The following is a 140,568-nucleotide window of genomic DNA, read 5'->3' as shown; positions in this document are numbered from 1 at the left end:
GGACAAATTTCACAAGCCTTATGTAAACACTTAGTACCAGTAGTACCTCGAATAGCAGGAAGCAATTTGACAATTTTCTCCGATGGATGCCCCAAACGACGATGCCACAACTCAAATGTAGAAATCTCCGGACCCGGGAGTGCACATACTTTTGGGAGACGCCGGAAATAATATAGTCCATCTATCCGTTCACCGCCTCCAATTAAGCTCCCCGAGGATTGATCATGTATAGCACAAAGAGAATTAGTGAATCGGACAAAGCAATTAGAATCATCAATCAACTTAGACACCGAAATCAAATTGCAATTCAATTGCGGAACAAATAGAACATGTTCAAGAGTAATGCCATCTGCCAAGACAACACGACCCTCCTTAGTAGCCATGGCCTGAGCACCATCGGGAAGACCAACAGGACAAGAAATAATAGAGTGAGCATCTTGTAAAAAATTGTCATTGCTGGTAACATGATGGGATGCACCGGTGTCAATGATCCATGAGAATGCGAGATAATTATCATCAATAGAATCTGTAGAGGGATCGAATACACCGCCCAAAATAGGAGTAGTAGCCATAGAAGAGGGAGTAGTGTGGCGAGCAGCAACAATAAAGGAAGGAGCAGCCGCAACTGTCCGGGTTGTAGCAACACCCGCGGAGACAGCAGCAGAGAGGGCAGTAGGAGGCAGAGTAGCAGCGGGCAAAGAAGACGATCGGCCATATTTGTTCAACCACCAGTCAGGGAGGCCATGAACAAGAAAACAACCGTCATAATCGTGTCCCGTACGATTACAATGGGCGCAATATAAATTCGAATGTTGTCGTCGCTTATGTAGAAAGGTACTAGGGGACAAATTAGCAGTGTGATCCGATTTAATAGAAGAAGACATAGTGTTATATTGATCAAGGACGGTAGTAGAAGCAGTAGAATAGCAATCCACGTAGTGCAAATATGCAGCACCGACAAACTACAATCCGAAAGAAAACAAAAATGGAACTTTGGGAATAGGAATTAGAAATTGGTAGTGGAGATTAGGAACTAGAAAATCGAACCAGAAAGAAATAAATAGAAATTGGTAGTGGAGATTAGGAATTAGAAAATCGAACCATAAAGAAAGAAATAGAAATTGATTTAAGAGATTAGAACTTAGAGTTTGAGATTGATAATGTAAAAAAAAAATTGTAGAGTTTTAGGGTTTAGATTGATTTTGGCTCCGATACCATGTCAAAAGTAGAGAGAATAGAGTGAATAGAGTGTTGTATATCGTATTAGGGGTATGCACAAATATATATACAAGAGATTAGGGCACAAGAACTAGGCCCGTTAGCTATATAATCTACATACTAAATGTAGGCCCTAACAAGTGGGGTAGTTGGATGTCGAAAGGAACCAAAAAGATGAAGAATAAAAGGAAGAAAAAATAAAATAAAAAATAAAGAAAAAAAAGCCAAAAAAAATAGAAAAAAGAGGAAAAAGAAAACTGGATACTGCTCATCTAATACTATCACAATGAAGCAAAGGCAAAACCTTCATGCTAACTGTCGCAAAAGCCTCCATTTCCTCTCAAAATGGTCTGTTTAAAGCACTTATTTATTCATTTTTTTGATGTCTCGTATCTTTATCGTATCTTATGTTTCCCACAATTTTTTTTTAACTAATTAATTATATGTTATACCTTTTTTTTTTTTTGGTTAAGTCCGTTTACTTGTTAACTACGGCGTTTAATATTAAACAATTCTTTTAGAAAATCGCCGAACAAATATATTAGTCGAGTGACAAATAGTTCGAGAGTTACATGTGGGAAAACCTCTCTAGGACAATGATCCATCCCAACTTGTTCGACACCACTAGGAGTCTAGGAATGATCTTAACAAGTTGATGGACAACCTTTTTTACCATCTCTTTTTACACGAGACCACATAAAAGAAATAATGTTACAGCTTACAGACAAAAGATCTTCGAACATTGTGTCTAATAAGTCGGAGAAATAGATAGCCGCCTTGGTAAGCTTGTTAATCAAAACTTGGCAGTCCGATTCAAAAATGACATTGTCATAGACTCATAGCCAAACCTTCGAGCAAGGTGCAGTGTGCAAAGCAAAGAGGAGAGCTCTTCCTTCAGCTATTTTTGCTGGCCATTGTGACTTGACTCTCCTAGAAGCCGCAAGAAGCACCTTGTCATATTAACCTCAATTGAACAACCTATAAATATGTAGTTAACATGTGACACTTATATAACCAAGCTAAGCTTGGTCTAGTAGTGAAAAGAAGAGCACCTCCTAACCATGAGGTTGGGGGTTCAATCTCCCACTAGTGACAATTTGGGGAGTGGGATTCCCTTACCTTCCCCACTCTCCCAAATTGTCTAACCCGCTAACCTGGGCCGAGAAAACCTGTGAGAGGTTCCGGCCTGGTAGGGCCCTTCTCCTTACCAACCCAAAAAAAAAGGAATAAAGGAAGATTACGTGTTATGGCAACCGATTAATGTTAATTTTGGATGCAGGAAATGTATTAATCATCTATATAATAGTACTTTGTTTACTATAAATGAATGGTTGAATCATGAGGTGGTTTTCTTTACGAGTTGTTTTAATAATCGAAAGAAACTCATCTACTTCACCATTCAAGAGATGATCTTCATTATATTTGTTAGCTCTATTATAATTATACATATTGTAGATAAGCTTGTATGAGATTTAGTACTTTGTCAAAGCAATAGTGGCATATTCAGAATTTCTGATATGTGGGTTCAGAATTGTAAAAAAAAAAAAAAAAAAAAAAACAATGAAGTCATACTCTGTCTATTTTAAAACTCCATTTTTTTTAAGAAAATAAGTCGAAATTTTATTAATTTAATACATAAGTTCAATATCTGTCTATTTTAAAACTCCATTTTTTTAAAAAAAATAAGTCAAATTTTATTAATTTAATACATAAGTTCAATATCCAGAGTACAACGGGTCACTCAAAATTTAATACAATGGACAACTATTGGAAAAACGAAAAAAATTAATTAAAAAATGCACAATCTACACTAAGCAAAATTCTTATGTTATAATTATTATTTTTGTGATGTAAATTGAACTCTACAATTAATAATTGATACAATTGTGTAAATCAATTTAAATTTAAATCGTTTTTATTAGAACCTTGACTTAGTCAGACCCCTTAAAGTTACTCTAAAGTTGTTGCTAAACAAAATATAAACATATACAGCATAAACATGCTCTAACCAGTATGATTATATGCATGGTGCACGGCCTATATTGACTTCCTACCCTGTACATTCATAATATAGACATCTTACAAGGTGCAATAATCCCTCAATACCCTGCCTTGTAAGATCATTTGCTCCACTCCTTTTTTTAGATCAAATGCAAATTGTATGCTGCTTCCCTATGAAGATTACAGTAGCCAAAATCTGGATCTTTTTATAGGATCTTTATGCGACTTGAGAAACTCCGGTAACGGGCAATCTTCTTGGTATATTGTGAGAACTTTTTCATAATAGTTAGCTGCCAATGAGACAAGTTCGACGTGGTGGGATGCACGAGCTATATTGTACAAGGCTTCCTGAAAGAAATGACGAACAGCTCCATTAGCTCCATAATAAAGCAGACAGCTTTAGAAGACATACAGCAAATGAAAAGTTTCTAAAACTCTGATTAGCATATTAATTTGTAAGGTGACACTGATTAACATCCTTGGTCAAGTAATTACTAGAAAACACTTGGTAGTCATTCATATTTTTGCATGTGTTTGTTTGTTTTTTTTTTCTTTTCTAAATTACTTGTTAGAGCATGGCCAGAGAGACTAAGGAGGGATAAAATTCCTTCTATTTGCAACTCAATCAAGAATTGAAGATGCAACTTTATAGACAATGTATGATACTCTTATCATTTATATAAAACTGAACTGTGTAGATTCTGTCATACAGGTACATTTTCTAGTAACAATTAATGTGAATACGTGTTTTTCGAGTCAAAACACAAGTAGAATTACAAAGCAAAATCAATATCATCTCCTAGATTTGCATCCTCTAGCCTGGAATCAGAAATTTGATACTCGTAGTTTTTCAGATTCTCTAATCCTAGAAAGGAAAGTGATCTTTACTTGATTTATTCAAACAAGCATATAAGTCATACACATACATCAACAAAACCATGCTAAAAAAAAAAATTCACTTAATCAGATGCTGACCTGGTTGTTTTAACAAAGTCGTAGATTGTTACAGAGGAATACTAAGGGGTTGTTTGGTTACACAAAGAAAATGGGGAAAGTGGAAAATCATGGGAATTTGAAAATACATGAGTTGTTTGGTTGACAATAAAAAGTGTAAATGAGGGAATTGCAAATTCATGGGAATTGTGACTTCCCACAAAATATGGGAAGTTAATTACCTAAACTTCCCATGATTTGCAACTTCCCTCATGCCAGCCAAACAACTTTATACAATTCCCATGATTTTGACGTAGGAATTTAATTCCCATGAAATACAAATTCCCATGGAAAGTAATTTCCCATAGCAACCAAAAGACACCTAAGCCTTGTATAAGATATGCAAGGGTATTAAGTACCTTAAGACTAATCTGTAATAGCAATTCCAGGCAGCAATACTCTGTGGATGCTTCTGAACAGAGTAGCGTACAAAGTCAAACCCCTCCAAGGGGTCAATGCTGCTCAATGCTACTTCTGCAAAGAAAGAAGATGCTTCATCTATGGGAGAAAATAAACAGAAGCATACAAGATGCCTCTTGTTAATGACACAACATAGGCTGCTAAAGCACCTCAGTATCTTAGTAAACCAAACTTGAGCATACTAAGGGCCAACCAAACGACAGTCGACAGGGAAGGTCCATTCAAAATAAAAAGAGCCACAACAGAATAGGGTGAAAGTAAATATTGTGTTTAATACTTACTTGCACCGAGAGACCAAACAGTTCCTTCTTCCCAGCAGGCAACGTCTTGTAAGCTACTTTCAAAGTGAGCTTTATAAGCTCCATGATTCAAGCAAGAAGTATTAGTATAACATAAGATATGAAGACTGACATCAAAGATCAAAGCTGAATGCTCCTTGTCCTTGAAGAGGTCAGGCAATGGAGGCTGCTTCAGAGGTTGCTGCAGAACACATCCAAAACAAAAGTATATTGATCAATCATAAAGTACACAAATTGAAATCAATCAGATATCTCTTCTTTTGATCTTCCAGTTGCTTTCAACCTAAATCAAGATTTTTAGAAGTTCAACCATTTTCTGTGCAAAAAGAATAGGGTTGCGTATCCACATGTAGTAATTAGTATTAGCAAAATACTTCTTCAAATAGACAGCAGCTAGCCACCAGCCGGCCAGCAGTATGAAAACAAGAGCTTGACAAGGCAATCCCTAATGCACTATGTCCGTTTGTCGTGGTGGTGGGTGGAGAAGGCGGGGAAGATATTCAGACATAAGTCGAAACAGTTTTATTAGTGAGAAGCTGAGCACCAGCTGATGCCATTATTGGAAGGTTCAGAGGATGAAGATTGATGAATAAATGGAGCAAAACTTCATGGCTTCATGCATGGAAAATTACATGCAAAGGATTCAAATACTCACAGATCAACATTTTCAGGATCTAAAATGTTTCTCTCTGGTGGTTCACAACTTCGGAGCCTTGACATTTGTTTTGCCTGAAAGTATAGGAAATAGAAAGAGGCAGACAGATTTACAAGACAGGAATGCAACCCCATCACTCACATGAAAAACAGACACCGAAGTATCATAAAAAATGCTAGATGTAACAGATGAGCAAGCCTGAGTTGATGTAAATTGAAACCAGTCATACCCTATTGAAGTTAATTGATTTTACTGAGCCTTGTAATGCCATAGCTTAGGTTTTGTGATTCCCTCCAAAACAATACCCTTAACTCAAAGGGGCAGTTGAGCTACTTGTGTAACAATAGCCTAGGTTTTTGGGTAACCTATGTTTACGACTCAATGATGTGTTACCTTTCCTTTGCTATGTGACTGTATTATTGGTAGTCACATTTCGAAAACAGAAACTAATTAAATTAACCATCAGCATATAATGCTTAAAGTTGTATGATAACATTCAAACACCATACCATTGCTTTCTCCACATTCCCAACATATCAACGACAGTAAGATCAGCTTCCGAAGATTGTTTGAGGTAGACCTCCAACATGCTGGGCCACATTGCTTGTGCAACTGCAAGAAAAGCAAGCAAGATAATTACTTATTCATTGTATCACAAAATTTTACTTAGATTACAAACATGAATAGTACTAGTATGATGATTCCATAAAAGTATTATTACTATCCATAGTCTGTCAATCGACACATCAATCAACACACATGTGAATAGTAGTATGATTATCCATAGTTACATCATATATAACATGTGTTCTTTTCCGATTCCAAACCATAGTGTGAAGTCACATCACATCACTATTGTCAAATCCCATCATATTATGACATCACATGATTATAAATATAATTACATAATATGATATCATTATACTTATATGACATCATTATTGTCAAGTCACATCACTTCAATATACTTATATGACATCATTATTGTCGAGTAGTATCACTTCCATCATTATTGTCAAGTCACATCATTTCAATATACTTTTATGACATCATTATATTCATATGACATAATTATATTTATATGACATCATTATTGTCAAGTAATATCACTTCAATATACTTTTGTGACACCATTATATTCCAAAATTTCAAAATAGAAACATAAATCATTCTTGGTACTTTATAGACATCTTTATAGGTGTGTTATGGTTTCAAACCAACTTATATGACCTCGGGAGTCACCCCATGTATTCAGTTCAGTTTTCGAAAAAATGTCAAAAATGACCCGAAATCGTGTATTATAGCCTTTAATTTTGGACAATTTTTCACTTTTTTAGACCCGGAAATAAAAATTGCCGAGATGCTTCCCATGGACCCTAATACACCCGGGGAGTCCATTTGGGAGGGTAAAACCATCCAATATACCTTCAAACTGTCAAATTACCCGTTTACAACTTGCACCGATTTTATAAACTCGAGGCTACCACGAACATTTATGGCAACATATAATGATCATATTTGGTTCCAAACGACATTATATGACCCTGGGATGTATCCCCTAGTATCTCGAGACTTTTCGACAATGGGTCCCGAAACCTCTGAAATTGGCCAAAAAAACGTGTATTATATAGCCTTCAATTTTGCCAAATTTTGACTTTTTTTTTACCTGGAAACAAAAATTGCCGAGAAGCTACCTATACACCCTAATACCCTCCGGGAGTCCAATTGGGTGGGTGAAACCATCCAATTTGCCTTTAAGCATCCAATTTACCAATTTCTGTACACGCCACTTGTATTGGCAATAAGCTTCCACGGGGCCTTTATGTAGCCGACTTATGGTTGTATATGGGTCCAAACAACATCATATAACCTCGGGATGCATCCCGTAAAATTCCGTGAATTTCTGACACCGGTTCCGAACACCTACTAAATTGCTCCGATTTCATGTATAGCCTTCAAATTTGGTTTCCGTACATCATTTTTTCACCCGCCAAGATTATGCATCCAAGTACTTCCACGGGTTCCCAAAGGGCCTTGGGAGTCACGGATGATGCCTAGAACCATCTTATTCATCCTTAATCACCATGTCTTAAAGCAAAGATGACATACCCTCCAAACGACAAAACTAGTTGTTTGTATGCCTTGTCCTTGGGTGCACATGTCTTGTGCACATGCCACACGCCCCCTTGCACCATCCCACACCCTAACACTTTGGCTTTATCAGTTGTCTCAATCCACTAATTAGATTGGTCACCCATTTATGGGATTAAGGCTTTGATTGATTAATTGGTTGATTGACAGATACTAGTAGTCACATTTCGAAAACATGAATAGTACTAGTATGAAGATTCCATAAAAGTATTATTATTATCCATAGTCTATCAATCGACATATCAATCAACACACATGTGAACAGTAGTATGATCATCTATAGTTACATCATATATAACATGTGTTCTTTTCCAATTCCAAACTATAGTGTGAAGTTACATCACATCACTATTGTCAAGTCCCATCATATTATGACATCACATCATTATAAATATAATTACATAATATGACATTATTATACTTGTGACATCATTAGATTCACATGACATCTTTATTGTCAAGTCACATCACTTCAATATACTTATATGACATCATTATATTCATATGACATCATTATTGTCGAGTAATATCACTTCTACCATTATTATATGAAATCATTATTGTCAAGTCACATCACTTCAATATACTTTTATGACATCATAATATACTTTTATGACATCATTATATTCATATGACAAAATTATATTTATATGACATCATTATTGTGAAGTAATATCACTTCGATATACTTTTTATTGGGTTTGAGAAGTGTGGAGAACGGTTCAAGGAGGCTAAGGGGGTGCATAGCTTAAGAGTTTAAGCTATGGGCTATTGCTTGGTGTTAAGCAATGGTAAATAACAAAGGGCTTACTTCAAATGAACATATCTTAAGATCTAAAAGTGATAATTGAGATGATTCAAGTTGGAGGTGATAGCTCGTCTCAAGATCTTTCCAACGACTGGTCATAAGATAAATTCGGCCAAGAAACAAGGAAATATGGCCATTTTATTAGAAGCTGTCCAGGTGGAGCGGAGGCACGTTTTGGCTATTTTCTTCCGGTTTGCGAGAGCGCCCGCTCTTGTCCTTTGGAGCGGCCACTCCACTGGGTTTCTCGAGGCTCTGTTTTTCCACGTTTGAGCCTTGGTTTTACGGTCTTGATTTCTCCTTTGTTAGTAACTTATATTCTTAGCCCTTGGATTATTTGCCTTGTATTTTGACTATATATACTCTAGTATTGTCATTGTAACGGAGTAATAGGATGAGGGGAAAAGATGTAGAGAGACAAAGCCTCATGTAAACCCAAACACTTAGGGTTTGAGTGTTTGAGAGAGTGAGTTTGGGGTGGGAGCTTTCATGGTGATTGAAAGCTTGTAAACTACATTGTTCTTCATCAAATTATTAATTCATAGTGGATTGGTGGGTTTTTCTCCCGGTTCTCGGGTTTTCCACGGTAAATTCTCTTTGTCCTGTTTATTGCTTGTTTTTTCGTTTTCGTTGTTGTTAATTGTCGTTAATCGCCAAACTTAGCTAGCACATTCGTAATCCTTTTCACTTATGTGACATAATTATATTCCAAAATTTAAAAATAAAAAACATAAATCATTCTTGTTACTTTATAGACATCTTTAGAGTCGTGTTATGAATTCAAACCACATTATATGACCTCGAGAGTCACCCCATGTATTCAGTTCAGTTTTCGAAAAAATGTCAAAAATGATCCGAAATCGTGTATTATAGCCTTTAATTTTGGACAATTTTTCACTTTTTTAGACCCGAACTAAAAATTGTCAAGATGCTTCCCATGGACCCTAATACACCCCGGAAGTCCAATTGGGTGGGTAAAACCATTCAATATACCTTCAACCTATCAATTTACCCGTTTAACCCTTGCACCAATTTCATAAATTCGAGGCTACCACGGACATTTATGGCAACATATAATGATCATATATGGTTTTAAACGACATTATATGACCATGGGATATATCCTCTTGTATCTTTAGATTTTTCGACAACGAGTCCCGAAACCTCTAAAATTGACCAAAAAGCGTATATTATAGCCTTAAATTTTGCCAATTTTTTACTTTTTTTTACCCGAAAACAAAAATTGCCGAGAAGCTACCTATAGACCATTAGACCCTAATACCCTCCGAAAGTCCAAATGGGTGGGTGAAACCATCCAATTTGCAAACATCCAATTTACCGGTTCCATACACGCTAATTGTATAGGCTATAAGCTTTCAAGGGGCCTTTATATAGCCGAATTATGGTTGTATGTGGGCCCAGACAACATCATATGACCTCGGGATGCATCCCGTAAAATTCTGTGAATTTCTAACACCAGGTCCGAACACCTACTAAAGTGCTCCGATTTCGTATACTATAGCCTTCAATTTAGGACAATTTTCACTTTTTTAGACCCGAAAATAAAAATGGTCGAGATGCTTCCCATGGACACTAATATACCCCGAGAGTCCATTTAGGTGGGTAAAACCATCAAATATACCTTCAAACTGTCAATTTACCCGTTTACAACTTGCACAGATTTCATAAACTCGAGGCAACCACAAACATTTATGGCAACATTTAATGATCATATATGGTTTCAAACGACATTAAATGATCCTGGAATTTAACCCATGGTATCTAGAGACTTTTCGACATCGGGTCCCGAAACCTCTGAAATTGGCCAAAAAGCGTGGATTATAGCCTTCAATTATGCCAATTTTTGACTTTTTTTTACTCAAAAACAAAAATGGCCGAGAATCTACCTATAGACCCTAATACCCTCCGGGAGTCCAATTGGGTGGGTGAATCCATCTAATTTGTCTTTAAGCATCCAATTTACCGGTTTCCGTACACGCCAATTGTGTTGGCTGTAAGCTTTCACGAGGCCTTAATGTAGCCGACTTATGGTTGTATATGGGCTCAAATAACATCATATGAGCTCGAGATGCATCCCGTAAAATTCCGTAAATTTCTAACACCGGGTTCAAACCTACTAAATTGCTCCGATTTCGTGTATTATAGCCTACAATTTTGGAAAATTTTTTACTTTTTTTAGACCCGGAAATTAAAATTGCCGAGATATTTCTCGTGGACCCTAATACACACCGGGAGTCCATTTGGGTGGGTAAAACCATCAAATATACCTTCAAACTGTCAATTTACCCATTTACAACTTGCACCGATTTAATAAGCTTAGGGCCACTACGGACACTTATGGCAACATATAATGATCATATATGGTTTCAAACGACATTATATGACCTTGGGATGGAATCTCTATTATCTCGAGACTTTTCGACACTAGGTCTTGAAACCTCTGAAATTCACCAAAAAAAACGTGTATCATAGCCTTTAATTTTGCCAATTTTCGACTTTTTTTTACCCGAAAACAAAAATTGCCGAGAAGATCTATTGACCCTAATACCCTCCGGGAGTCCAATTGTGTGGGAGAAACTATCCAATTTACCATGTTCCGTACACCCCACTTATATTGGCTATAAGCTTTCACGGGGGCCTTTTTATAGCCGACTTATAGTTGTATATGTGTCCAAACAACATCATATGACCTCGGGATCGATGCATCCCTAAAAATTCCGTGAATTTTTGACAATGGGTTCGGACACCTACTAAATTGCTCCAATTTCATTTATTATAGCCTTCAATTTTGGACATTTTTTCACTTTTTTAGACCCGGAAATAAAAATTGCAAAGATACTTCCCACGGACCCTATTATATCCTGGGAGTCTATTTGGGAGGGCAAAACCATCCAATATACATTCAAACTGTCAATTTACCGGTTTACAACTTGCACCGATTTCATAAACTACCCACAAACATTTATGGCAACATATAATGATCATATATGGTTTCAAACGACATTAAATAACCCTGGGATGTATCCCCTGGTATCTCGAGACTTTTCGACTTCAGGTCCTGAAACCTCTGAAATTTGCCAACAAACGAGTATTATAACCTTCAATTTTCCCAATTTTTGACTTTTTTTGACAGGGAAACAAAATTACCGCGAAGCTACCTATAGACCCGAATACCCTCCGAGAGTCTAATTGAGTGGGTGAAACCATCCAATTTGCCTTTAAGCATCTAATTTATCATGTTCCGTACACAGCTTACATACAGGAGGCCTTTATGTAGCCGACTTATTGTGTTATATGAGTCCAAACAACATCATATTTACTCAGGATGCATCCCGTAAAATTCCGAGAGTTTTTTACACCTGGTCCGGACACCTACAAAATTGCTCTGATTTCGTGTATTATAACCTTCAATTTTAGACAATTTTTCACTTTTTTAGACCCGGAAATAAAAATTGCCGAGATGCTTCCCACGGACCCTAATATACCCTAGGAGTCCATTTGGGTGGGTAAAACCATCCAATATACCTTCAAACTGTCAATTTACCCATTTACAACTCGCACCGATTTCATAAACTCGAGGCAACCACAAACATTTATGGCAACATATAATAATCATATATGGTTTCAAACGACATTAAATGACCCTAGGATGTATCTCGAGACTTTCGACACTGGGTCCCGAAATTTGCAAAAAAGTGTGTATTTATAGACTTTAATTTTTCCAATTTTTGACTTTTTTTTACCCGGAAACAAAAATTACCGAGAAGCTACCCATAGACCCTAATAACCTCCGAGAGTCTAATTGGGTGGGTGAAACCATCCAATTAGCCTTTAAGCATCCAATTTATCATGTTCCGTACACGCCAGTTGTATTGGCTATAATCTTTCACGGGGTCTTTATGTAGCCGACTTATGGTTGTATATGTACCAAACACCATTATATGACCTCGAGATATATCCCGTAAAATTCCGTGAATTTATGACATCAGGTCCAGACACCTACTAAATTGCTCCGATTTAGTGTATAATAACCTTCAATTTTGGACAATTTTTCACTTTTTTAGACCCGAAAATAAAAATTGTCGTTATAATTCCCGTGGACCCTAATACACCCCGGGAGTCCATTTGGGTGGGTAAAACCATCCAATATACCTTCAAACTGTCAATTTACCCATTTACAACTTGCATTGATTTAATAAACTTGAGGCTACCACGGACATTTATGGCAACCTATACTGATCGTATATGGTTTCAAACGACATTATATGACCGTGGGATGTATCCCCTTGTATCTCGAGAATTTTCGACACCGGGTCTCGAAACCTTTGAACTTGACCAAAAAGCGTGTATTATAGCCTTTTATTTTGCCAATTTTTTACTTTTTTGGACACGGAAACAAAAATTGCCGAGAAGCTACCTGGGTGAAGCCATCCAATTTGTCTTTAAGCATCCAATTTACCTTGTTTTGTACACGCCACTTGTATTGGTTATAAGCTTTCACCGGGCTGAAGCCGACTTAATGTTGTATATTGTTCCAAACAACATCATATAACCTCGAAATGCATCCCGTAAAATTCCGTGAATTTTTTACACCAGGTCAGACATCTACTAAATTGCTCCGACTTCGTGTATTAGCCTTCAAATTTGGAAAAAATTTCACTTTTTAAGACCCGGAATAAAAATTACAGAGATGCTTCCCACGGACCCTAATATACCCTAAGAGTCCATTTGGGTGAGTAAAACCATCCAATATACCTTCAAACTCAAGGTTCACAACTTACACCGATTTCATAAACTAAAGGCAACCACAAACATATATGGCAACATATAATGATCATATATGGTTTCAAACAACATTAAATGACCCTGGGATCCCTGGTATCTCGAGACTTTTCGACATCGGGTCCCGAAACCTGTGAAATTTTCCAAAAAGCGTGTATTATAGCCTTTAATTTTGCCAATTTTTGAATTTTTTTTTTCCTGGAAACAAAAATTGCCGAGAAGCTACCAATAGACCCTAATACCCTCCGAGAGTCCAATTGGGTGGGTGAAACCATCCAATTAGCCTTTAAGCATCCAATTTATCATGTTCCGTACACGCCAATTGTATTGGTTATAATCTTTCACGGGGCCTTTATGTAGCAGACTTATGGTTGTATATGTACCAAACACCGTCATATGACCTCAGGATGCATCCCGTAAAATTCCGTGAATTTCTGACACTAGGTCCGGACACCAAATAAATTAATCCGATTTCGTGTATAATAACCTTTAATTTTGGACAATTTTTCACTTTTTTAGACCTGAAAATAAAAATTGTCGTGATAATTCACGTGGACCCTAATACACCCCGGGAGTCCATTTGGGTGGGTAAAATCATCCAATATACCTTCAAACTGTCAATTAAACCATTTACAACTTGCGGTGATTTAATTAATAAACTTGAGGCTACCACCAAAATTTATGGACACATATACTGATCATATATGGTTTCAAACGACATTATATGACCGTGGGGTGTATCCCCTTGTATCTCGAGACTTCTCGACACCGGGTCTCGAAACCTTTAAACTTAACCAAAAAGCGTGTATTATAGCCGTCAATTTTGCCAATTTAGTACTTTTTTAACACAGAAACAAAAACTCCAAAAAGCTACCTATAGATCCAAATACCCACAGGGAGTCTAATTGGGTGGGTGAAATTATCCAATTTGCCTTTAAGCATCAAATTTACCATGTTCCGTACACGCCACTTGTATTGGCTATAAGCTTTCATCGAGCCTTTATGTAGCCGACATATTGTTGTATATTGGTCCAAACAACATCATATGACCTTGGAATGCATCCTGTAAAATTCCGTGAATTTTTTACACCGGGTGTGGACATCTACTAAATTGCTCCGATTTCGTGTATTATAGTCTTCAATTTTGGAAAATTTTTCACTTTTTTAGACCCAGAAATAAAAATTGTCGAGATGCTTCCCACGGACTCTAATATACCCTGGGAGTCCATTTGGGTGGATAAAACCATCCAATATAACTTCAAACTGTCAATTTACCCGTTCACAACTTCCACCGATTTCATAAACTCAAGGCAACCACAAACATTTATTAACATATAATGATCATATATGGTTTCAAACGACATTAAATGACCCTGGGATGAATCCCTGGTATCTCGAGACTTTTCGACACCGGGTCCCAAAAGCTCAGAAATTTGCCAAAAAACGTGTATTATAAACTTCAATTTTGCCAATTTTTACTTTTTTTTTACCCAGAAACAAAAATTGCCAAGAAGCTACCTATAGATCCTAATACCATCCGGGAGTCCAATTGGGTGGGTGAAACCATCCAATTAGCCTTTAAGCATCCAATTTAGCATGTCCCGTACACGCCACTTATATTGGCTATAATCTTTCACGGGGCCTTTATGTAGCCGACTTATGGTTGTATATGTGTCCAAACAACATCATATTACCTCAGGATGCATCCCATTAAATTCTGTGAATTTCTGACACCGGGTCCGGACACTAACAAAATTGCTCCGATTTCGTGTATTTTTATAGCCTTCAATTTTGGACAATTTTTTACTTTTTTAGACCCAAAAATAAAAAATGTCGTGATAATTCCCCTGTACCCTAATACACCCCAGGAGTCCATTTGGGTGGGTAAAACCATCCAATATACCTTCAAATTGTCAATTTACCAATTTAAAACTTGCAGTGATTTAATAAACCCGAGGCTACCCCGGACATTTATAGCAACATATACTGATCATATATGGTTTCAAACGACATTATATGACCCAGGGATGTATCCTCTGGTATCTCGAGACTTTTCGACACGAAGTCTTGAAACCTCTGAAATTGACCAAAAACCGTGTATTATAGCCTTCAATTTTGCCAATTTTTGACTTTTTTTGAAACAGAAACAAAAATTGCAGAGAAACTACCTATAAACCCTAATACTTTCGAGGAGTCCAATTGGGTGGGTGAAACCATCCAATTTACCTTTAAGCATCTAATTTACCATGTTAAGTACAAGCCACTTGTATTGGTTATAACCTTTCACCATGCCTTTATGTAGCCAACTTATTGTTGTATATTGGTCTAAACAACATCATATAACCTCGGAATGCAGCCTGTAAAATTCTGTTAATTTTTTACAACAAGTTCAGACATCTACTAAATTGCTCCGATTTCGTGTATTATAGCCTTCAGTTTTGGACAATTTTTAACTTTTTTAGACCCAAAAATCAAAATTGCCGATATGCTTCCACGGACCCTAATATACCATGGGAATCCATTTGGGAGGGTAAAACCATCCAATATATCTTCAAACTGTCAATTTACCCGTTTACAACTTGCACCGATTTCATAAACTCGAGGCTTCCAAGGAAATTTATGGCAACATACAATGATCATATATGGTTTCAAACGACATTATATGACCCTTGTATCCCCTGGTATCTCGAGACTTTTCGATATTGGATCTCGAAACCACTGAAATTTGCCAAAAAGTGTTTCAATTTTGCCAATTTTTTACTTTTTTTTACCCGAGAACAAAAATTGCCGATAAGCTATCTATTAACCCTAATACCCACCGGAAGTCCAACTGGATGTGTAAAACCACATAATTGGCCTTTAAGCATCCAATTTACCAGTATCCATACACGCCAATTGTATTAGCTGAATATGGGTCCAAACAACATCATATGAGCTCGGGATGCATCCCCTAAAGTTCAGTGAATTTCAGGCATTGTATCCGGACACCTACTAAATAGCTCTGATTTCGTGAATTATATCCTTCAATTTTGGACAATTTTTCACTTTTTTAGACCCAAAAATAAAAATTGTCGTGATACTTCCATTGGACCTTAATACACCCCGGGAGTCCATTTGGGTGGGTAAAACCATCCAATATACCTTCAAATTGTAAATTTACCCATTTACAACTTGTAACGATTTAGTAAACTCAAGGCAACCACAAACATTTATAACAACATATAATAATCATATATAGTTTTAAATGACATTAAATGACCCTAGGATATATCACCTAGTATCTCGAGACTTTTCGGCAACGGGTCCCGAAACCTCTGAAATTAGCGAAAAAAACGTGTATTATAGCCTTCAATTTTGCCAATTTTTGACTTTTTTTTTACCCGAAAACAAAAATTGCCGAGAAGCTACCAATAGACCCTAATACCCTCCGGGAGTACAATTGGGTGGGTGAAACCATCCAATTTGCCTTTAAGCATCCAATTTACCAATCTCTGTATACGCCACTTGTATTGGCAATAAGCTTCCACGGGGCCTTTATGTAGCCGGCTTATGGTTGTATATGGGTCCAAACCACATCATTTGGGCTCGGGATGCATCCCGTAAAAGTTCCATGAATTTCTGACTCTGAGACCTATTAAATTGCTCTGATTTTGTGTATTTTAACCTTCAATTTAATTTTTCACTTTTTAAGATCCAGAAAAAAAAAAATTGTCGGGATATTTTCCGTAGACCCTAATACACCAAGGGAGTCTATTTGGGTGGGTAAAACCATCCAATATACCTTCAAACTGACAATTTACCCATTTACAACTTACACTGATTTAGTAAACTCGAAGCTACCACAGACATTTATGGCAACATATAATGATCATATATGGTTTCAAACGACATTATATGACCCAGGGATGTATCCCTTGGTATCTCGAGACTTTTCGACACCTAGTCTCAAAACCTCTGAAATTGACAAAAAAGCGTGTACCATCAATTTTGCCAATTTTTGACCCGAAAACAAAAATTGTCGAGAAGCTACTTAAAGACCCTAATACCCTCTAAGGGTCCAATTGTATGGGTGACTATCCAATTTGTCTTTTAGCATCCAATTTACCATGTTGCGTACACGCCACTTGTATTGGTTATAACTTATAAGCTTTCACAGGGCCTTTATGTACCCGACTTATAGTTGTATATGTCTCCAAACAACATCATATGACCTCGGGATGCAACCCAGAAAATTTCGTGAACCGGGTCCGGATATCTTCTAAATTGCTACGATTTCGTGTATATCGCCTTCAATTTTGGACAATTTTTCACTTTTTTAGACCCGGAAATAAAAATTGTCGAGATGCTTCCCACGGACCCTAATATGCCCCGGGAGTACATTTGGGTTGGTAAAACCATCCAATATTCCTTCAAACTATCAATTTACCCGTTTACAACTTGCACCGATTTCATAAACTCGTGGCAACCACAAACAGTTATGGCAACATTAGATGATCATATATGGTTTCAAACGACATTAAATGATTCAGGGATTTATTCCCTGGTATCTCGAGACTTTTCGACACCGGGTCCCGAAACCTCTGAAATTGGCCAAAATGCGTGTATAGCCTTCAATTTTACCAATTTTTGAATTTTTTTTTACACGGAAAAAAAAATTGTCGAGAAGATACATATAGACCCGAATACCCTCCGGGAGTCCGATTGGGAGGGTGAAACCATCCAATTAGCCTTTAAGCATCCAATTCATCATGTTCTGTACACGCCACTTGTATTGGCTATAATCTTTCACGGGGCCTTTATGTAGCCGACTTATGGTTGTATATATGTCCAAACAACATCATATCACCTTGGGATGCATCCCGTAAAATTCAGTGAATTTCTGACACAAGGTCCGAACACCTACTATATTGCTCCGATTTCGTGTATTATAGCCTTCAATTTTGGAAAAATTTTCACTTTTTTCGACCCGGAACGAAAAATTGCCGAGATGCTTCCCATGGACCCTAATACACCTCGGGATTCCATTTGGGTGAGTAAAACCATTTAATATACCTTCAAACTGTCAATTTACCCATTTACAACTTATACCGATTTAATAAACTTGAGACTACCAGGGACATTTATGGCAACATATACTGATCATATATGGTTTCAAACGACATTATATGACCCTGGGTTGTATCTCCTGGTATCCCGAGACTTTTCCAAAACGGGTCTCGAAACCTCTGAAATTGACCAAAAAGCGTGTATTATTAGCCTTCAATTTTCCCAATTAATGACTTTTTTGACACGGAAACAAAAATTACCGAGAAGCTACCTATAGACCCTAATACCCTCCGGGAGTCCAATTGGGTGGGTGAAACCATCTAGTTTACCTTTAGGCATCCAATTTAGCATGTTCCGTACACGCCACTTGTATTGGCTATAAGTTTTCACGGGGCCTTTATGTAGCCGACTTATGGTTGTATACAGGTCCAAACAAAATCATATGATCTCGGGATTCATCCCGTAAAATTCCGTAAATCTCTAACACCAGGTCTAGACACCTAATAAATTGCTCCGATTTCGTATTTTATAGCTTTCGATTTTGGACAATTTTTTACTCTTTTAGACCCGGAAATAAAAATTGCCGAGATGTTTTCCACAGACCCTAATGTATCTTGGGATTCCATTTGGGTGGGTAAAACCATCCAATATACTATCAAACTGTCAATTTACCCGTTTACAACTTGCATCGATTTTATAAACTCGAGGCTACCATAAATATTTATGGCAACATATAATGATCATATATGGTTTCAAACGACATTAAATAAACCTGAAATGTATCTCCTGTTATCTCGAGACTTTTCTACACCGGGTCCCGAAACTTCTGAAATTGTCCAAAAAGCGTGTATTATAGCCTTCAATTTTGCCAATTTTTGACTTTTTTTTATACGGAAAAAAAAAATTGCCGAGATGCTACTTATAGACCCTAATATCCTCAAGGAGTCTAATGGGGTGGGTGAAACCATCCAATTGCCTTAAATCATCTAATTTATCATGTTCCGTACACGCCACTTGTTTTGGCTATAATCTTTCACGAGACCTTTATGTAGCCGACTTATGGTTGTATAAAGGTCCAAACAACATCATAACCTCGTGATGCATCCCGTAAAAATCCGTGAATTTCTGATACCGGTTCCTGACACCTACTAAATTGCTCCGATTTCGTGTTTATAGCCTTCAATTTTGGAAAAAATTTCACTTTTTTAGACCCGAAAATAAAAATTGTCGAGATGCTTTCCATGGACCCTAATACACCCCGGGAGTCCATTTGGGCGTGTAAAACCATCCAATATACCTTCAAACTATCAATTTACCCATTTACATCTTGCACCGATTTTATAACCTCGAGTGTACCAAAGACATTTATGGCAACATATAATAATCATATATGGTTTCAAACGACATTATATGATCCTAAAATGTATCCCCTAATATCTCAAAACTTTTCAACACCGCGTTCCGAAACCTCTGAAATTGGCCAAAAGCGTGTATTGTAGCCTTTAATTTTGCCAATTTCTGACTTTTTTTTACCCGAAAACAAAAATTGCCGAGAATCTACCTATAGACCCCAAATACCCTCCGGGAAGGCATTTGGGTGGGTGAAACCATCCAATTTGCCTTCAAGCATCCAATTTACCAGTTCTGTACACGGCAATTGAATTGGCTATAAGCTTTCACCGGGCTTTTATGTAGACGACTTATGGTTGCATATGGGTCCAAACAACATCAAATGACCTCAGGATGCATCCCATAAAATTCCGTGAATTTCTGACACCGGGTCCGGACACCTATTAAATTGCTTCGATTTCGTGTATTATAGTCTTCAATTTTGAACAATTTTTCACTTTTTTAGACCCGGAAATAAAAATTGTTAGAGATACTTTTCATGGACCCCAATACACCCCGGGAATCCATTAGGATGGGTAATACCATCCAATATACCTTCAAACTGTCAATTTACCCATTTACAACTTGCACCGATTTCATAAACTCGGGGCTTCCAAGGATATTTATGGCAACATATAATGATCATATATGGTTTCGAACGACATTATATGACTCTGTCCCCTGGTATCTCGAGACTTTTCGATACCGGGTCTCGAAACCTCTAAAATGGGCCAAAAAAAAACGTGTATTATAGCCTTCAATTTTGCCAATTTTTAACTTTTTTTTACCCGAAAACAAAAATTGTCGAGAATCTAGTAGCCCCCAAATACCCTCCGGGAAGCCATTGGGGTGGGTGAAACCATCCAATTTGCCTTTAAGCATCCAATTTACCGGTTTTTCTCACGGCAATTGTATTTGCTATAAGCTTTCACGTAGAGGACTTATGGTTGTATATGGGTCCAAACAACATCATATGACCTCGGGATGCATCCTGTAAAATTCCTTGAATTTCTGACGCCGGGTCCGGACACCTACTAAATTGCTTTGATTTCGTGTATAATAGCCTTCAATTTTGGACAATTTTTCACTTTCTAATACCCTGAAATCAAAATTGCCGAGATACTTCACATGGACCCTAATATACCCCTGGAGTCCATTTGGGTGGGTAAAACCATCAAATATACCTTCAATCTGTGAATTTACCCGTTTACAACTTGAATCGATTTCATAAACTCGAGGCAACCACAAACATTTATGGCAACATATAATGATCATATATGGTTTCAAACGACATTATATGATCCTAGGATGTATCCCCTTGTATCTCGAGACTTTTCGACACCGGGTCCCGAAATCTTGAAATTGGCCAAAAATCGTGCATTATTATAGCCTTCAATTTTGCCAATTTTTGACTATTTTTCACCCGGAATCAAAAATTGCCGAGAAAATACCTATAGACTCTAATACCCTCCGGGAGTCCAATTTACCTTTAAGCATCCAATTTACCCGTTTCCGTACACACCACTTGTACTGGCGATAAGCTTTAACGGGGAGTTTATGTAGCTGATTTATTGAGTAATATGGGTCCAAACAAAATCATATGAACTCGTGATGCATCTTGTAAAATGAATTTCTGACATCAGGTCCAGACACCTAATAAATTACTCCAATTTCGTGTATTATAGTCTTTAATTTAGGATAATTTTTTGGACCCGAAAATAAAAATTGCCAAGATGCTTCCCATGGACCCTAAAACACCCCGGGAGTCCATTTGGGTGGGTAAAACCACACAATATACCTTCAAACTGTCAATTTACCCGTTTACAACTTGCACTGATTTCATAAACTCGAGGCTTCCACGGACATTTAAGGCAACATATAATGATTATATATGGTTTCAAATGACATTATATGATCCTTGTATCCCCTGGTATCTAGAGACTTTTCGACACCGGGTCCCGATACCTTCTAAATTGGCCAAAAAAACATGTATTATAGCCTTCAATTTTGCCAATTTTTTAATTTTTTTAACTCGAAAACAAAAATTGCCGAGAAGCTACCTATAGACCCTAATACCCTCCGGGAATCCAATTGGGTGGGTGAATCCATCTAATTTGCCTTTAAGCATCCAATTTACCAGTTTCCGTACACGCACTTGTATTGGCTATAAGCTTTCACGGGCCTTTATGTAGCCGACTTATGGTTGGGTATGGGTCCAAACAACATCATATGACCTTAGGATGCATCCTGTAAAACTTCGTGAATTTCTGACACCGGTCTGGACACCTACTAAATTGCTCCGATTTCGTGTATTTGACTTTCGTATATCATTTTTTTACCCTCCAAGATTATGCATCAAAGTACTTCCATAGGTTTTCAAAGGGCCTTGGGAGTCATGGATGATGCCCTGAACCATCTCATTCATCCTTACTCACCATGTCTTAAGACAACGATGGCATACCCTCAAACGACAAAACTAGTTGTTTGTATGTCTTGTCATAAGGGTGCACATGTCTTGTGCACATGCCACACGCCCCCTTGCACCATCCCACACCCCAACACTTTGGCTTCGTCACTTGTCTCAATCTACTACTTAGCATTTTTTAGCATATAAGAAGCAACGCTAACCTCGTTTTCCAAAATATAGGTGTGTTTAGGGAATAGGATGGGGAGGAGGGACGAATCGAAGCAACATAAGGCTGAATCTCAGTGGATCATGGCAGCAAGGCCACTCTGCCACTTACAATACCCCGTTGCGTATTTAAGTCGTCTACAAAGGATTCAATCGCCGCTCGGTAGGAATTGTACTTCAAGGTGGCTCTCACGGCACATCCAGCGCGAGAGCTTATCCTACAACACGTGCCCTTGGGGGACGACACCCCTACTGTAGGACGGCAACCGGGCTGCGGGCGCATGCGTCGCTTCTGGCCCGGATTCTGACTTAGAGGCGTTCAGTCATAATCCAGCACACGGTAGCTTTGCGCCACTGGCTTTTCAACCAAGCGCGATGACCAATTGTGTGAATCAACGGTTCCTCTCGTACTAGGTTGAATTACCATTGCGACACTGTCATCGGTAGAGTAAAACTAACCTGTCTCACGATGGCCTAAACCCAGCTCACGTTCCCTATTGGTGGGTGAACAATTCAACACTTGGTGAATTCTGCTTCACAATGATAGGAAGAACCGACATCGAAGGATCAAAAAGCAACGTCACTATGTTCGCTTGGCTGCCACAAGCCAGTTATCCCTGTGGTAACTTTTCTGTCACCTCTAGCTTTAATTTCAAAAGGTCTAAAGGATTGTTAGGCCACACTTTCACAGTTCATAATCGTACTGAAAATCAAAATCAAACGAGCTTTTACCCTTCAGTTCCACACGAGATTTCTGTTCTCGTTGAGCTTAACTTAGGACACCTGCGTTATCTTTTAACAGTTGTGCCGCCCGAGCCAAACTCCCCCACCTGACAATGTCTTCCGCCGGGATCGGCCCGCAAAGCGGACCTAAACATGCAATAAATCAAGCAAGTCCTACACTGGATGCAGCAGCTTATAAGAAAGTTAGACCTTCAACTGGTACATCAATTGAGCTTAAGTGGGCCTTTATAAAAACCTATTTGGAGGTTATGCACCAAAGTGGGTCATGTAGCTAAAGCTGTTGGTCTAGATTTTTCAGACTAACATCCAACTGATCCAAGCTGTTGTTTGGAGGGGCTTAGGGAGCTACTATGCCAAATAAGGGCAGTGGATGATGTGTGGAAAACTGGAATTCTAGAAATGATCTATATGCCAAATTTCTAGGACAAAGAAAATTGAGAATGCTTACATGGACCAATTCACAAGTTGCGTCCAAACAGATGATTCTTTCGGATTCATTATTGCTGCAATACCATAGAAGTCCATAGCTTTATGTTTGTCACCCATAGAATTATGTACAAGGCCAAGTATATGATATGTATTAGATATATTTGGTGCTATCTGAACAACTTCAAGCAATTTGTTGATTGCCTGCAACATAAAAAACAAGAAAAAAATATATGAACGCAGAATACATTAGAGAGCTGAATACTATTTTTGAATAACCTATGGCTTTCTCAGAAAATTTTAAAACAATATAAAAAGATACAGATAGAGAATGTGGAAAAAAGGGAGGTGGTACATTGCTGATGTCAGACAGAATTTAGGTAAGCATGAGTCACAAAATAACAACACATGCTCAGGAAACTACAGGAAAGAAACAGCAACACACATAAATTATAGGAACCAGAAGACAAGAACAAGACATGTCGGAATATTGGAAAATGTTAATGATAACCAAATCAACCTGTAATTGGCGAACTAATTAGTTAAAGGATAATGCCAAATATATACAAAATAGACAAGATACGAACAAAATAAGCTAATTAAAAGGATGAGGGGACATTCTTCACAAGAGATATGTGAAATTTCTCACCAGGACACATTCCGCACCTCACCAAGAAAATAATGGAAAAACTTCTCTTCGCATAAATTACTACCCACCAGGTTCCGCCTTTTGCATCAGCACAAAAGATTTCTCAACTTCCTACCATTGACTCACTGAACTTCCCAATTCTTTCTGAGGATACCGAACTCCAAAACCATATAAAAAAAGGATCAGATATTGAACCATCTCCAGTGAAGGTGCCTCATGTGCAGGCGTGCAGCTTTCTCAACAGCTTCTCCTGGTTACTCCATATAGGTAATAATCAACTAATCAAGGGCAGTGTTCCTCCAACAACACAGTGAAAAGTACAGGCTCCGCAATAAACAAGAGATGCTCCACAGTTTGTCACTGTTGGCAGATTAATAATTGTGCGCAACACTATTAACCATAGGCTATGCCGTCAACCCCCCCCCCCCCCCACCCACCACGCACACATACACAAATCCCAGACAATCTTTGTTATAGAGTTTGAGCAAATTTCAGGCCTACCTCCTCAGATCTTGAGGGTTACGAGGACCACTTTTCTTGGTCCAACAGCTTATCCTCTATGCTAGCTGAGGACTTTGGGGTACACATTATCCTTAAGTGGTTTTGTAGCATGAGTGTATGACAGCCGGTATGGGTTAAAACCTGCTGGGTGGCTTGGTGGTACAACATAGACCATGGCAGTACGGCACAACCGCACAAGTGTAGAACACCCTACACATATTTTTTTCAGTATTGTAACCATGATGAATTAAAGCGGACAAGGCACAAACACATACACTGCTCCCGGAAAAAAAGAAAATTTCTTTCTTTAGCAGTAGCTAGCATAAAACCGAGCAAAACATACATCCTGATATATAAACCTCCCTGTCACATTCAAAACACTTTACAAGAACTCCCATGAGATTGGAGGCAATCCAAGGAAGCAGCAGTGGTGAAATAGTGAAACTTTCAGAGTACTGCATATTGGAAGTCATGTGCTTTCTCTAACACTTTAGTATTCATTAGCAAGTATATTCAGGGTAGCACTTCTATGCTCAGTCAAAAAGGCATCACACTGCACAAATAACAAAAAGTGTTTGTCCATTGTCATTCTAGAACAAACTAAGCAAAAATCTAACCATTATTATTAGATTGCCCCTAAAAACACCAACATAAATTTCAAGTAATTAACTTGAAATATAACCCATTAAGTTCCCTATCCTCATTTGTATACATTGCCAGCAAAAAGAACACACACACGCACACACACAGAAAAATAAAAAATAAAAAATGGTTTATTTCATGTCACAACTTAAGGAAAATAAAGCAGAAAAGGAAAATTCGGTAGAATAGTAAATGATCAATTCATGCTCAATGAAATCAAGATACTGAATTGCACTTAAAATGTAAAAAAGTAAGACATACATCTTTAAAGCGTCCATATGCATAATGAAGAGCAGCATCACCAAGCTTTCTTTCAATTTCAGGACTAAGTTTATTTATTGATCCTTTAAGTCTTCCTCTCTTCTTAGGCTGAATAAAATTGTGTGAAGTAAGGTAAGAAAATACATTCGGAACATGATAAGATAAACACTGTAAAAGGGACATATCACAAAAATGTTCATACATCAAGATTATGAAAGATACACCTTCCTAGATCGTTTCCATCAACCATAACATGTATAAAAAACATCAATCTCCTCAAGGGTTGCCCCAATAGATACCCCATTCCCGGGCTTCTTATCAGACACTTCCCTGCAAGAAAACATGTAATCTTTTGGGGCGATAACAAGTAAAGTCAAAGATAACACATTTAGGGCTTCTTATATGAATGTTAATGCTTTGCAAATGTAGTGTATAAAAACGAAAATAACTAGTGTGAAAAATCAACACAAGAAGTAGAATAATCGAAATTCCTAAGGTAAGGCATGACACATTAAACTACCAAAAAGAACTAGTAAAAAGAAACTTAATTCATAATTATTCCCATATATTCCTCCAATTCTATGATGGTTGAACATAGAATTGGAGCATTTCATCGTCCAGTAAATGATCTATATCTTTTGAGAATAAATTAAGCCCTGAAACTGATTAAAATTAGTATCAGATTATCAATTCATTCAATACATTATTGAATCCTATAATTATGCTTCTCAATTTAGCAACCAAATATCAAAGTAGACTAGTATTTATAACCAATAATTCAATAATCCGAACCCTAAATTGAGTATACCGACAATGAACGGAACCCTAGAATGTGAAATTGATATTCAATTACTAAAATTTAAAATTTATTAAATAGTAGCTAACCTCAGAAGCTGCTGCAATGGAGGAGAGAAAACGAAGGTTAAGGTTCAGAACTTCAGACTACAGACTATTAAAAACACCGCCGACTATATATACTTTCCGGTTTTCTTTTTTCCCTTTTTTTTTTTTTTTTTTTTTTTGGAGGGTGATAGTGTATCTTTGAAATTGAACCTAGTATTGAGATTCACGAAAACAAGTTTGGTTCTCAACTTCTCATGATATGGCTCATTAAAGGTCGCAACAACCTCAAATTATCTAGAATACGTGCCCATGTCAGGCTTTGATTTGATCAAAATCTACGCTCTTATAGTTTATCTCTACATGTATAAATAATATTTTAAAAAGTTATATTCGATTACATGTTTAGAAAGACTTGACATCAAATCTCGTAAACGGGGACTTTAAGAAGACGAGGATAACATTGTGTTTTTCTTGAGTCACCATTTCCTTCATTAGGACACACTCCTTGATTTGGTGTCTTTCTACAGAGTAACAATTTAAGAGTATGAGGCTTTGACGTTTTGTCATCTTCTTTTGGTCATTTCAATTGCACAATTCTTGTAATAAAATGGTTGTATAGTAAATATTGTTTATTCATTGCAAAGTTGTCTAAGAACATGTGTTTGTAATTTGCATTTTGGATAGGCCTGTTGGGCTGATAATTGGGCCTGCTGGGGAAATGGTGGGAAAGAAGCAGCTCAACTTCATATGGGCTGGTCCATACAAATTTTGTTATCTACATTTTTTTGAGGAACTATTTTTTTTGTGAAGACAATATTGAGGAATATTACTACTATATACGAAATAATATCCCAACAAGGCCTACAACTATTGAAAATAAATCAATATATGTTATTTTTAGTTGTCACGTTTTGACTTTTACACTATTCATAATTATATATTCATTAGATTCTATGATTAATTAGATTATCCGGGCACCAAAAAAGTACTCCGTATATATTTTCAATTTTTTCGACTTTCTGCAATCTTATTATGGTAATAATGTAGACAAATGAATTTGTTAGAAAAAACATGCATGATATATATATCTCATGAAATCCATTACTACATAGCGTAATTGCATTGTTCATAACAAATGCTACATTTAGAGTACAATGATTAAGACATCCTTAGCTTGCCTATGTTTAGAAACTGATTACATGCAATATAATTTACAACTCAAGTAAAAATAATTGCAATGTCAATATCATACGTGTACTTGGGATAATATATGTGACAATTATATTAAATTAAAGGTAACACTTGCTTTTAAGGATAATGGGAAATATCCTTTGCATGTTTGCAATGATACTCATACTTGAATTCTCAAATTGAAATGAGTACTTGAAGCCACTTCGTTTCTCTGTAATTATTATGAAAACCTACAAATAAAATGGAAGGGGGAAATAAATAAAAAGAGCACTGAAAAAGTATAAAGCAATTGTGCCCACATACACTATACGGAGTAGTTCCTCTTTCAATCAACATTGTCGATAAATTATTATCAATCAAAGCTTGGTCTAGTAATAAGATTTGCACCTCATAATCTTGTTCGAGGACAATATAATTTGGGATAAAATATATATAGATTGTAGTGCACTATCTTAACTTTGTGCTATTTTTGTACGATTGCATCCAACTAATACGAGTAGTTGATTTCTGTGCACTATAGAATTATTTTTGCATAAAAATCCACTATAAGAATGGTGTAACTAAAAGTGGTATGTTTTGAAGTATGATGCTATAGTTTAATAAGAATTGGATTCCCCAAATTGGAATGCCACAAAATGGCTTATGGTCACTTCATAGAGATATCAACTTTATTTATGTTCTTCCTTTGAAAGATGCCATTCATAGGTGTGCAATATTATTATTATTACGGAGTTTAATTTATAGGAAATTACCATTACACACGAAGAAAAGACGTTTTTAAAAAAACTATCATTTGGAAAATTTTGTTAGTAACAAATGAAGTATGTAAAACCAACAAATTTGTAAAACAGATGATATAGTCTTAATTCTTAAACATTTGAGCAAATTAAAGAAATAATCACACTATTGAGCATGTTGTCTTATACTCCTTATAACCATTTTTACAAAAAATTAATTCCAAACCCCAAAATCAACGGTATAGTTAGGTTGACTAACTTGCATCCTAGACATAATTTAATATGAATTGACGGCTGATAAATACTTGAATGGCATTCCTAAATCCCCTCCTTAATTAAATTTATTATTCATATTCAAAAATCATATTCTATTTTCTAATATAAAAGGTGGTGTACTTTCTTTTAACTTGCCGAAATTTTTGAGGAATCTCCGCATAAACCAAAACAAGTCATCCTCAACAAATCAATCATATGAATTAAAAAAATACTCCTTCCAGCACTAATTTCAGTGATATACAAGCAATACAGCTATAATGGCATTTAATATTAGACTATGTTTTTCATTAATAAGTAGGAGTATTTTTTTATCCCGATTTTTAGTATGATTTCCAATACACATATTCAAAAGGACACATCATAGAAAATTATTCAAATTTAATTGATACAATACATTAAAATTAAACAATACTCCGTACTATATTACTATGAGATATACATAACAATATCACACGTGACCTATTTGAGATTATAATGGATGAAAGAAGTAAAAAAAAAAAACGCTTTGCTATGATTTTGTTTTTAGACTCAGATACCATGGAGAAATGTTTTAGGATGAATCGACTCAAATTGAATTAGAGTTGGTGCTCGTATGTTGTATCATTTAATCAAACTATCAAAGTAAATAAATAATTTAGCCAACATTAGTCAAAAAGTCTATTATCCTATGTTAAATTTACTTTATAATTCGAAAATAATTGTATTCTAGGAGAATTAAATTTGTGGGCTCGTGAGTAAGCCCACTTAGTCACGCGTGTGGCTTAAGAAAGGACAAAGCTACTTTAATTTTATCTTTGTGATCGAGTGCCTTTACAACAGAAAGGATATAGGACTCTTACCTTTGCTGTTTGGGAAGGTGACTTGACCTTATATTCATTTGGGGAGCCTAACTTATTAGGGTTATACTTATACCCTTTTATGTCCATGCAAAGAGTCATCTAACCCTTTAATTCATGTATTCTCAACTAATCATTTACTAATAATCTCACTAATTGTATTAGTTGAAAGTTGAGGATTAGTTAGACTATGTAAAAAGTTAATCAAAACAATAGTATACATTATTGTTTGGAAGCTTGATCGTTTATTCAATGTGATCAACGAGTAATAATATCTATTTTAGTCCAGTTTCATTGATAATGATCATGGATCCAAATCTCATCCACCATGTCCTTCTTAAAAGTAAAGTAACATTTAGGGTCTGATATGAAAAGACTCATGTTCACTTCAAGTTTTGTTAGAGGACCAACTCAACCAAAAGCTTAAACTGATGGTTGAGGCCCACGAATATGTTTTATACTCTATCACTCCCCCTCACACGAGAGCCCGTTTGGGCTAGAAGTGTGGATGCAGCATGGGCCCTCCTCATAACCAGCGCTTAATATTCCACTTGAAAGTGGGGGTGGATGATATTCGAACCCGTGACCTTTGTGTCACGCTGGCTCTGATACCATGTTAGAGGACCAACTCAACCAAAAGCTTAAACTGATGGTTGAGGCCCAGGAATATGTTTTATACTCTATCAAGTTTAAAGGGTTTTTAATCCTGTGAGAGAAACGCGTAATAAAATATAAAACCAATTTTTATATTTAAATATTATTAAGGGGTTGAGTTTGTCCTTTAATTTGACATATTCCTTGTAATCGATAGTATTATTTCTTTGAAAAATGTTAATAATGGAGTTGATTTGTAGATTTATAGCACCTTGAGGTATTAATATATGGATTGAAATCTAATCTAAATGGGTCACTTTTAAGCTAATGACCCCTATATGTTTATTATATGTATGTATAGTTTTCCACATTTTGAGTGATTAGATTAGATGGACAAACAACAATTTTGTAATTGAAAAACAAGGGGCTTTTTTTCATAGATGATATATCATGGCCGACAACCGCATCATTAAAGTATACATGGCTTTTTCTCTAAGGTACTTAGGGTACTTAATGTCTTAAACTTTGACATTTGGCCCCATTAACAATTTTTTGAGGCATTCCAAACGGAGGGTTGAGAGACATATAGAAGTGTCTCACAAGGGTATGTTGGTCATTTTATGTGGGATTTAAATTTTGCCTTTGTAGATTCAGTGGTACAAAATACACTCCCAGTGGTACAAAATAAAATTTCAATGGTATATCAAAAATGGTTCAAATGTCTCATTAGACTATTAAATAATACCATTAGAGATTCACTGGTACAAAATACACTCTAAGTGATACACAATACAATTTCAGTGGTACCTACAAAACTGTTCAGTGGTACAAAATATGATCTCAATAGTTGTGGTCCCAATTGTTTTTTGTCTTTTTTTGCACGTGAAACTTTTCTGATAAAAAGGTGGGCCCCTTCCACCCCTTTTTTCACTCTCTCTATCTCTCTCTTCCTTTCTCACTCTTCCTAGTACATTTGTTATAATTTTTTATGTTGTGAGACAATTTATTTTGTCTCACAACACTACATTTATACTTCCTCCAATTTTTTATTCTTTTGTAAATAAAACTTTGACATCTTTATTTTTATCTTATTTATTTATTAAGGGATTAAACAAAAATTAAATGGTGGTTTTACTTAATTGCTCTATGATTCAATTAAATTTAAATTTGATGTCAGAAAAATAGTAACCTTTACCAAAATTGAAACAAGCTAAGAGATCCCAATAAATGATAATAAAAAATTGTAATATTAATAATATGATGAAACGGAGGCAGTCAGATTAATTAATTAATCAACACGTTTTTGTGTGTGACTGCCTGACTGGTCACATGGTGTGACCGCTTGTAAAATAACAAAGTGATCCTCATAACACTGATCAATTATTCTTCGTAATACTGACCGAGTAACCTTTATCATACTAACAAGTATCCCTATAACACACACGAAGTATTTCTTGTAATACTAATCGAGAAACCCCTATAATACTAATGAAGTAATCTTCATAATGGTTAGTCACATGTCAACATATGAAAGTTCGTGTTAATTAATTACTTAAAACTAAAAATTAATATAATAGTGGATTTATTTTCCACCTTCTATCTTGGCTCCCTCTTTATCTTAATTTTAAGCTTTAACATAAAATAAAATAGGTGGAAGCTTACATTTTCTCCCACCAAATGATGGCCGACAAGAACGCAATTTATGAAAGTTTTGAATTGGGTTAAAAAATAAATTTGTATATAGTGAAGTGAAGGGGACCTTAAGAAAGTGTACCTCGTGGGACTATCATGTCTCCAACTTATACTAAGCTCACTTAAGGCCCAAATTGAGTACATATATACAATGTCAACAATGACCAAATATGTATGTAATCACTTTTTTTTGTCGTACAATAATGTATAAACTTTTGTATAGCCTAAGAATTGAATATATGTTTTTGCTATATATATCTCTATAGCTTTAATAACGTATGTACAATTTTAATCATTTTGGTCGTTTGCATGTTTATTTTTATAATTTTATAGGTATAAGAAAAATAGACTAAACCTATATTATTCGCATTGATAAACATAAAAGTCTAATTTTTTTATTTCTCGAATTCAAATTGGCTTTTTTTTATAATTTAAGAAGTTTTTGAAGCCGAGTTACACCTCACATAGAGAAGGAGAGAATGTGAGAGCATCATATAACGGACATCCATCGATATGTATACACATCTAACACATATAAGCATTGGCAAATTTGGGTTGGCAGATTTAACTTTTTGGCGCTACTTGCATTGTTTGATTAATGTTAATTAATTAGTTCAAAGATAATTATGATAGGGTTTAAATTATTACAATGTTATAAATATTCTCTCATAATTTACACGCACGTACCAAAGAATAAAATAAATCATGTAAATAATAAAACGATAAAAAGTTGGTTGCCAGAGTAAAAGTATAGTAGTAGTAGAACGAAAGAGGATCCGAATCGTACTAAAAAATCCATGAAGATGACCCAACACAGAAACATGTGGATCACCCTGTCAAGAATCCGTTAAGCATTGATTTCAACCGATTAAAGTGACAATTATTACAACATTGAATTATATATGACTTTTAATTATTACTACTCCATATAAAAATATTCCACCCGAGAGGTCACAAGTTAGTACAAACTTAAGACTTGAGTTAGGGATAGCTTCCTTTCCGATATCAGGAAAAAAAAAAAAAAAAACCTAATAAGTTAGTACAAATTTGGGCTTATATACTCACCGTTTGATTACGTACCAATATAAAAGTATATCATAGCACAATATCAATAGAGATTGAACATGTACTAGCTGGACGGTCTGGTTTCAAATGATGATTTAATTACAATGAACATTGAAGACGACTATCTACTAGATTGACTAGTAATAATACATTGATGTTTTTTTGCTCAATCGATGTTTTTTTTGGTTGAGTCAAGAGTCCCTAACCTTCTAACGGTTTCACATTATATCATGTGAAAGTTTAATTTGTAGATAGTTAAAATTAGATATAATTAAATTAATTTAATAAATGTCAAGTTAGCTTTTATATATTTACGTGTTATTAGCAATAAGATGTCAACATCTAATATATATGATGGTCCATAACTTTACCAAAAGAATAATGATGATGCTTAACTTGACACTTTAATCCCATTTTATTCTCATGACATCAACTTAAACAAAATTCAACCCTTAGCTTGATGGAGTTAAGAAAACTATAGCTAAAATCAACTTTAATATCTTTGGAGCGTACTAAATTACTGATTAATAACAATCTATATATGATCTAATTAACCATGCATATTAAGGTTAAATTAGCCTTTTAATAATGAAGGATGGCTCTTAACTACTAATGTTAGTTATATATTCAATGTAATTTTAAGCCTTTCTAATAATCAAATTTACCAAAACATCCTTGGCCCACATCCATGAATTTGAAGCTAACCATGTCAAAATGTGTTTCTTTCACGTCAAAGTTTGGTCATCTAGTACCGAGGGTTAATTACACGTCTAATTTGTTTTCTTTTTGGTTGGAAAATTAAGACCCTACAATTTAATATATTGTCACAATTTAATACAACTATAAAAGTAATGGTTGAGAACAGTAAATGTTGATTTTAAAGGTAATTTATAAATTAAATTAAATGTAATTAAGCAGCTATATTGTCACGATTTATACCACGTGGATGTAACTTGTGATGTACACGATGCAATGATAGTAACTCAAGGTGGATATATACTTGATGATTATAATTTGATGGCCTTTTAGGCTAAGAAATCTCAGCTTAGCTTTTGGTAGCTATCTACTGATTGAAGTTCTCATCTTAACAACTTAGATACTCATAACTAATTATCAAGTAGTGTAGTCGCAATTAGTTGCACCCCTTTTACTATCATATGTACAATAAGTTATACATTGTATATGGTATAAATAATATTGTTTCTTTACTTATATAATTACATATTGAGCGCATAAAAATTTAAACATAGAATAAAACATACATATACTACATAAATGTACCTTTCGAGTACAACTGGTGATTCTATATAGATTGAAAGTTGTGTAATAATCCACTTCTTATACATTATCTATATATAGCTATATTTATGTGCTAAATTTGAACGAAGAAAGTATTATACCTTTCATCATCGTGGTCTGTCCTTGTTTCGATGCATGCTGTTATACTAATAAGCAATAAAACAGAAATAACTTATCTCTTGATGCGTGAACCAAACTGACAATAGCCGCGTCGTGGAGAACCACTGACCTAAAAGACGATTCCGCGCTACCTCCCGGTGCAGTAGACAATTGCGGTCGCCCTCCAGGATAAGCACGGCGCCGGAGTTTATGTGCACTCACAAACCCGACTGGAACTCAGAATACTTGCCCAGAAAACAGAACAGAAAGAACATGTATTTAGATAAGTTTAGAGAAAAGAGAAGACTGATTGTGTTGTGTATTTTGGCTAAGAAAACCACCGAATATTTATAGGGTGAAGAGGAAAAACGGAAAGCATGAAAGGTGGGAAGAATCTGGCCAAGAAAATGACCAGATTAATCTAGTCAGTCAACAAACGAGGCAAGAAACAAGGGAGTGAATTAATCAGCTAAAATCAAGGGATTAATGGCTGATTAATTCCCACAACAGTCAGAAAACGGATACTTGGGAATATTCTGTTAACAAGAAAAAGGAAATAAAATTTCTCCAAAAAGATAACAAAGACCCACGCCCGCGCATCGCATTCCCCAAGACCCGAGGCCCGAGCCCGACCCGGCTCGGCTCGGCGCGCGCGCGTGTGTGTGTGTGGAGTAACACACACCTCCAACTCACTCAACTGAGTAGTGCTAAAGCACTACATTATAAAAACAAGGAAAAACCTTCCTCCCCAATCAATGTGGGACTTTTCCCCTTTCATTTATTTTTCTCTCTCTCTCTCTTATTTTTCCCAACACTCTTGTTTTATATCAAGAACTTCCAACAATCCCCCACAGGTTCGAAGATATGAAAAAGAATGAAAAAATGAATTCTGGGCAAAACAAAACAATTGCATAAGTGTCAATGTCTCGCGACTTGAATTAACACATAGTGGACATCAAGCTATGATCCCTCACCTACCAAGTGACCTTCGTCTTGAACTCAATAGGGAGTTAGGGACCCGTCACTTTGAGCCACACAATTGAACATGTATAATATTCTGAAATTCCGCGAATAAAGGTGACGCATTATACTGGCCATACGTCCAGCCTGGATGCTCATAGGTGCTCTAGAGTATAAGCCCACGAAATACTCATAGGAAGCGGCCACACTTCCACACCTAAGTAGGTGAACTCCATCAAGTGTGAGCTACAACACACCTCCAAAAATATGGATATGGGTTCATTAAGAGCCGTATGCTCAACCTCCTTCTCATATGTAGCTAAGCACAAAACAAACATCTAGAGATGGACAAAAATAAAAATGTGCTTCCGAATTATTACATAACGTTCCCCTTTGAACTCATAGTGAGTAGGAGTTCATTATTTCACAATTCATACAACGGGCTTTAGCCCCATCTCTTCCGATGTTTCCAAAACTAGTTTTTTACATAGGCCTTTAGTTAACGGATCCGCAATGTTCTTTTCGGACTTAACATAGTCCAGTGATATCACCCCTTCAGACAACAAATTTCTGACGGCTTTATGCCTCAGACGGATGTGTCTCTTCTTCCCATTATAGGCATGGTTGTGTGCAACAGCAATAGCAGCTTGCGAATCACAATGAAGTGCAACTGAAGGAGCTGGCTTCCCCCACAGTGGAATATCTGCAAGCATGTTCCTCAACCATTCTGCCTCATGACCTGCTAATTCAAGAGCAATAAACTCAGATTCCATAGTAGACATAGCAGTACAAGATTGCTTACAAGATTTCCAGGATACGGCTCCACCCCCAAGGGTGAAGACATAGCCACTAGTGGAGTTAACTTCATCATTATCGGATACCCAGTTGGCATCACAAAAACCCTCCAAAACTCCAGGAAATTTGGAGTAATGCAAACCCCAATCCATAGTACCCTTAAGGTACCTAAGCAACCTCCTTAGAGCAATCCAATGATCACTGCTTGGATTATGAGTGTACCTGCTCAACCTACTAACAGAATAAGCAATGTCAGGTCTAGTGTAGTTCATAAGAAACATAACACTACCAATAATTCTAGCATATTCAGACTGATTAACTGGATTACCATTATTTTTCTTTAAGTGGAAACTTGGGTCATAGGGAGTCTTAACTGGATCGACATTAAATGATTCAAACTTTTTAAGAAGTTTTTCAACATAGTGTGACTGATTAAGACAGATGCCATTTGGAGTCCTCTTGATTTTTACTCCCAAAATCACATCTGCCTCACCCATGTCTTTCATTTCAAAATTCGAACTCAAAAACTGTTTTGTCTCATTTACACGATCCAAGTTAGTCCCAAAAATCAACATATCATCCACATAAAGACAAATAATTACACAACCATGACTATCATGCTTAAAATAAACACAAGAGTCACCTTCATTAACATGAAAACCATTACCAGTCATAGTCTTATCGAATTTGTCATGCCATTGCTTTGGAGCTTGTTTAAGCCCATACAATGACTTGACTAACTTACAAACCTTCTCCTCTTGTCCTGGAACAACGAACCCTTCAGGTTGGACCATGTAAATCTCCTCATCCAAGTCACCATTCAAAAAAGCAGTTTTGACATCCATTTGATGAACAACAAGACCAAAAATGCAAGCAAGAGCAATTAAAGTCCTAATGGTTGCAATTTTAGTAACGGGGGAGTAAGTATCAAAATAATCAATGCCAAACTTTTGAGTAAAACCCCTTACCACTATCCTTGCCTTATACTTGTCTATGGATCCATCGGCCTTTAATTTTTTCCGAAAGATCCATTTACAAGTAATGGGCTTACAACCTCTAGGAAGTTCAACCAATTCCCAAGTGTTATTATTGAGAATTGATTGTAATTCACTATCAATTGCTTCTTTCCAAAAAACAGCATCAACTGACCCCATTGCCTCATCATAGGTTCTTGGATCATCTTCCAAAACAAAAATATGCACAAAATCATCATCAATTAAGGAAGATTCAGATAAATAAGAAGTAATAAAATCAGGACCAAAACTATTTTCCTTTCTTGCCCTTTTGCTTCTCCTTGGCTCCAAAACAGAATCATCGTTAGTAATAGGAGCATTAGCAATAGGTAAACTAACAGAACTACTAGCATGCAATTCACTATCATTAGAAGGAGACATTTTCAAAGGGAAAATGTTCTCAAAGAACTCAGCATCTCTTGCTTCAATGATATGACCACCTGCATAAGAATTGTTAGCACCTTTAACAAAGAAACGATAAGCTGCACTTTGATAAGCATAGCCAATAAAAATAGCATCAACAGTTTTGGGACCAATCTTATCCCTCTTGAAGCTAGGTATGCCTACTTTTGCTAGGCACCCCCACACTTTCAAGTATTTTAGGTTTGGCGCTCGACCTTTCCATATTTCGTATGGAGTCTTGTCAAGCTTCTTGTGAGGAACCCTGTTCAAAACATGACAAGCAGAAAGAATAGCTTCCCCCCACATGTTATTAGGAAGCCCAGAACTAATAAGCATAGAATTCATCATATTCTTTAAAGTTCTATTTTTCCTTTCAGCTATACCGTTTTGTTCGGGTGAATAGGGAGCCGTCGTCTCATGAACAATGCCAAGTTGCTCACAAAATGCCTTAAGAGTGTCAGGGCTGTACTCACCACCCCTGTCACTCCTAACCCTCTTGATCTTTTTGTCTAACTGGTTTTCTACCTCAGCTTTATATTTGAGGAACATTTCCTCAGCTTCGTCCTTAGACCTGAGAAGATAAACCATGCAAAAACGTGAACAATCATCAACAAAAGTAATATAATACTTTTTACCCCCTCTACTTTCGTGATTATTAAAATCACCTAAGTCACTATGAACAAGTTCTAGTACTTCAGTCTGTCTATCTACTGATTTAAATGGCTTCTTAGTAAATTTGGCTTCAACACAAACTTGACATTTCGAAAAATCAGTTTTAGAAAAACTTGGAATCAAATTTAAGTGTTTAAGCCTTTTAACAGAATCAAAATTAACGTGACCTAATCTAGCATGCCATAAATCAATAGACTCAGCAATATAAGCAGAAGAAGTACTAGCATTCTTATTCATAGTGTCAATTTTAACATCAAGAGTAAAAAGCCCCCCATTACAAAAGCCCTTCCCCACAAATTCCCCATTGCGAGTAAGAACTAATCTATCAGAATCAAAGGAGAGCTTCAGTCCAGCTTTCATGAGCAAACTGCCAGAAATTAAATTCCTGCGCATTTCTGGAACATGCAAAACATTAGTGAGAGTAAGCAATTTTCCAGAAGTGAGAGCGAGAACGATCTTCCCTTTGCCTTGGATAGAAGCAGAAGCTGAGTTGCCCATGAAGACATTTTCACCTTCAACCTTGTCATAGGTAGTGAACATGTCCTTGTTGGCGCAGATGTGCCTGGTAGCTCCAGTGTCAACAATCCACTCAGCAGCATTACCTGTAAAGTTAGCTTCTAAAACAACAGCAACAATAACGTCAGAATCCTCAATAAGGTTTGCTTGACTTTGCCCATTCTTCTTCTTGACCCTGCAATCTCTAGCCCTGTGACCAGTCAAACCACACTCATAACAGATTCCCTTAAACTTGTACTTCTGAATTTTCCCATTAGGCTTAAGGTTACTGTTTTTGGCTTTGGACTGGTTGTTTGATTTGGGTTCAACAAGGTTGGCTTTGGCAGAAGAAGAGGAAGGAAAAACAGAAGGGGTTTTGTCTTTGATACGGTTTTCCTCCTCAATTTTGAGGTGGGCAGCAAGTTCCTCTAAGGTTAGGTCTTTCTTTTTGTGCATGAGTTGGTTACGAAAATCCTTCCAAGAGGGAGGGAGTTTCTCAATAAGAACAATAGCAAGGGTAGTATCACAAATAGACAGACCTTCAGCAGCCATATTAATACAAATACTCTCATAAGCATGAATCTGATCAATAATAGGCTTATCATCAACAACTTGAAAACTTAACCACTTACTAACACAATAACGTTTAGTACCAGCATCATCAGCTCCATATTTTTTCTCTAAAGCATCCCAAATATCCTTAGCATGATAAAAACCCATATAAATATCCAACAGACTATTCGACATATAATGCAACAACATGCCCTTACAAGTTCTATCATCCTTAGAAAACTTAATCTCAGATTCAGACAAATCATCTTTATCAACAGGTTCAACAATATCATCAAGAACATATGCAACATCAATCTGCTCCAAATAAAAATGCATCCTAACAGCCCAACGTTTATAATTCTTTCCATCAAGAGGTTCTAGTTTAGACATATCAGGAACAAGGAATTTGGAAGCCATAATCGTCTTTTAGATTGTTATACTAATAAGCAATAAAACAGAAATAACTTATCTCTTGATGTGTGAACCAAACTGACAATAGCCGCGTCGTGGAGAACCACTGACCTAAAAGACGATTCCGCGCTACCTCCCGGTGCAGTAGACAATTGCGGTCGCCCTCCAGGATAAGCACGGCGCCGGAGTTTATGTGCACTCACAAACCCGACTGGAACTCAGAATACTTGCCCAGAAAACAGAACAGAAAGAACATGTATTTAGATAAGTTTAGAGAAAAGAGAAGACTGATTGTGTTGTGTATTTTGGCTAAGAAAACCACCGAATATTTATAGGGTGAAGAGGAAAAACGGAAAGCATGAAAGGTGGGAAGAATCTGGCCAAGAAAATGACCAGATTAATCTAGTCAGTCAACAAACGAGGCAAGAAACAAGGGAGTGAATTAATCAGCTAAAATCAAGGGATTAATGGCTGATTAATTCCCACAACAGTCAGAAAACGGATACTTGGGAATATTCTGTTAACAAGAAAAAGGAAATAAAATTTCTCCAAAAAGATAACAAAGACCCACGCCCGCGCATCGCATTCCCCAAGACCCGAGGCCCGAGCCCGACCCGGCTCGGCTCGGCGCGCGCGCGCGTGTGTGTGTGGAGTAACACACACCTCCAACTCACTCAACTGAGTAGTGCTAAAGCACTACATTATAAAAACAAGGAAAAACCTTCCTCCCCAATCAATGTGGGCTTTTCCCCTTTCATTTATTTTTCTCTCTCTCTCTCTTATTTTTCCCAACACTCTTGTTTTATATCAAGAACTTCCAACACATGCATGCAACAAGAGTGTGTAAGTCATATACATTATAATATGTATACTTGAGAATTATCATTTGCGATAACTCAAATTAAATAACTTAGGGGACATAATAAATATACTTGCAAAGTACGTATATACTTGTTTGTGGTAGATACTGGTTAGAGTGTATGATTAAAAGTTGAAATTATAATAATACTCCTATTTAATTTCATAATTTCATCTTAATTAATTGTATGATTGTATCCATAAGAAGAGCACGTGACTGCCGCCGTGGTGGTTTGGTTGAGGTATGCTTAATTGATTAATTGGTGAACATTTTTACCTATAATAAATGGTTGATGAACATTAAATTAAGGAATCATGTCACAAAAAATACAGACAACAAAAAAGGAAAGCTATGATAAAATACAACTAAATACAGTGACTAATGACTAGGGGCTGCTTTAGATGAAAGCTAAAAATATAATTAAAGTTTAAAGAACATTCTTAATTATAATTTTTTTTTTCTATCTCATTAAGGCTCTTTGCTTTTTTAAATCTACCATAATTCTCAAGTAATCATCTTTGTTGAAGTTTACCAGATTTATATAAATTATGATTTTAAAGCTAAGTTGGTAACACTTTAATTAACCTTGTGTTGGACCTCTTTATCATAATTTTCCTGCATTACCTTTAAATCTTATACTTTTGTTTTCAGATCTTTTGATGTTTATTTTCCAAAAGGAGAACTAGAGAAGAATAGCGTTAGGCAGGCCTTTATGACCTAGATCAAAAGCTAATAAGTGGGTACTCACTAAAACCTCTTAATTAATTACGAAACACCTTATACAATTATACATATAGGACGACACACATTAAAGGTGAGACTTTAAAAAATTCATATACTCATACGTGAGTACGAGTAATAGTTTGCTATGTGCATAAATTTTGTCACATTATTATTGTACGATCGATTATATATATATTATAAGGTTTTTTTCAACAGCTTCACACCCAATTAAAACATAACCCTATATATGTATAGCTAGAAGGATTTTACATGAATAGAATGGTGTAACTATAATACAAAGTAAATAACAAACTTATTGACGTAAGATCGATACAGAGATGCTGTGTTCGAACCTCACCAACATGCAAAATAATATCAAGTTTTAATATTAATATGACCTAATGTGATTGCTTGGAAATCAAGACTCACTAATTACTATTATATTATATCCGACCGATATTCATAATTCTAACTGTTTTCGTACTCTAAACTAATCCCACTAAAAAAAATACGGAGTACAATTATACACTAATACCTAAATAATCCAGCCTAAACCACCACTTAGATTCTACACTTTTTGGCATGGAGTTATATTTTTGCTATTTTAGGCAGTTGGAAAGGGGCTTCGATCTAATAATCAATTAGGTTTTATGTTTAATTTTTTTTCATGCAACTATGTACTGTCCTTATAAATTATAACACTTGATACCGTTTTTTTTTCCGAAAAAAATTTAAAGAAACATCGTAAACTCTATTGATTAGTATTTTCTTTATTTCCATTTTTTTGCTTCATACTAATTTGTTATTAGTTGATCTACTTTTTATTTTTCACGTGTGTTTGAATTGAAAGTGATAATTATATTATACGTAATACTCCGTATATCAAAATTACAAAATCTTAACTTACTCGATCCGATCCAAGTGATGAAATACATTCTACTACATATATAGGATTAGAAAAATATACTTTGTATAAACAAATCGCATACTATGTATCTTACTACTAGCTAGCTATAAGCTATTAAGGTACGGTCTAATGTTCTATGACAACTTCATTCATCAATTAACGTCAACAAAAAATCAGTAAACAAATTAAAGTTTTTGCTGGATTTATACCTTAATTAGTTAAGCTTTCTGTTTTTTTGCTACACTGACACCCCCAAAAGATGCCAATTATCTTCATTATTATTGCAGATCATGCATTATAAAATAAAATACTTTTGCATGGGGAAGAAAATTCAATTTATATTATCCTCTTCAATTATTTATCATCATAAAACCTAGGAATTAATTAAGAATAACAGAAAAAAGGTTTTAAATATTAATATGATTATATGAAGCTTTAAAAAAAATGAGAAAATAGAGAGATAAGATAAGAGGGAGCAATGACATGGAAACAACATTCCAACAAAGCACTATATACATCTCCAAGGGGCACGTTCGTGTACCCCCTCGTACTCCCATAATCCCATGTGGTTTAACCGTACATTCGTATTTTTTTTAATTATAAAGCTATTATTTCCATTAATTATTCATCAATTAGATGCTTGTTACTAATAACCTATACTTATAAAAGGCACTAAGTATTATCTATGTGTATGTTAAGCTAAATAATGAAACAATTTGCAATCAAGTTATCACTCTAGCTATTCGAAATTCAATAATAATAATAATAATAATAAAGAAGGTTATTCAGGGAAAGATCATGGCTTTCCATGTCAAATTTAGAAAGCTCGACCAATGATCTATACGTTGATATAGTATTTCCTATGTTAGGAGGCCATATATATATACAGATTGGAGTACATATATTCTACGTATATGATTTTACAATAATAGTTGATAAACGAGTAATAATACTTACTTTGTATTAACTTAATTAGAAATGTAAAACATAATTTATTTCATGATAATAAAATGGATTGAAAAAATTTATACCTTTTCTTGTTGGTAGGTCTAAAGGTATATACTTGTATATAGATAATTATGTAAATTTCCACCATTTTGTCTTATACTTTGCATTAATATTTTGGTAGCATTAATAATAGGTGGATAGGCCAATAGGGTATTAATAATAGAATTTAATCTCATAAATGCTTACACGTGTGACTTTATATAATCTTGTCGTTATTCAGCACCATAGGACTATAATGTATTTGTTGGAAACTCTACATCCAACTCAGAACACGAGGACCGTACAAAGGGTTTTCATAGAATACTCCCAATCGGTTTTCATAGAATACTCCCAATCCTACATTATTTGATTGATAATTTGATTATCTCATGTTGCTACATCAAATATTTCATTATCATTTTATTTTGATCAACTTATTACAACATTTTGTATCAGTTTTATTTGTAAATCTAAACTAATGGAGTTATTAGAAGTTTAGGACTATGTAATATGGATTTATTAGTCCTCGTTACATATTTTAAGACAATAACAAATGCCCCGTAATTTCTAATTATAAAGTTAAGGTATTTTAAAATTACTCGATAGGATGGTAGTTATTAGTTAATACGGCCAAATATTAAATACAAGAAAGGAAACATGCATACTGGTTGTTTGAATTATATTGAGTAAACCTCTATCCATTTTGCCATATTTGGTTCAATGTAAAATAGATGTCACATTAACTTTTATGTTAGACTTTTTAGTTTTTACCTTTTATGTCTCTTAAATGATAAATATTGACAAAATACATATGTACGTACAATACATATTTATGTTTAAAAAGTTATATGTGTGATGTAAACCGGTGGTTGACCCTAGTAAATAAAGTAGTGATACAATGCCCTGGATCATTGCATATAGTAATATTTTTTTTTTTTTAGAAAAATTGCATATAGTAATATAAAATTAAAAGGAAAGTTAATTAATGAAATTGTTGAATATATTGTAAGTCATGAGTACCCAAGAAAAAAAAAATGGTATAATGACTTATAAAAGTTTAATCGAGGTAGCCTATAAATGAAAAATAATTAAACAATACAGAGTAAGTATATTAGCGTGTATACACTATCCATTCAATTATGTTATCTTTTTCGCCTTACTATATAAATTGTTATGGGCTATTTTTTTATTATTTAACCAACAAAATTGTATAGGTTGGGGTTATAAGTTTATTAATCTTCATTTTTCAAGTAAGGATTTGAGTTAGAGCATAGACAATTATAATTGAAGAGATGATAATTCTCAGTCTTAAGTTTTATGAACAGTATATATACTAGGGGTGGCAATATCATCCGAACCCGATGGATAACCATCCACCCGATCCAAATATATGGATGAAAACCCGAACTTAAGCGGATGACGGATGGATGATGGATGGGTTGGGTGACGGATCGGGTCGGATACGGATGATGATACATCCAACCCATCACCCGATCCATCACCCGACCCATCCATCCACCCGTTAAATTTATATATAAAAAAATAAAAATAAATATTTTTTTTTAATAAATTAATGCCTATTGTAGTGTTAGGAATTGACATTTGTTTTTAATTTAGTAAAAATGAACGAGTGTTAGAAGGATGTATAAAAGTTTTAATTAATTGATCATTTTTTTTTCAAATCTCAATTTTTAATTATTAAAGTGCAAAGTTGTATTTATATATATATTTCACCCGAATTATCACCCGATCCACCCGATTCATCCATGGATGACGGATGGATCGGATGTGGATGAAGGAAAATTAGGTGATGGATGGGTCAGGTGATGGATGGATTGTTGGCGGATGGAGGCGGATGAAGCATCACCCGACCCACCTCCGATCCATTGTCATCCCTAATATATACCTTTAGCTCTTAATAAAAAACATGCCTTTTGACTCCTACTCCCTCGTCCCTAATTATTCGCTCAATTTTTTCTTTTTTGGAGTCAAATTTTATCATTGTTTGAACATATATTTTTGAAATCTAAACTATAAAACTAATGACATTAATGGTTAAATAAAAGAAACAAGGAGTACTTTATCTTATTTATAAACCGTGAAAAAGCAAACGATGCAAACAACTAGAGATAAAAGAAGCACGCAAGTTAGGCGTCAAACAAGTGTTATCAAATAATGGGTGCACACGATGCACCCTCAACACCCCTCAAACCCACCATTAATAGAAATAAATAAGTTAATTAATTACCCACCAAACCCAAATTACAGTAATTACATAACTCTCCTTTTTAACACATCACACATTATCATACTACTACAAATCAGACTCACATACAACACGACCACACTTAAATTAAGTAAATTAGAATAATTATTTTCTTTTTATTAAAAAAGTCCAACCCATACTATTTATATCTCTTCATCTTCTTCCTCCTCACATCTTTCAACTCATTTATTCTTCTTCTTTCTTCCTCTCTTTCTCTCTCTACTTTCTCTCTCCTCCTCCACCACCAACAATAAAAATGGAGCCCCACCCGATTAACAACAACCTTAACATTGACAATATACGTGCAATTAAAGTCCTCGGAAAAGGTGCAATGGGCACCGTTTTCTTAGCCCACGATATCGACTCCGACCCAGATGGAAATTACCCTTTTGCCCTCAAAGTCGTCGAGAAATCTCTCCTTAAAACTAAACACAACGACGCCGAACGTCGCGCAAGGTGGGAAATGACGGTTTTAGCCTCCATTAACCACCACCCTTTCCTCCCTACCTTACTGGGCTCATTCGAGGCCCATGATTTATTGGGCTGGGCCGTCCCTTTTTGCTCCGGTGGTGATTTGAATGTTCTCAGGTACAATCAAAACGACGCCGTTTTCAGCTCCTCCGCGATTAAGTTTTATCTTGCGGAGATTGTCTGTGCGTTGGAACACCTTCATAGCATGGGGATTGCGTACCGTGATTTAAAGCCGGAGAATGTTCTTGTTCAAGGGTCGGGTCACGTGACACTCACGGACTTTGATCTTTCTAGAAAGTTATCAATCCGAAAGAAGAAACAGCCCGTAGTCGGGTTCGGGTCATCCGATTCGGGCTCCACTGCTTTTCGCGAGTTCAAGCCACTCCCGCCAACACCGCCACTGCCGCAGAGACGGAATCATCTAACCCGTATTTTGACGTACGGGTCGGGTTTGGATTCGGGTTTACGAAAGGCGAAATCAGCCCGCGTTTCGCCGAGGAGAGCGAGTTTTGCAGGCGGGAAACGCTCAAACTCTTTTGTTGGCACGGAGGAGTACGTTTCGCCGGAGGTGGTGCGAGGGGAGGGACACGAGTTCGGTGTTGATTGGTGGGCCCTTGGAATTTTGGCGTACGAAATGTTATACGGAAGAACACCGTTTAAAGGGAAGAATAGGAAAGAAACGTTTCGAAACGTGCTCATGGTACGTCCCGAGTTCGTGGGACAACGTACGTCGTTAATCGATCTAATTGATAAATTGCTTGAGAAAGACCCGAGTAAGAGGTTGGGACATTTTAGAGGGGCGGAGGAGATTAAACAGCACGATTTTTTTAAAGGGTTGAGGTGGGACCTACTAACGGATGTCGAACGTCCACCGATTGTTCCTGCATCGGTGGACGTCGACTTAACTAATGTTAGTACGTTCGATATCAGGGATTATTTTCTTAAGTCGAGGGTGCCACCGTCATTGCCGCCCTCGCCGGGGCGGTCTTTGTCATCATTGTCGGAAGAAAATATTTCACTAACGGAATTCTGATTAAAATTTGTCAGTTAGTTATTCATTTTTTTTTATTTGGGAATTTTAGTGTACATAAAAGTAAAAAAAAATAACAAGAGTAGGAATAGTTTAGGGAATGTACTAAGTAGTTGTTAATAAATTAAGAAATGTATAGTAATTAATGTTTTTAACTGTCAGGTGAGGTGCACATAATAAGTTGCTGAATGTTGTTATATTTTTCCTTTTTCTCATGGAATATATGATTATGAGGCAACAAAAATCTGCCACTTTTGTTTGGCAATTTGATGAGAATAAGTGGTAATTTTTTTTGAACAAAATAGAGTAAAATAATTGTTGCTAATTATACTTTACTCTTCTTTTGAGATATTCCTCGTGTTGGTCATCATGAAGGTTTAAGACAAATTATAGCGTCCTTTGATGATAATTATGGGCATTTTTGGTATTTCATATGTATGGGAGTAACACTTTGAGGACATAATTGTTTACATTATCAAAAGAACCTAGCATTATAGTTTATAGACCTATCAAATAGAATGGATTAGACAATAAATTAAACTAATTCCAATTTCCATTTATATATAGACTATATTTGAAAGGTAAATTTTGAAATACACATCATAAAACTCGAGCATTTCTTGCCATCTTAATGATAATAGAATGATATCTATTGATATTAAAATGACGTAAAAGTCAAATTTAATATTCTTGATAGGATAAAAATCTAATTTAACAATTTGAAGAATTTCTATGCTATATTTAGAGTAATCCAATAATTCCATACTTTTTCTAGTAAACACTTTCTTTGTAATGGTCTTTCATCATCCAAAATCACTATACACTCATATATATTTAACTGAATTTCAACAAGGTTGTGACTCAAAGGTAAATTTTTATTTATTTATTATTATTATTTTTTTTTTTAAAAAAAGGTTTAATAAGCAACTTTGTAAACCTATTGGTTAATTTTACCTTTCATCAAGTCAATGTACCAACTTTAAGATTGTTCTAGTAAACTACTTAATTTACAAGGGCAATGCAAAGTCACCTTGCTTTGGGGGTCTTGATTCCCCTTTTACAGGAAGGAATAGCAAAGCATAATTATTCAAATTAGAAAAAGATATTCAAAGGTCATCATTTGAAGAAATGTACATGTTTTGTATTGTAGGAGTACTAATTACAAATATATGTTCGAGCTGGAAAAGCATCAATCAGGATATAAGCTTACTCTTGCAAGAAGGGTATCATCATTTTTTTGTTAATTCATTATATTAGTATCATTGCCTTATAAAATAAAATTTTCAAATTATAGACATATTGTTTGAAATCACCCTAAATAAAAAGTGTTTTAAACAAATTGAGAGTAATGAGTTCTATTACTCATCATGACGCTAATACAATACTTTCTCGATCTGTTCTTTTTATTTTATTTTTTTATCTCACAAAAGTTTTAAAATAGAAACAACGAACAAATGAATAGTATTGTTAAAAAAAATTGAATAATGGAGCATATTATTACAAAATTAGATTCAATGTTTAATAATTAACATCTTTAATTTGTCATTAACAAAATAAATACTTCTTCAAAATTTGACAAAAATAGACTAAGAAAAAATGACAAAAATTGCCAACTTTAGTTACTAATTTTGATAGTTGCCACTTGCCAATTATTGCATCAAAGACTAGATCAAATGATATAAGATTGAAACAAAAAATGAGCCCACAAATCTAGCTTAGCTAGCCTCAACTCAAGAATTGAACGCTCTTGACTCTTCATCACATGCACTTTGGTAATCATTAGATATGTATCTATTTTAATCCTTTCTTATATAATGTTAAGAACTTAAGATGCATAATCTTGAATTCTAATGAATTAGTTAACCTATCAATTACTACAAAATACTTTCAACTGATTCATAATGAGGGTCTTAATCTATTTATCATGTAGTGTGAATTATCTCTTAGCTTTATTTGTTTCTTGATATGGAAAGATCATCAAGACCTTTGTTATTTCCATTTATTTGGCCACTATTCGATGAGTAATTATTGAATTTCCAATTTTTAAGGCTATATAACGAACATATTGTTGATGTGGTGTAACCAATCACGATAAAATTTCATGTATTTTTAACCTTCTAAAAACTTATATCAGATCATCCGGTTATAAGACTACTAGACATAATTTTGTCTCATACTTTGCTATATTTTACAAGAAACAATACAAATTCTAAAAGGTATATATATTAGTATGTACTTTATTTAAAAATACAAATGTTACAATTTTTTTCTTAGTATAATCGAGGATAATTTAGAAAGTAGAAACATTATACAAATCTAGTCACATGTACTCCGTATGCTCTATTGCTACAAGAATGTTGCAAACTTTTATAAAGTGGAGTATAATGTAAATTACTCCTAGAAGACGATGAAAAGTATCATGAGTATGAGTGGCTGATTGATAATTATAGACTTAATTAATTATAGTCTTATAGAGTTATAGGTTGTTTGATTCTTATAATAGCATAGCCTAAAAATTTTTGTTTGAAGATTGTCAATATCGATACCTCTAGATAATATGACTGTTGCAATAATAATGCAATGCAATAGTTTAATATTCCATTTGATTTGATTATTACGTTTTGTACATTACTTATTTTTCATCACAAATTTTGTCTAGTGATCAATTAAGTTAATATAAGCTCTTTACACTTTGTAATGTATGATAGTTATAGGAGCTAATTGTTAGCCTTTGTATTACCTCGAACTTATTAGTATGATTTTTAGCTTAATTAATAAAGTTAAACTTGGGACTGACATCATAAATTAATTAGGTATGTATTTAGGTCTTAGAGCTCGAGATTGATAGCCATATATGTTTTGAAAGCTAATATGTATGGAAACTTTGATTGGATTGTACGTACATTAGTCCCAACTAGATTGGTATTTGCATCACGTTTTTTAAATTGTACATTTTTCAATAATAGCTTTATTCGAGTTAATGTTGATGTATTTATTATGTGGAAATAGCCATCTCCACGTATATATTGCATAAAAATCAAATAGTAGTTATTATTCATCCCACCAAAAAACTATTACTACCAAGAATGTCACATAATACTCTAGATTCTTGGCAACTGATGAAATTAAAATATCACTTAGTAATGTTAACATGCCTTTCAGTATTTCACACTTTCACATATATGCTTGCTCATTAATGTAAATACTCTAAAGCCCGGTATTTTTTAGCTGCTCTGCTTTGTTCTGTTCTGCTATATGTCTTGCTCTGATGACACATCTTCTGTTTTACTTTGCTAAAATTTGCTCTGTCGTACTTATCTAGAAGCTCAAAAACACATAGCCTAACAATAAGTTGCGTAGAGATTTGGCTCCCAATTGAAGAACGAACAATAAAGGCAACTTAAACAATTGATTGGTACCAATGTACCATGAAACCTATCAAAAAATGGAGGACAAGTACTTGACATAAAATGATAAAAGTATAGTACATACGATTATTGAAAGCCTGAAATCGCACCCTATGTCGTCTATGTGTTATAGGTTGGCTGTGATTGTAACGCATTACAAAATTTTTTGGTAAGATTTGAAACATTCGATGGCTAGAATTTTATGAGATTTTATCTTTTATCATCCTACAAAAGAATTTTTTTTAAAAAAAATGTTAAAATTAATTATATGCCTCGTGCAAAACAAATTATTCTGTGTTGATAGGTGATGTGTTAGTGTGTTACCTAGCTTTTACGGCAAACTAAGTGCAAATATGTCCATTTCTTTGTTTAAGTAAAAAGTAATACTCCCTATTTTATTTTAATGTATTTGTTTCAAGAAATTTGTCTTACCCTTAAATAAAAACAATTACTTTTGTTTTGTTTGCTGCAAATTGTCTTTAATTAATTAATTAATTTGCTTGTTTTCATGTCCTCTCCTTCCTAGTTCTAACAATTCCCACTTTTGTACTTCTAGTTTCATAGAATCATAGACACCAAATTCGAGGGATTTTTCTTAATAGAAAAAAATAATTTTTATACTTTAAGGTAGGGGAATGTATATTTATTGGTTTAGGTGTAATGGAGTTATGTGGTTTCCTATGTCATAAAATGATGCAAATGAGCTCACTATATCAATGTCAAGTTTTTCTATGTTTTCAATAATTTAAGTCAAATTTGGTTTTATTATTAGAAGTATTTGTTTTTATTAAGAGGTGGCCAAGAACATGGTAATGTTCCCATTTCCATGGCAACGTTATAGTTACAATTAATTAAGCCGATATATATTTTGTTTTATGGGATGATGTATCGATTCATATATGAAATATGTTAGAATTTAGGCTTAATAATGACAAAATAACATATATATACAAAATGATTTAAAAATGGACAATAATTTGTTAATTTGTGAGTTGTAAAATTGTGACACTAGGTACTACTGGTTGAGCTAACTAATCACCTTGCTAGTTGAAGACATTTGTTCCCTTTATTATGAAAGTTGAGCCAACTCTAGTTCACATTCAATTGACTCAACATTATTTTCCACTTTAAAATTGTTGTACTTTTTATTTTTGTACAAATTACTTCATGAAAATAATACGAAGTATTGTTTTGATATCTGATATATATTCATGTGATCGAAATTGCTCACTTACAACCAAGATAGTTGAATTGATTGGGCACATGGATCTACAAGTGGACTCAAGCTCGTGATGCACTATAACAACAAAATTATGTAATTATCGTGATCCGTTAAAAAAAAATGTAATTATCGTGATCCTTAAAATTATGCACTATATGGAGTACATTGCTTGCATAACAATGAGCTCGATGATTATCCAACTTTATCATCGGTATATTCTAATTGTTACTTTATGTACGACTCGTTTAAGATTGTGTACATTTAAAACTCGTTACTTTTGTACCCCTCAGCCCCAACCTATAGTGCATGCCTCAAAGATATAATTTTCATTAATAAAAAAAAATAAAAAAGGAAGAAGAAGGGATGGAAAATTAAATTAGGTGCATTGAATAAAAACAACTAAAATCTTTGCATGGAGGATTGTTAGAGAGAGCACGAATGGCTCCGAATTCACCAATAAAGCTAGGGCTAAAATAGAGTCATTTTCAAATCTATGAACCCTATATATCCTACCATCTATAATAAGATCACAACCCCTATAAATTAAAGGGTCCCATCAAATGATAGGGCTTAGTACAGTTGAAACAAGGACCATGGGTTCTAATCTAACTGTCCTGTTTCTCTTTTTGTTTGGGAGCTAGCTAACCATTATTATTTATGACTTAACCCACTATTTCATCAACTCTTTGTCATGCAATGGAGCCCCCCCTTGGCCATCTACTTCCTTAGCTTGTGGTGCCAACCACCACCAAGCCTAATACCATCCCATGTGCAATGTGCATTGCCAAAACTTCCATGCATCCATATCTAGCTTATACATATCCACACATTTCTCGTCTTCTAATCTTTAATTGGTACTTTTACAACTCTTATATGATCGACTGGCAATGTCTGTTAATTTAAAATACATCTAATGCGTTTTAATCTAGGTATTTGTGGAATATGTCACAAAGACTTACTACGAAGTTAGTTTACATGTATGCTTCAAATTCTATTAATTGATGGATGGACACTATCTTATAACTTTACTAAGCTAGTTGGCATCTATTATACTAATTAATTAAGGACGAGTTTTATATATTATATAATCTATACATGGTCATCAATGTATGTATATGTATACAAAGAAACAAAGCAACATACACCTTAATGGATGATATACAAACAAATCTCATTACATATATAAAAGTACATAATCCCTTGATTAATGGGTGAGGAGTATCTATTCCTAGATTACACTAAGTATTAGCTTGGCTTATTGTAATTTTATTATTATCTTAATTAAATGCACTCATTTAATCTCCCCTTATTAACTAAGCTTAATTTAATTTTTTGTCACGCCTCCTCTCCTTTGTTGTTTTGTTTAAAGCCTAGTTTATACTAAAAAATTTCATGGACCTAGCTAGTTAAGTACTTCATACTATATATACATATTCCAAACAAAAGAAACGCAAGTTAAATAGTGATTGTTCCATTTGTCGGGCCAAAAATAAGCACCAATTTTGTCCAAATTCACACTATCATTTTTCTACCTCGTGACTCACATAGGTGGAACCCAAAACTTGTTAGCTATATTATCAAGAAAACCTCTTTTGTCATTCGTTAAATTTTTATGTGTAACATTTTAGGTTCCATAATTATCTCGATCTCCTTATTTAATGGTTTGGTGCATTGTATGTACCTAAGTGAGGAAAGAAAACATGAATATAATAGCTTGTCCTCGTTTTATGGGTGTATCTATCACATTGAAAGTCATATATAGTGTTATGTGGTATGTCGATTATGAATTAACCTTTTTACAATTGGTTCAATTTGTATTCTTAGTTGTTCAACAAATACGACATAAGGATGTCCTTTTAGTTACTCGATCTATGAAGATCCTTGTAACATGCATGCATGCTGACGTGTCATTGATAACTATTATGACAGGGTGAATTAAGCAATATTTGATCACCAATGTATATACGAACACATATGCACCTATACTCATTAGATTATTATGATCTTTGTTGGAGTTTTTTTTTTATTTGTTGTCTGATGTTCAAATAATTAAGCTTGTCATATTGTATCAATTTTGTTCTTCATGTAAGTTATGTGTTTGTCACTTTGTTGTTGATTTTGATTCCTTAATTAAGGAATAGTTGTGATGTTACTTTCTGCTTTTTTTTAGCACATGTTCGTGTAGGAGCTGTTTTTACCTTGGTGTGGCTGCTATATTAGTAAAATTTTGCACAATACTTGCGCATTAATTTTAGTAATAGGATGTTAATTACTACTTATAGCTTTATGATTAAGAATGTTTGATTGATAATAATCTCAAGTTTCAAATTAAGTAGATCTTTCAAATATTGAGCTCAAAAAGGTTATTGAGACTAGCCTTAAGCTCGAATGTAAATGTAATGCGTCACATTTTAACTCGAGCACTTCTAATAAAGGATAATTCCTTCCTTAATCAAGCCAACTGTTCCTATGATGAGAAGACAGCTGGAAAGAATATTTTCTTATTGTTGCTGTTATTTTTGTTTTCAGTGCACATGATTAGCTGTTGTTTGGTTAGGAAGTTTGTCCAGTAGTATATATGTTATCCTCCTTCTAGGCCGGGTTGCCTCCTTATGTAAGAAAATTAATCTGCATCTTTGAGCTCGAGCTAATCAAGTTCTTTCCTCTCTTCTCTTTACTCTCTTCTCTTATTTTTATCTGATTAAATCCCTTTGCACTAAGGTTATTTAACTCTTTATGGTATCAGAGCCATAGTGCAACATCGGGATATTGATAAAGTTCATATCTTTCTGCTTTAGCTTCAAAGAAAAACACATATTTCTCACCTTTTTCACTTAAAAATCGAAGCTTTATGGCAGTAGACACAAACAGTGTTCTGTATTTGCATCCAAATGATGGTTCTTATTCCATCTCTATTGACAAGCTCACTGGAGCTAGTGATTACAGATCTTGGAGGAGAAGCATGGAGATAGCTCTCACTTCAAAGAAGAAGATTGGGTTTGTGCTGGGCACTGTCCTCAGAGCTACCTATGCAGCAGATCCTGTGAAAGCAGAACAATGGGACACATGCAATTCTATGGTAATATCCTGGATACATGCTTGCCTTTCTGATACTATTAAAAAGTATGTTCTCTATGTTAATACAACTAGGGAGACATGGGTGCAACTTGAAAAACGATTTTCTATGGCAAATGGTTCTAGAAAGTATAAGTTAAACAAACATCTCTATAATCTTAAGCAGAATAATAATCCTGTCAATGTTTATTATACTGCTATGACTAGCCTTTGGGAAGAACTGGATTCAATGAATGTTATGCCTGTAATCACTGAAACTTCTTCTGAAATGAGAACCTTGCTTAATACTATTACTAAGTATTAGGAAGAAAGTAGGCTTTTTCAATTTCTAAATGGCTTAGATGACTATTATAGTGCTATGAGGACTCAGTTGCTTATGATGACTTCATTACCAACTGTGGAAACTGCTTGCTCTATTTTGCAACAAGAAGAAAGTCAGAGAGAGATTTTGCAAAAATCTGAGCCTGATAGTTATGCTATGTACATCAAAAATGCTGCTCAAATCTCGGGTAAAAGTCTGTCCTGTTCTGCCTGTGGTGGAAAAGGTCATACTCACTCTAGATGCTGGACTGTTATAGGGTATCCTCCCTGGCATTCTAAGCATAAACCCAATGCTACTAAACCAAATATCAGACTCTCTGACCAAAAATGGCAACAAAACAAATCAGCTCCTAAACTTGCTGCTGTGGCTCAGGTGGGGAGTTCAGATACAAGAAAATATTCTTTCCAGCTGTCTTCTCATCATAGGAACAGTTGGCTTGATTAAGGAAGGAATTATCCTTTATTAACTTCTTATTGGCTTGTTAACACAAATAAGAACACAAAATTTCATAGATATTTGGGGATTTTGTATTTTAATGTTGCATAAGCTCACATGAATTTCGCACATATCCAATGATAACTTATTTATAATTTCCTTTAAATATAATCTTAATTTTGACATGATATTATTTACCTTGTAAACAATAACATAGACTAATACGAGTATATTACAATGTTATAGTTATCGTACTAGTAGCAAATACGAAAAATAATCTTTGGTAGGGTAGATTATTAACATATGATCGCAAGTTCCTAACTCATTAATATGAATGTGACACAAAGAATACGAGTATATTACAATGTTATAGTTATCGTACTAGTAGCAAATACGAAAAATAAACTTTGGTAGGGTAGATTATTAACATATGATAAGTTCCTAACTCATTAATATGAATGTGACACAAAGAAATAACAAATCCATCTTGAATAGTACGGACTACAGAGAATCAAATATATCTAGGGCCGTTTTGAGGTATGAACAAAAATCTGAGATAAGCCAGTATATAGTTTTACTCCTGTTACACCATGCATGTCATAACTAAACTACTACGTATAATTTGTGGCCCATTTTTACTGTTTTTTAATTTTGTTTACTTTATATATGTAAGGTCACTTTCGGTCATTTATAACCTTATCATTTTGTACAATTGTCTGTGATAAGTTAGGCAAAAAAAAATAGGATTAAGATTAAAATATTAAACTTTAATCTGTTTCAAAGTAAGTAATGTTTGTTTACATGAAATTATGGGAACAATAAGCTTGGTTAAAATAACAGTACATATGTAGGTCCTATTTTATAAAGCTGGACATCTTAGTACTATTGTCTAGCTGTTTTATTAATTAGCTTTGCTACCTTTTTTTTTTTTTTTTTTTTTTTGGTGAAATTGCTACTTTTTTTTCTTAATTACATTTGGTTTAAACTTTATACAAGAAACAGTATTAGTGTCAGAATTTGTCATCAACAACTGTATACATTTGTCAATATTATATTATACATACAAATTACAAATCCTTTCATTTTTTTTGGGTTATGGTGGTCCTTTGCTTTGTTGGTTTGCAATAATGTGATTTAATTCTTAATAAGCTCAATTAAATGCTGAATCAATTGGATACTTGTTGAGCCTCTATGTATTTAGCTATTAGGCTTTTTGGGCCAATGTTAGTTTAGGCCCTAATGTAGCTAATTAAAACCTCACTTAACGTTAATACAACTCAAAGAAAATCAATTCCTAGCATGGTATGGAAGCTCTAAACCCTAAAAATTGAAATCCATAATCATAAGTTCATAACCACAAGTTTTTTTTTTTTTTAAGAGGAAGCCACAATAACAAATGATGAAAACGGAATTCTATACACTTGTTATAAAAGTTGTTTTCATGAAACAATTGGACTGTAAACAATGGGTTACTGTAATGGGCCGAGGCCCAACTAATTGGAAACCTCACTCTTCATCCTTTTGAACTTCACACCCAATTTACAACTCTTACAAAAAATTATTGTATCAACAATTCAACTTTTGCACTACCATAATTCCCTTCAGTTTCCTTGCCTACATTTTCGTGCAACATAGAAATCGTATTCTACAGGACAAGCACACTCTTATGAGTTTGCCAGTGAGTTGTACTAGTGGTTCGTAAATTCCGAATCACAATTTCTGAAAGGGCAGCAAAAACTTGACTACAGAATGCTGAATTTTGAAGTTCTAAAACAGGTTACAGTGTGATACGCCATTAACAAACATGGGCATGTTCTAGTAAGCTGCTTGGAAGGCAACAAGGGAGCTTTCCTTTTAACTACTTTCCTTAACTAAGGATTTTAACTTGTTTGATATAATCGACGCAGCAATATCTTCTCTTCGTTTCTCAGCTTATCAGCCCCATATTTTTTTAAACCACTAAAGTTTAGCGCCTTCTTTCCTTCCTCCAGAGCTCGTTTCCTCGCAGCTGATAATGAAATTTCATCCTTCTTATCACTCTTGGAATCCTCCTCCATGCTGTCAGTTCTCTCCTCGCACATGCTAGCACTATCATCCACTTGAACCTTGGAGGCATCTTTCACTTCAGAGCTGGTTTTTGTATCATCATCCTTCGATACTCCATCCACTTGAACCTTGGAGGCATCTTTAACTTCAGAGTTGGTTTTTGTATCATCATCCTTCGATACTCCATCCACTTGAACCTTGGAGGCATCTTTCACTTCAGAGCTGGTTTTTGTATCATCATCCTTCGATACTCCATCATTACTATCATTACTACTTCCCCACCATCTGTTACTGCACTCTGATAAGCCAGCTGATGGGAATCCATATTTGAACTCGTCTGATGAGGTGCTGGTTTCTATTGCCAAACCAGAAGCAAGCATATGATGGGACCGCCAAGTGGCCACAGTCTTGCTTCCTTGGTTCTGCTGTGCATTGTTACCTTGCGACTTTGAAATCTCAGGAGTAGGTTTTGGACTCTTATTATCCTTGGCAAGAGAGCCTGGAGTAGAAGTTGCGGTTGAAGGGGTTGTCACATTGCTCTTTGGTGAAACTCCTCTCAGTGCTTTACTTTTCTCTTTAGCGGCTTCCTTCTTTATGTCTTCAATGCTCTTTCCAGCAAGGTACTTGCGGTGTGGCCATCTCTCAAGACCATTCTCATTGCATATTTTCTTTAGAACACCCGAGGAGACACCAAGAATGTCAGCTGCCTCAGAGAGGGGCAAAGAGAATAACTTGGAGACATCTTCAAATGAGAGGGAATGGTCTATACTAGACTTCTGGTTCTGTCCAGAACTCATTATTGCAGTTCCTGCGAAGGTGAATATGTAGTAAATACAATACCCTTTGATGTTATGCAGCAGGCAGCAGTCTCCAACTCAATATTTGGGCTAAAAATGTTAAAAAGCTAGCAGTTCATAGTATATGAATTATCAATTAATCAATTCGATTCTTTAGAGTCCATTAGAAGGATTATGAGGCAACATCGTAACTCATAAGAATGATCATGAGCCCATAAAAAGGTGAATTACTAGTGTGTGATAAACTGAGAATTTGCACACGAGTTGTGACAAAAACGCTACTCTCAATCATACTCAAATGTCTCAAACATTGATCAACATTCCGCTAACCATGCTCATTAAGACAGGTGACAAGTCGAACAAAATACATTCAAAGTCTCACATGAATACATGATACATAAGTCTATACCACAAGACGAGGTTCATCTCCTACTTAAGGAACCAAAATAGAGTCTGCAAATGAAAATACTAACAGATAGATACACAGGCACAGATAAAATAGAGTCTGCAAATGAAAATACTAACAGATAGATACACAGGCACAGATTACATCAACTATCTAATACTCAAAAGCATATCTCAATAGATGTGAACTCTGTGAACGGTTCCATGCCAATCGTGAATGGTCTTATGAAGACATCCGCTATCACACGAAAACGAATAATGTCACTATGTCACCATGAGCAAATATACCTTACACATAGAGAGAATCAACCAGACCATAACAATCCAATATTTCAACAGACAATCAATTCGAACATATTCCGATTACGGGGGTAACAAATACCAATGGGTGCATACAGCAATGACCTTTTTCACTTCTTAGCCAGCACAAGTAAGCTTTAAGCACAAAATTATCATAACTTAAGTGGAACCCCAATAATTTTGAAATTAAACATACCAAGATCTTGAACACTCTATTGTAAGCCTAATATAAGCAATTATAATTACGAGTATATGCAATGAAAACCTATAATTATGAACACCACTGGATTGCAATTATAGCACCATATTACAACAAAACTTAGAAGTTAAACCTAAAATTACACCCTTTTCAGTAAAATTAGAAGAGGATTGTTTTTCTACTGAATTTAATTAAATTTGGGGGAAAATTAAACATGTAATAGTCTTTGCATAAACCCTAACTGTCAAAGAACAAAGATTAATACATTTAAATTATTAGCAATTGAAAATAACAGCTATAACACAAGGATTTAATCATTCTGCTTAAATCGAATTCATGGCATTTGTCTACCCCTCAAATTTGCAGAACTAAAACAATATAAATTTCGAAATTGCTGACAAATTTTAAACAACCAGAATTCCACAACACAAATAAAACTGCATAAATCAGAAATTACAAAAAAATTTAAGTTCACCTTAATTTTTGGAAACGAGTAGCTCAATATCTCCCATTCTCCCGGTAATTTTGACTGAACAACAGCACTCTATTTGTTTGACTAGCAAAGAGTTTGCCGGTGTTCTATTTGGGCCGACCAAAGTCCAAAAGTATAACATTACAAGTTTACAATTTTTTTTTTTTTTTTGGACTAGTGATTAAACAAATTTGACAAATATTTTAACTAAAAACTTATCTAATTTATTTTATCTCTATTTTTTAAAAATTAATATAAAAATTATCTTATTCAATTATTTGTGTTATTATTGGATGTGATTTTGTTTAAAATTGACTAAAAACTTATGACCTATTTTATTTGAACTAATTTTACAAAAATACAACAGCACAAGTGTAAAATACGAAGAAATAAACAAAACTTTGTATAAAGGTATACCAAGATCCACAAAAGACTATATTTGAGATGTTTGTAAAGGTGTCAATTTAGGCGTTCGAGTCAGGTTTGATGAGGTCGGGTCATATTCATTTCAAACTTGAGTCATGCTAAATTATTGTGTCTAAAACGTTACTTTTTGCCATAAGTATTTAATATTGTTTGAAACCACATATGAACGCTAGTTTGTCACATAAAGGTTTGTTGCGGCTTTAAATTAATAAATGGAAGAGTATATATAAATTAATTGCAAAGTGGACAATTTCAACTACCAAAATGGCCTCTTGGAGTTTCGAATGGTCAACGGGAAGTAATCTATTTTTTATCCGGGTCCAAAAATGTCGAAAATTGGCCTAAAACCAAAGGTTATAATCCATGCTTTCATGTGAATTTCGAGAATAACAAAAACCGAGTCCAAGTGTATGCGTGTGCTTGACTGCTTGGCCCCTATAATTGAAGTGCATATTTCTTTTTAATGATTCAGGATACCATATACTCTTCCGTATTATTTCTTATACTACCATAACAACGTTAAGGATACCTTCCAAGTATTACTCGGTGTAGTTGGTGAGGCGTTCACCTTATAATCTTGAGGTTATACTACCATAACATAGTAGACCGACCGATTCTTGTTTATGCACATTAAAAGTCAAGTAGCACAAACAATTTATTGTTGATATAAATTTCAATATGAGACATGAAAAGTTTGAGACATGAAATCTACAAAGAACTGATAATATACAAGAAGCAGGGTTATAAGTTTCTCCTTAATATAATAGAAGTCATAGAAATCCCTTACAAACTTACAACAAAAAGAGCTCAATAATCATACAGAAATTACCCTGCAATCTATTGCTCAAGTTGTGCATACCAAACTCCTTCAATCTTCACATCTTTAGGAACCTTAGCTCCCAAATCAGTGTCTGATGGCTGCAGACTCTGGAACACTCCGATAACCTCACCGGTCTCGGGCTTGCTTGAAGTCACACTCAAGGTAATTTTTCCTTTTGATGAAGCAGTGTTCTTGATGTTTTCCTTTTGGAGCTCTTCTTCGTCTCCTCTTCCTCCTGCAGGCAATGCCACGGCGTTGTCATATCCTGTGGATCCACCTCTGCCCTTTGGGTCTAGGAAGGATGATCCTCTGTATGATGGGACTAAGAACTCTCCAGTAAAGGCCTCGGGTTTTCCTGAGGCAACAAGCTGCTTGATGGTGAAGAGGAAGGGTACGCGCTCACCACCAGGAAGCTGGACTGTGACTGCAGCGTAGTCAATGCCATCTTTCTCCTCAAACTTGACTGTGCCATCAGGTGCAACCTCAAAGGGTCCCTCAATCTCATCAAGGGTGTAGGTTAGACGGGTCATGAGCTTGGTGTTTTGGAAGTCTGGTGGGGCGTTCTTGCTGATGCCTTCGGCCTTGACAGCGAATTTAGTAGGCTCGAGGCAGAATTTCTTGGCAGTGTACTTGCCTGGCTTGAAGGCAAAGGAGTCAACTCCACCTGCAATGGTTGGGCATTGGTTGGCTGTTCCGGTTCCTTTGACTTCGAGGTATGTCTTGCTTTGGATCTCATCATAGGTCAATCTCTTCGCTCCCTCGGCATTTGCTCCCTGAAACATAACACAAAAACAGTCACTTCCTTTACATAATCTAACAAAAATGCTGAGACTTCAAAGCCAATATAGTCTGTTAGACTGTAACATTTTTTTATAAGTGCCCTTATATTCGGATCAAATGTGGTGAAGTATTCAATTTCAAGGCTCTATACATTTCTATGTGCAATATTATCTTTATTTTCTATCTTACAGTTGTCTGACAATAATCGAACAGACTCATGATCATACCTGAACTTGACTAATGATCAAACATTATAGATAATGAACTGTAATGTAAATACATTATTCTTCCAATCTTAATTATGTTGTACTAATCAAATAGAAGAGCAAAATTATATAACCTGCTCGTCTAAAAGCAAGAAAATGCTATCTTGAGGTGATTTTAAATTCGATTTGATCATTAATATGTTGTTCTACATTAGTGAGGCATAATACACGACTGCACGACCTGGCCTTGCAGGTGCAGAACTTTACATTCGTGTAAGGGACTTATGAAACCGGGGAAAACGCCCCCTCGTATCAGCAGCACAATCTACCAGTGTGCTTGCTTACAGAACAAATGCTTTAACAAGTTGACAATTTTTAACAAGTGATTGGATCAACTAGTTTACATTCTGTAGTACTATACAACATACATCTCTTGTATTCTGTAAATAGAAACTCTTGAGTTTTGACATATTAATCTTTAGACTTATTTGATTGAAATGACAAATTTCAAAAATTTTCTACTTGTACACTTCTAAATTAGTTCACATTTTCTGAGTCAGATCATACTACTACATCCGGTCCAAATTACTCGCAACCTTGGGGTATTATTTGTGAGATATAAAATATTCCAAAGTTGCGAGTAATTTGGATTGGAGGTAGTATAAAGTTTCCTTGCACTTTTTCTCAAGAACTTACTAGCTATATAAGCATAATCACCAAATTAATCACTATTACTATCAATTTAACATAAATCCTTGAGCCTAGCATAACAAACACAATCAACAAAGTGCAAAAACATAACCTTAAACTTATAGGTTCCTGTAAAATCATGAATCTGTAATGCAAACATACTAACAAATCAAATGCGAGTGAAATAAGAATAAGAAAAGGCGGTATACCGAGGCGATAAGAGCCGAGGTGGCGAGAGCGAGGCCAGCAAGCTTGGTAGCATCAACACACTTGTTAGCTAACTCCTTAAGATCAGACTGAAGAGAAAGAGAGACTCTACCAGCACCAGAATCTACACCAAAAGCCTTACAAACATTTTGAGTAGACCTAAGTTGAAGGGTGTTTCTTGAAGAAACTACTTTGTTGGGTTGTTGTAAGAAGGTTGTTGATGCTTGTAATGAAGCTGCCATTTTTGCTCCAAACTCACTTTCTCACTGGTCTGAAATTCAGGGTATCCAAGTTTCTGTAATATGACAGTTCTTTTGGTGGCAGAGAATACAAAATATGTGTTGGATAAAGAGATAGGATATAAGAGATAAGAGATCATATCTTATTGGTTAGTTTTTAAGCTTGTTGGACCTACATTTTTATTTTGTTAAATCTATGTGTCATTGTTTTTGTTATTGATAAAGATATGTACCACACAAATCATATGAATTTGTGGGTGTGAAATTTGAGGGACTACCTCTAATTATATTTTTCATTTGATAAACCATTAAATTATAATTCTTGTGTTTTCTTTAGATGCTAAGGCTTAACTGTTTTGCTTAATATTTTTTATTATAGGTTACAGAAACATAGTTATGTGGAATTGTTATATTCATTTTAATATATTTAGTATATATTTTCAAAATGTTTATGATTGAATTTATGAACTGACATACGTGCAAAATCAAAACTAACATATATTAAAACAAAGTAAAGTATTTATAATAGCAATCTAGCTATCCAATAAATTGCTGAATTAAAATATTTTCAGTTATGAATATTATAGAGAGTTTCTTATGTTCACTAATCGTTGATTTAGCGTGTTCAATCTTTCCTTTTTTTTTGGGGGGGGGGGGGGGGGGGGTTGGAGAGCTACAAAGGCAAGTGATGAGATTCGATTCCAAGATCACTTAAAATCAGAAATAAAGCTTTACGCACTTGAACTATCCCTCACTCTCTGACAGTGTTCAATCTAGTATGCAATAAAAAAAACATAATTAAGGTAAAAAGAAAAGATTAACGTTGGAAATAAATGGCTATGATCCTATTTTATTCACCTTAATAAATTCAAATAAAGGTTCATAAATTATACTTCTTATTATGGATCCGCATAATCCATTCAATGTCTTTAAAATGCTGAGTAGGCTTATGCTAGGCTGTTGCCATGGATCAACCTACAAATATGTTGGGCCAAACCTTTTTTTTTTTCATGAGTCATGACCCAAATCTGTGCTTAACCATTCTTAGTGGATAGCGTAGAAAAGTTGGTAAAGTGTGGCCCAGCCCAAATTAATGCAGCATTTGGTTAGTTACTTGATTATCTTGATTACGTACCTTTTGTAAGGTAACCATCACAAGGTTAAATTTGTTTACAAGTTGGGAGACAATCATATTTCGTGTACGAATAAGAAATCTATACGGCACAATTCTCTTTTTATTTTCTGATATTTTATTTACATTTTAATAATAATAAAAAAAATATTAGTATAAAGTGTAAAAATGGATAAAATCATGGAGCTTAATAATAGGATAAATCAGGGAGCTTTTTTTTTTTTTTACAGGAGATAAATCACGGAGCTTAATAATAGGATATAACTTCCCTAAAAAAAAAGTTGGTAGGTTTAATTTTTTTTTTTTCAAAAAGGAAAAAGGAAAAAGAAAAAACCAACCTTTCACTTTATTACTCGTACTATAGATAGATAGGGTTGGCCCCTTGCTTATCACATGTGAAATACTATATTGTCTACGGACTATTTAGAATTTGGGATATAATAGATTCTTGATTGAATTTAAACTCTAAAATATTAATTATTAAGAGTTGGTGACAATTATATCAAATTAATTTCAACTTTGCTTAAAATTATTCCATCTAAATCTAAATAATTAATACTATTTGATTTTATACTCATGCTAACGCACACATTTGACCATTAATATATGAAAAATTATATTAGTAAATTCGTATTATATAAAAGTTTATACAAGAAAAATAGTATCGAGTATAATTTAATACTAACAATAACAACATTTAACATACTACCTTCGTTACAGGTTATGTGCAACGATTTGACATAAAGCAGAGAGGGAAAATGTCTAATCGTTGCACATAACCTGTAACGGAGGTAGTAATAGTATAAAATCAAAAAATTATGTATCCAATCAAGCATAGGTTATTCTGTAGTTGAATAAAGTACAAGTTTTAGTTTGGGATAAATTGCAAAGTCCAATTACACTCACTCTTACAAAAATTGTTGTTACTCTATTAGATCGATGTATGTTACGTACGGTAATGCACTCAACACACATTAATATGCACAACAAATAGGCATAGCTGTCAATATTTTGGCACAAGACATCTTAGACAATGGAGCAACAAAGTCCTAGATAGTTGTTTGGTGAGAACATTGCCAAATAGGGCTAAAATATTTTTTAGAAAAATTGCCAAATAGTTACTTGAATATATTGACAATGTCATCAAAATGTGTTTTTTTTTTTTGAAAATATTGTCACATGTTTACATGCAAGCAAGTTCATTTCTTTGTACTTGTAACACTCTTTTCAACCCTATTGTATGTCGTTTAATTAATTTGGGGAAAAGCAACATGCATGTAGTGATGTAGTGACAATTTGCTTTTGGTAAACCTTGAAACTATTTTATGATTGTGTCATCATAAGAATCTAATGTATTCTTGCATAAATATGTGTTAGATTGAGCTTTGTTTTCCCCATTACGTAATTTCATAAGGGCTTTAATTATCAAATTCTGTTTAAAACCATGATCAATCAAAGATTATTTGACGTCAAAAGACATTGTTTCTCGACCGTCTTCCAATTTTGTTTAGCTACGTACAAAAGAAATTCAATTAATTTAAAACGTGACGAACTTACATTACTCTAAGACTATTTTTTTTTAATAAAATACTGTTGAGATAATATGACAACTAATTTTTGATAACTAATTTTAAACAAAATGAGTATAAAATTATGTTATTCGCGGTCTTTCAACATACTATACTAGTACTATCTTTCTTCCAATAGCATGTGCATGGGTTTGTAAAAGCACTTAGAACTTCCCTAATTAAGCTCATCTTTTTGTCACTTATTGGTGTTTCCATTTTTTCTATTGGGACTGCTATTATATTTAGAAATTGGGATCTTTGTTTTAGGTTCAAACAACAAAAAAGACAATAATAAGTTTTTTTTTAAAAGAAAAACTTTAGTGTCATTGCTGCTTTTTACTACCTTTTTAAAGATGCATTTCTATTATGATGCTTAATGATTAAAAAAAAATATTAGTATGTTAAAATTTAATCACTTTTGAAGTAAAGTTTTAACTATTAGAGCTCATTATTTGGTTAAAGCTAAATCATCACACGATTCATACTCCTTGTTTGCGGAATTTTTTTATACGACTAGCTTAACTATTAATTGAGAAAATCATTACCTATTATTTTGATGGTGTATTTGTGCACATTCTAGGAGTTTTCGAGAAAATCAAGCCATATATTCTCTAAAATTATCTATTTAAATTTTCCGGAGAATAATTCACATTAAAAGCATCTAGAATACATGGCTCGTGAATAGAATATTATGGATACAATAATGAGTGGGGAATTTCTAGATCTTCCGGTCATTTCTTTCAAGCTCATCTTCAACTATATATATAAGTAATGGGCATAGACATTCAATAAAACACATTACTTTATTTATTTTTATCAATCTCGATCTATAGGGATAAAAAGTAAAACTTGCCACTAGATAGGAATTTAAGAAATCATTTCTTTCAAGCAAAGAGAGAAGAAGATTGTGATATTTCTAGGATGTGAAATTCAGTGATGCATGATTGAGGGAAGAGACACAACGATACAATAATAAATTAATAACGCTAGTAAGCTTCAAGTTTGAATTTAGTAATACTATTTAAAAGTACCAAAGTACCTTGACATTGAACCAAAAGTATACTGGACGGATGTTTATAATCTCTCGTGCTTACTAATAACACTATTTAAGAGTACCAAACTATCCTTCATGTTGAACCAAAAGTTTGTTTCATCTCGAGTCTACCTACTCTGTACAATAAGATATTAAGAAAATATGATTTTCCTAACTAATATACCAATATCTAAGATATTTTAAATCAATATAGATAAATAAGAAATGAGATAAAATAGTGTCATTTACAAAAAAAATTATGTCCATTAAAATGAGTTGTGTTAAATTCCTTCAGAAAACTCAGAAAATTACAGAGAATAGAGAAGAAGAGAGAGCTTGTTTTTGATTTCTTGTGTGAAAAGTTAGAAAATGAATTACAAGCTGGAAAATAGAAACTATTACAATTTATATAATATATTACATGACAAAAGCATGCTGAGAGAATATAACAAACTCAGGAGTTTGTTACAGAGAAGAATCCAGAAGAAAAGTTAGTTATATCTAACTTTGGTGAGCTGGCAGTAGGATATTATGGTGGATATAGAAGCTTGTAATCAGATACTTCAATACCCCCCCGCAAGCTAGGGGTGGTGTCAAGCATACCTAGCTTGGAACACAGATAAAGATGTTGCTGGTTGGGAAGAGCCTTTGTAAACAAATCAGCTGGTTGTTCAGCAGAAGGTAAATAAGTAAGCTCCAATAAGCCTTCTAGTACCTTATCCCTGGTGAAATGACAGTCCAGTTCAATATGTTTAGTGCGTTCATGTTGAACTGGATTCTTGCCAATCTGAATAGCTGATTGATTATCACAACAAAGCTTTACAGGCTTCAAATTATCTATACCAAGTTCTTGTAACAACCTGACAAGCCAAGTGACTTCATAAGCAGCTGCAGCCATTGCCCTGTATTCTGCCTCAGAAGAAGATTTAGAAGTTGTATCCTGCTTTTTAGACTTCCAAGAAACAGCAGATTTGCCTAAAAGCATGACATAGCCAGTTATAGAACGTCTGGTAGACACACATGAAGCCCAATCAGAGTCAGAAAAGGCTATGAGAGTGAGCTCATTATGAGCTTGCATTAAAATCCCTTGACCCAAAGTGTGAGCCACATATCTGAGAACATGATGCAGGGCAGCTTGATGAGGCATTCTAGGTTGTTGCATGAATTGACTCAAAGTCTGCACAGCATAGGACAAGTCAGGCCTAGTGTGAGTCAAAAAATTTAGCTTCCCAACTAACTGTCTGTAAAGAGAAGGATCAGGACAAAAAGCACCCTGATCATGAGCCAGCTTCAGATTTTGTTGCAAAGGTGTTTTTGCAATTCTAGAAACATCAAAACCAGAATCAGCAATAAGTTCTTTGGAGAACTTCCTTTGTGTGAGAATAATGCCTTGAGACAAATAAGTAACTTCAATCCCCAAAAAAAAAAATGAAGTCTACCAAGATCCTTGATGCTGAAAACAAGATGTAAATGATTCTTCAAGGCATAAATAGCATCAGAATCAGTGCCAGTGATTATAATATCATCAACATACACAGCAACAATGATGATATGAGACTGATTTTGCTTCAGAAAGAGAGAGTAATCATTCAAGGATTGAGTATAACCCTGAGATTGCAACTCAGCAGTGACCCTAGCAAACCACTGTCTAGATGCCTGCTTTAATCCATATAGAGATTTCTTTAATTTGCAGACAAGGTTGTTAGGATTAGGCAGTCCCTCTGGCATCTTCATATAGATTTCTTCAGTTAACTCTCCATGAAGGAATGCATTGTTGATATCAAGCTGATGCAAAGACCAACCCTTAGAGGCTGCCAAGGCCAAAAGACATCTAATTGTAGTCATTTTCACCACAGGTGAAAAAGTTTCATCAAAGTCCACCCCAAAAATCTGAGTATAACCTTTGGCTACTAATCTTGCTTTTAATCTCTCAATAGATCCATCAGCTTTGATTTTCACCTTAAAAACCCATTTGCAGCCTATAGCTTTCTTCCCCTTAGGAAGAACACAAAGATCCCATGTTCCATTTTTCTCTAAAGCTTCAATTTCTCTTTGCATAGCATCAATCCACCCCTGATGTTGAGAAGCCTCAAGAAAACTTGCTGGTTCTGTAATTAATGCTGTTTTGGTGATAAAAGCTTGAGCAAAGGAAGGAAGATCAGAATACTGAACAACATTGCACCAATGATCAGTGACTGAAGCAGCAGTGATATAATCTTTGTGCCAGATAGGTGGTTTAATAGGTCTAGCAGTGTGTCTAACAGGCTGTAAAGATGCAGAGGTTGGAGTAGGTGATATGGGAGAAGGAGAAGATGAAGGTATAGGGGAAATATGTGGGATAGAATGAGCATCAGAGTCATTATCTGAATCTGATGAGAAAAGAAAGGGTTCAGGAATAGGTTGAACAGGATCAGGATTGTGAGGAGTGGTAATTGGTAAGAAAATAAGGTGTTGTTTAGGAGTAGAAGAAAAATGGTAAGGAAAATGTTTTTCATGAAAATAAACATCTCTGCTTATGATTATTTTCTTAGTGTCTAAACACATCAACTTATATGCTTTCTGATTGGGTGGATAACCAAGAAATATGCAGGGAGCAGCTCTTGAATCAAACTTGCTTCTGTTACTTTTCAAGGTAGAAGCATAACAAAGACATCCAAATATTCTCAAATGATTCAAGTTGGGTTTAGTACCCAAAAGAAGCTCAAAAGGGGTGCTAAAAGCAATGGAACTCAGGGGCATTCTGTTGATTAAATGAGTAGCACATAGCAAACATTCTCCCCAAAGAAAAATAGGAACATTAGATTGAAAATAAAGAGCTCTGGCAGTTTCCAAAAGGTGTCTATGTTTTCTCTCTACCACACCATTTTGTTGTGGTGTATCTGCACAACTTCTTTGGTGAACAATCCCAAACTTATTATAAAACTGTAAAATAGGACCTTCACATAATTCTTTAGCATTGTCAGACCTTATGCACTTAATAGAAGCACCAAAATGATTATGTATCATTATTGCAAAATTCTCAAGTACAGATACAGCTGTAGACTTGGATTTCATGAGAAATGTCCAAGTATGTCTAGAAAAGTCATCAACTATTGTGAGAAAAAGATTACAAACATCATGTGTATAAGCTTTATAAGGACCCCAAGTATCTATATGCAACAAATCAAAGGAGTGCAAAGACTTAGAATGACTGATGGGGAAAGGAATCCTAGTTTGCTTTGCCTTAGGACAAATCTGACAAATTGTGTCATGACCAGAACAACTAGACACATTGCTAAGTACATGATGGATTTTATTGAAGGGAAGATGACCTAATCTTAGATGCCACAATTTTGCTTCTTCAGATTTATTATCAGACTGAACAGTCTCAGCTACAGAACCTTGAGCAATCTGCAAACTCTTATGCTCATTTCCAACAGCATACAAACCGGAATCAAGTTTACCAAGAACCAGAATACTGTTCTGAGAAAGATCCTGAACCAAGCAAGTATCATGAGTAAATTTTATCTCACAATTTAGATCTTTACACAACTTGTGTGTACTAATCAGATTAAAAGTAAAGTCTGGAACATGTAATACATTTTGCAGCTCTATGCCATTATGAAATCTGACAGTACCAACATGTTCAATATTCACTTGTTTACCATTAGCAACTGTGATAGTGTTTGGCATTTTAGTGAATTTATCATAAGAAGTAAACAAATCAATATTGCAGCAAATATGATCTGTAGCCCCTGAATCAATAATCCACTTAGAATTAGAGCAAGAAAGCAGACATGTACCTGCCATGTGAGCTGAACTGTATGTTGAATGCACAAGATTCTGTGCATTCACAGATTCAGCAGGAGCAGTATTCTGAAAATCTCCTTGAGTATGCATCACTTGCATCATTCTGCTGTAATCCTTAGAATAGATATGAGTTGTTTCAATAGGCTTCTCAGAACCATCATCAGCTTCATCACTATACACAATAGCAGCTATCCTTCTTCCTTTGCCTTTATAAGCAGCATTGTTAGGTGGATAACCATGAACTTTGTAGCATCTTTCAACCGTATGACCAGACATTTTGCAATATTCACAGAATAATGTAGAGAATTTTCTGACAGGTGCACCTCTACCAAAACCAGAATTATTAGAACCAGTCTGAGAAGATTGAGAAAACCGATTCCATGTGTTAAAATTCTGTGGTCTAAAAGAAGTTGAACTATTATTCTGATAAGAACTAGATCTTCTATTATCCACTGCAAAAGCCATGTTGTTTGCAGAATTCTGAGTGTCTGATAACAAACTTACTTGCCTTTGCTTCTCTTCCTGAATCAATAGTCTGTAAGCTAGAGAAACATTAGGTAATGGCTGCATCATTAAGATATTTGTCCTGACATTAGTATATTTACCATCCAACTTCATCAATAGCTGAATTAACCTCTCCTCTTGCTGTTGTTTCAGAAACTTTTGAGTTAAATTGCAAGTACAATTGTTGCATGAACATACAGGAACATGATTGATTCCAGAAATCTGATCCCAAACAGCTTTAATTTCAGTGAAAAATTCAGCTACACTACTTGAACCTTGTGACAAATCACTCAAGGTCTGTTGTAGTGAATATAATTGAGCACCTGAACTCTGTGAATAACGATCTTCAAGATCTTTCCAGATTTCTCTAGCAGTACTAAAATAAAGAACACTTCTAGCAATACCAGAATCAAGAGAATTCAGAATGTAAGCAATGATCATTGCATTACATCTATCCCAAGCTTGAGATTCAAGCAAATCAGAAGGTCTAGGTAAGGTTCCATCAATGAAACCGAGTTTATTCTTAGCAGCAAAAGCAATTATCATGCCTCTCTGCCATTCATTATAGCTATCACCATTGAATTTAATGGAAACAAGAGGATTCGAAGGATTTTCAGAAGGATGTAAGAAATATACACTAGCAGGATTTGAATTCAGAGAATGAACATTTCCAGAATTTGCAGCCATAATTGAAAAACAATCGCCAGAAAAATTGAAATCCAGAACAAGTAGTAATCAAATTGAAAAATCAATCACCAGAAAAATTGAAAACCTAAATAAGGAAGATGAGAAATGAAATCTAAAAGAAGAGTAATCAAACCAGATTTGCAGTGAATCATCAATCGATCGATTGCTCTGATACCATGTTAAATTCCTTCAGAAAACTCAGAAAATTACAGAGAATAGAGAAGAAGAGAGAGCTTGTTTTTGATTTCTTGTGTGAAAAGTTAGAAAATGAATTACAAGCTGGAAAATAGAAACTATTACAATTTATATAATATATTACATGACAAAAGCATGCTGAGAGAATATAACAAACTCAGGAGTTTGTTACAGAGAAGAATCCAGAAGAAAAGTTAGTTATATCTAACTTTGGTGAGCTGGCAGTAGGATATTATGGTGGATATAGAAGCTTGTAATCAGATACTTCAATAAGTTGTATTTATATTATCTTCAGGATATATATGTTTTTAATAATAGAATAAACATTTTAAAAATCCATATTATCCATCATAATTTTATTTTATTTTTTTATGTAATTTTTTTTATAGATATAGATAGCATTTCCCTATTTTACATGTCATCATTTACTCATTAAGTTAGTAGATAAATTAGATAAAATGATAAGATAAATTAACTAATAACACTACTGTAATCAGTTGGTTATATTATAAATACCAAATAATGTGATGTGATGTATTGTAACATTCTACAGAAAAATTACTTTAGTTAATCAAAAAGTAATATTGATCCGTGATTCTTTTTTCTCTCTCTTCTCTACATCACTTCCTCTGCTTTTGTTTTTCTTCTCATTTTTATTTTTTCTTCACAAGAAATCATTCTTAGCTTTCACGGGACTGTAATTGTCCCAATTGGGTGATTGTTGTTTGGATTTTGGCTTGAATTTGTCGTCATATTTTGTTTTTATTCAATTAAAGTTTGAATTTTTTATATAAATAAACATCTGGGTATCTCATTTTGAAATTCAATATCTTAGTTTTGATTTTGATTTTTTTTAAAAATGGGTTTTTTGTTAAAAAATCACGTTTTATTAGCTTGTTTTTGTTTCTTGATTTTGTTACCTGGCTTTAGCTTTAGCACCGTAAAGCAGTGTGGTAATACTATCACCAATTTATCAACAAAAACTTTAAGATATGAATTTTTAACATCAAAAAATGAGACTTGGAAACGAGAAATTATGTCTCAGAATCATCATGATCATGATCATGATCATTTAACCCCAACTGATGAAGTTGCTTGGTCTAATTTGAATCCTAGGAAATTATTATTGAGGCAAGAAGATGAATTTAATTGGAATGTTTTGTACAAGAAAATTAAGTACTCTAAACACAATTTAAAGGGTAATTTTCTCAACGAAATTCCACTTCATAATGTGAGATTAGACCCTCAATCATTTTATGGGAGAGCACAACAAACGAATTTGGAGTATTTGTTGCTGTTGAATGTCGATAGCTTGGCATGGAGTTTCAGAAAAACTGCTGGTTTGCCAACACCAGGAACTCCTTATGGTGGTTGGGAAGCACCTAATAGCGAGCTTCGAGGCCATTTTGTAGGTCAGTATATGATTTCATATTATCTTCATCTTGTTCATTTGGAATCTGTTATTAATTATATGTTTTTGAAATCTGTTTTTAATTAAACTAGTAGAGTCATTTATATGTATAATGTATGATAACTTGTTTTTACTAAACTAGTAGAGTCATTTATATGTATGATGTATGATGTATGATGTATGATATTGTTTTTACTAAACTAGTAGTGTCATTAATGTTAACAATGATTCGATTTACCAATTTCACTACAAGAAAAAAGACCGTTTTCCGACGGACTTTTTTCCTTGGAAACAACCTGTTTTCCGTCGGAGTTAGTCCGTTGGAAAAGGCATTGTAGGAAAAATGACATTTTCCGTCGTAAATTCCGTCGGAAACACCGCAAAACCCAGATCTACCCACCACCACCTCCCTCCCTTCAGCACCAATTTAAACCCCACGTAACCCAACCCCCAAAATCGGAACTCCAACAATAACCACCACCATATATTTCAAAAAAAAAATTCCCAAAACAAAATCAACAAAATAAAATCAAAATTAAGAAGAAAAAAAAAAGATACATACCTTAATTTGACCAAACAAAACCTCGAAATTGGGTTTATGAGGCCAAATTCGACCATGAAAACTCTAGATTTAAAGTTTTCAGTGTCGAATTTGACCCCAAAACCTTCCTTGTTGATGTCGGTGTTGGTGCCGTTTTAGTTGATATCGATGTTGTTGGTGTTGTTGCGGCGGAACGGTGGTAGTAAGGTGGGTGAAAGAGATGAGAGAAGATGAACAAAAATGAAGAAAAAGAAGGAGAAGGGGGGGCAGAAGGTGAAAGGACCGAGAGAATGAAAGAAGAGATAGAAGGAGAATAGGGAAAGAGATATTTTAATGAGTGCTTCGTGAAATTTAATGAGTGCCTTATACAATATGAAACGGTTATTTTAATGAGTGCTTCGTCAAATTATTACCCTCGTTAAGCATTACCACATTCTATGTAATCGAGTTAAAATATTATAAATAAGTTCTATACTTAACAGTATCAAATAAAACTTACTTCGAAATAACTTTACTTTCAGGTTTACTTCCCTATCAAAACTCTTATTATACTGCGTAAAATATTTGCCAAATGAAATAGCCACATACTCCATTTAAAATATGCATAAAGCTTAACCATTTACCTTGAAAACTTGTTAGAAAGACTGTGGCCTTGTTTGGCAAATGGCTGTTGGCTGGTTCACTTGGCTTGTTTGACCAGCTGGAATGTTTGGCTGTTTATAATGGCTTTTAAAATTGGCTGTTTAAGTTGGATGTTTACAAAAGTGTTTGGTAAATTAATTGGTGGTTGTTGGCTATTTATTAGATAATTTGTGGGCCAACAAGCCAAAAGCCAACAAAAAAGCTACTCAAAGCAGCTTTTTCATTTTGGCTTAAAAGCCAGCTTTTTCGCTGACTAAAAAGCCAATTACCAAACACATTTTTTGGCTGTTTGACCACCTTAAAAAGGCAAAAGCCAAAAGCTAACCAAAAAACCATTAAAAAGCCAATGTATGATAAATGTCTTTATCTAAAAGTTTTTTTTTTTTATTTTTTTTATTTTTATATATTAAATAAATAAATAATTTATTAAACAGTGCATTTATTAAAATTTAATGAAGTTTTCGGATGAGTATTAGGGGGTGTTACATACCTTTCAATCATAACATGGGAGCTAAAAAATAAAAAGGCTGAAGTGAATTGAACTCCTAATCTAAGGCCCTTTGGAGGTTAAATTTGACAAGTGGGCTGGACTAATCCATGAACAATTACTTACAAAATAAATTAAATTCGTCATTTAATCTTTATTACAAAAGACAGTACATTTTAGATTGTTTTTTGAATTTTTAGGCAATTATACGTATCTAAATTTTTGATATTCATGGTGTAGGTCATTACTTGAGTGCAACTGCGCATATGTGGGCAAGCACTCATAATGAGACTATTAGAGCAAATATGGGTGCATTAGTGTCTGCCCTTAAGGAGTGTCAAGATGCAATGAAAACAGGATATCTTTCGGCATTTCCAACTGAATTCTTCGACAGATATGAAGCTTTGCAATACGTTTGGGCACCGTACTACACTATTCACAAGGTACGGATTGCATGTTCTTATAGATTTATAAGATGATATAAATTCTTTCATTTAATCTCTCTTAACGGTAGATAATTGTTTATATCATTGACAGGTTATGGCAGGGCTCTTGGATCAATACAACTTTGCTAATAACACTCAAGCCCTACAGATGGTCACGTCGATGGCCAATTACTTTTACCTTCGGGCTCAAAATGTAGTAAAGCAGTACACTATTGAACGGCTTTATGATGCACAAAATGAAGAGACCGGTGGCATGAATGATGTCCTTTACAAGCTATACACCGTCACGGTTGGTTATTTTTGATTTTTTTTTTTTTTTTTTTTTTTTTTTGCACAAGTTATAACTAGTGGTCAGACCTAAGTTGCATGATGGGTGTACATATAGCAAAATTAAGCTTAACATGGTTTAATAATGTGCCATATAAATTTGCTTCGACTATAATTTGTTGATTATTTGTTGTGGCTGACATATACTCCTTGAGAAGGATATAAATGTTAAGCCATGATAAAAGTTGGTTACGTTTGTATATTACAGATTTAAAGTAGTTTGTGAAGTTCTACCATCCATTTTTTCACTTGTTGTTGCTCGGATTTTAACTCTTTAACTTTTTCGGGTTGTTTACAGGGTGATCAGAAGCACTTATTACTGGCTCATCTGTTTGATAAACCATGTTTTTTAGGATTACTTGCAATGAAGGTACTAAATAAGCTGTTAGAGGTTTTCCCTATCTTGTGTGCATTTATCTATTGAATAGATTGCTCAACATTACTATCCCTATTTTTTGTTGCGTAGGCTAATGATCTCTCTGGTTTTCATTCAAATACTCATATTCCGATTGTTGTTGGGGCTCAAAATCGGTATGAAATCACTGGTGATGAACTATACAAGGTTAGTGGCAACGTGCATTGCATGATATATTTATTGGCAATGCTTGTTTTTAATATCAATAATTTTTTATTATTCAGGAAATGGGGACATTTTTTTTGGATGTTGTAAACTCTACCCACAGTTATGCAACTGGGGGAACTTCATATAATGAGGCCTGGTACATATGCTATCCCTTTTTCTTTAATAATTGCTTATTCATAAAATGGTGATTTCTTATTAGTAGTATTTGTCCTTACCACCAGGCAAGACCCAATGAGGTTAGGTGACATCTTAAACGTTGAGAATGAAGAGTCTTGTACAACTTATAATATGCTAAAGGTATCTTTGTGTAATACAATGCTCTTTAGCTTTTTATTTGTGGACATCAATAGAAACTCATTGCTTTAATCAATTCAATGCTAATCTTTCTAAAATTCTCTTTGGGAATTTGAATTTTAGGTTTCGCGTAATCTGTTTAGATGGACAAAACAAGTGATGTATGCAGATTACTATGAACGAGCACTCACAAATGGTGTGTTGGGTATTCAAAAAGGAACCGAGCCTGGTGTCATGATCTATATGCTTCCTCTAGGGCATGGAGTTTCCAAAGGAAAAAGTTTTCACGGTTGGGGTGATCAGTTCAATTCTTTCTGGTGCTGCTATGGAACAGGTACGAACTTTTAAAGTGCTTTCATTGTGAAATTTTTTAAAAAGGGTTAACTAATGTGATTTTCTTTGTGCCCATCTTTTGTGTAGGAATTGAGTCATTCTCTAAGTTAGGAGATTCCATATACTTTGAGGAGACGACGAATGTACCTGGGCTCTATGTTATTCAGTACATACCTAGCTCACTCGATTGGACTGCTGCACAAATCTCCCTAATCCAAGTTGTTGATGATGTTACTTCCTTGAATCAAAACCTCAGAGTAAAACTCACAGTTTCTGCAAAAAAGGTATCATCATATTCTGAAAAAAAAAAAAAAAAAAAAAAAAAATTCAAACACTATGTTGTATCAACTTCTTAGCACTATGAAAGACATTCTAATTCCTGAATCCATTATTCAGGCTTCAAAGATAGCTACTCTAAATTTGCGGATACCTTCATGGACATCATCGAGTGGTTCAAAAGCCTCACTTAATGGAAACAATTTACCTTTGCCAAGTCCAGGTCTAATTATGTTATACCCTTTATCATTAATGATCATTATATTAGATAATGCAAAATCATGATTTACATCAATAAAATTAAAATGGGAGATTGACTTTTTAATGGAAACAAACTTTTTATTTCCTGCTCAAATGTTTTTTTTTTTTTTTGTTGGCCAGGTAGTATTCTAAACATATCTAAGAGTTGGGTCAACGGCGATGAAATTATACTGGAGTTTCCGCTAGTACTTAGAACAGAGTTTCTCAAAGGTAATTCTTTAAGCTTTTAACATTAGCCCTCTTTTCTGCATGACATTTTTTTCCGTCCTGCAAAACCATATATTTCGTACTTTTGAATAATAATTAGAGGTGAAAATATGAGAATGTGTTTTAAGCCATATTTATTTATATTTATTTATAATACTAATCAAAACTAGATTTTAAATCTAAAAACTGATATGTTAAGAAAATTGTTCTTATGCATATTCACATATCAAAGGAAAAAGAAATGGATTAGTATTGTTTTAACTAATACTTTTCAATGACATTTCAGATGATCGTCCTGAGTATGCCTCACTTCAAGCAATTCTCTATGGACCTTACTTGTTGGTGGGTCTATCAAATGGTGACTATGACATTCAAACAGGATCAGTGAAATCTATTTCAGACTGGATAACCCCTATTCCAGTTGACTATAATTCATATCTGGTTTCTTTCGCTAAAGAGAATGGAAACACGACATTCTTCGTATCGAAATATAACCAAGCACTGACAATGTTAGGATCTCATCAAGCTATGAATGATTCATATGTCCAGTCTACATTTAGGCTCATTTTGATAGACCTATCTCCGAGTCAAATAAAAAGTGCGAGACCAACAAGTCTTATTGGTAAGGTTGTCATGTTAGAGCCTTTTGATCTTCCAGGCTTGGTGGTCGCTCACCAAGGGGTTGGCAAAATACTCACTATAACAGGGGCAACTCATAATAAGCAATCTGCCGAATTTTTAATAGAAAAGGGGTTGAATGGCAGAGTTGGAACGGTATCTTTGAAAACCAAAGAAGGTTGCTTTGTATATGGTGATAGTAGCTCCAAAACAAATCTAAGTTTGAAGCTAAGTTGCGAAAATAAGACTTCAGATCCTTCATTTAGGGATGCAGTGAGCTTTGTGTGGAACGAAGGTCTCAAAAAGTATAGCCCTATCAGCTTTTTGGCTAAAGGGTTGAGAAAGAGTTATATTCTTGAACCATTATTGGAAATGAGGGATGAATATTATAACGTTTATTTCAACGTAACCACGTAGAAGTTTAATTTTTATTATAGTTAGTAATGTTTTGATTACTTTATTATTGTTTAATAGTTAAATTTTCTTCAATATTTCAAGCTAGTTTGAGAAATTAAAGAAGCACACTTATATACAATCACTCTAACCAGATTTGAAATAATCCCTTTGTCTTTTGCCATTTCAAAACAGAGGGAGTAGAACTTTACTTCTCTATATTGTTTTCTGAACTTTTTATGCTTAAATTTTATTATTATTATTGTTAGAAGACCACCTCAACCATATTATTATTATTATTATTATTATTATTATTATTATTATTATTATTATTATTATTATTACTTTTTTTGGGAAATGCCTAATTCTCTATTATCAAGCTCGTTGTTCTCTCTAATTTCTTGTGCTCAATAACCCCAAGTCATGGCAAGGATCTGCTGCTTGAGGTCTTGACAGTCAGTCTTATATATATCATTTCCACAAGGTTCAATTGTTTCAAGGACCTTCGTCCCTATGTAAGCTCTTCTTTCTTTGGCCAATCATAAACAAACATGCCTGCTAAAACAATACTCTTGATTTTTCTAGAATATAGTCAACTTGCAACATTATTCAAGCTAAATCGAGAAAACTCTCCTAAAATATCATCACTCCACCGTGAGTTCTTTATTTGTGAGGAGTATTTTTTTTTTCTCTAATAAATATGATCTTTGTACTCTCATTTTATTATAGTGGATTTATTTTTCAAGTGCTCATATTTTCTTATTAGCTTTTTATTGTCGTTTTATACGTTATCAATTTCTTGACTAACTAGCGCTCTTACTCTTACAACACCAATGGGTACTCAGGTAGTCATATGCCATATGGGTAGTTCAACAATGAAATTTCTCCAATGTTAGAATTTAATTCAAGAAAAAGGCCCAATGCGACAACCTTTCCAGTGCTTGGTTATGTTGTGTGAAACTTATCCAATACAAATGTATTCCACATTACTACGTATCCTCTTAACATAGGAAAATTTAACATCATCACACAAGATCACTGAGAGCTATCTAACTTTATATACTAACACATTGTAAGCCCCTTTTTAAACAAAATTCATTTCAATTAAGGTAAATAGTTACAATATGAATTTCTTTTTTTTAAAAATACAATATGGATCAACATAATTCATTTAGAGACTAAAAAAATGTTTAAGTAGGATTTATAGTAGGCTTTTAGCATGGGTCAACCTACATTTATGATGGGCCATAGCCCCATACGGCCATACCCCAAATTGATACTATATCTAATTGGTTTTTTTTTTTTTTTTTTTTTTTTTTTTTTTTTTTTTTTTTTTAATAAACATATAGTCAAATATTTCGTTCTTAGTTACGGAGTACATAGGTTCCCCATCTTCTCTCTTTTGAGGAAGGATTTGCTTTTTTATTTCATGGATTGCTATAAAGCTGTTTCATGGGTAAAATTTTGTGCGGGATTGAAAAAGAGATTAATATTTCGACAAAAATCGAACGAATCAGACGGACATTTTCTGCACGGTTACAACAGATCGATAGACCCCCTCGCCGAAAAAGGCTGTAAATCACAGCGATATGAAAGAGGGTATGAAGAATGTACGATTTGCAACAACGATCGTATCTTTGCTTACATAATATTTGTATTTGATTCAATTATTATGTATTTGTTAGATCAAAATCTCTTTGTAGATGTCGTATGACTTATTTATGAATCAATTTTATTTCAAAAAAAAAAAAAAGTTACGGAGTACATGATTGATTATCTTTATTCAAAAAAATAAAATAAAAAGTTAATTGTTTTTTTTAAGCAAATTTACTTGATTATCTTGATTACATAAGTTTTGAAAGGTAATTTTCACGAGTTTAAATTTTATAACATATATAATTCCTTTCCTATTAAAGTTTAAAGTGTTACGTTAGTCCAAATTTTTGATTAAATTTAAACTCTCTCAAGACAACATTAAGAGTTGGTGACAATAATATCAAATTAATTTGAACTATGCTTAAAGTTATTCCATTTAAATCCGAATCGGAGTTCCTGAACAAGTGGGTCGAACCGAGACATCTTTATGATGTCTTATGGTATCAAATCTTATCATATGACCCCAAGAGTCACCCCATACATTCAGTTTATTTTTTGAAAAAATATTAAAAATTGACCCGAAATCGTGTACTATAACCTTCAATTTTGGATATTTTTTTCACTTTTTGGGGGAAAAAAATTGCCGAAATGCTTACCATGGATCTTAATAAACCCCAGGAGTCTATTTGGATGGGTACAACCATCCAATATGCCTTTAAACGGTCAATTTATCTGTATACAACTTGCACCGATTTCATAAACTCAAGCATACTACGGACATTTACAACAACATATAATGGTAAATAATGGTTCCAAACGTCATTATATGACCCCGAGATATATCCCCTAGTATCTCAAGACTTTTCGACACCGGGTACCGAAACCTCCAAAATTCCTCAAAAAGCGTGGATAATAGGCTTCAATTTTGGCAATTTTTGACTTTTTTTGGCCAGGAAATAAAAATCGACGAGATGTTTACAATGGTCCCTAATACCCTCCGGGAGTCCAATTGGGTGGGTGGAACCATCCAATTTGCCTTTAAACGTTCAATTTATCCGCTTACAACTTGCTTCGATTTAATAAACTCAAGTCTATCACGGACATTTATGACAATATATAATGATCATATATGGTTTCAAACGGCATTATATGACCCCGGTATGTATCTCCTACTATCTCAAGACTTTTCGACACTGGATCCTGAAACCTCCAAAATTTCTCAAAAATGTGGATAATAGCTTACAATTTTGGAAAGTTTTGACTTTTTTAAGCCCGGAAATTAAAATTGCTGAGATGTTTACCATGGTCCCTACTACTTTCCGGGAGTTCAATTGGGTGGGTGGAATCATCCAATTTGCCTTTAAACGTTCAATTTACCCGTTTTCGTATACGCCTCTTGTACAGACTATAAGCTTCCATGGGGCCTTTATGTAGCTGAATAAAGGTCATATATGGGTCGAAACAATATTATATGACCCCAAGATGCATCTCGTAGTGTTTCGTGAATTTCCGACACCGGGTCCCAACACCTTCTAAATTGCTCCGATTTCGTGTATTATACCCTTCATATTTGGCTGCCATATATCATTTTTTCACCCAACGAGATTACGCATCCAAGTTTTTCCATGGGTTCCCAAAGGACCTTAATTGGGTCTTGGGAGTCATAAATAGTGTCCAGAACCATCTCATTCATCCTTAGTCATCATGTCTTAAGGGTCTTAGGAGTCGTAAATAATGCCCGAAACCAAATATGCCTTGTCTTAGGGTGCACATGCCACACACCCCCTCGCACCATCTAACATCCCAACACTTAGGCTTTGTGACTTGCCTTAATCCCGTACTTAGCAAATTTTATCATATAAGATGCATCGCTAATTAAACTCGTTTTCCAAAATATAGGTGTTTTTAGGGATTAGGGTAGGGGGCGAATCGAAGCGACATAAGGCCGAATCTCAGTGGATCGTGACAGTAAGATCATTCTGCCACTTACAATACTCTGTCACGTATTTAAGTCGTCTGCAAAATATTCAACCCGCTGCTAAGTAGGAATTGTACTTCAAGGAGGCTCTCACGGAGCAACCTCCGCGCGAGCTTAGCTTATGACATGTGTCCTTGGGGGCTGAAGCCCCTACTGTAGGATGACAATCAGGGAATTCGGGAATTACCTAGTTACATTACATGCATAACATAATATATAAAGGCGAAATCTAGAAGGACATTTGATGGCGTTGCATTAAAAATTTTCCCTCCAATAATACTTCTTTTTTTAAAAAATTATTCTTCTTAGAAAAAAGAATTTTATCTAAATGGTGACATTTGTCTTTTATTTTTATTTATTTATTTATTTATTTATTTATTTATTTATTATTATTATTATTATTATTATTATTATTATTATTATTATATCTAAATTAAACTTTCTAAAATATATTGAGTCATTATAATTATTTAGCTATTTTTATAATATACTTCATACGGTGTGATAATTAGTCTACTAATGGCCTGTTTTGATCGATTTACTAAAAACAACTGAACTAAACTGATTGGAGGTGAATTGAAATGAATTGTTTATGATACCTTTTTGGCGCACCATTTTCTAATTTCAACTAGCACTATTTGACTAGATACACATACACATGCTAACACACATTTGATTATAAATATATGAAAATGTATATTAGTATGTAAATACTTTGTATTATATAAAGATTGATACTCAAAAAATAGTACATATTAATACTAACATAACAACATTTAACCTAATAATATAGCATTAAAATATATAAATAGATCAAAATATTATATGAGGGAGCCCATCAGTTAATCTCCGAGATTAACATTATTCCAAGTTAATCTCCTCTCACAACTTTATGCATATGTTTTCGTGCCACTTTATTATTTCACTTTTATTATTTAAAAAATAAAAGTAAAACAATATATTGTGAGAGGAGATTAACTTTTCATGTCAATCTCAGAGATTAACTTGAATTCTCCCATATTATATATCAAATGGTAAATCAATTATTCCATAGCTATTAAGTTGAATAAAGTACAAATTCCAGTTTGGAATAAAATGCATAATCCAATTCAATCCATCCAATAATTTATGAGCACACACCCATACAAGAAGTGTTGGCACAAGACATCTTAGACGAGTGCATATAGGCATATAACACCTACTTGTATTTATTAAGCACGTATATAGGAGGACATTTTGGTTTTTTTTTTTTTTTTTTTTTTTCATTTGATGTTTTTCTACGGTACAGTGGTACATTTATGTGTACTATTATGCAGGTATAATGTACAATTAAAGTATAAGTTATCTTAATATTACTTTTTATGTACTATTATGTACGTAGTGATACTTTTTACCATCACATTTTCTCATAAAATCCCTTTCACCTGACAATTTATTGGCCCACTTTCATGTGACAAACTTTAACTTAATTTCAACAATGTCATCCTATATGTTAGCAAACATATAGGTGCTATGTACTTATAGTTATTCATCTTAGACAAGTATTAGACAAGTGTTTGATGATAAAATTGCCAAATAGGGCTAATTTTTAACGAAAATAGGTACATCTTTACAATGTGGTGTTGTTGAAAATATGGTCACATGTTTACAAGCGAGCAAGTTCATTTCTAGTAGTAGTAAGTTAGTAACACTTTACAACCCAGTTGTATGTGGTTCAATTAATTTGGGGAAAAGGGAATTAATTTGAATTCGAGACTCAATCAAATGTATTTCCATTTGGAATTATAAGTATTTATGGGCCTATGGGTGCAACAATCATAAACTAAACTAAAGATATATTCTTTTCATCAATGAAAATAATAGTAAGTCTATTAGTTCCTAAAAAAAAAAGTCTATTATTATCCCGTTTGGATATATTTATTTCGAGTATGTTATTAGTGAAAAATTATACTATCAATATGATTAGGTATCCCAAGTATTTGCTATATTGATTCATAATAAAGTAAAATAATAGAATATTCAAAGGAAAGAATTCATAAAGTAAAGTAATACGTAGTAATGTAGTATATATATGCATTTCACTTGGTATGTTTTATGTCAATAATTAATATAGCTAAGGTAGCAATTCAATTCATTTCATTTGCATTCATAGTTGCATACTTGCATGTGCAACAATATTGACCAAGTATTGGCGTATTGCCATCAATTCATTACATTCATAAACATTCTCATTACATTGTTGTCCCTCAAACACTTTGGATAAACAAAATATCTTGTATACTAGTAATACTTAATACATCAAAATCTACTAGGTAGTTTCCTACAAAGTTTCTAATTATACTGCTCTTGTCACACTTACACACAATTTATCAATTATTTATAACAAGAAAAAACAAACTACCTATAAGATTTTGAGATGTTAACACGAATAAATTCAAATAAATATATGCTTATAGTATATTTTCGAGGATTTATAGACCAAGATAAGTAAGTACTTCTTCCGTCCCTTAATACAAAACCCCTTTCTAGTATTTATTACTCACATAATAAAGAGAAAGAGGCTTTTATTTTAGAGACGAAAGGAGTATTAAATAGCTTGGATACATTTTTCACTCTCAACATCTTTTGCTAAGTGGTTTGCCGCAAAGACAAGTATTGTACACAAACGACGACGCTTCTAGGTGATCATATGGAGCTCCTGCTGGTATGGGCCCACAAAGTTGGTTATGACTCAAGTCCAAATGCCCAATGTATGAGGCTGAGGAAATGGACTTGGGTATTGGCCCACTAAACCGGTTATGAGACAAATCCAGAACCATAAAATATGACCTCGGCCCGAAAACATCTGGTATCCGACCCTCTAAGGCGTTCCGGCTCAAGTTACATATACTCACACCCGAATTCAACAAACTCCTTGGTAACTGACCTGATATCATATTACCATCAAGGTTCAATGTTGCCAAAACCGGCATCTTATCGAACATATCGGGTATTTGACCCGATAACCGGTTAAGCGAAAGATCCAAATCCGAAAGGCGATAGATGTTGGATAATGAAACAGGAACAGGCCCACCAAGCATGTTACCACTCAACAAAGCCCGACTCATCATCGTAAGTTTACCCATTTCACTTGGTAATTCACCCGTTAACTTATTGTTTCTCAAGTCCAAGTGCATTAACCGACCCAAATTCACGATCGATGGAGGAATCGAACCTGTAAGACTATTATCGGCTAAATTAAGAACCGTAAGCTCCCTTAACCGGCCTATATCACTTGGAATCCGACCCGTGATCCGGTTCCCAATTAGGTCAAGGGTCCGAAGATAAGGGAGCGAGGTGATACACTTAGGGATCTCACCCGAGATCCCTTTCCAATCAGCTATAGTAAGGCTACTAAGCCGGTTTAGGTTGCAAATAGCCGGGGAGATCGACCCGGTCATGAACCCGGTTCGATGAGCCCGCTCAAAAATCGGGTCTTCGGATTCGCCACGTAAGTTGATGTCGGCAACACGATGAATATACGGGTCACAACTCACCCCGTACCAACCGTGGCAGCAATCCGGTCCGGTCCAAGAATTGAAGATACCCAAATACGGTTCATGAAGGGCAGCTTTAATAGACAAAAGTGCTGCCCGGTCTGATGGCGGGCAAGCGTTAATAACCGTAATAACGGTCATTATAACTGCCCAATAACAAAACAAAGCTTTCATGTTTGTTTCTCACTCTACTAGTCTACTGTACTATGTATGAAAATGTGAAGTTGAGTGAAGTGAAGTAGTGAACTAGTGAAGTGAGCTAAAAATGCATAACAGAAGTGTTTCCATATATATATATGGGGGAAGATGGAGGGTTATAGGAAATGACTGTTTTGCCCTTTAATCTAGAAATTATGAGGAAGAGATAAGGATAAAATCATAAAAATAAAGATAATAAATGGGATTTTCATTAAAAGAGAGAAAATATAATTGATTTAAAAGAAAAGAGGAAATGAGGTAGAAGGTGGTGAGGCCAAAACCCATGTGAAACTGTGAAAGGTGTTTAATGTTAGGTCCAGAGTTTCAGTGGTTTGGGTCCTGATGTCTTGCAGAATATTAGGGCTGCCCTTAATTTCTGTAGGATTTTTAAGAAAATAAAATTTTCTTTTTTTAATGATAAATTCTAAGTCATGATATTATATTTTACAAGTAAATTCAGTGAATACAAATCTTTGTTCCAATCTAATCAAACAAATGTTTTTAGTCAAATACTACCTTCGTTACATATTATTTGCAACGATTTGATATAAAGTAGAGAGGAAAAATATCTAATCGTTACAAATAATATGTAACAGAGGTAGTAGAAGAATTTAATTTCACTAATGTGCAAAATCAAGCTCTATTCAAATTTATCTTGATAGAAATAACTACTTGTACTGTTAGTAAGGTTTGAATCTTACAACCTCGATAACGTGTTATGAGTCGTATGACCATTAAGGGTATCATACTTCATGTTTCATAAAAGAGTAAAAATTACAATGCTCACTCAACTGAGCTAATAGAGTAATAGCTAGTAGCCTAGTACAGCCCATCAAACAGCTATATTAAAGATTATTTATTGACTGATCATTAAATGAAGTACAGTTGTGTATTAAATGGTACAGTATAACAAACATGTAAGACAATCAACAGGAAACATTCCAGTAAACATGTATAGAAGAACTCTGATAAACATTAAGTGAACATTAATCTCCAGTATAGTTCAATAAGCTTGATTTCGAGCTGATTTAGCAGAAGCCAGGGGCCAATATTGTACCTGTATGATGGTTACAATTATTTTCTTTAGTAAATGTATACATATATATATATATTTTTTATTATTTCTTGCCTATAATATGAATATATAGATATTAGTTTTAGTATACTGTTAGTCTGTTACAGAGGAAACAAAATGTTATGGCAAATAATTGATAGAGAGATTCAATCCAGGATCTTCTCTATTATGCATTGAGACAAGGTCTTCCATGTGACTAATATGGGCTTCAATCTATTTTTATACTAAAGATTTAGGATGCCACAGGGTCTCAACCTACCTAAACCTAATACATAGCTCTATCCCCGGCTAGGCGGCCGAAACCATGTCATTTCACTTTGGCTTAATGGTGGCTCACAACCTTAGCTTGAGTTTTTTTGTGGATGTTGAATTGGAATGTGATGCCATTAATGTGGCAAACAAGATAGTAGGAAGAATTTCTTTGGAATAAATGCTCAAACATGCTTGTGTACCAAGCTTTACTTTCAATTCCTTTCCAAGTAATCATGGTTGTAGGGCTAGGAATACCATAACTCATTCTTTGGCAAGATATTTAAAAACTCCCTTGACATAACATAGGCTTCACAAGAATCACAACACCTTGAACTCAAATTAAATAACAATAATCCTGATTTTTCCCTGAAAAACAAAAAAGGCTTGATCTCACACTAGTAATTGTGATCTCTCAAGAAAACTTATCAGTAGATGCAACTTCTCAAGTATACAAGAACATGGCCATGTTATTTTCAATGGTATTAGCCTAAAATTGGGAAACTAAATGAACAATTACGAAGAACAAAGGGCAATAAAGAATCACATGAATTCTAATCTAACACCAAAATACAAGGGCCTACTGCATTTATCTTCATGTTGTAAGATGAAATGTATAATTCTTAATTCTCCTTAATAACAGTATAGTAACTGTTATGAGAGTAGTCCCTTTACCATTAATTGCGAATCCTCCACATCTAATAGTTAAAAACAAATCCCTATTTTTTTCACATACAAAAATGTGATCTGTCGAGTCATTTCACTGTATAAAAAAGATACATATGGCCCCATAAGGCCATAATCTATGGTTGTGAGACAATCATTCATGCAATCATATGTTCATGTCATTGGGATATCAAGCATATGAATAATTTAGATAATAAAGCAGATCTTGGTTTGAACACAATTTTCAAAAGGGACTTTGAAAATGAGACTCGTGTAAATCCTACTGTTCTTGAGCTATTTTATATGGTGTAAAAAGATCGAGACAATTTGTAAGCATAGACGCTATGATGTACACATAGTTTGATCCAAAGTATACATGACATTGATATTTTAATGTGTTATATGAAAACTAGGTAAGGTTAAATATATATTTTCTCATGTACAAATAATAAATCTTTAGTAGTTTGTTGTATGGTTATTTTGTATTTCTGTTTAGGGAAGAACATGGAATGTGTGAATAAGGTTGAACATCCCTTCTTGAAGTCTGCTAATTCCACCGACCCAAATTGCTACTTAGATTGAATAGAAAATCCACTCAAGATGTGATGTTGAACCTTATTTGAAAGGTATATTACTAATAGTAACAAGCATAATATTAACTAGACATGGCCAACTCACATGGAAATCCTAATCGTCCAAAAATAGGGGAAAATAAAAATCCTCACATGGGAATCCCTATTCTATTGTTTCAATTATGGGAGAAGAAATACTGTCGCAATTAACACAAATCTATTTCATCCCCCACCCCAAAAAAAAAAGAAAAAAAAAAAAAAAAAACAGAGGTCATTTTGCTGAAACAAACCTAAGAATAATACTCTTAGCAAAAAGTAAGCATAAAATATGAGGTTTTAATATGTTGCAAAAAAACATTAATGTTCCTCACTTCCTCATCTTGTTATTGTGAATTACAAGCAAATAAAGCAATTAAGCCTCGTATTATCTACCATAATATGTAGTATAACAAAGAACACATAATATTTTATCATATCACTATTATTCTTGTAACATAAATAATAATTCAAATCACCTCAACCCATCCTAAAAGAAAATCTAACAGGCATATTGCATATAGTATGTTTTTTTCCCTAGTTTTCAGTCTCTTCAATTTACTTCAGGATGCATGTTTGACACTTCATTTTAGACCAAAATACATACGAAGTATAAATTAGATATGTGTTCGTCATTAGTGCTCAAGTCTTAATGTCTTACCAAGTGAACTACTCTATCACTCCCCCTCACATGAAAGGCCCTTTGGGCTTGAAATGTGGATGCAACACAGGCCCACCCATACCTGGTGCGAATTAATTCCACTTTGAAGGAGGGGCGGATGAGATTCGAACCCGTCACCTTTGTGTCACGCTGGCTCTGATACCATGTTAATGGACCATCTCAACTAAAAGCTTAAACTTATGGTTGAGGCTCAAGAATATGTTTTATACTCTATCACTTTCCTCTGAAAACAAGGGTGAATCAAGTCATCAACATAGCTTTCCTCCAATTTCCTCAATTTTATGTGGGTTCAAGCAGTCTATCTCATGTCATTACCAGGCCCATATTGTAGAATTAACAATTTCATAAGCTGGCGAGTCTATCAGATTCTAAGGCCCAAATTTACAGGACTTCAATTTTGAAAATATACATTACAATCCATCAATTACTACGAGCCCATACAATACAAAGACCACACAATTTATGGGCTGGGCTGGAGTAACTGTACAGTTCCAAGGCCCAATGACTAGCACTATCTAATTGTCCAACTCCTACTCCTAGCTCCTCAGTCCTCTCATAGGTAGACACAAACACAAGTTAGCAAAATGTTTACACTACACCTATGTACGGAGTACTAACAATGCAAAGTCTATGTTTTGGAAGCTACATTGGGAATATACAACTTTGTCTTACGTCTTTCTTTTTAAAGGCAATCTAAGGAAGTATAATGTAAGCAAGAAGACACTAAGAGACCCTTTGCACGAGGGGAGAACCTAATAGTGTATAAGGTCCATTCAACCTATCAAAACAAATAAAATCCAAAAAAAATATATTCTTTTGTTACTTTACCATGGAGGTACAAAATGGACTAGGTATAGTCATATAATGAAGAGAATGAGAAAGGGTACAAAATGGACGAGGTATAGAATGAAGTGAATGGAGGAAGATCTTTGTGAAGAGATATACTCATAGTTCATGCAACCGACCTCACATCTTTGAAATCTTTGGGAATAAGGCTATAGCTTTTTGTCTTTTGAATTCTACGGAGTACATTTTACAGGCACACAGGTTTAGGACAAAGAAACAGCAAATCGGAAGTATAACTCAACTGCCTAATATTCCAGAAATCCAGAATGATAAGATTTCTTAACCCAAAAAATAAAAAAAAATAAAAAAATAAAATAAAATAAAATAAAGAGTGATCAATCTTGATTAAAGTATCTCCCAATAACCAAGTAATAAGTAGGACGTTGATTTTTTTATGTTTTTGCCCCTCTTTTTAAAAGTAAAATCTCCTAAATTACGAAATATCCTCTTTCACGTATGGCATAATACATGTACGGTGCTGATTTACCAGACCTCGACGGTGGTTTAACATCTTTTGCATTAATATGATGGTCCTCTCATATAAGTCAGGTTCGCAATCAAACACTTCAAATCATGCCAAATATCCCATAAAATATCTTTTTGTACCCCACTGTAATAATCAATTACTTGTAATACGTAGAATGAATCTAGCTATACACATACACCCCTTATTTTAGTATTTTTTTCCTTTTCTTGATAGTTACAAGTATTTTTACAACTCTTAACAAGTATACCATTTTGATACACCCCTATTCCAAATATATTCATTTACCTAGCTAATAATTAAATAAGTTCACAATATAAGGAAACCACTTCGTTTGATACTTCTACCGTTCCTCTAACATGGTAACAATTACCATTTAATCAAGGAAGTTTCACAAACATTACAATATATGCACATGTTTTCTCTCTATCTCTTTCTTCATTACATGGGTCTTTATATTAATTTTTCTCTATCTCTACCCTCATCTAAATTTTCGTGCCTTCCCCACTTATTGCAATATGAAGGTAATGGATGTAGTATTTTCTAAACAATTGTATTTGCAAGTGTATACCAAATAGAGCTAAGAAGATTAGCTTTCATAATGCTACATTAATCAACAAACATCTGTAACTTGGTCTATGGAATTCTCCAAATGTTGCATTGGCATCTTATAGAAAATAAAATTGCGCTCCTCAATAAGAACATTTTGCTAATCTATTATGTTATTACAACTAGAAGTTAACCCTTATTTTGTAATTGTATTTAGTAGGCTTATTACGTACTGAGCTAAGGGCTTTGAATAATTAAGACCCTAATACATCTAGGTTGAATATATAAACACCAAGTTATTGTGCAATACTCCATACAAACCAAAGAAAACTCAATTCTTAACATGGTATCAGAGCATAAACCCTAATACATCAAAATTCTACAAATTTGTGGAAAGAATTGACAGAAAGAGCAAATAAATTAATATACTTCATGTTCCAAATATAGAGAGTGAGGTTCAGAAAGAGGAAGTAAATAGACTTACCTATCACTGTATTTGTGAAAGGTAGGCGAACACTTTTGCTTTGGGGCATGATCTAATCAACAGAACAAAGAATCATTAGCATTAAATCAACCGCTCTAATTAAAAGAAGCAAGTAAAAAGAAATTGGGTCCGAATTCCATCAAGGGACCACAAATCACTTACTTAAATAAGTCAATCATATATCATGTAAAGTGATTATGTAAATCTAACCCACAACTAAAGATATCAAACTCAGTAGTACTAACTAAGTGATCTTTCAGAACTCGAAAAGACATAAGCTTTCACATTTATGTGAGCTAGTTTTGAAGGTAACGGTCTCATAATAAGTTAAAGCGATACCCTTACAGAAATAAACATAAAATGGCTCTTAATATAAGAAGAATGTTACTATAAGACAGTCTCATACTAGACTTTGCAAAGTAAAGTTACACTCGTGTTATAAAATTTTCTGATCCAAAGTAGGATAATTTGATTTTCTAATCCAAAAGAAAATAATTTGAGAAGTGATGATAGATTGATAGTATAGATTAGAAATTTAGGCATAGTAATTTTGTCCCTTTATATTATACTAAGTGTCATATTTAGAAAGATCCAATCTAAAAGTTTAGTTTGTGTTTGATAAAGTTTTGCTTTCTGTCTCAACTTGATTACCATATAAAGTTTCTTACATAAGATTGATTATGATATACTCTGCATTTATAATAAGAATAAGAATAACACAGCAGCAGGAACTGGAACCTACCCCAGATGCTTGCCCAAGAAATATACAGGCTACAGTACATTCTTTAACCATACATTCGTAGTTGCATACACTAAAATATTATTCAGCAAAGAATGTCATAGGAAGTACTACATATCCTCTCAGAATAACAAATTATGATAATTGATATAAGAGAAAAAGAAATAGATAGAAAAAATAATCAATTACGGATTTCATGAATAAGGGCATACTTGTTACCCATGTCATAAGCCGAGGCATTCTAAAAACTAGATTTATTTCAAATTTTGTACATATAATGCTTTAACACTATAGACCTATAGTTGCTAAGGCCTTTTTGTATGACATTTCCATATAACCAAGAAACCAACCTACTCCACACACCACCTTAATTAGCGTTAAGCTTGTGACCTAACTAATTGAATTTGCCAATTTACATAGATTAAGCTAGGCCAACAGGAAGTTAACCTGGTGACCCATAATAAAGAGGGCTTTGGCAGGGTTTATGCTTTAATCTAACTAACTTTCAGTTGACCTGAGAAATAGGGCACGACACGTTGATACAGTAGCACGTGAAACACAAAAACGACCTCCTAAATAGAACCACTTCTTATAAACATGTACACAATATAATCATGCATCGGCCTATCTAAGAACGGAATTTCTTTCTTTGTGAAATGAAAGGAAATATCATCAATAACTTTGTGCAAGAGTTGTACTATAATTCATTCTGAAAGGTACTTTTTATGAGGTACCACTATCAAATAATAATATTATCCCTAACAGCAAAATAATGTACGTTGCGAGTACAATTTTAGTGGCGTGGGAAGCCATAAACCACAAAAGGCCAACGGTCTTGATTAGGACAAAAGGTGGACAATGTAATGGTAGATGACCAGAAATACTACGTAATTTAAAGTTTTAAACTCCCTTAATTTCTCAGAAAACCTAAGTGCAAAGTATAATTATTGGAGAGCAATTACTTTCGCTTTCACAAGATAATTTAAATAATTTCTTTGCTGACGAAAATATGGTTGAAAAATTAGCTTTCGAAAAATTATTATTGTTGGATTGTTTCGTGTAAGATTTGTTTGTTTACAACATCAGGAATATTTCACCCTCAAAGAAGAGCTGAACCGTGGTTGGGATCAAATAAAAATCCAACAAGTTTTGCTTGCAATTTAGTCAAAAATAAAGGCACCGTTTGTTTTGAAAGAAAACGTTTTTTGCGAAAATAATTTTTCATAGAAATTTTTAAAAGAATACACGGGCATATATAAAAATAATTTCTTTTATTTGTTTTTATAGAAGAAAATATGGAGTATTATAGAGGACAAAATATAAAGGACTAGATATAAGAAGATAGATTAGAGGTAAGAAAATTGATAATAGGAGTATGAAGAAAAATGTGGCATACCTTTCATCCATCAGAGAACTATTATTTTTCACCTATTACTAACCAAATAATGAAAAATAAGAAAATTATATTTATGAAAAATGTTTTCCATCAAAACAAGTGAGGCCTAAGGGGCAAAAAAGATGGTCCAACTTCGAATAGTCTTGATTAAAAGCAGTAGAGGATTCTACTAATGGGTTTACAATAGATATACTCCTGTTTTTCCTTCAGTCACACGAAGTTGCTTTTCACCAAGCTATACCTTATATTTTACTTAACTACGGGAAAGGAGGGGCTATGAGAAATCGAACCCCCATCACATAGGGGGCTAATTCCTCACCTTAGATTTTACATTGAAAGCAGGTGCTACTTCATAATAAGTCCTAAAGTTTTAAGAATTATAGTACAATCGATAAAACACTTGATAAAAGTACAATCGATAAAACACTTGATCACTAGCACTAACACGGTAACTCCCAAGTGAAATGTTTGAAGCTAGATAAATTTCTAATGGATATGGTATACGCCTACTGAATAGTCCCTCCCATCCTAGAATAGATATTGCATCGTCTTGGACCAATGCTCCCTCCCCTATCAATTAGGCGGTTACCCAATTTTATTCTATTTTGAGAGAAGTCCATTATTGCAAGGAAAAGGAGTAGCAGTAGTTCCATCCTACACTTCATCTTGCTTTGAAATGCTCACATAAGTATAAATCCAAATCTTATGGTTTAAATTGACCTTACCTTGCATAGTTGCATAAATGTGAATGTAATAAATCCAGAAACAATTATTTCAACCCTCGGCACCTATCAAACAAAAAGGTCATCCTAGATGGGACAAGAACAAAGAAAAAAAATAAATCAGATATTATAATACTTTGATTCAATAATCACCTACATAAGCAAATATAAAATAATACAGAGTATTATAATACTTCGTACAAAAGTATATTTAGTTATTTACTAGACACGTCGGAGTGATATGATGAATATAATAATCGGAACTTTAAAAAAAAAGAAAAAAATTTATCATTGGAGCAACAAAATCACCAGCAATCAGCTACTCCACATTTCTATAATAAAAAACAGTATAGATATGTATACATCTATAAACAGAAGGTGTACATCCAAACAGAAACATAAGCTAAATTAATTACAGCTGCTAAATGCTATTAGTGGTCAAATCCGTGTTTAATGCCCTGTCAATAACTTTGATTTGTCGCTTAAAGACATAATTAATTAAATTATGTGCACAACCCTACGCCATTAACAGACTATTATGATTGACTAAGTATAGTATTAAAGTTCTGAATCTGATTGATTAACCATTTAACTTTATTTTAACCATATTCAAAGGAATCAGAAACTAATCTAGTTATAAATTAATCCTAGACCAACACAGACAATCAGAAGAACACGCTAATGAAGATTGAAGAGGCTAAGCTAGCACGTGAGTCAGCACTTTTAAGATTTTTACTTACAATGCCATTAAAGCAAAGTTAACAAGACTATTATTTTTACTATGATGCATCATGCTTGACCTGTTCAGATGATTTTAACTTCTAACGCACTAAAATGAAATACTTCCTTTGTTTCTCCAATATATGAAGATTAGAATACACAACATGTAAGCAGTAAGATAATCTCTCTGAGGAATTAATTTTATTAAACCTTCTTTAATATCTTGGTACCTCTAAAGGTCAAGACAAACAGATAGTCAAACATCTTATTAAACATTAGATATCTATTATCTAATAATTCATCCTCCTAATCAATTGGCTACCTTCACAATGTTTAAAAGACATTACAAAAATTGTGCTTGATTTGTGAGGGACGGTACCCTTTGGGATTTTGGGTGTACAGACTTGGTGATTTCTTCTAATCATTTGCTCGTGTTTAATCTGATTCAAGCATATTAAGTGCTCTCTCCGTCCATCAAAAAATACACATGCTTTCCTTGGTTTCCGAGACGCCACATCTTTAGTTAAGCATCATGCAAATTAACATGTAAAACAACTTAAAATTAATCAAATAAGACCTCATTAGATGTTTTGCTTCGTATAAACATATAATTCACTTGAAATATACAGTCAAAGTTGATGAATTTCAACCTTGAAAAAGCTAGTGTGAACTTGATCATTTTGAGATAAAAAGAGTATTAAGTTTCAGACTATTTTTCAATTTATTAACATGGACTCCAATTATAAAACAAAAGTAGCCTTTCTCATCTTACTTGACCAATCTCCTACATAATCCTCGTCAAAGAAAAACTGAACTGGACAACAGCAAGAAAAATAGGTGGAACCCTAGACAATAGCAGGTTTCAGCATTAAAATCTTAGGAAAAAGTTAATTACAATTACAGTTGAATAAGAAGATGATTTCCCAACTATATAAGACTAAAAAAATCCATTGCTTCTAGAGAATGTTTTAAAAAAACGTTTGAAAATAATATAAATTAGACATACATTAAAGGGAGTTTTCACAATTCTTAATGCCTTGAAGAGGTTAATGTTACCAGAAATCAATTGAGACTTTGATAAAATCTTTATTTACAATCCCCTTGAAAACAAAAGTATAACAATTCCAATAAAAACAAAAACGTATTACTTGCCAATTACTTATAAGCCACACGAATTCACATTTCTATTTATAATACTATGATTATAATATTAGCCTAACTATTTAAATTAAGTTTGCACTCTTAGAGAATATACCCCACATTTAATAAAAACACAATTCAACGTAGAAAAACTCAAACTTTTTAGGTTTCTATTAATTGTTTGAATAGATATAACTATGTGTAGTGTTTAGACCATTGATATACACCAAAACAAACAAAGAAAAGAAGAATCAAAATCCACTATACATCCCCTTTGTTCCATATAAAATGAAACACAATTAAACGTACAGAAATAAAATTGAAATAACAAAGATGAAATTAAGGTAAGACCAAAAAAGCAAGTGAGTAAAATTTAAATGGTAACTTTAGAGAAAAAGAATGTCCATGGTAACAAATTATAGGCAAACAAAAAAGATGTTTTAAACAGTTTTTTTTCTATTTTATTTTTTTATAATACGTATAAATATTTACCACGTATACCTTTCTTATGATATGGAACGAAAGGCCTAGCTCTTACATCTAATGTTAGGGTTCATTACTATTTGTTCAACTATAAGAAACTAGTACTCCCTTCTTCCCTTAATTAGATGTCTATTCTAAAATTACACGGGAATTAAGATTTTAAGAGATTCCTTAAAACCCGTGATTGGAAAGTACAAAGTGCATATTGGGTTAGAGAGGGATAGAGAGGAAAAAAGATATTTGGTAGTTATTAAAGAGATAGAGAGAGAAAGTGTTGGAAAATGGTGTCAAAAGTACAAAATAAATAAAAAAAATTAATGACAACTCATCAAAAAGAGGGTATATTGTCAAAAAGCACATTCTTAATATAGAAATAGGTATCTAAATTTGAAACCCCCAAAAAGAAAAGTATGCATCTAATTAAGGGATGGAGAGACTAGTGTTCTGACCATTGATATATGAAGTACTACACAAAAATTAACAAGGTACCTTTACCATTACCCTTCATAAAGGTCAACTTTTCTTGCCAATTCAACACTTAGTAGATTCAAATTCTCAGCCAACTCAAGCTGGACATGATAAGCACAAGCAAACATACTTTTTCTTTATTATGTTTCATTGTTTTGTTGAGGCCAACATTACTATGTAACTATATTAGGCATATAACATTCATTTTATTAATTAACTTATACACGTTTGATCTATAATTCTATATGTAGAAGTAGTGCACATCAGATGAACCACATAGACTGGATTCAAGGTTCATACAATATACAGTACTAATAATGATTGAATATACTCACAGTTAAGGTGCAGTGCCTTTACCAAGCAGAACTTTTGTCAACTTCTTGACTACGCTGCTTGTCAGCTTACCACAAATCACCCCTCAGATATTTTATCCTGAAAAGGGAAGCTTATATCCACATAGCAACATCCATGAAGTTCACAAAAATCTGCAAAACATATAAAAAAAAAAAATAAAAAATAAAAAAAAAAAAACCAACTTTCTTAGCTCATTAAATGTTAAATTTGTTTAAATGTGTAATATAAACATTAAATTCTTCATTAATTTTACTCGTCCATATAATTAAAAGAGTCCATGATCAAAGGTGTGCATGGGAGCTAGACTACGCATGTTTCAAACAAAAAACAAAAATGAACGGAAGGAGTATTTAAATAATTCGTGTAGTCTATCAAGTCGTCAAATAATTGATAAGACAGCAAAGGAATCTGCCAAAGATCTCAATATCGTTTGCTGTGTCAATTGAACATGACTGTTCTCCAACAAAAAGGGAAACTACAGTCTCAGGCTTTTCCCAACAAAATTGCATATAATACAGCATTAGAGCTTAAACGCAAAGAAAAGCTATGAGATGGGGAAAATTGGACTTCAAACAAAGATAATGAATAGATTAATTTTCTTTTACCACTTTTTTAAAACAAGTTTTTTAAAGTATAAATGTCACTTTAATGATGAGTCACCTCCTCACCCCCTCCCCTTCTCCTCCCCAACCTCACAAGTCACAATTAAGAAACGCCTTTCATCAATCAATGTGGGGCATAAACACACACCAAAAATAAATACATATAGAGTACTGCCTAAAAGCATCAAATTAACCAAACCAATACATGTGGTCCAACAAAGGATATAATAGTCAATTCACACATAATATATAGCCTCAACCTTCCTTCATCTAGTTTAATTACTTCTTGCTAAAGGATGTGTTCCTTTTCCAAATCCTATCCATATAAATTATTTTTAAGGAAAACCAAGTAAAGACACATGGACAGTTCATCAAAATTAAACTAATAGATTGCTTAGTTACTATCTTGCCCTCATCAGTTCATCCTTTTTCGGATGCTCGCATCATGATGACGCAATAAAATAATCCAACAATAACAACTTCCCACGTCATAAAATAACCAATAATTTATAATTTAGAAGGGAACCTCTGTAATTGTGGAAGTGGATTGAGGGTGTTTTGGTCAGTTGACTATTAATGGAAAACTGCTAGAACACCCAAATCTAAAAGCAAATGCTACTCCTTATAGACAAAACAAAAAAAAATTGGTTTATGTCAACTATTTTCTCTGTCTTGATCATTTACACCAGCATCTACCCTCCCCTTCATAATAGTAATCATAATCTTCAGTAGTAGCAAAAGAGCTAAAGAAAGGTAGAGAAAGACAGAGTAATAGATTACTGCAGAAAAACAGATTTGCAGCTCAGAGAGAAAAGAGAGGTGGAAAGAAAAGGTGGGTTGGTGTTTTCTGCTTGTTATTCACTAGCTTTTCATTGGGTTCACATGTAAAATTCCTTGCCCAAAGTGTTTTGTTTTCAGCCACAAGTCCGTAGGTATAGATATGGTATGACTATGTGATCAGGTCGAATTGGGTTCTATTTTACCCTGTTTTCCTGTGTTTTTTGCATTTATATTTTTTTACTAAGGAGGGTATCTAAAACAAGGGAAGATTAAAAATAACTGAGCTGTCTGAATAAAGGGAGAGAGAGAGAGAGAGAGAGAGATGGATTCAGAGCAGCAGCAATACCAACATCATTTCCAAGATTTCCCAAGACAGTTTCACCAGCAAAAGCAACAAACCAACGGTCTCACTCGCTTCCGGTCAGCGCCGAGCTCATACTTTGCAAGTTTTCTTGATGCTGCTGCTGATACTGCCACTGCCACTGCCACAGGTGGTGTTAGTGGCACAGCAGGAGGAGAGAGGCGGGACTTTCCGGCTGCTAGACCACTAAGTCCTGAAACAGAAAGCATCTTTGCCAGGTTCATGAACAGCATCGATGAAGAAGATAACTCATCACATAAACTAAGCAACATACCTGAAAACGTGGCTGTGCAACCTGAGTTTACAGTGAGGGTTAAGCAAGAAACGGATATTCAACAACAGTTGCAGCAGCAGCCGCAGCACCAGCACCAGCAGCAGCAGCAGCCGCAGCACCAGCACCAGCAGGGTAATTACAACAATCAATCTCAGATGATGTATCATAGCCAATCAAAACCACCTTTGTCAAATCACCACAATACAGCAGTCAGTTCAGCAATGCAAAACACATTTAGGGCAGCAGCTGCTAGTTCAATGGGGATAGATTCCATACCCCATATGAAGACTGGATTTGGTGGGGGCATCAACAATAGTAATTCCGGCCTAACAAGGCATAGCAGCTCCCCGGCTGGATTTTTCGCCAACCTAAACATTGATACTACTGGTACTCTTCTGTTCCCTCTTGGTTATTGGTTTAGCTATAAAAAAAAAAATAAAAAATAAAAATAAAAAAAAACACCACCATAAACTTGACCGCCTTTCACACAGATCTGAAATTCAGTATATTTTCAAGCTTTGCTTTTCTCAGCTTTCGTATTAAAGTAGATAGCATATGACAGGTTATGGCATGATGGGAGGAATGGGGAGTTATGGAGGTAGTAATGTTCAAGTAAATTATTCATCGGGACAACCCTCTTCAACTTCGGAACTGGTGAATCAAAACTCAGATGTTGGGGCAAAAAGATTAAGGATGAATAGCCTAGATGAAACAAAATTCAGCAATTCAAGCAACAACCCCAACGATGACAGCAACTATGACTTCCCCATGAATTCATGGGATGACTCAATTTTGTCAGAAAATTTCTCAGGCTTAGATAGAGTTGCAGATGAGGACATAAAGGTATTTCCTGAGCTAAATGCATCAGAAAATCAGGTATAAAATCTTCTCTCCTATGATTTTACCTCTTTAATAAGAGGTTTTATTATAGTTAATATATTATGAATTGGGTTATTTCTCAGAGTGGAGAAATTAAAAACAGACCTCCGCCATTGACTCATCATCTGAGTCTACCAAAGACATTACCAGAACTGTCAAATATGGAGAAATTCCTGCAGTTCCAAGACTCAACACCTCTCAGAATCAGGGCTAAGAGAGGATGCGCCACTCACCCAAGAAGCATTGCTGAGAGGGTGAGAACTGATTTTACTTTCAAAATTGGATTAATGTTTTATTAATACTCCTATTTGATTATAGTTTTAGACATATCATTCAAGATTACATACAATGGTTTTGATACTAATCTATAGGTAAGAAGAACTAGGATTAGTGAAAGGATGAGGAAGCTTCAAGATCTAGTTCCCAACATGGATAAGGTTAGTCCCTATGTTAAAATATATTAGTGTAAATTACACTCCCTCTGAAGAGACAGTGCTAGTTGATTGTATTTTTGACTCAACACAATCAAAATACTGTTTCCATGCAGCAAACAAACACAGCAGACATGCTAGATTTGGCTGTTGATTATATCAAAGACCTTCAGAAGCATGTTGAGGTAATGATCAATTTCAGACTTGTAAATGAATTCTAGAATACGAATGTAAAATTGCTTTATTTAGCAAAAATTAGGGAGGAAAATTTTCGATCTTGCCAAATTAAAAAGCTACAAATTATGGTCCCCTCTTAATATGTGAGCACTTTTCTTATCTATATTTTCATCTTCCCACAAAACAAACCTCACAAGATCCACCTTTCCTTCAAAAGCAATTTCTAAATGTCTCTTAAAAGTTCTTTTGTACGATTTAAAGTTAAAAAAAAGTTGGCCAAAATGCATTTAATTTATGTCTTTTTAATTTCCCAACAATTACTCCCTATGCAAGTAACATGGAGCATGATGTTTATAGTGTATAGACCCTATCAACATTTCGTTAAGGCCCGTAAGGGTACTAAGGACATTTACTCCCTGTTAATCCCCTAACATTGAGTTCGTTTATTATATGACTTTGTCCTGTCTCATAGGTTTTCATTTTTTGATGAATTAATCCCCAGAACCTCGCTGATAATCGAGCAAAGTGTACCTGCTCAAGATAGTTGATGCCAGCCAACGAACTACGAAAAGACTGCTCTAACAGTACAGAAGCTGCGGTGGAAAGACAACAGAAACCCATGGTGGGCTGATTCTCCTCTTTTTTCACTGAAATACAAGATCACAAATTAAAGTTAGGAAAAGAGAGAAAAGATGGACAATAGAGTATGCTTTACATAATCAGGGTATGGAAGGAAGGTAAAAAAAAAGTACCACTATTGTCTCCTAGGTAAGATCTAGATCCATTTGATGCCAAAAGCAATTGTATAGGCAACAATCCACGTGTACACATATCATTATGTGTAGAAATTAGGCATGTAGTGATTATTATACTATTCCGAGAATGTGGGGAGAGATTCCTCACTGATGGTTAGCCGACTTTGTCCTGTAGTATCATCTGTCATATAAAATAGAAATCAGTTAGCTATCCAACGCATTGCATTTAATATAATACATAACTGGTATCATTCAAACTTTTTTCCTGAGCTGTAAGTGTAACTTTGCAAATTGAAAGATAATATTTCTACATAAAGAAATATGCAGCCCAAAAATATGATACTGAAAACAAGAAAAGGTAACTTGCAAAAACTAGAGAAACAATGTAGTATTGGAACATTGGTGTTGAGATGTAAAATTTTTGTTTGCGTAATTTTAGAAATATTACTCCAACTAACTAGGGTTGTAAATCCCGTAGTAAACAACCACTCGTCCCAGTTTTACATTTATTGGCTCTCGAATATGGGTAAACACTGTTTTACCATATGATCTTAGCACACACCCCTTTGAAGAAAAATGGATTGCTATTATTTATTACTCAAAAGCCTCTTAATCTACATTTTAGTATCATACTTGTCATTAACTTTAAGTAATGGGCAAGTTTAATTCCTAGAATCTCCGCACGCACTAGATGGACATGAAGCACATGTCTCAATCACCACGATACCACTCAAGAATGACCTCCACTAAATGATGCCTCCTTGTAAGGCATGACAAAAAGAAATCACTCAAAGAACAAGTGTCTTATTTTCATTGTCCTCAAAAAAAGTGTCTTATTTTCATTTCCTGAAATGGAATCAGAGAAACTACTGACATCAGTGTTTAGCAGAGAAATAATCTTGCACATTTCCATTCATAAAGTTGCAAATAATACTTATAGTTTGACAATGGATAAAGCATCTTGTCATATTCTCCAGAATGTTTATCTCCTCTAGACACAATTAAAAAAAAGTAATACGAGTACTTTAATACATTAGTCTACCAAATAGTGTTACTCGTATTCCTTACCTTGCTTATTCTTAAAGGAAGCTTTAACCAAAAGAAGCTCACACTTCACAAAGTTTCTCACACATACTCAGTGACGTAACAGCCAATATTTATTTCCTCAAGCCGTTGTAGCAATAATTAATCGTAAATTGAGGTAGGACAGCAGAGGTATGGTGATGTAGCCAAATCAATTCACATGGGCCAAAACAATACGCTTATGCCGTCACTAAGAGACACACTGCTTGATATTGTAACTTCAACTATTGATTACCTATTAACAGGGGTTTGCCAAGAGACTAAGTCTAATACGAAATATATGATACTATATATGCAAATGACTACCATCAAGGCTTGTACATAAAAGTTCATCTCTAAAGCACTCTGGAATTGGTCAGTCTGAACCTTCCATGAATAATTACCTTTTTGGTTATGATAAAAGGGCACCATCACTCCCCTAATCCTTAGTTGAACTCTAACCATGGAGAAGAATGATACATGGAAACTTTTTGTTTCGTTACCCTGGCAGGTTGTATGACAACAATAGTTGTAGAACACAGCGACTTTTCTACGTAAACAAAACAATTTCTTTTCTAGGATATAAATGCTTTCTAACGTGGGGACTATAGGATTTAAGTACCTTAATGTACCATTCTACAAAGAAAATTAAGATAAAGATGTTAGGCGGGCATTAAATGATCAAAATTTAATACCTTACAGAAGATCCTATGCCTATGGGCATATCCAAAAACCTGCATTAAAACCAAAGGCAAAATCACAATCTCATGATCACTAAAATGAACAATGTGGACGCCATGGAATCTAAGAAACCTAACTTAATGCTAACAATGATGCAAGATATTTATTATATATGACTAAGGGGAGCCTGACAGATTTGATTTAGCAATTCTGATAATGCTTTATCGTCGGTGATGTGCAAGTGACCCACAAAACAAAGAATAATAGAATATAAATTGCTATGTCCTTCGTTCCACAGAGGGGATATGAGAATCGAAGTTTAAAAAAAACAAAAATGGGTTTCAAATACAATCAGTTGGTGAACTCTTTAATCTGAGGCTTTTACCATAAATGCATGTCTAATTTGAAATAGGATTATATCTTTACCCACCCAACCCCCCCCCCCAACACACACACACACACACACACACACACACACTAAACAATTAGAATAAAACCTGGGGCTACCCTTTCCACAACTCACACTATTTGCATGAATTGGTAAATCCTTATGAAACTTTTGGTTGTAGTGAAGTAAAGCCTCTTGGTAAAAATAATGTCACAGAACAATCTGAGCAGCATCTATCCTCCCTTCAACGGTTCCAGCCTATGGCAGTCTGGCAGGGGTGAATCCTACCCCCTTAGACCCTTTCTTAAAATAGAAAAGAAAAGTAACAATTTGACAGCACATAGTTTCTAGATTATTGAACCCCAAGCTTGTTAAATTTCTTCGAACACTTAACCCCTGATACTAGTATACTACACACAGCACAGCCCCTTCAGATAAAGGCACACATTATTATCCTACACCAATAAGATTTTAAGTTAATTGAAAGTTAAGGATCTAACATAACCAGACGCAGCAGATTTTTCTGATTCAGAAGTCTTGTCAAATTTCTGTTAAGAATATGTAATTTCAACCAAAAATCAGTAAGCAAGGATTGAGGAACCAAAACTCCCTTTTAACAGTATGATAGCATCAGTATTCAGTGCTAATAAATGGACAGCTCCGGATAATCATGCTACATGACTGGAGTTTCAATTTTGTGAAGAGAATCATACTGTAGTATCTTAAACCAAAAGATTTACCAATGTTCCTTACTATATAGAGTAGCATGCATCTAAGAATTACATAGAAAAGATGTTTGATCTTTGACTGGTGAAGCACATAAACAACTAGTTCAGCTGTACAGATCCAATTAGTTGCAAACAAAAGTGATTAACACTTATCAGAGTTATCACTACACGTAAGAGCATACCAACTTCACATGTCTAAATATGTTGGTTGAACCTTCATATAATCATATGTATTAATGTATAGCCTAGATACTGATTAATAAGTGCAATTAGCCATAAGAATATAGCTACATAGATCTTAAAGAGAAAAAAATTAATGACAGACATCACAGTTATAAGACTTGAATTCCGCTAAACCAAAAGTTATGTTTACTCATCATCTTCAAAACAGATGAAAGACAATGATTATATGCTAAATTGATCCAATTAGCCACAAAAGATTAAAAAAAAAAAAAAAGAAAGAAAGAAAACATGACAATTTCTTTATATACTTCCCTCCCAAAGATTGACAAGTGACAAAATTTCTGCGGTCCAAACTTACAGATTTAAAAAGAGTTGCAAACATTGAATGCATAACAAACAGCAAAACCACTCATTACCTAAACAGTATTGCCTTTCAGCAAGGTTTCTTTGCCATGCCTTGGCATAGCCTTTAGCTAAATTGTTGACAAACCACAAACCAAATTAATGCCGGCATAATCAAATGGAAGCTACTTGCACCAGATTCATATTTGGTGGTGATACTACATACCTCCACCTCACTCACATTAAAATATTTTTGAGTAAACAAGTAGGTGCTATATTTAGCAGGTTCCAAGAACTGCATATCCGGGTATCAGTGATATCATGCATATGAATGATAGGTGACAATAACAGAAAACTGAATCTTTAGAGATTATTAAGAGAGAACTTGGCACAAATTCAGTAAATTTTATACTCTATAATTCTCCTTCTGATCTACACAAGAGGATAAATCTCAACTACACCAACCAAAAGGAAACATGAATGCAACTTTAAATACTGAACTATAATACTACCTCTTCTGGTAGGATATTGTGCATTCACTTCTATATTTGACTGCACTATATATTGAACAACACTCACAAGAAGAATCATATTTGTGCATCAAAACTCAAAAGTGTCAACCACGGCATTACACCACAGTAAAGAAATGTTAAGCAAATAGACAAAGCAGAAAGAAATCCAACAAGGAGCTGTGGTGGTCAGTCGCAATCTTAAACCCTTAGCGAAGACTAATTAATACATCTAAAAGTGGGAAGTTAGTCGTCTACGAAAAGCACCAGCATAGAAGTAATTAGTAGTGTGATGAACATATACTTCAGTTATTATATTTAAATTGGCAGAAACCCCCACACAGAAAAAGCAGCAGCAAACAGCAATATAGCTTGAAAAAAGAGGAAATAAACTAAAGCCAGATTTCTCTTACCTCTTACCACAGTTAAATTCATCTTGATTTCTACCACTTTTCTTGACTCGGCAACCTTATTCAAAACCTAGAAAACCAGGAGGAAGACACTAATGAAATTCACTAGTTCAGACATAATAAGCACTTCCGAAAGGCAGAAAACTTCACATCAGACTGGATAATAAATTCAAGCAGTAGTTCATTTGGCAGATGCGCACAAAATATTTCCATTGTTAGCAATTAAAACAACCCGAGGTACTTGGAACATCCACCAATTCCAATTCTGAAAGAACTTAATAGAAAATTATTTCTACATATGGTTTCAAATTAATTAGTAGCACTACATCACTTTCTGTTCCTTTTCCATCCAAAATCAGAATTCGATATCCAAAATTACACTAACTACCACACATTAGTGAACAAAGCTATAGATTTAACAACATGATCAAAGAAAATAATCAAAACATGCCGATTTTTCCAACAAAACATTACTAATGGCAAACATTGCATGATTTGCATCCAACAGAACGCTATATAGCAAATTATTTCCATCAATAAACACATTTGATCAATTGACAATGACAATAAACTTATAATCAGCTACAGCAATCGACACTTGAATTTACAACAAGTAACAGCACATAGATTGAAAAAAGTACACGCAATTCCGAAATTCGACATTTTCTCAGTATCATACAAGTAAATTCAAGCAGAATGATAAATGACGATAAAATCGCGAGGAATATCGTCGGATCATAAACATAAACCCTAAGCATGATTCGGTGTTTAATTGACTTCAATTTCAAATTGTTCATCATACAAATCATCGATAAAACCCTAATTAAAGTAACAAGTAACACGAAAATTCAAAATAAAGATGTAATGAAAATTATTGAAGCATATAGATGAAGAGGAGAGAGAGAGGAAGATGAATATCAGTTCATACACTGACCTTGGCGGGAACTGGGAGAAAACAGCGAGACTGAACCGCCCAATTTACAGAGTTACAACTTACGGTTCTAACTCAGTAACTATATAATGCGTTATGTAGGTCGGGGTGATAACAAGCCGAGTAGAAATCGAGCTTGGGGTAACTTGAGCTCGACTCAAAACTCTTTATTCGAGTTTGGGTAATAGGGTGGGTGTGATTCCCTTTAAAAAGAGGTAAGTAGTTAATTAGTTAGTTTCCCTTTTTTTACATCGTTAATTTATACTACCTCCGATTCAAATTACTCGCAACTTTGGGGTATTATTTGTGCAGTGGGTTTCTGGTGCGGCTGGCCGCACCATGCGGCAGGTTGTCAAATCCGCAAATGACAAAGTAACCCCAAGACAAAAGTAACCCCTGACTGACTTAGTAACCCTTGACTAAGTAACCCTGACTGACCTAGTAACCCCTGACCTAGTAACCCCTAACCGACCTGGTAACCCCCGACCTAGTAACCCCAAGTAACCCCTAACCGACCTGGTAACCCCCGACCTAGTAACCCCTAACCGACCTAGTAACCCCAAGTGACCCCTAACCGACATAGTAACCCCAAGTAACCCCTAACCGACCTAGTAACCCCAAGTAACCCCTGGCTGCCGACCTAGTAACCCGAAGTAACCCCTAACCGACCTAGTAACCCCAAGTAACCCCTGACCGATGACCTAGTAACCCCTAACCGGACCACCTAGTAACCCCGGATCTAGTAACCCCTTACCCACCACCAACAAAAAACTACCACCAACAACCACCACCAACGAACCACTACCAACCTAAACGCCTTGCCACTAGCCCCTAACCCACAAACAAACCCCGATCCAACCAAACCATTAAAAAAAAAAAATCAAATCAAACAAATACCTTAAAATGTTAACAATGGTTTCGAATATCACTTCAAATATGGCTAAAAAGGCCAAATTCGACCATGAAAATTCTAGATCTAGAGTTTTCATGGCCGAATTTGGCCTTAAAAACTTTGAACTTGTTTTCTGACGACGGAGTCACCAAACCACCACTACCCTCCCAGTGAAACCACTACTTCCGACGAACGAATCACCGACGAACGAACCATGAAGACGACTATTGATGACGATTGCGAAATTTGTGTTACGTTCTCTGAGAAAATGAGATGAATGTTCTGGCTTGAAGAAGAAGAAAAGAGGAGAGAGAAAGAGAATAAAGAGGAGAGAGAAAGAATTTTTAAAAAATAAAAAAATTGTGACTGGCCACACCGTATGGCCAGCCACATATGAAACTTTGTATTATTTGTGAGGTACTCCGTATAAAATATTCAAAAGTTGCGAGTAATTTGGACCGGAGATAGTAATTAATTTCTCTCATTTTATCTTTTTGTTGTCTACCAATTTTTTTCTTTTAATTATTTTTTTTTTTTTTAGGAAAAGCAATAGCTTATTAACAAATTACAAGTTTAAACAATAAGAGGTTGTTTAGCAGAAGTCATATAATCATATAATTATGCTTCAATTTTTTTTATTAAAAATAAATAAAAAGAAAATTGAATCTTTTTCTTCTCCAACAATATTACACTATCTTGCAAGTCCCAACTACTTGTGCAATTGAACCATGTTATATTTTCCTAATACATAAACCTATAACCATGTTATATTTATGTTACAACAAAGTTTTGTTAGCTTGATACAATGCAAAATATACATGATGAATGACGTGGAGGACGAATGATGAAGAAGCACAAGATGAATTCACAATCCCAAGTTATGAATCAAGTCTTGTATTTTGCACTTTCTTTGGCAATCGAAGCTGATAATTCTTCCCTGAACTCCAACTGACTTCAACCCTTCAATGCTCATTTTGCACTTTCAAAGGAGGTGACTTTCGGAAATTCGAAAGCATCATGGCTGTTGATCATGACAAGGATCTGCTGCTTGAGGTCTTGACAATCAGTCTTATATCATTTCCACAAGATTCAATTGTTTCAAGGACCTTCATCCCCATGTAAGCTCTTCTTTCTTTGGCCAATCATAAGCAAAGATGCTTGCTAAAACCAAACAAATGCAGAAATATTAGAAAACTGAATAAAACAATTGTAGAAAAGTATATTGGGGATCTCTAATGCTTTAGATGACCCGAACCAAAGCACCATTTTTCACCCCCCTTGGGTACTCATGTAGTCATATGCCATACAGGCAGTTCAACAATAAAATTTCGTCAATGTTGAAAAACTTTCAGAGCTAAATGGATCCTTTAATTCAAGAAACAGGCACAACGCGACAAATCTCTCAAGTTCTTGGTTATAATTAATAAAGTAAGCATGGACAGTTACAGAAAATTAAAAAGCAAACCACAAGAGAGTAGACCTTGGTGCCAGCTACAATGAAACCATTTTGTGGATGTGTAGCACAAGCAGAAACATCTTCAGACAGAGGAACAAAACCGTTTTGCCTGGAACTATTCACCATTTCCTCACTAAGCAGTAAACAGAAAGTGAATATCAAAACATAGCCATAGAAACATTCAGGATTCACCCAAAGACAATCAGATTCTGTACCTGCAGTCCACATGGCAGGGAGAATTCGGATCAGGAAAGAAGTCTAGAAGGTGTAGTCCTTTATCTGATGATGCTGACCCAACTGCATATATCTGATTAAAAGAGGGTATTGGATCAAAACTAATAGAAATAACTACTTTTACAGAACACAGTGAGAATGACATAGATTCATGGAATGTCAAATGCAAAGTTATCTCCAGATCTATTGAAAGAAAGTCTTACTGAATTTGTGGATAGCCAGGACGGCTTTATAAGGTACGATAAATTGGATATGTCTGAGCCAGTCCTGAATTTCAAAATGAATAAGAAAATGACCATTAAAAGAAATTTTAATGTCTCTGCAACTTGGATGGGGAGATGTACTCACAACCAGGCTGGTGGAGGGCAATGGATATGTGTCACTTCTAATGTATGGATATCAAGAATGCCTGACCTGCAAATTTTCAAATTATTATGAGAAAATGCTATAGTAAGGTCGAAGTAAGCTATTATTCAAGGTCAAGTTAAATGATTCTAGAACAGAGTCAACGATTATCTTCTTCATCACATAGTATAACTAGGTAGCTGTTGAAAAAACTATGAAGGACATGAGTGATGGATATAACAATCAAAATTTGAAATGTTGTAAATTCATCCAGAGACAGGATGACTATCTAAAAATCTACCATCCATCATCAAGGTGGAATGCTAAACGATAAGAAGAAGTGGGATCCAAATTGATCGAGTGTATATCCTTGGGGACAATATGTGACTGCGCCTGCAAAGAAATATGAAATACAAGAAATGGATGAGAGCTCTAAGAAGTTTCAACAAATAGAATCCTCATTTGTTATATTTCAATCTTAGCAAAAGTAAAAAAGATATGCATCCATGTTAACACAATTTTCATGTTAACACAAATTTCAAAAATCTCCTTTATGCAAATTTGTAATAGTTGCACAAGATTGAGAAAAAGAAAGCAGCATGCAGATTACACTCCCAGCAATTTAAGATGTATCCTCTTTGAATACCTTTAATGACTTTATTTTCTCTAGCAACGATGAGACCTTCACTGATGCCATAGGTGGATGATATGCCTATGTGTGACACAAAAAACAGCATGAATTAGACTACAATGATCAAAAGACTACTCTGTATTATCTTCTGTCTGTCTACAAGATCAGTCACGGCATAAAACTAAAGCTGCCCCATCTGATAATCACCAATTTAATCCACAAAAATCCTCTTTCACAATGTGTCCCCTTTGCCAGTACTTCAATGACCTAAAGTATTTAGGTAACATTTCAACATACAATTATCGTGGTTCAATGAAAATTAAGGATCAGAATAATTGTGAGTCTGCAATGAATTATTAATTTCCACATTGCCAAAAAAAAACTGGGGGGAATTGACATCGGAAGCTGTTTTTGCTCAACCTCTTTATTGCTCTGGAAAGCTGCTGACGTTCTTCCACCACGAAGATCCCACATATATATCATGCCCTGCTTACCAGCTCCATAAACAATCTGAAACCAGTAAAGTACAATTAGGGTTTTGAAGGGACCACATGGAAGAAATAATGAACTAACGAAGTATACATGAACAGAATAGGTTCGGACCCTAAAAGACATCAGAAGCCATACTTACAAGTTACAACCACCAATGTCACATGTATGACAATACAACTAGATCAATTTTTATTTTTTATTTTTTGAGTAAACACAACTAGATCAGTTACTAGTCTCTTAAGTTCTCAGATCCTTAAACTTCTTGTTTTTACATAATATAAGTAAATCACTTATATCGCACACTTTCTGCACTTTGATACTTATACGGTATTAAGGTTGATCGTGTTATGAGTTTACGACTCGAGTGCCTCAAAAGGTGTAACTCATACTACTGATTATTTTACAACTGTATCAACACCATAAATCAATAACTATGAACCTACATCCAATTTCTAGTTCCATGGCACGGTCATCCCCCCTCCCCCCCCCCCCCCCCTCTCTCCCCTCCTCCAGTCCAATATGCAAAGTTTTCTGTTCAGATTTTTGGAGATTCTTCAAAGTGTACCAAACTAAGTACAATAGCTCCTGATGATCAATATAATATACTTCGTATTCAGTAACACACATAATTCTTCTGTAAATATATCATTCGTCATGCAGTTTTTTCAAATCTAGCAATTTTCAACATCAGCATAATGCTACAGTAAACAATCCAAAAACTAAATATAAATTTGAGGATTTCATGTCTTATGTGGATCATTGGGAACATACAATAATACAAACGTAAGGGCCAGAAAATTCTAAACAGACCTGATTTTCGACATTCAATTGTATACTGTTCAGAGCATTGTGGGAATTGGTTGTCAGCTCAACAGATGGAAAACTACCTCTTCTTCTATCCCATATATTGATTGAACCAGAGGTATCCGAAGCAAAAACTCTGTCAATATCATAGAGCACAATAGAAGCAATTAGTCCAATACTTCAACCAGGATGAGATAGTTTAGTAAAAAAAGCACATGTCGACCAGCAAATTTGTTGGTGTGAACCACTGAACCCTGTACAAAATAAAGTTGCCTTATTCTGATCTGATGGTCACTAATTCTAGTTGCAGTAACAGCTCATGTGAGCCTCACTTCCTCAGACTACAAGAGAAAAACTAAACACCCTTCCTGAAGCTACTTGTGGCAAGAGATTCATAATTAGACAGTGGACTCCCTAAATTGACATCTTAGTTAATGGTGACTCCCAGCCTCACCCATGGGGGGAATCAAAAGGCCAACAAAGATAGGACACCAAACTAAACAAACAACCCGATACAATATCAATCAAGATAGGGTCTGGAGAGAGGCCTAGACAGGGGAAAAGAAACTTCGAACATAAAATTTCTCTAAACATGGACTTGTTAGAAATTAAGCCACACATCAACTCACCTGGAATCATCTGATGTAAAAGCTACATCTGACAGACCCGTCACGATATCAGAACCATGGATAGTGACAGAAGCCCTCTTTGTTAAAATCTGAATGAGTAGAGACACTAGTATCATAGGTAGAGCTTACACTAACACTGGACTTTGATTCAATAACAAGGGTTTTTACAAAAAGAAAAAGAAAGAAAGAATGAAATAAAGAAAGGAAATAACAAGACATCATTAAATTGATATATTGCACAAACTATAATACAAAAAACATCTTTGAAAGATTGGGATATTGGAAACCTCGGCAGAGAAAGGTAAAGGGAAGAGCACTTGAACCTTACTTCAACAGGGTCGGAAGAGACATAACCAATGTCATAAATTAATACTTCACGGCTTTTCAGTGATGTGCAAGCAACCTGAAGCCCCATTGCAATAGCAAATGTCAGATCCAAGAAAAAAAATAAGCAGATAATAGTATATGTTAACTAACATTAAGTTAATTGGCAAAATGTCATGCAATGCTTTCCAAATAGAATGTTGCATGTGTTCTGAGTTTTTGTCCGTAAGAGCATAGGTAGAAATCAGTTAAACCACAGCAAATGTCAAATCCAAGAAGAAATTAAGCAGATAACAGAGTATGCCAACCAACATTATGTGAATTAGCAAAACAGTCATGCAATGCTTTCCACTTAAAATGTAAGCATGTGGTATGAGTTTTTGTGCTTAAAAGCATCACTAAAAATCATAGGATATAAAGCAGTGAAACACACAACTTTCGCTTTTAGTGCAATGAGTAAGGCCCAGCATAGAACAACTTTGGTTCATGTTAGTGCATCCATCCAACACAAATTTGATAAATGCCAGAACAATGCATCTATCATGTATATATTCAACCTCGTCTTGGTTAGCAGGATTCCATCGAACAGAATCAAGATGCCTTCTTGTAGATATGTGCAAAAGATGCTTTGTTTCATCCTCCTTCCACCCTGCAGATAGATAATCAAGTTTCTGTATAAGGTAGTAAAAATACACAACACATGAAGCGCAGAGCAGGGGAGAGGGGAGAGACAATGTTCAGATGAACGAGTTCAATTGGAAGATGACTACATGAGAGCTGAACCTGACCTCTTACAGCATAAAATCATAAATTATAACCTCATCACAGAAACAACTTGAGTATAAGTCAACTGACCAAAGTTTATCAGAACCTTACATGGTGATGTCACATTACTTTGGCAGTAAAGAGATTCAAAGTCGTGCACCATCAAGCAACCAGATTTTGTCACCGAAGCTAAGTATATTCCCTATTGTAGAGCAAATAAGAAAATAGAAAACCACGGAAATTATTTCATTTAAAAAGAAAAAGAATGCTAGTAACTGGAAATTATAACTAAAACCATGCAAAGTAAAAGATACTTTTAAAACTAAGTTTTAAAGTATATGGCTCAGTTCTGGATACAAGGGCCTATCAGGGCTATCACACAATAAGCATAGGCCAGTCCATCATATGCATCTAACATCCAAACTTCAATAAGATAGCATGAGAGGTCCTTACAAGGGCCTATCACACAATAGCATAAGCTAGTCTATCCAAATTCCAATGAAACAACCTGAAAGATTCATGTTATTTACTTTCTAAAATATATCACTCTAAGCTATGACATAATCAACAACACCTTTGTGCTTTGGTTGATAAACAGGTGCAATGGGTCCTATTAGCAATGTTTCACGTAAGTTCTGTGCCGATGAAAGAACAAGATATTTCAAGTAACACGTGGAACTAAAGTAGAGGATAATATCAATAATATTTCCAGTTATACATCAATCAAGCCAGAATTTGAGAAACAACTTGAGATATAAATATATGATATTGGTCCATATAATACCTGGTTATCAAACTCTAATGCAGATACACCGTGCCTGCAAGAAAGTTAGGTATTCATTTGAACAAGGAACAAACATATTCATTTGAACAAATAAATAAAAATGACAAGGCAACAGTAGTAATTAATGAACAAGACACAGCAGAGGGGATGAGATATAAAGATGATGAGTGGCAAATATATAGAAAACATTACCACAATGAGTAATTGCATTGCAGATTTAGGCAGATAACAGCAAAATTACAGCAGCAACAGCCCAATATTAACAAAACAGAACTGTAGCCGTGATTCTGTGAACATACAAGGTTCCATATTTATTCACTTATTCAGACAAATATGATGATATGAGAGATGCGAGAGAGAAACAATCCATCAAACCAGATAGACGAAGTTGGAAAGAAAAGTCATACTCCATAGCTGTATAAGTTTTCTCATCCTTGAATCAAATCAGACTATGCAACACATAGCACGTCACAGCAAAAATACAGGAGCCAGTCAAGTAGAATTTCAATACCACATACTCTATACAACACCTACAATATATAACCAAGGGGTACACAAACCTTCTAGAGGACCCCTGATGATCCAAGCCAGCAAACGACATTACTCGATTCATCTGCATGAGATTAAACACAGTTCAAATCAAATATGAAGTTCCTTGTTGCCTTGGAAAAATATGATAAGACAAAGTCAAGAAAACATACATGAGTTTGACAAGGACGTCCATCAATATGATACAGATGAGTAAACACGCCAATCTTTAAACAACAAAAGAACACAGATTAAAAAAAGCAATCTCTACAAAACCCAGTAAACAACCAACCAAAACAGCAAACAGTTCATGATCTTTATACTATAATTTCCAACCTGAGAGTAAGATTGAACCAATAATCCACACATTTCGCGCTTGTATTTAGCTTCAATACAGCCATTCAATTCAATTGCAGTCCTCTTCCAACGAGGCCTTCAGATACAACAAAATCAAACCAATTCCAGTAAATTTATCAATTATCACCAACAAAATCAAACAAATTCCAATGACTTTAGCATTTATCATCAGAAATATCAAGCTAATTCCAATAAATATACAAGTTATCAACAAAAACAATCAAACTACTTCCAATGAATTTATCAATTTACACCAACAAAATCAACAAATTAAACAAAAAGTTGTGATAAATTACCTTCTAATTGGCTTAGGGTTTGTAGAAGAAGATTCAATTGGCACAACATATCGATCCATTTGAAGCTTTTCTCTCTCCAAGTTCTGCTTCAACCTACTTATTAGGGTTTTACAACAAAATGGTTTCTACTAAAGTGTCGGATCGTAATAGCATAAATCGCTAAACTTTATTGTGTTTCCCGCCAAATCTTCCCTTGCCGCTCACACAATTAGCAACCTGTTTTCATTTCTGAAAATTAAAAACAAAAAAATAAGAAAAAAAAATAACAGATTAATAAGGGAATATTACTGTGCGACGCACTGTATACTGCATACTGTGCACCAACAACACATCAAACGTTTAATATTCTAAATTAACAGATCAACTCGATCTCCATTATTTTTGCAATTAGAAAATTAAAACAATTGAGATATTAGGCGTAATTCGGAAGAAATTGCTGATAAAACACAGATTTCATTGATTGATAGATCTGAAGAACAGCCTTTACATTACATAACCAAAAGTACCAAAACACAAACCCTAATTTAAGCAATTAACCGTCCTTAATCACATCTAAAACACCATTAATTCCGCTAATACATAAAAAACATACGATTAATTAATTAATTAATTAAAATAAAAACCCTAAGCACGCTCTCCACGAATCCTACGAGCGAGCTGAATATCCTTAGGCATAATCGTAACTCTCTTAGCATGAATCGCGCACAAATTAGTATCCTCAAACAATCCAACAAGGTAAGCTTCAGCAGCTTCCTGAAGAGCAGCAACAGCAGAGCTTTGGAAACGAAGATCAGTTTTGAAATCTTGAGCGATTTCTCTGACTAATCGTTGAAATGGAAGCTTCCGGATGAGAAGCTCGGTACTCTTCTGGTACTTTCGGATCTCACGAAGCGCAACTGTTCCTGGACGGAATCTGTGAGGCTTCTTCACGCCGCCGGTTGCCGGAGCAGATTTGCGAGCTGCTTTTGTTGCAAGTTGCTTCCTTGGAGCTTTTCCTCCGGTTGATTTTCTGGCTGTTTGCTTTGTTCTCGCCATTGTTGATTGAATTCAAGCTTTTTTTTCTGGGTTTTGTGATTGAGAATTTGAGAAAGAGATTGTTTGTGTTTGATTTGCAGTGAAATGAGATGAGGTGGGTGGGGGTTTATATAGGGAGGGGAGGAAGCGGGAGTTTTTGAAATTTTTAGGGGAGAGATTTTGGGAGGATGAATGAGAGGCGTTGGATTAAAGATGGGTTTAATCGACGGTTGTGAGGGTGTTTTTTGGAGGGATATGGATTGCGATCCGTGTTTTTATTGAGGGACCAATGAGAATTTAGTATTTTTCTTTTTTTATTTTTTTTGAAGTTGTTGATGGAAGCTAGCTGGCTGTGAGATGTTATTACTCGTTGGATGGACTTGGGAAAATCTTTTTGACCTTTTCATAGTGTCCTTTTTTGAATAGTAAAATACATAATGAAATTAGCAAATAACATGAGATAAGCTAAAATATAATCCCTGAATTATGGCATTAGTTGCATATTTGGTCCCTCATCTTTCAAATGAGGCAAATTGGTCCCTCTAGCACCCTTGTCTCACCATTTCTGGTGGAGGAACTTATGAGTCAGCAAAGTTTGGGGATGTGCACTGTAAACTAAGCAAAAGTTAAGGGACTTATCCTAGTTAGCATTTGTTTAGAGATTACAAATCAATTTTTTTTTGTCAGCTACTAATTAATATTTATTATTTATTATGTACAAACTTTGATTAAAATGAAAGAAAACATACCCAAATTTTTTGCTTTTTTAAAAAATTAAATGACTATTTTTTAAAAAAATATGACTTAGAGAATTAAAGAAGAAAATTAAATATGACTTAAAAAATTAAATACTTTGACTTTCTTTCAAAAAAAAAATTAAATAACTCGAATTAAAGAAGAAAAAAAAGGGTCGGCCCTCTCTTCTTCTCTTTCGGTTTGGCTGCTCTAATGGGGAAACAATCCCCTACTTTGCACCTCATTAACGATCATCATCAATCACCATCTTTTAATCCCAGCCTTTGATTTATTTTGTGATTTAATCTTGGCCTCCTGATTTAATTAATTATGTACAAGCTCATGTACAATATAGTTCAGCCGAACCGGAGGTTTGGGTTGCGTGGTTGATTAATGACGGTGGTGAGGCTGCAGACGGGTGGAAATGGGGTTATGTGTTTGTGTTGGTGATGTGGGGTGAGAAAATGTGGAAAATCCTATAGTTTTTTTTTAAAAAAAAAATGGAAATTCTATAGTTTGATTAATGCAAATCATAACCAAAATATTAATGTTGATGGGAAAAAAAAAATTTAATGTTAGTTAAAAGATTCCCTTTTAAAAAAAAAATTTTTTTTTTTTTTGCCACATAGGCACTTTGGTCCTTAAACTTTGGCGACTCATCTTTTTTCCACCGGAAAAGTAAGTTATGGGTGGTTGAGGGACCAATTTGCTTCGTTTGAAAGATGAGGGACCAAAATGCTACAAATACTAAAGTTGAGGGATCGTATTTTAGCTTAACTCCAAATAACATCAAATTAAATTTTTAAAAATACTGTATAAAGCAACCGTAATTCTACTTAGATATACTTTGTTAGGAGTATTTGATTTGAGTATGAAAATATATCGACAGAGTAAAAGATATTTGTCGCTAAGGTGGAAGATTTTAATTACGGGGTAATTTCTTGACAAATGTTCAAAATAGAGTTGACCCAATACGATAATATAACACAAATACTCTAAACAATACAAAATTAGTGGAATACTTATTTTGTGTACGTGTTTAAACTTTCAATCACTCAAGCATTATTTGACACTTATTCATGTAAAGAGCAAATTAGCTAAGCTAAAATCTAGACCAAGGTGGAAAAGGATATATGACCATCAAGATCGACTTCGAGAAGGCCTATGACTGTCTCAAATGGTCATTTATTCGAGATACTTTACTCGATATGAATTTTCCCCTATTATTAATTGAAGTGATAATGCAATGTGTGACTTCTACTTCAATGAGAGTGCTATGGAATGGAGAAAAATCGGAGGTTTTTTATCCATCGAGAGGCATTCGCCAAGGAGATCCGCTTTCTCCATACTTGTTTGTCCTGTGTATGGAACGCTTGAATCAAGTAATTGAGGAGGTCGTACTACTTGATAGATGGAATCCAATATATGCAAGTCGTGGAGGGCCAGCTTTAACAAATCTTTTCTTCGCAGATGATTTAATCTTATTTGCTGAGGCTTCTCCGGAAAAAGCCATGGTAATCGAGGACTGCTTAGAAAGATTTTGTAGAGCTTCTGGACAAAAAGTAAGTTTGCCTAAATCGAGAGTATATTTCTCTCAAAATGTGGCAGAATCTGATCAAAATAGCATCTCTTCAGTTCTGGAAATGGATAGCACAGAAGATTTGGGCTTTTACTTGGGCATGCCTACGATTTCAAGTCGGGTCACGAGGGAGACTTTTGCTCATCTATGTGAAAAAATTGATCGCCGTCTCTCCGGATGGAAAACAAAATATCTCTCGTTGGCAGGAAGAATTACTTTAGCAAAGTCTACAATCTCTACTATGGCCAATTACTCAATGCAAACAGCGAAAATTCCACGATCAATTTGTGATGATATTGACAAAAGGACAAGAAGGTTCATATGGGGAGGGACTGAGGAAAAACGAGTTGTCCATCTCCTTTCTTGGGATACTTTGCAATTGCCAAGAAATAAGGGAAGAATAAGTATGAGATCGACAAGACAATCCAACTCAGCTTTTTTGACTAAGCTTGGGTGGAGAGTTCTCACTGAGCCTAATTCGTTATGGGCAAGGGTCTTGAGGTTCAAGTATTGTCATGGCAGATGTGATATAGACATGTTCACTCCAAGCTCGAATATGTCGAACGTCTGGAGAGGGATTACTGAGAATGCAGAGTGGCTGAAAAAGGGTTCGAAAGTGGCTGTTGGCAATGGTCGAGCTACACTATTTTGGGATCACTGTACTGTTGGGCTTCAGATTTTCCCCTAAGGGATGAGGCTACTGCAATCATTCCTCCTGATCTGGATGGTGCAACAGTCGAAGAGATGTGGGATCATGGCTTAGGGTGGAAATGGGATAGCTTCGCTCACTTGCTACCAAATGAGTGTGTGCAATTAATTGCAACACACAAGCTGGCTGAAAACCCGGAAGCAGGGGACTTAAGATTTTGGAAGGGTTCAACTAAGGGCAAATTTTCTATTAAGTATGCTTTACAAATCATGAAGGTACAGGATAATACAGTAAAGCATCCAAAATGGGACTTGGCTTGGAAAGCCCCAGTGCAACATAGAGTCCGTAGCTTTCTATGGCTATGTCTTCATGATAGGCTCCTTTGCAATGTGAACAGGTTCAAAAGACAACTCTCTGATGACCCTATATGTCATAATTGTTCTGATAATGCTGAAGAAACAATTTTACATATGCTTAGAGACTTCCCCAAAGCTCGTGCCATCTGGTCGAGCGTTGGTAATGCTGCCCTTACCCATGGTTTTTTTTCTGGAAATTTTGAGGAGTGGTTCATGAACAATATGGACTGCAATGAAGAGGCTCATTCTAAGAAGTGGCAAACTTGCTTTGCAATCTCCTTGTGGTGGATTTGGAGGTGGAGGAATACCTCAATTTTTGGGAGAGGTGAAGAAATTCCATCTAATACAGGGAAATTTATTAAGTCTCGTGTTGAAGAAAATTGGAATGCCATGAGTGCAGACCCTATTCAAGGCAATATTCTAGGTCAGGCAGAAACAAGAAGCAGGAGATTTTTGTGCGATGGATAGCTCCACCAGCTGACTGGTATTCCCTTAATACTGATGGTGCAGCAAAAGGAAGCCCAGGACAGGCTGGGGGAGGAGGCCTAATTCGAGACTCTACAGGTAGTTTTATCCAAGGATTCATTGCTTGTTTTGGAGTTTGTCAATCCTACAGAGCCGAGCTGCCAGCACTAGAACTTGGTCTTCAAATGGCAGTGGAAAATGGTATTGAGAAGCTAGTGATTCAAATGGACAATCAAGCTTGCATTCAAGCGCTTAAGGAAGCACAACATCAAGGAGGAGAGTGTTATCACATCTTGAACAATTGTCGTAATCTTTTTAATTATTTTAGTAATTTTGTTATTAATCATTGTTTTAGGGAGGGTAATAAAGTAGCCGATCGTCTGGCTAATTTAGGTGTCGTCCTTGAAGAGAAGGTGACTTATTTAAATGATCCTCCCATTGAAATAAGAAATCTTCTCAGGGAGGACATAGTTGGGGTAACCTCACCCCGGTTTGTTAGTTAATTTCTTTTTTGTACTCGGGTTTTTCCCTCCTTTGCATAAAAAAAAAAAAAAAAAAAAAAAAAAAAAATCTAGACCAAGGTTACCTAATTTGTACAAAGCAACACCATATTTAAGATCTGACATAATTGACTTGTGCTTGATTACCAGACATAAAATTTGAATGATACCTTAATTGCATGATATAATTGTCCGGATTTACCCCCCCCCCCCCTCTCTCAGGCCACAATCAATGTGTAATAGTGCTAAACTTATTAAAAGAAGTCTAACTATCTCTATATGGAAATGTCCTTTAATTGTTAACTACGTAAATAACACTAAATATGAATCAACTTAATTGACTTGACTTGACATCAAAATCAACCCAAGTGATTTTTCAACCAAATACGACCCGAATATATAACATACATTTTTACTTAGTTGTGTCATTTACATTGTTAAATTTTTGTATGTGGTAATTTTGATATCCTCATGAATCGTTTGTATAATGCAAAAAAAAATCGAGCCTCTTAAGTTAAGTTTACAAGTAAAAACACAAGGATGTTTCTTGTAACATAAAGCAAATAAACGACTAAACAATGTTAAGTGTCAACAATCCCCATATACAAAAGGCCATGCTCAATGTTAACAATTTAATCGAATTAAATTCACCAAAATGCCTCACTCTATCAGTCACACACACAAATTTACCAAACTGAATCACTAACACTCACACATCACTTTGCCACATTCACACAAGACTGAACTTGAAATCCATCCAACACTCACCTGTATATATACAAAGCAGCAGCATAATTTGCTGCTTCCACACTTTTTTGGTAATAATATATGATCTAACTAAGAACTAATTAAGGACATGTCAAATTATCAATGCCATTCATATTGCACACGCTTCACTTTCAAGACATATATTACACCCAGTTGGCAGGCAGCGCGAAATCATGAAATCTGAAAGATTCTTCCCCTGCTGTATCTCTAGCCAATCCTATCTCAGTTCCACCACCATTAAGTCCAGCACCAGGGGAACCCGAGGATGGTGAAGGAGGTTCGTTATCATCACCACCAGAATATCGAGGACTCTGAAGGCTGTTAGGCCAAACTGGCATAGCTAATGGAGCAGGACCACTTTGTGATCGTGCAGAATTAGAAGCAAACTGTGAGTCCTGCATCAAAACATGGAAAAGCAAGGGTGCTCGAGCATGGCGGTGTAAGGATAGCTTCTGGCTAAGGGAAACGGTATCAAAGCATTGGATAGCACTTGATGGAGAAACAATCCAAGGAAGGACTTTTTGGTTGTTTACTCGCGATATCACTAGAAGCTTAGAGTCTCTTGATGCTTCTTTATACAACTCACTCAGGCCTGATCTTGCAGAAGGGACATTTCCATCACCTTCTAGAATTGATGATATGTATATAAATCCCTACAAACATTGTCCCAAATATGTTAGCATTTAGCAACACACTACCAAAACTTTAGACAGAAACGAGTCAATAGCATGTTTATGTGTTCTAACCTCTTCAGTGCGACTTACAACAAAACCGAGCTTTACATCACCCTCTTCTATGTCAATCTCGATTGGATACTCTTGGATGGGAGAGTACCAGAGACGAATTGCTCTGACTACTCCAATGTCGACTCCGTGGTAGTCCTCAAATCCATACAGGCTTGCATTGGCAAGATTTGGCAAATCTGACAATGATGAAGTGCTCACTGTGGAAGAAGCTGTTTCACCAGAAATCTGTTGCAAACGAGAAACAGATGGATTAGTCATTACATTACTGATTACTCGTATTCATTAGTATCCAAAATCAACAAGTAGTATAGGAATAAGTACCAAGATCTTAAAACAATAAATTTGGATCACTCAAAACACCAGAAAACATTTCAAATCTTCAATTTAAACAGCATTGCATCATGCCATATTTTACCAACTAACTGTACGCAGTACTCAAGTATAAGAACCGCGAATGCCTTAAAATGACTAAAAACTCACAGAATCAAACAGAATAAACAATTCCAATATGTCAGCTTGTTTTACTCAGACAATGTAAAAATAACATTAGACTAGCTATACCACATAACATAACCGAGCAGTTGGCTATAATTTAACATATTGAACTGCATATTCGAGTAACAATGTACCTTAGTAAGTAAAGATTCAGTCTGAATGTTTGTTAAGGCTATTGGGATCCCTGATGCCTGAGCTGCGTTGAACCATGCATTAGCTCTAGCAAGAGTATCCTCCACATCATTATAACGCCCACGTCCTGTTTCTGAAGCCTTTGGCAAGAACAGGATGGAGAAAAAACTGCTTGAATTTGGGACTCTTAGCACTGTCTGCATCTTCCGTTCCCATGGATAGGCTACATAACCATCCTCGATTTGAGTACTGTTTAACGTATGATGTAACCTGGAGTCCCTAGAAGCTGCGATTAGAGATCAAGATAACAAAATACCGAGGAGGAAGAAACGTGTATCAGATCATACGTACAGATAAATTGAATCTTGTTCGCATACTCAAATTAGGCCAAACATCTAAATTTGGTGTACTTGATAAAGGTCCTTTTCAATTTCATAGGAAGTACAATCGTACATAACTAACTACCTACTATATCAACATTAACGTTACTCCAATAATTATCAAGTGGACTTGATAAGAAGACACTCAAATTGAATGCAACATTTGACTTGTCAAAGTCGATCTAATTTTGAACTTTTTGACCTCAATTGTGATGAACACAGTAAGAGGAGCATCTTCAAAAAATGTGATCTTGATGAAAATTTTCGGGGCTATATAACTAAGATTACATGTAGTAGGCTTGCAAGTCATGCAAAGTCAAACGTTGCAATTAATTTGGAACGGAGAAATGCAAACTCTTAAGTTCCAAATACATACATCCTAAAAACTCACATAATTAAGTTCATATATATAAATAATTCCTGTTTTATAATGTTGTGCTAATTGCCTAATTGTTATCAGTTATGAATATTGTCACTCTTACTCATCAAATTCATATATAATCAAACAAGTTGAGAATAATTAATAATTAAAATATGATCAATAATTCACAATTAAGCCTAAAATCTATGACTGACAAAAACCTTGAACATGAATTCAATTATTTAATCATAGCACTCAGCTAGACTTAAAAACCAATAAACCACAAATCAAAATCAACCTTCCTAAACATGTTCTCCAAGATCGTCCTTTGCAATAACTTTTCGATTAAAACGAGACAATCTTAAAGAGACGGAGAGAGTAAAATTATCTACATAAAAAGAAGTCAACGCAACAAAAACAAAAATCCCTATATACATTACCTTGTAATTGTAAGCACTCAGTCTCAGAACGATCAATAAAAGCAACAGCATAATTAGGATCATCAATAGCTCTCAAAACATACTGTTGCTTCTTCTTCCTTCCTTCAGGAACAATACAACCAACCAACACAGCAGAGTCAAACTCACCGCGTCGAACTCGAACTCGAACCGCAGTTTCCTTGCTCTTAAAGCACTTATGCAAATGTTTCTGAACACCAGAGTTACCATCCTTAAAGGGTGATCGTAGGATCAATTCACCAACTTGGATCTCTTCGACGATGTCGCCGGTTTGGAGTAGTCCTCCACTCCATTCGTCGGCTCTTGAGGTACCTCTTATGCATTCGATTGCTAGTACTTTCGAGTTCGAGCCCGACCAACTCCGTGATGTCGAAGTTGATGAGGATATTGATGAACTTGTTCGATCAAACAACATTTTTTTTTTTTTTTGGTTTGAGTTTTGAGATTTTGTTTTGAGGAGAGGATCAAAGGAGAGATAAGAGTGAATGAGTAAAAGAATGGAGGGGTTTTGTAAGAAGGTGTTGCGCGGGATTGACTTTTCAAAGTCTTTGGTTATTGTCATCAAGAAAGGAGTTGAAGTTTAGGTGACATCAATAAATATTACTACGTATTAAATAACATCATATTTTTGTTTTAATGCAACATTAATTATAAAATTAAGTCTTATGAAGTACGAAGTAAATTTAAATGGATAGATAGGTTATTAGGTTGTATGATCACTTGTATGAGCCAATTATATGCATGGTGTCTACCTTAATCATCCTTTATACGGAGTAATAAAAAAGTCGTAGTAGTAGATTTTTAGATTGTTGAGTGGATTTCATTTATAATACGAGTATTCATTGTAAATTACTCATACAAATTCATTTTTTTTTGCCTATGTAGTATATGAACTGTTTTGAGTGTTTTAGGATCTCTCTATGCCTTTTGAAATTGCCATTAACCTAATATTTCACTTTTCTTATCGGTGAATGCCGTGAATCCTTTATATTCACATCATATCCGCAATTTCAAATCAATAAGTTTATTCTAATCTTATACTTGCCTACTTCTGATATTTATATCCATATTTCTATCTCTCAAGACGTTTTTATACATCCATCATGTAACGCATCTACGCTAAATTAGCTTTGAAGGTGACATCAAAATTAGCAAATATTTTCTAGAAACTACAAAGTCTACAAGTCTATATTTTTGGAAAATGACTATTCTAACTCATATGGTAGGAATAAGATAATTCAACTACTAATTTAAAATACACAAGATGTGTATATTTAATTAAGCTTATTTGACTCAAACTTTTTTTATTGAAAAGAACATGGTCTTAGATCCGTTTTCAAAATATTGCAAGAAATTGTTAAAAGAACTTCACCTACAAGAAAGAGCAAACGATTGTTGAGTGTGAGAAAAGACAAAAAATATTATATATATTACCTCTGATTTTTTAAGTTGTAACTTTGGAATATTTTATATCTCTCAAATAATATCCCAAAGTTACAACTAAAAAAAAAATCTGGAGGTAGAATATATTTTAAAATTGATAAATAAAGGGAGTGACAGGACAAAGACAAATTAAATACAAATACTCCGTATAAAATTCAAGAACATAAAAAAGGAAATGTGTTGAAAATTTCTATATAAACTTTTATAGTTATTGGACTTTTCTTGTCAAGTCATCTTCCATTAATATAACGAAGTTAGTTGACTAAAATATTTGTTGATGATTCCTTAGAGCTTGGAGGTCAAATACATTAGCCGCCTCTTTAAACCTACACGAGTACATGACTATTCGAGGGTCAAGAAATGTCATGTTGGTACACACTTAGACTTGTATATAATTATACTTGGTGACGAGACTTCACTGTAAGCGTATCATAGTTGCAAGGAAATTTACAAATGTTCATACATGACATACGAATTACGGAGTATATTACGTAAAATAATAAAGTATTACTCGATATGAAAATAGGTATATAGTATATTGATTCTCGTATTATGTTATTTTTTTAATTCTAAGTTTCACTTAAGATTCCAATTTATGTATTGAATATTGTAAAACACTAAACATTTGTTTGCAACTTTTTTTTTAAAAATTATTATTCTATTTATCCCGGTTGGGTGATGAAGATGAACTGTATATAGTAATATACTTCGTACATGCTAATAAGTACGCCAAAGAACAAGAATATATATATTTCTTAATAATAATATGACCTTAGTTACTCTTTTAAGTACATAATTGATAATTCTACAATAACTTGTCAAGTTATAAGAACACATTCTTCTGTGTTATAGCATAGAATTATCATTCCAAGTTCCAAGTTCCTACATATATATGTGCTATCACCAAGGACTTTGCGCTTTAGGTACCGTCGATTCTTCATCATCAGAATTTGATACTAATATTGGACATCATACCTACATAATTGGTTAAAATGAGTTAAGTTTCTTATAGTGTATAAAAAAAAATTCAATCAAGTACCACCTAGTAGTCGGTAATGTTACTTATAGCAAAGCTCGCTTATAGGGTTCTATATCTTGAGGCCTCGACGTTAACCAAACAATGAGAATCGAACCCCTAACCTCCCAAGGGGGAGGCCGAATCACCTCTCAACACAGGCATGATGCTAAAAAAAATATATGGAGCTTTACAAAAGAAAAGATACTTACTACATCCATCGCTTCTGTGAGGCTACTGCATCTTTGGATCCACTATGAGTTCGTCTTCTGTTAGTTTTCGAACCTACACCAGCAGACACCTTGTTTGGCATTGGAGAAGCTACTGAATGATAAGTTTGATTCAACGATTTCTCCTTAAGGGGACTCACTGCTCTGGATTTCGGGACCTGAAGTGAAAGTATTGTAGAAGGCGATGGGGCTTTTGCAAGTGACAGTTTCTGGTTTATCTTTGACAGTTTCTCACTTGAAGAAGAGCTGTTTTGAAGAGGGGTGTTTGTGGAGGCCTTTACTACTACTCGAGTTTCAACAGTACTAGAGGTATTCTGCTTCTTCTCAGAGGTGCAGTCTGAATCAGAAGATAAAGGACTATCCATATCATAAAGCAGATTATCTGACATTGTAGGTAGCTGTTTCTTATCCAAGCTCGGCCCAGAGAATGACCGCCTTTTGGCTCTTGTTAAGTTCACCACCTGTAACAATGTAACGCTTTAGTATTGTTGAATGTTGATACTCCTTCCATTTGAGTTGTAGACTTAATATTGCTTGATTAAGGAAGTAGGAAATAAAATCTTATTGCAGGCAGAATTTGGCAACTTATTAGAGAAAAAAGAGTTGAAAACGATTGAAGTTGTAACAGCAAAGAGGTCTTACCTTCTGTTCCAGAACAATCAAGTCCTTTTTCAACTTAGTAATAATTGTGCATTTTCGACGAATAACCTCTTCAAGTTCTTCAATTCTCTGTAAAGAAAAGGAAAGTGTCTTTACTGAACCATCCTCGATTCATAAATTAAAGAAAAACAGAACAAATAGTAAGACAAATCTTACTTTAGAAGTGACAACATCTTTTGAACGAATAAAAGAAGAAAGCTCCTTTATAGCAGCATCCTTTTCTTCACATTCCCTCTTAAGATTATAAGTATCTTGCTCTATTGCTAAGTTATTCAGCTGAAAACCACACCCAACATCGACATTCAGTGTACGTTTTGCTCGAGACAAAAATAAATAAACAAGTTATCCTTTGCTCAAAACAGATGCATATATATATCAAAATATAGAAACTACGGTTAATTCATTACTTGTAAATCTGCCACTGAAGTGACACTTGAAGCCCAATCAGACAAATCTGACATACGACGTTCCTCCTGTTCTGCTTCATTAGAAATAGAGAGTCTATTTTTAAACATCTCGTCACAACTAGCAGCTTTCACAAGTGAATTTCCCTGGTACATTACAAGCATGTCAAATTCAGCTTCTAACATGTCTAAAGAACACAAATTTCTGTTTCCTTAACCTATCATTTTCTTTGTTTGTGTGTGTATATAGTGCATGAAGTGAACTACCACTAGGAAGTACTTTGTAACAAAACGGGCAAATAATAGAGTCTCACAGAAACATCATTCAACTCAGCTCGGCGTTGATCACAGAACCAGCAGTCTGTGCACATAGAGTCAGATTTGCTGGCCAAAGATGATCTTCTAGACGAAAATTCCATTATCTTGGATGCTGAAGAATCAACTATTGCTTGAGGCTGATCTTTCATAGAATTCATTTGCTCACACAAATCATCAAGCTTTTGCTGCATGCTCATCAATATATCATCCTGCAAGAGAATTAAAAACACACTGATCAGTAAACTCCACATGAAATTTCCAGTAACACTCAAAACTCGAAAGAATGCACTCCCTATTCCCCTATTACTTCAATCACAGTCACATTTACTGATTCAAAATTTAAGAATGCAGCTAAAGAATTTGGCATGTCATAATAGTAAACCAAAAACTCGGGTATCACATAACACCATGCTTGATCATGTAATCACAGACTCACAGTCACTAAATCAATTGTAAACCAAAAACTCAGGTATCACATAACACCATGCTTGATCATGTAATTCACAGACTCACAGTCACTAAATCAATTGTAAACTCAAAATTCGGGTATTAAGAGTATAAGTCAATCTCATTCGCGTAAATTGGCTCACAAACATGCTAAAAGAGATCACTTTTCACTTTCAATCTCATTTGGGTAAATTGGCTCACAATGTATAGTTCTCCTATGACAAAAGAAGCCAACAAAGCGGGTCTACAAACAATTGTACTTGTTAAAGCTACCAACTTTTAAACATCAATATCATCATCATCATCTTTATCATCCAATTAATCACTTTTCACTTTCAATTAATTTAAAATTTACAAATTCCAAAACCCTTACATAATCTTTACAGAAGTCAATAATTATCCCTAAGACCCACCAAATTTTTAAAATTTTTTTTTTTTAATACCGAACTCAGAATTAAAAACCCCACATAAAAAACAATCATAAAATCATTACAAATTCAAAAAATCAAATGTGATTAAAAAGAAAAGGGAGAATTTTTACAAACCCTGAGTTGAACACATTTTCTGAGTTGAAAAATCTGGCGATTCTTCTCACATTTAGCAGCAGCAACAGCAACAACAGCAACAATAAGAACACGATGAATAGGGCTAAAGAGTTCCCACCCAACGGCTTCCTCTCGGCTTAAGCCGCCGCCAATGGCTTGAGCCGAGGTAGCTTCATCGGCTCCAACAAGCCGACCTTGAAGAGAAACCCAAGCCAAAGTCTTCTTCTTTGTTGAGCCGGCTCGAATTGGGCTACTCGGCTTGGAGAATTGGCTTGAGAGACGCCGATTGTTGAGTGTTGAAGAGGGTGTTGGAGAGAAAGACACCAAATGAGCCGGCTTGAAAGCCGCCTCTGTTTCGGCTTCGGCGGCTTCCATGAATTGAAGCGAAAATGTGGTTGAATTGAATTTGAATGAAGGAATGAATTAATGTTGTTGTAATAATTGGAGGATAGGAAGAGATTTTGTAACGTTGAGTTATGGAAAGAAATTGAAAATGAGAAAGATGGCATATATTTTTGAAATGTTGAATTTTTTTTTTTGGATTTATTGGTTTGGGAGGGAAGGTTTGAAAATGTGGGCCGTGGTCCGTGGAGAAGTGGACGTTGCGGATTAATGTTGGAGGGTTAGGAACTTAGGCGGGTGTGCGTCGAGCCGAGTCTTGAAAAATCAGTCCATTTTTCGAGAGGTTGTTATATACACCAGAGTGTACCATACACCCATAGGTATTTGTTTTCACTTTGACGATTATATTTCAATTTATCATCAAATGTAGAGCAAAAACTAAACTTAGGTTAGTTTAGTGTACAATATACTCGGATGTATATAACAAATTCTACCATTTCTCAATCTAGGCCAGGTCGAGCCTAGATTCGGCCGAAAAATTCTACTCCATATCCGGCCAAAATGATCGGGTCATGCGGGCTTTTCGGGCCTAATTATGAAAATGAACTAAAATAGCATAAAAATGAAATCCCAAGCCCGTCCCAAAAAAAAAAAAAAAAGGGCAAGCCTTAGGCCGAAAAAAGCTGCCCAAAACCCGCCAAAATTAGAATCGGGTCAGATCAACTTTGATTTACTCTTTGAACGGGTTATCCGTGTTACCATTGCAGACTCGTAGTATAGTAGTTCGGATCGAGTTCAAATCGAGTTGCATTATGTTTATGTTTTACATGCCGATTTTTTGGCTTGATTGTGCATTTATTAAAGTAGTTTATTAAGTTAGATGGGTTATCGATTAAACCACAATGTGGTGTCAAATTTGTAAATTATCAATGGTATAATCTTATATACTTACAGAGTTTATTTTCGTTAAAACCATTACCTAATAATTAAGAACAATTTAAGAATAGTTTTGTTTCTCCTAGTAGGGATCTTATTTCAAATTGGGTTAACATGCATAAAATAGATCAACACAATATCATAACTATATTATTAGAGATGTATGATGTTTTTTTTTGTTTTTTTTGTTTTGTTTTTTTTTTTTTTTTTTTTTTTTTTTACAAATGAGATATATGATTATAGGGGAGCTAAAGATACATCAATATTCAGCTAAGATGCAACCATTTAGACTATATTCAATTCAAATTATTTAAGTTGATAAATGCTTATTTCGGAAATTATCATATTATTTTTTTATTTATTTGTGTTTGTCAACTACAGATGCAGACAGAAAAAAAGAAATTTGAGAGAGGTGGAATATGTCTTTGTCAATATTGACTATAATTAAAAAGGTTAAAAATCTACTCACTATGAGAAAAAACCATCTATTGTCCTAACCGAATGTTTGAGAATCGTTAATGAGCTGTACCCGTTATCAAGCCGAACTGATACAACCCGAACCGAGTACTTCAGAATTGGATAGCAACCCGACCCATTGTAAACCGAAACCGTTTAAACCCGGCAAAAACCCGATAAACCCAAATCGTTTACAACCTGTAACTGGTTAGGATTGAACCGTTAATAACCCGTAATAAGTTATGACCGAACCGTTTACAGCCCGTAAACCGTTTATAATCTGTAAGTTTGTAACCCGTTATGACCGTAAAGTGGTATATTTTATCAATAGTAAAACAAAAGGGTTTAATTTGAATTACAAAGTATTTATGTTGAAAATGTTTGAAATTTTGATGTCATCGAAACTCTTATGCTAAAATATTATTGTACTCTAACGAGTAATGGCTTATGGAACACTATATTGTATTAAAAAAAAAAAAAAATTAAAAATCTAAATCAAAAGCTAACTCTAGATTTATTATTATTATTTGATCCTTAAAATCATTATACAAAAAAGGGGACATAAAGTTAAACCAAACCCAAAACTGATTTTTTTTTTAAAGAATAATTAATTGCAACTTTAGTTATATTGTTAGTAAGTATCATACATACACTTTGTTTTTTTTTTTTTGTGTGTTTAGAGATCCACAAGGGCGGGGTGAGAATCGATCCCAGGATGTCCTGAAATCGGGAGGGAAGCTCTAACCATTTGAGCTATCCCTCACTCTCATACATATACTTTGTAAGATCACTAAGATGAACAATGTAAGATGCAAGCCTAACAAGACTGTGTTAGATGGGCCGCAATCTTGGGCATGCCTAACAAGACTGTGGTGGATGGGCCGCAAGATTCATGGGTCATTTGTGGAGCTACAAAGGCTATGCTTTTGAGATGAGACAATATGTGTTACGTAGCAGCAAAATTTTTATTGACTTGAAGTCTTGAAGACTTGTGGCATTGTGCACTAGCCATTAGGAGAATAGGAGATTTTTTGGTGCACAGGAGAATAGGAGAAAATTTGTGCTAATTATGTATTTCTGCCGAGTTTAGAGTCTAGAGTTTTAGTCTGAGTCTGGTGATAAACTCACCCTAAAATTAAAAAATATTCTTATAGTCGATTAGGCCCTAGTTCAACTCAATTTTTTTTTTTAAAAAAAATATGAATATATGATGCACAAACTTATTTTACCTTTAAAGTTTTTTTTTTTTTTTTTTGAAGTAAACTTGTTTATGTAAGAAATTGTCTTAGGAAAAAAAATAAATAAATTATTTTGAACTTTTCTTACCATATACGAAGTAGTAAATTAGACAGCAAGAACTTACATGAAGTTATTATAGAGTTGGAAACACCTTTACTATGAGAGTATGATTATACTCATTTTAAGGAAGTCAACTAATTTAAGGACATGTTTGGATTGAGGGAGATGTATATATTATCGGGGTAATAAGAGTAAAATAACTAAGCAAAAATGAAAGTGAATATAAGGCAAGAGGAAATAGTAATGGTGTGATTGTAAAGAGAATTATGTAGTGATGGTGTGGTATGAGGTGAAAAAAGAGGAGCTAAGGGTTTCTTGCTTAATTTCAATTCAGTTTAGTTTCGTTCAGTTCAGCTCTAATCAGTACAGTTCAGTTCAGTTCAGTTCCTAATTTCGTTCTCTCATAAACAATTTATTTCAGCTCTATTCAACTTCAATCAGTTCAGGTCAGTTTAGTTTAGCTCACTTCAGTATATCAGAACAGACCCTAATACCCTCATTTTGGGGTTAATAGTTATATTAGGGGGAGGGTCCGGGTAATTATTATCCTCGTTATGAGGGTTTCATCTCTATCTTTTTTTCCTCATGGCACAACTATCTTATTTTATCTGTAAACACCTAGTCTCCTACCATAACATCTTTAACTACTCGTGTTTTTCAAATTTGACTTTTATTACTCCCTTAATATATTACCCCAATCCGAACATGAGTGGTAAATTTTAGTACAATAAAGTTTTATTAAGTGTATAAAGTTTTCTTTGATGGTTGTTACTTGTTAACGCCTGAATAATCTCATGATCTACAACACAAAATTTTCCTTCATACAATCATACTTATGTAGTACTCAAAATATACGAAGTATATGGAGCTCCAAACACGCCATAAAATGGAGAACAAAGTTGATCAAAGAGAATTTTGGGCATCAAAAAATATAAAGAAAAGTTTGGAATCTTCTTTTTTCAGAGCGAACAATCACAATAGGACAAGCTGCAAAAACACTATACGAGGAAAACCAAGAGGAATAACATCTCCCTTATCTTTTCACACTAAATGTCAAGCAATACTATCAATGCAATTTTTAATTAAGAATTGCCACTATTTATTTTTCAGTATAAAATTACTTCTTCATATACTTTGTTGGATCCTATTATATGTCTTTGTTTTACATGTAAAAGAAATGTGGACGGCCAAATCTGAAGAAATTGAAAATGACAATTCATTTATATTCATATTTTTTGATGTGTTTTTGATCAAATATAAATAATAATACTAATAAAGTAATAATGTAGAAAAATAGCATGATAAATCAATAGTTGAGGGAGTAAGGGCTTGTTCTTAGCTCATTGACTGAAATGAGCTGAACTTAACTGAACTAAAATGAATATTTTATAAGAGAAGGAAATTAGGAGTTGAACTGAACTGAACTTATTAGAGCTGAACTGAAAATAATCATATGAGAACATGCCCTAAATATGTGCTTTTAATTGTCATATTTCTCTTAAAGGAGGATATGCATGGAGAAGAATACATGTACTCAGCATGACAAAGTGATGAAATTTCTCTTTGGTATTTGCTTAAGTTAAATTAATTACAAGGATCTCTACATTGGCATCATGTGATTATTCATTAAACTAAAGCATGATTAATTATGCCATGTATCTTCTCTAAACTCAACACCTAAATACCTAATATCTTGTTTGCATGTGGTATAGCCAAAGCGATAAATCCATCCAAAAGGGGAGTGGTTATGTCATGAGTGTTGAAATTTGAGAAGATTATGAAAGTTGTTAGTGATAATTGTTGTCATTGTCTCATACAAGTATCCTAAGTTATTTTTTGACAAATTGACATACTACTAATCTCATAGACTTCTCGATCTTTTTTAATATACTACTAATCTAGCTTTCACCGTGTAGCTAACAAGTCATTTATTTCAGAAAAATTAAATTTAGGGCCTATTCTCATAGATTAAACTCAGCTGAACTGAACTGAACTGAATATTTTATAAGAGAAGGAAATTAGGAGCTAAACTGAGCTGAACATAAACGTATGTGAACATACCCTTAGTTCGTCAGTTTATTTAGGCGATGATGTTAGTCGTTTCATCACTTTTTTTTTTTTAAATAATTAATCAACTTGAACATAGCTTGTGTTACTTCGTTTTGATTTGCTTCATTTTGATTGAAAAGTAAAAAGTGGATTAGTTTCACTACTAATTAAAAGTGATTTTTGCAGTTAACGTGGTCATTTTCTAAACAAGATTAGTTAAAAAAGAAGGAAAGGCCTTTTGCATGTGGAGGTTGACAAACAGATCTGAAGCTTTTTATGGGGTGGTTGATTCACAAACTTGATTAACATTTTTAATAATTAATTGATGAACTCTTTTTAATTAACAAAAGTAGCTATGTATTAGAGGCAACAAACCAACAAATTATATAAACAAACCTATTAAACCCTACATGTAATTCCATTAAACATTCTATATAATATACATAATCACTATCTTTTACACAAGTAACACAACCATATTATATGTCCATATCTCACATGACCTGTTCTTTGGACAAATTACAAAGGGTCCATTTTTTTTTTTCATTTTTTTAGGAAAATTTGTAAATTACCACCCAAAAAGGGGTCCTGTTTTGAAATTACCACCCATTAAAACATTTATTTTAAATAACCACCCATTAAATTAAAAAACTTTTCAGATTACCACCTTTTTTGAAATTCCGGTGGAATATCTGGTTGAGGGTCCCACATAACGGCTATTAACGGCTAATTTGACTCTTTTGACTGTTTTCCTCCCTGATTTCTCTTGTTTATAAATTCTCCAACTTGAACTCACAAATTTTGCTCCAAATTTCCCCAAATTTGAACTGGTATCGTGTGAATAAGTTATCTACTGAAGTTCAGACTCTCTATTCGTATCTATGGTAAGAATCATTTACTTCATAAATTAGGTTTTTTTCGCTAATTTAGGAATTAGGGTTCATTGGGTAATTAAATTGGGTTTTTTTTTTTGTAATTAGGTTACCTGTTTGCAATTAATTTGCAGGAAGGCGACTTTAACAGTACATGCAAGTACAACCAAAGCATTCAATTTTCAGAAAAAAGTGAAGTTAGGGTTTTTATTCAACCCTAGAGGGGTGGTTGAGAATTTGACAGAGAAATATAGGAAGAAAGAGGGAAAAAATTGATGATTTTGGAAGAATTAAGTGAGGAAATTGGTGAGAGAAGCTAAATTTTGAGTTTAATGGAGTAGTCAGAGTGTTAGGCCGAATAAAAGAAGAAAAAAAAGGAGGGAAGTTAATAATGTGGTACCCACAATCGGAAATTCCACCGAAAATTCAAAAAAGGTGGTAATCTGAAATGTTTTTTAATTTAATGGGTGATTATTTAAAATAAATTTTTTAATGGGTGGTAATTTCAAAATAGGACTTCTTTTTGGGTGGTAATATACAAATCTTTCTTTTTTTTTATATAATAATTTTTTTTTTTGTATTTTTTAGGATTGAATTTTAATTCAATTATACATTTATTCTCCGTATTATGGAAAGTACTTTGACAACTTGACCATGTCAGACCACACTAAGATCTTAGGATTAAGCAAATTACTGAGATATTATATGAGAGATAAAATATATATTTATGTTAATTGTCCAACTTTTGATATGACATTAAACTACCTTACCAACTTCCTTCTATTTCATCCTAAAGTCTTCATAGAAAAATTAATTCAACTATTTCCAATGTCTTTTCATACTGTATTTGTTGTTAAAATTAACTACAGTAAAAAAATAGACATTCTACGGAGTAGTAAACTACTGAATAAAAAAACCAAGTTGTTACCAATGATTTTATGGGCTAAAATATAAGCTAATTTATTTTATGATTTTATCAATAAATCAATCAAAAACTGTCCCCTACAAATCTACATTGTATCATGTTTGTGTACAATGGCAATTTGGAATTTGTGAGCTCCACCCGTGAATCATGTACTTCTTTGTTCTTTCTCAACATATGCCTTTGATTTTGGTCCTAGAGGGCTACCACCATGTCTACACGAGTATTTCATAACCGCAACCTTTTTTCTTAAGTACATATAGATACATATCAAATACCTGTATAAGTATAAAATACTTGATCGCTCAATATGAACTACATGTACTCCATATCATTTAAGACTATGCACAGGTTCGAACTACAAAATAATAGTTTACACAAATTTTATGAATCCATGCATAGACTATCTACTCTGGTGCTCTGCACATTAGTGCATCAAGTACAAAACGAGAAATATTAGTTAATTGATTACTATAGACAATATCATTAAAAGATTAGAGGTTTTATAACTTAATAATTTACAATATGAGGTGGCATAATTATACAAATAAGCATGATAAAGTGTTACAATGAAGCAATCATAACAAAAGTAGTGCCATCTCCATGTTTTGTGGTCACACATTCTCAATAATAAATAATTATACCCTTATACAGTATACACCATTACATATTTACAGCCCCTTCAATAAAATAAAAATTAAAAAATAATAAGAATATTCAAAGTCTAATTACTTAAAAGAACCAAGGGCATTTTAGTAAAAATAAACCTTATCTTCCTCAAATGGAGTAAATTCCACTCTTCAACCTTCTTTCCTTCACATGCACACCCTTTTAAGTGAAACATATACTACAAACACACAATTTCACTCCTCAAAACCTCAAATACTTCTCTCACTTTCTCTCCATGTTTCTTCTTCACTAGCTTTATAATCTTTCCATCCCAAAAAACCCACCAAAAAAAAACTTTAAATTTTTATCTTCCAATTCCAAATCCCAAAAAAAGTTCCTTACAAAAACAGGGGACTCTGTTTCAGATTCAGGGTACCCCTGTTTTCATGTCAATTTAATTGCTATTTATATGCAATTTTTTTTTTTTTTTTTTGGGGATTATTCATAATTCATATTAATGGCTGTTAAACTTTAATAAACAAATTAGGAGAAAACGGCTTGATGAGCCTTTACCATTAAACACGAATATATAGGCTTACAACATTAACCTAACTTACCAAAAAACTCCTAACAAGATATATACAAATATATTCACAAAATATATCCAACTTAACATAAATATATCCTAACACTCCCCCTCAAGTTGGAGCATGTAAGTCACGAATGCCCAACTTGTTAAGCAAAAAACCAAACTGACGCTTCCCAAGAGCCTTTGTCAAAATATCTGCCAACTGATGACCTGTAGGAACATAAGAAGTGGCAAGGTTACCGGACACCAACTCATCACGAACAAAGTGACAATCTACCTCTATATGCTTAGTACGATCATGGAAAACAGGATTTTTAGCAATATGAAGAGCAGATTGACTATCACAATATAATTTCATAGGCTTGGGATGCAAAATACCAAGAGAGAATAACAAGGATTTCAACCATTTCAACTCACAAGTTGTAACCGCCATAGCACGATACTCAGCTTCTGCAGAAGAACGAGATACTGTTGGTTGTTTCTTAGTCTTCCATGAAACAGGGGAACGACCAAGAAACACCATATACCCAGACAAAGACCGACGAGTGAGCGGACACGCCGCCCAGTCACTATCACAAAAAGCCGTCAAACACAAATCCTTCATAGGACGTAGCAAAATACCTTGACCAGGACTACCTTTGATATAGCGTAGTACCCTGATAGCTGCATCCCAATGTTGCACCTGCGGGTTACTCAGAAACTGTGCAAGAGTATGAACAGAATAACTCAACTCTGGACGAGTGACGGATAAATAAACAAGTCGCCCAACTAAGCGACGATACTGATCCGGTTGAGAGAATGGCTCCCCCTCGACATATGCCAGACGATGGTTCTGCTCCATAGGTGTATCAATAGGCTTACAACCTAACATACCTACCTCAGATAATACATCTAAAGCATATTTACGCTGAGATAAAAATATACCTTCTGGACCACGAGCAACTTCAATGCCCAAAAAATACTTCAACACACCAAGATCTTTCATATGAAAACATGTACTCAAATACGATTTAAAACGAATAATCGCATCATGAGAAGAACCAGCAATAATAAGATCATCAACATAGACAAGTACATGCAGAGAGACTGATCCCTGAATATAACTGAATAATGAATAATCTGCATACGATTGCTTGAAACCATACGATTTCAAGGAATTAGACAATTTAGAAAACCACTGTCGAGGAGCCTGTTTCAGACCATATAGAGACTTACGCAACCTACAAACCTTCCCTGGAGTAGGACAATTATAACCTGGAGGTAACTGCATATACACCTCCTCCTCCAAATCACCATGAAGAAAGGCATTATGAACATCCATTTGATGCAACTCCCAATTTAAAGAAGTAGCAACAGAAAGAAAAAGTCTAACAGTCCCCATTTTTGCCACAGGGGCAAAAGTCTCATTATAATCAACACCTGCAACCTGTCGATTGCCATACACAACAAGACGACCTTTAAGTCGCTCTACTTCACCCGTAGATGTATATTTAATTTTATACACCCAACCACTACCAATAGCCTTCTTACCTGGAGGTAAGTCCTCCAATGTCCATGTGCCATTTCGTTCGAGAGCATCAATTTCTTCTTTCATCGCCTTACGCCACCCTTCATGTTTCACAGCCTCCCTAAATGAAGAAGGCTCTTTACCCTTTGTAACTGATGTCAAAAAACACTTGTGTCTCATAGAAAAATTGTTATAATCAACATAACAAGCTATATCAAATTGTTTACCTGAAGAACGTGATTGAGAGACGGGAGCAGTAGTTGTTGATGGAGTGGGGTCTATAGCCTGTCGAACAACCGTATTAGTCACATAACCACGGAGCTTCAAGGATGGGATTTTTGTACGATGACCACGACCTAAAACCTCAACATTACTAGGAGTATTACCCCTTGCCACGTCACTATGAGAACTCGTACTCCCCCTTAACTCAAGAGAGGCAGTAGCAACACCATCACCAATTGAATCATTATCAGGCACATGCAAATTGTTAACATCACCATGCAAAGAATCACTATTACCATGCAAATTATTAACCTCCACAGTAGCATGCATATCTTGCAAAGAGGCCACATCAGAAGCACTAACAATCTCACGAACAGGTGTAGGCACATGCAAATCATTATCAAAGTCTTCATCATCCCATAATCTAACTTGATTAAAATAATTTTCCCATTGTACTTTCTCCGACTCATCAAAAATATCAATAAAAGGGAAAGTATCTTCAACAAATTGCACATCTCGGCTTATTAAAAACTCATTAGTCTCTAAATCATAAAACCTCCATCCTTTTTTCCCATATGGATAACCAACAAAAATACACCGTCGAGACTTTGAGTCAAATTTATCCTTAGCACGCGAATTATTCACAACATAACTCAAACAACCAAATACACGCACTACATCATAAGAAGGAGGTTTACCAAACAAGCATTCATGAGGGGATTTTCCTTGTAAAATAGGAGTTGGAGTCAAATTGATAAGATGAACCGCAGCTAAAACACATTCCCCCCAAAAATACTTAGGTAATTTAGCTTGAAAACGTAAAGCCCGGGCAACATTTAAGATGTGCTTATGTTTTCTCTCTACACGACCATTTTGTTGTGCGGTATCAACACACGATGTTTGATGCAATATTCCTTTTTTATCGAAAAAGGACCTTAAACTCAAGAACTCTTGCCCATTATCACTTCTCAAAATTTTAATCTTTTTATTAAATTGAGTTTTAATCAAAGAATAAAAATTACGAACCAAATTTCCCACTTCATGTTTCCCAATCATCAAATATACCCATGTTGCACGAGAATAATCATCCACAATAGTAAGAAAATATCTAGCATGACAACTAGACGATACTCTATTTGGACCCCAAATATCACAATGTATCAAATCAAACAAACCAGATGCTTTATTCATACTCAAAGGAAAAGAGTTTCGGGGTTGTTTACCCATAAAACAAATATGACAATCAAACACACCACACTTTTTATTCATACTACTACTAGCTACTCCAAGTAAAGAAGAAACTACTTTCATCGAAGGATGACCTAAACGCCTATGCCATAACATACTTGCATCTGGAACCACCATAGAATTGACTTGAAAACTACGAGCACGGACTGGCCGGAAGAGATAGACCCCATTATACTGCACCCCCGCTCCAATCAGGTTCTCCAAAGTGCGGTCCTGAATAGTACATAGC

At 34.6% G+C, this 140,568-nt stretch overlaps 14 protein-coding genes, 1 long non-coding RNA gene and 1 pseudogene across 17 annotated transcripts; 4 read left to right on the top strand and 12 right to left on the bottom strand.

Annotated features, from left to right (window-relative positions):
• Nucleotides 1–2,957: 2,957 nt before the first annotated feature.
• On the bottom strand, nucleotides 2,958–26,824 carry LOC145626250 (uncharacterized). Its single transcript, XM_081678681.1, has 9 exons — nucleotides 26,521–26,824; nucleotides 25,838–25,965; nucleotides 25,636–25,743; nucleotides 23,605–23,786; nucleotides 5,816–6,198; nucleotides 5,587–5,660; nucleotides 4,914–5,112; nucleotides 4,572–4,686; nucleotides 2,958–3,567 (listed from the first exon to the last, which is right to left on the bottom strand). Exons 2-5 carry the CDS (start codon nucleotides 25,937–25,939, stop codon nucleotides 6,138–6,140), a joined length of 453 nt encoding a protein of 150 aa, XP_081534807.1. The 5' UTR covers nucleotides 25,940–25,965; nucleotides 26,521–26,824; the 3' UTR covers nucleotides 2,958–3,567; nucleotides 4,572–4,686; nucleotides 4,914–5,112; nucleotides 5,587–5,660; nucleotides 5,816–6,137.
• Nucleotides 22,461–23,397, bottom strand: LOC145629838 (25S ribosomal RNA; annotated as a pseudogene).
• Nucleotides 26,825–45,391: 18,567 nt separating the features above from the next.
• LOC145626249 (serine/threonine-protein kinase UCNL-like) lies at nucleotides 45,392–47,011 on the top strand. The gene has a single exon (XM_081678680.1). The coding sequence runs from the start codon at nucleotides 45,566–45,568 to the stop codon at nucleotides 46,811–46,813; it is 1,248 nt and encodes a 415-aa protein (XP_081534806.1). The 5' UTR covers nucleotides 45,392–45,565; the 3' UTR covers nucleotides 46,814–47,011.
• A 7,279-nt stretch (nucleotides 47,012–54,290) lies between these two features.
• Nucleotides 54,291–55,280, top strand: LOC145626203 (uncharacterized). Its single transcript, XM_081678631.1, has 2 exons — nucleotides 54,291–54,811; nucleotides 54,869–55,280. Exons 1-2 carry the CDS (start codon nucleotides 54,291–54,293, stop codon nucleotides 55,278–55,280), a joined length of 933 nt encoding a protein of 310 aa, XP_081534757.1.
• Nucleotides 55,281–57,009: 1,729 nt separating this feature from the next.
• LOC145626248 (uncharacterized) lies at nucleotides 57,010–59,627 on the bottom strand. Of its 2 annotated transcripts, XM_081678678.1 has the most exons (3): nucleotides 59,494–59,627; nucleotides 57,515–58,125; nucleotides 57,010–57,376 (listed from the first exon to the last, which is right to left on the bottom strand). In XM_081678678.1, exons 2-3 carry the CDS (start codon nucleotides 58,112–58,114, stop codon nucleotides 57,152–57,154), a joined length of 825 nt encoding a protein of 274 aa, XP_081534804.1. In that variant the 5' UTR covers nucleotides 58,115–58,125; nucleotides 59,494–59,627; the 3' UTR covers nucleotides 57,010–57,151. The 2 variants fall into 2 exon arrangements, with proteins under 2 accessions (XP_081534804.1, XP_081534803.1); XM_081678677.1 differs by having other exon boundaries at nucleotides 57,010–58,125.
• A 931-nt stretch (nucleotides 59,628–60,558) lies between these two features.
• On the bottom strand, nucleotides 60,559–62,945 carry LOC145628419 (oxygen-evolving enhancer protein 1, chloroplastic-like). Its single transcript, XM_081680715.1, has 2 exons — nucleotides 62,622–62,945; nucleotides 60,559–61,509 (listed from the first exon to the last, which is right to left on the bottom strand). Exons 1-2 carry the CDS (start codon nucleotides 62,859–62,861, stop codon nucleotides 60,754–60,756), a joined length of 996 nt encoding a protein of 331 aa, XP_081536841.1. The 5' UTR covers nucleotides 62,862–62,945; the 3' UTR covers nucleotides 60,559–60,753.
• A 7,054-nt stretch (nucleotides 62,946–69,999) lies between these two features.
• Nucleotides 70,000–71,025, bottom strand: LOC145626247 (uncharacterized). Its single transcript, XM_081678676.1, has 2 exons — nucleotides 70,374–71,025; nucleotides 70,000–70,065 (listed from the first exon to the last, which is right to left on the bottom strand). Exons 1-2 carry the CDS (start codon nucleotides 70,996–70,998, stop codon nucleotides 70,031–70,033), a joined length of 660 nt encoding a protein of 219 aa, XP_081534802.1. The 5' UTR covers nucleotides 70,999–71,025; the 3' UTR covers nucleotides 70,000–70,030.
• On the bottom strand, nucleotides 71,010–71,571 carry LOC145626202 (uncharacterized). The gene is made up of 2 exons (XM_081678630.1): nucleotides 71,083–71,571; nucleotides 71,010–71,021 (listed from the first exon to the last, which is right to left on the bottom strand). Exons 1-2 carry the CDS (start codon nucleotides 71,569–71,571, stop codon nucleotides 71,010–71,012), a joined length of 501 nt encoding a protein of 166 aa, XP_081534756.1.
• Nucleotides 71,572–72,538: 967 nt separating this feature from the next.
• LOC145626245 (uncharacterized) lies at nucleotides 72,539–78,689 on the top strand. Its single transcript, XM_081678675.1, has 12 exons — nucleotides 72,539–73,178; nucleotides 75,088–75,290; nucleotides 75,385–75,582; nucleotides 75,919–75,990; nucleotides 76,087–76,182; nucleotides 76,260–76,339; nucleotides 76,425–76,500; nucleotides 76,621–76,831; nucleotides 76,918–77,114; nucleotides 77,227–77,329; nucleotides 77,488–77,577; nucleotides 77,861–78,689. Exons 1-12 carry the CDS (start codon nucleotides 72,626–72,628, stop codon nucleotides 78,607–78,609), a joined length of 2,628 nt encoding a protein of 875 aa, XP_081534801.1. The 5' UTR covers nucleotides 72,539–72,625; the 3' UTR covers nucleotides 78,610–78,689.
• Nucleotides 78,690–84,336: 5,647 nt separating this feature from the next.
• LOC145628418 (uncharacterized) lies at nucleotides 84,337–85,966 on the bottom strand. The gene has a single exon (XM_081680714.1). It carries the CDS (start codon nucleotides 85,867–85,869, stop codon nucleotides 84,775–84,777), a length of 1,095 nt encoding a protein of 364 aa, XP_081536840.1. The 5' UTR covers nucleotides 85,870–85,966; the 3' UTR covers nucleotides 84,337–84,774.
• Nucleotides 85,967–86,658: 692 nt separating this feature from the next.
• On the bottom strand, nucleotides 86,659–99,979 carry LOC145628417 (uncharacterized). Of its 2 annotated transcripts, none has more exons than XR_014111428.1 (7): nucleotides 99,852–99,979; nucleotides 99,576–99,758; nucleotides 99,287–99,494; nucleotides 97,540–97,689; nucleotides 94,397–94,480; nucleotides 91,537–91,588; nucleotides 86,659–86,950 (listed from the first exon to the last, which is right to left on the bottom strand). It is a non-coding gene; the product is annotated as an uncharacterized LOC145628417 (long non-coding RNA). The 2 variants fall into 2 exon arrangements; XR_014111429.1 differs by having other exon boundaries at nucleotides 97,562–97,689.
• On the top strand, nucleotides 98,751–102,033 carry LOC145628416 (transcription factor bHLH122-like). The gene is made up of 6 exons (XM_081680713.1): nucleotides 98,751–99,962; nucleotides 100,138–100,451; nucleotides 100,538–100,708; nucleotides 100,826–100,891; nucleotides 101,002–101,070; nucleotides 101,565–102,033. Exons 1-6 carry the CDS (start codon nucleotides 99,263–99,265, stop codon nucleotides 101,604–101,606), a joined length of 1,362 nt encoding a protein of 453 aa, XP_081536839.1. The 5' UTR covers nucleotides 98,751–99,262; the 3' UTR covers nucleotides 101,607–102,033.
• Nucleotides 102,034–108,553: 6,520 nt separating this feature from the next.
• On the bottom strand, nucleotides 108,554–115,941 carry LOC145628414 (uncharacterized). The gene is made up of 18 exons (XM_081680711.1): nucleotides 115,589–115,941; nucleotides 115,272–115,368; nucleotides 115,109–115,162; nucleotides 114,968–115,020; nucleotides 114,408–114,441; nucleotides 113,735–113,825; nucleotides 113,416–113,507; nucleotides 112,863–112,937; nucleotides 112,535–112,623; nucleotides 111,912–112,041; nucleotides 111,030–111,119; nucleotides 110,625–110,690; nucleotides 110,280–110,371; nucleotides 109,982–110,047; nucleotides 109,837–109,900; nucleotides 109,615–109,706; nucleotides 109,424–109,532; nucleotides 108,554–109,104 (listed from the first exon to the last, which is right to left on the bottom strand). The coding sequence occupies exons 1-18, from the start codon at nucleotides 115,645–115,647 to the stop codon at nucleotides 109,042–109,044; spliced, it is 1,416 nt and encodes a 471-aa protein (XP_081536837.1). The 5' UTR covers nucleotides 115,648–115,941; the 3' UTR covers nucleotides 108,554–109,041.
• An 80-nt stretch (nucleotides 115,942–116,021) lies between these two features.
• LOC145628415 (histone H3.2) lies at nucleotides 116,022–116,689 on the bottom strand. The gene has a single exon (XM_081680712.1). The coding sequence runs from the start codon at nucleotides 116,621–116,623 to the stop codon at nucleotides 116,213–116,215; it is 411 nt and encodes a 136-aa protein (XP_081536838.1). The 5' UTR covers nucleotides 116,624–116,689; the 3' UTR covers nucleotides 116,022–116,212.
• A 4,771-nt stretch (nucleotides 116,690–121,460) lies between these two features.
• On the bottom strand, nucleotides 121,461–124,644 carry LOC145626244 (uncharacterized). Its single transcript, XM_081678674.1, has 4 exons — nucleotides 124,209–124,644; nucleotides 123,030–123,313; nucleotides 122,401–122,625; nucleotides 121,461–122,307 (listed from the first exon to the last, which is right to left on the bottom strand). The coding sequence occupies exons 1-4, from the start codon at nucleotides 124,639–124,641 to the stop codon at nucleotides 121,798–121,800; spliced, it is 1,452 nt and encodes a 483-aa protein (XP_081534800.1). The 5' UTR covers nucleotides 124,642–124,644; the 3' UTR covers nucleotides 121,461–121,797.
• A 1,699-nt stretch (nucleotides 124,645–126,343) lies between these two features.
• Nucleotides 126,344–129,717, bottom strand: LOC145626243 (inactive rhomboid protein). Its single transcript, XM_081678673.1, has 7 exons — nucleotides 129,289–129,717; nucleotides 128,293–128,505; nucleotides 127,982–128,125; nucleotides 127,731–127,850; nucleotides 127,557–127,643; nucleotides 126,897–127,375; nucleotides 126,344–126,644 (listed from the first exon to the last, which is right to left on the bottom strand). Coding segments are annotated over exons 1-7 (1,419 nt in total). The 5' UTR covers nucleotides 129,664–129,717; the 3' UTR covers nucleotides 126,344–126,643.
• Between the last annotated feature and the right edge of the window lie 10,851 nt (nucleotides 129,718–140,568).

This window comes from Chenopodium album, chromosome 4, assembly GCF_948465745.1.
Source record: "Chenopodium album chromosome 4, dcCheAlbu1.1, whole genome shotgun sequence".
Classification (NCBI taxonomy): domain Eukaryota; kingdom Viridiplantae; phylum Streptophyta; class Magnoliopsida; order Caryophyllales; family Amaranthaceae; genus Chenopodium; species Chenopodium album.
This window is presented reverse-complemented; position numbering and strand designations above follow the sequence as displayed.

Bases quoted from the DNA above. Each gene is read 5' to 3' on its own strand.
- LOC145626250 (XM_081678681.1), bottom strand. From the start codon at position 25,939: ATGGGGTATCTATTGGGGCAACCCTTGAGGAGATTGATGTTTTTTATA. The intron at 23,787-25,635 runs GTATGTCTTACT...TTTATGTTGCAG, and splicing joins CATATGGACGCTTTAAAGAT to GCAATCAACAAATTGCTTGA. The intron at 6,199-23,604 runs GTAAGCATTCTC...CTTTTCTTGCAG, and splicing joins CAACTTGTGAATTGGTCCAT to TTGCACAAGCAATGTGGCCC.
- LOC145626249 (XM_081678680.1), top strand. From the start codon at position 45,566: ATGGAGCCCCACCCGATTAACAACAACCTTAACATTGACAATATACGT.
- LOC145626203 (XM_081678631.1), top strand. From the start codon at position 54,291: ATGGCAGTAGACACAAACAGTGTTCTGTATTTGCATCCAAATGATGGT. The intron at 54,812-54,868 runs GTATTAGGAAGA...TGACTATTATAG, and splicing joins TTGCTTAATACTATTACTAA to TGCTATGAGGACTCAGTTGC.
- LOC145626248 (XM_081678677.1), bottom strand. From the start codon at position 58,114: ATGAGTTCTGGACAGAACCAGAAGTCTAGTATAGACCATTCCCTCTCA.
- LOC145628419 (XM_081680715.1), bottom strand. From the start codon at position 62,861: ATGGCAGCTTCATTACAAGCATCAACAACCTTCTTACAACAACCCAAC. The intron at 61,510-62,621 runs GTATACCGCCTT...GTTATGTTTCAG, and splicing joins CCTCGGCTCTTATCGCCTCG to GGAGCAAATGCCGAGGGAGC.
- LOC145626247 (XM_081678676.1), bottom strand. From the start codon at position 70,998: ATGAAGTTGGATGGTAAATATACTAATGTCAGGACAAATATCTTAATG. The intron at 70,066-70,373 runs GTACATGTCTGC...TGCTTGGTTCAG, and splicing joins CAGTTCAGCTCACATGGCAG to GATCTTTCTCAGAACAGTAT.
- LOC145626202 (XM_081678630.1), bottom strand. From the start codon at position 71,571: ATGGCTGCAAATTCTGGAAATGTTCATTCTCTGAATTCAAATCCTGCT.
- LOC145626245 (XM_081678675.1), top strand. From the start codon at position 72,626: ATGGGTTTTTTGTTAAAAAATCACGTTTTATTAGCTTGTTTTTGTTTC. The intron at 76,832-76,917 runs GTACGAACTTTT...TCTTTTGTGTAG, and splicing joins CTGGTGCTGCTATGGAACAG to GAATTGAGTCATTCTCTAAG. The intron at 77,330-77,487 runs GTCTAATTATGT...TTTGTTGGCCAG, and splicing joins TTTACCTTTGCCAAGTCCAG to GTAGTATTCTAAACATATCT.
- LOC145628418 (XM_081680714.1), bottom strand. From the start codon at position 85,869: ATGAAAGCTTTGTTTTGTTATTGGGCAGTTATAATGACCGTTATTACG.
- LOC145628416 (XM_081680713.1), top strand. From the start codon at position 99,263: ATGGATTCAGAGCAGCAGCAATACCAACATCATTTCCAAGATTTCCCA. The intron at 99,963-100,137 runs GTACTCTTCTGT...AGCATATGACAG, and splicing joins CCTAAACATTGATACTACTG to GTTATGGCATGATGGGAGGA. The intron at 100,892-101,001 runs GTTAGTCCCTAT...GTTTCCATGCAG, and splicing joins TAGTTCCCAACATGGATAAG to CAAACAAACACAGCAGACAT.
- LOC145628414 (XM_081680711.1), bottom strand. From the start codon at position 115,647: ATGGATCGATATGTTGTGCCAATTGAATCTTCTTCTACAAACCCTAAG. The intron at 109,901-109,981 runs GTGAGTACATCT...TTTGAAATTCAG, and splicing joins TGCCCTCCACCAGCCTGGTT to GACTGGCTCAGACATATCCA. The intron at 109,533-109,614 runs GTACAGAATCTG...TTTACTGCTTAG, and splicing joins CCCTGCCATGTGGACTGCAG to TGAGGAAATGGTGAATAGTT.
- LOC145628415 (XM_081680712.1), bottom strand. From the start codon at position 116,623: ATGGCGAGAACAAAGCAAACAGCCAGAAAATCAACCGGAGGAAAAGCT.
- LOC145626244 (XM_081678674.1), bottom strand. From the start codon at position 124,641: ATGTTGTTTGATCGAACAAGTTCATCAATATCCTCATCAACTTCGACA. The intron at 123,314-124,208 runs GTAATGTATATA...CTCTAATCGCAG, and splicing joins TGAGTGCTTACAATTACAAG to CTTCTAGGGACTCCAGGTTA. The intron at 122,308-122,400 runs GTTAGAACACAT...CAATGTTTGTAG, and splicing joins TTGTAAGTCGCACTGAAGAG to GGATTTATATACATATCATC.
- LOC145626243 (XM_081678673.1), bottom strand. From the start codon at position 129,663: ATGGAAGCCGCCGAAGCCGAAACAGAGGCGGCTTTCAAGCCGGCTCAT. The intron at 127,851-127,981 runs GTAATGAATTAA...TGTGGTTTTCAG, and splicing joins CTTCAGTGGCAGATTTACAA to CTGAATAACTTAGCAATAGA. The intron at 127,376-127,556 runs GTAAGACCTCTT...ACATTGTTACAG, and splicing joins TGATTGTTCTGGAACAGAAG to GTGGTGAACTTAACAAGAGC.